Source organism: Oncorhynchus masou, chromosome 6 (genome assembly GCF_036934945.1).
Source record: "Oncorhynchus masou masou isolate Uvic2021 chromosome 6, UVic_Omas_1.1, whole genome shotgun sequence".
NCBI lineage: Eukaryota > Metazoa > Chordata > Actinopteri > Salmoniformes > Salmonidae > Oncorhynchus > Oncorhynchus masou.
The window spans coordinates 3576404-3698299 of NC_088217.1; the positions used below are offsets into that span (position 1 = coordinate 3576404).

A 121896-nucleotide genomic window follows, 5' to 3' on the forward strand; every position below is an offset into this window, starting at 1 on the left:
ACCCCTCACACTAGACTACTGACACAACCTCTCACACTAGACTACTGACATAACCCCTCACACTAGACTACTGACATAACCCCTCACACTAGACTACTGACATAACCTCTCACACTAGACTACTGACATAACCCCTCACACTAGACTACTGTCATAACCCCTCACACTAGACTACTGTCATAACCCCTCACACTAGACTACTGTCATAACCCCTCACACTAGACTACTGTCATAACCTCACACTAGACTACTGTTATAACCCTCACACTAGACTACTGTTATAACCCCTCACACTAGACTACTGACATAACCTCTCACACTAGACTACTGTTATAACCCTCACACTAGACTACTGACATAACCCCTCACACTAGACTACTGACATAACCCTCACACTAGACTACTGACATAACCCCTCACACTAGACTACTGACATAACCCCTTTTTTGATGCCCGAAAATGGGGGGACTATGTACAAAATCTTTCTCAACGGTTCATTTCTAAACGGTTCATTTCTAAACGGGTTAATTTCTCAACGGTTAATTTCTAAACGGTTCATTTCTCAACGGTTCATTTCTAAACGGTTCATTTCTAAACGGTTCATTTCTAAACGGTTCATCCGATATGTATGAAAATACCCTCAAATAAAAGCTGACAGTCTGCACTTCAACCCTCATTGTCATTGTATCCTTTCAAACTCAAAGTGCCAGAGTACAGAACCAAAATGACAAAAAAATATATTAACTGTCTGATCAATTATGGTGCTCACTGTATATATATCGTACCAGTCAAAAGTTTGCCTACTCATGCCTACTCATTCAAGGGTTTCTCTTTATTTTGACTATTTTCTACATTGTGGAATTATGGTGAAGACATCAAAACTATGAAATAACACACATGGCAAGGGGGAGACCTAGTCAGTTGTACAACAACGCATTCAACTGAAATGTGTCTTCCGCATTTAACCCAACCCCTCTGAATCAGAATCATGTAGTAACCAAAAGTGTTCAACAAATCAAAATATGAGATTTGAGATTCTTCAAAGTAGCCACCGTTTGCCTTTGACAGATTTGCACACTCTTGGCATTCTCTCAACCAGCTTCACCTGGAATGAGACTGCTTTTCCAACAGTCTTGAAGGAGTTCCCACATATGCTGAGCATTTGTTGGCTACTTTTCCTTCACTCTGCTGTCCAACTCATCCCAAACCATCTCAATTGGGTTGAGGTCAGGTGATTGTGGAGGCCAGGTCATCTGATGCAGCACTCCATCACTCCCTTCTTGGTCAAATAGCCCTTAGACAGCCTGGAGGTGTGTTGGGTCATTGTCCTGTTGAAAAACAAATGATCGTCCCACTAAGCGCAAAACCAGATGGGATGGCGTATCGCTGCAGAATGCTGTGGTAGCCATGCTGGTTAAGTGTGCCTTGAATTCGAAATAAAACACAGACAGTGTCACCAGCAAAGCACCCGCACACCATTACACCTCTTCCTCCATGCTTCACGGTGGGAACCACATGCAGAGATCATCCGTTCACCTACTCTGTGTCTCACAAAGACACGGCGGTTGGCACCAAAAATAAAATTTGGACTTATCAGATCAAAGGACAGATTTCCACTGGTCTAATGTCCATTGCTCGTATTTCTGCCCAAGCAAGTCTCATCTTATTGGTGTCCTTTAAGTAGTGATTTCTTTGCAGCAATATGACCATGAAGACCTGATTCACCCAGTCTCCTCTGAACAGTTGATGTTGAGATGTGTCTGTTACTGAACTTTGTGAAGCATTTATTTGGGCTGCAATTTCAGAGGCTGGTAACTCTAATGAACTCTACTCTGCAGCAGAGGTAACTCTGGGTCTTCCTTTCCTATGGCGGTCCTCATAAGAGCCAGTTTAATCATAGCACTTGATGGTTTTTGCGACTGCACTTGAAGAAACATTCAAAGTTCTTGAAATGTTCTGTATTAACTGACCTTCATGTCTTAAAGTAATGATGGACTGTCATTTATCTTTGCTTATTTGAGCTGTTCTTGCCATAATATGGACTTGGTCTTTTACCAAATAGGGCTATCTTCTGTATATCATCCCTACCTTGTCACAACACAACTGATTGGCTCAAACGCATTAAGAAGGAAAAAGAAATTCCACAAATGAACTTTTAACAAGTCACACCTGTTAATTGCAATGCATTCCAGGTGACTACCCCATGAAGCTGGTTGAGAGAATGCCAAGAGTGCCTTGATGACAGCTTTGCACAAAGAGTGGCTACTTGGGAGAATCTCAAACATAAAACATGTTTTAAACACTTTTTTGGTTACTACATGATTCCATATGTGTTATTTCATAGTGTTGATGTCTTCACGATTATTATACAATGTGGAAATAACAAAAATAAAGAAAACCCATTGAATGAGTAGGTGTATCCAAACTTTTGACTGGTATGGTATATATTCTGCATTCTGACATTGCTTGTTCTGATATTTTCTAGATTTTTTTCTGAATACTTTTTTGGGGGATTTGTATGTATTGTTAGACATTTACATTTACATTTAAGTCATTTAGCAGACGCTCTTATCCAGAGCGACTTACAAATTGGTGAATTCACCTTCTGACATCCAGTGGAACAGCCACTTTACAATAGTGCATCTAAATCATTAAGGGGGTGAGAAGGATTACTTATCCTATCCTAGGTATTCCTTGAAGAGGTGGGGTTTCAGGTGTCTCCGGAAGGTGGTGATTGACTCCGCTGTCCTGGCGTCGTGAGGGGAGTTTGTTCCACCATTGGGGGGCCAGAGCAGCGAACAGTTTTGACTGGGCTGAGCGGGAACTGTACTTCCTCAATGGTAGGGAGGCGAGCAGGCCAGAGGTGGATGAACGCAGTGCCCTTGCTTGGGTGTAGGGCCTGATCAGAGCCTGGAGGTACTGTGGTGCCGTTCCCCTCACAGCTCCGTAGGCAAGCACCATGGTCTTGTAGCGGATGCGAGCCAACTGGAAGCCAGTGAGAGAGCGGAGGAGCGGGGTGACGTGGAGAGAACTTGGGAAGGTTGAACACCAGACGGCTGTGCGTCTGGATGAGTTGTAGGGGTTTAATGGCACAGGCAGGGAGCCCAGCCAACAGCGAGCTGTGTGTAATCCAGACGGGAGATGACAAGTGCCTGGATTAGGACCTGCGCCGCTTCCTGTGTGAGGCAGGGTCGTACTCAAGCGGATGTTGTAGAGCATGAACCTACAGGAACGGGGCCACCGCCATGATGTTGGTTGAGAACGACAGGGTGTTGTCCAGGATCACGCCAAGGTTCTTAGCGCTCTGGGAGGAGGACACAATGGAGTTGTCAACCGTGATGGCGAGATCATGGAACGGGCAGTCCTTCCCCGGGAGGAAGAGCAGCTCCGTCTTTGCCGAGGTTCAGCTTGAGGTGGTGATCCGTCATCCACACTGATATGTCTGCCAGACATGCAGAGATGCGATTCGCCACCTGGTCATCAGAAGGGGGAAAGGAGAAGATTAATTGTGCGTCGTCTGCATAGCAATGATAGGAGAGACCATGTGAGGTTATGACAGAGCCAAGTGACTTGGTGTATAGCGAGAATAGGAGAGGGCCTAGAACAGAGCCCTGGGGGACACCAGTGGTGAGAGCGCGTGGCGAGGAGACAGACTCCGCCACGCCACCTGGTAGGAGCGACCTGTCAGGGTAGGGACGCAATCCAAGCGTGGGCCGCGCCGGAGATGCCCAACTCGGAGAGGGTGGAGAGGAGGATCTGATGGTTCACAGTATCGAAGGCAGCCGATAGGTCTAGAAGGATGAGAGCAGAGGAGAGAGAGTTAGCTTTAGCAGTGCGGAGCGCCCCGTGATACAGAGAAGAGCAGTCTCAGTTGAATGACTAGTCTTGAAACCTGACTGATTTGGATCAAAGAAGGTCATTCTGAGAGATAGCGGGAGAGCTGGCCAAGGACGGCACGTTCAAGAGTTTTGGAGAGAAAAGAAAGAAGGGATACTGGTCTGTAGTTGTTGACATCGGAGGGATCGAGTGTAGGTTTTTTCAGAAGGGGTGCAACTCTCGCCTCTTGAAGACGGAAGGGACGTAGCCAGCGGTCAGGGATGAGTTGATGAGCGAGGTGAGGTAAGGGAGAAGGTCTCCGGAAATGGTCTGGAGAAGAGAGGAGGGGATAGGGTCAAGCGGGCAGGTTGTTGGGCGGCCGGCTGTCACAAGAAGCGAGATTTCATCTGGAGAGAGAGGGGAGAAAGAGGTCAGAGCACAGGGTAGGGCAGTGTGAGCAGAACTAGCGGTGTCGCTTTGACTTAGCAAACGAGGATCGGATGTCGACCTTCTTTTCAAAATGGTTGACGAAGTCATCTGCAGAGAGGGAGGAGGGGGGGAGGGGGAGGAGGATTCAGGGGGAGGAGAAGGTGGCAAAGAGCTTCCTAGGGTTAGGAGGCAGATGCTTGGAATTTAGAGTGGTAGAAAGTGGCTTTAGCAGCAGAGACAGAGGAGGAAAATGTAGAGAGGAGGGAGTGAAAGGATGCCAGGTCCGCAGGGAGGCGAGTTTTCCTCCATTTCCGCCGGCTGCCCGGAGCTCTGTTCTGTGAGCTCGCAATGAGTCATCGAGCCACGGAGCGGGAGTTGAGGACCGAGCCGGCCTGGAGGATAGGGGACATAGAGAGTCAAAGGATGCAGAAAGGGAAGAGAGGAGGGTTGAGGAGGCAGAATCAGGAGAAAGGTTGGAGAAGGTATGAGCAGAGGGAAGAGATGATAGGATGGAAGAGGAGAGAGTAGCGGGGGAGAGAGAGCGAAGGTTGGGACGGCGCGATACCATCCGAGTAGGGGCAGTGTGGGAAGTGTTGGATGAGAGCGAGAGGGAAAAGGATACGAGGTAGTGGTCGGAGACTTGGAGGGAGTTGCAATGAGGTTAGTGGAAGAACAGCATCTAGTAAAGATGAGGTCGAGCGTATTGCCTGCCTTGTGAGTAGGGGGAAGGTGAGAGGGTGAGGTCAAAAGAGGAGAGGAGGGAAAGAAGGAGGCAGAGAGGAATGAGTCAAAGGTAGACGTGGGGAGGTTAAAGTCGCCAGGACTGTGAGAGGTGAGCCGTCCTCAGGAAAGGAGCTTATCAAGGCATCAAGCTCATTGATGAACTCTCCGAGGGAACCTGGAGGGCGATAAATGATAAGGATGTTAAGCTTGAAAGGGCTGGTAACTGTGACAGCATGGAATTCAAAGGAGGCGATAGATAGATGGGTAAGGGGAGAGAGAGAGAATGACCACTTGGGAGAGATGAGGATCCCGGTGCCACCACCCCGCTGACCAGAAGCTCTCGGGTGTGCGAGAACACGTGGGCGGACGAAGAGAGAGCAGTAGGAGTAGCAGTGTTATCTGTGGTGATCCATGTTTCCGTCAGTGCCAGGAAGTCGAGGGACTGGAGGGAGGCATAGGCTGAGATGAACTCTGCCTTGTTGGCCGCAGATCGGCAGTTCCAGAGGCTACCGGAGACCAGGAACTCCACGTGGGTCGTGCGCGCTGGGACCACCAGATTAGGTGGCCGCGGCCACGCGGTGTGGAGCGTTTGTATGGTCTGTGCAGAGAGGAGAGAACAGGGATAGATAGACACATAGTTGACAGGGTACAGAAGAGGCTACGCTAATGCAAAGGAGATTGGAATGACAAGTGGACTACACGTCTCGAATGTTCAGAAAGTTAAGCTTACGTAGCAAGAATCTTATTGACTAAAATGATTGAAATGATACAGTACTGCTGGAGTAGGCTAGCTGGTAGTGGCTGCGATGTTGACACTACACTAATCAAGTCGTTCCGTCGAGTGTAATAGTTTCTACAGTGCTGCTATTCGGGGCTAGCTGGCTAGCTAGCAGGTTGATTGCGTTACGTTACCTTAAAAGAACGACAATAGCTGGCTAGCTAACCTAGAAAATCGCTCTAGGCTACACAATTGTCTTAGATACAAAGACGGCTATGTAGCTAGCTAGCTACGATCAAACAAAACAAACCGTTGTACTGTAATAGTTACTACAGTGCTGCTATTCGGGGGCTAGCTGGCTAGCTACGTTAAAAGAACGACAATAGCTGGCCAGCTAACCTAGAAAATCGCTCTAGGCTACACAATTGTCTTAGATACAAAGACGGCTATGTAGCTAGCTAGCTACGATCAAACAAAACAAACCGTTGTACTGTAATAGTTACTACAGTGCTGCTATTCGGGGCTAGCTGGCTAGCTACGTTAAAGAACGACAATAGCTGGCCAGCTAACCAAGAAAATCGCTCTAGACTACACAATTGTCTTAGATATTACTAAAGCTATAAACAGAAGCATTTCGCTGCGCCTGCAATAACATCTGCAAAATATGTGTACGTGTTCAGTGAAAATGCTTAACAATCATCAACTACAGTTTTAACACAGAAGCTGTTGTGGAACACAGTGATCCTGATTCCCTCAGCCAGCTCTCTGTGATCCTGATTCCCTCAGCCAGCTCTCTGTGATCCTGATTCCCTCAGCCAGCTCTCTGTGATCCTGATTCCCTCAGACAGCTCTCTGTGATCCTGATTCCCTCAGCCAGCTCTCAGTGATCCTGATTCCCTCAGCCAGCTCTCTGTGATCCTGATTCCCTCAGCCAGCTCTCTGTGATCCTGATTCCCTCAGCCAGCTCTCAGTGATCCTGATTCCCTCAGCCAGCTCAGCCAGCCAGCTCTCTGTGATCCTGATTCCCTCAGCCAGCTCTCTGTGATCCTGATTCCTGCCAGCTCTCTGTGATCCTGATTCCCCAGCCAGCTCTCTGTGATCCTGATTCCCTCAGCCAGCTCTCTGTCCTGATTCCTGTGATCCTCCCTCAGCCAGCTCTCTGTGATCCTGATTCCCTCAGCCAGCTCTCTGTGATCCTGATTCCCTCAGCCAGCTCTCTGTGATCCTGATTCCCTCAGCCAGCTCTCTGTGATCCTGATTCCCTCAGCCAGCTCTCTGTGATCCTGATTCCCTCAGCCAGCTCTCTGTGATCCTGATTCCCTCAGCCAGCTCTCTGTGATCCTGATTCCCTCAGCCAGCTCTCTCTGTGATCCTGATTCCCTCAGCCAGCTCTCTGATCCTGATTCCCTCAGCCAGCTCACCAGCTGTGATCCTGATTCCCTCAGCCAGCTCTCTGTGATCCTGATTCCCCCAGCCAGCTCTCTGTGATCCTGTTCCCCAGCCAGCTCTCTGCATCCTGATTCCCTCAGCCAGCTCTCTGTGAGCCAGCTGTGATCCTGATTCCCTGAGCCAATCCTGATTCCTCAGCCAGCTCTCTGTGATCCTGATTCCCTCATCTGTGATAGCCAGCTCTCTGTGATCCTGATTCCCTCAGCCAGCTCTCTGTGATCCTGATTCCCTCAGCCAGCTCTCTGTGATCCTGATTCCCTCAGCCAGGTGATGCCATTTCTGATCCTGATTCCCTCAGCCAGCTGTGATCCTGATTCCCTCAGCCAGCTCTCTGTGATCCTGATTCCCTCAGCCAGCTCTCTGTGATCCTGATTCCCTCAGCCAGCTCTCAGTGATCCTGATTCCCTCAGCCAGCTTTAAGTTACACGACACCACTGGCAGAACTAAGGGGATGTTCACAGCCTATGCAGTAATGTGAATCTGAAATGGCACCCTTTTCCCTATATAGGGCACTACTTCAGACTATGGCACTAGGGTGCCATTTCTGACTGCCTTTAATGAGGTTTAGGACTACAGAACAGGTGGCAGTCACTCTGTCTACTCAGGTTTAGCTAAGCAGGTGGATGAGCTGATGATGTGTGTCGTGTGATTACTGTTAAATGATAGCACAGTCAGTTTGTCATCAGGCCCTGAGGTGAGACAGACAGTGACGTTGTTATCTTGTGGTGAGTGAGTCAGGGAAGGATGAGTCTAGACAGACGGAGAGAAAATGAGAGAGAGGGACTGATCTCCTGGAGGGACACAGAACAGAGTTGTCTTTGATGTGGGCACAAATGGCCATGTTCATTGACACATGGAGAGAGACAGCAAGACAAGAGGGACAGAGACAGAAAGAGACACGGGAAGAAAGAGACACACAAAGAGACACAGGAAGAAAGAGACACAGGAAGAAAGAGAGAGACAGGAAGAAAGAGAGACAGGAAGAAAGAGAGACAGGAAGAAAGAGACACAGGAAGAAAGAGAGACACCGGAAGAAAGAGAGACACAGGAAGAAAGAGACACAGGAAGAAAGAGACACAGGAAGAAAGAGAGACACAAAGAAAAGAGAGGGAGACAGACAGACAAATAGACAGACTGAGGGGGAGGGAGACGGACAGACAGACTGAGGGGGAGGGAGACAGACAGACAGACTGAGGGGGAGGGAGACGGACGGACAGACAGACAGGGGGAGGGAGACGGACTGACAGACTGAGGGGGAGGGAGACGGACAGACAGGGTGGGGTTATATCCTTCCTGTTTGGCCCTGTCCGGGGGTGTCCTCGGATGGGGCCACAGTGTCTCCTGACCCCTCCTGTCTCAGCCTCCAGTATTTATGCTGCAGTAGTTTATGTGTCGGGGGGCTGGGGTCAGTTTGTTATATCTGGAGTACTTCTCCTGTCCTATTCGGTGTCCTGTGTGAATCTAAGTGTGCGTTCTCTAATTCTCTCCTCCTTCTCTCGGAGGACCTGAGCCCTCCATGCCCCAGGACTACCTGACATGATGACTCCTTGCTGTCCCCACCTGGCCGTGCTGCCTCCAGTTTCAACTGTTCTACCATGCCCATTTGAACATCTTGGCCATGTTCTGTTACCTCTACCCGACATGATGACTCCTTGCTGTCCCCAGGACTACCTGACCTGCTGTCCCCAGTCCACCTGGCCGTGCTGCTCCAGTTTCAACTTCCACCTGGCCGTGCTGCTGCTCCAGTTTCAACTGTTCTGCCTTATTATTATTCGACCATGCTGGTCATTTATGAACATTTGAACATCTTGGCCATGTTCTGTTATAATCTCTACCCGGCACAGCCAGAAGAGGACTGGCCACCCCACATAGCCTGGTTCCTCTCTAGGTTTCTTCCTAGGTTTTGGCCTTTCTAGGGAGTTTTTCCTAACCACCGTGCTTCTACACCTGCATTGCTTGCTGTTTGGGGTTTTAGGCTGGGTTTCTGTACAGCACTTTGAGATATCAGCTGATGTACGAAGGGCTATATAAATAAATTTGATTTGATTTGATTTTGATTTGACAGACTGAGGGGGAGGGAGACGGACAGACGGACTGAGGGGGAGGGAGACGGACAGACGGACTGAGGGGGAAGGAGACGGACAGACAGACTGAGGGGGAGGGAGACGGACGGACAGACAGACGGGGAGGGAGACGGACAGACAGACTGAGGGGGAGGGAGACGGACAGACAGACTGACAGGGGAGGGAGACGGACGGACAGACAGACAGGGGGAGGGAGACGGACTGACAGACTGAGGGGGAGGGAGACGGACTGACGGACTGAGGGGGAGGGAGACGGACGGACAGACAGAGGGGGAGGGAGACGGACAGACAGACTGAGGGGGAGGGAGACGGACAGACAGACTGAGGGGGAGGGAGACGGACTGACAGACTGAGGGGGAGGGAGACGGACGGACAGACAGACAGACAGGGGGAGGGAGACGGACTGACGGACTGAGGGGGAGGGAGACGGACAAACATTCAGACAGATAGGGGGTCGGCCATGTAGAGGTGACCCAGAGAACAGCAGGTTTGGGTCATAGTGACCACATCATGGAGAGGTGACCCAGAGAACAACAGGTTTGGGTCATAGTGACCACATCATGGAGAGGTGACCCAGAGAACAGCAGGTTTGGGTCATAGTGACCACATCATGGAGAGGTGACCCAGAGAACAGCAGGTTTGGGTCATAGTGACCACATCATGGAGAGGTGACCCAGAGAACAGCAGGTTTGGGTCATAGTGACCACATCATGGAGAGGTGACCCAGAGAACAACAGGTTTGGGTCATAGTGACCACATCATGGAGAGGTGACCCAGAGAACAGCAGGTTTGGGTCATAGTGACCACATCATGGAGAGGTGACCCAGAGAACAGCAGGTTTGGGTCATAGTGACCACATCATGGAGAGGTGACCCAGAGAACAGCAGGTTTGGGTCATAGTGACCACATCATGGAGAGGTGACCCAGAGAACATCAGGTTTGGGTCATAGTGACCACATCATGGAGAGGTGACCCAGAGAACAGCAGGTTTGGGTCATAGTGACCACATCATGGAGAGGTGACCCAGAGAACAGCAGGTTTGGGTCATAGTGACCACATCATTCTGGCAGGTTCTCTTTACATCTCAGGGAGCCAAACTATACGTCACTGGACTGTGAGAACAAAGACAAGTATACAGGGACAGGAAATGTACATTGACACACACTCACACACCAGGAATGTTTGTTGGGAAGAATTGGTGGTGTTCCACACACAGAAGCTTTGATTGGTAAAGTAAAGCCTGGGGGATGAAACATTTCTTTATCTCTATAAACTCTTCAACGATCAACATAAATCTGTCATAAAGCCTTGACATCGCAACATAAATGTAGGTTCGTGAAACAGAGTTGAACTCAACAGCTGTCACTCGCTGGGCTGCAGGCGTGGCAATGTGTCTCTGCAAGAAGTTGTGATGCAATGTAGAACCACCCTGTGTGTGTGTGTGTGTGTGTGTGTGTGTGTGTGTGTGTGTGTGTGTGTGTGTGTGTGTGTGTGTGTGTGTGTGTGTGTGTGTGTGTGTGTGTGTGTGTAGAACCACCCTGTGTGTGTGTGTGTGTGTGTGTGTGTGTGTGTGTGTGTGTGTGTGTGTGTGTAGAACCACCCTGTGAATCACCAGAAATCACGCATTGATCCGTTACACCGGAAACACCACAGAATCTAAAATAATAAAAAACTGTGGTTGCCATAGAAACACATCTACACTCGGAGGGCGGGGTAAATGTGGTTGGTTGATGTGAGGTCAGGACTTGTACGATAAGGTGTGGTCCTGTGCAGTCATTGTCATTGACTGAGGACCGCTATGTAGTTCAATGTGATTGCTTTTATTAAAAAAGTGTATTTTGTTTTGTTATTGTGTTTTCACTGCTCTCTTGTAAAATATGTTTTTAATCTCAATGTGACTCCCTGTTTCAATAAAGGTTTAATATAAAAAAATATAAATAAATATTATACCTCCCTTTTTATCCATGAGGCCATTCATAATGGTTATGTCCAAAAGTAACACTTTAAAATGATGATTTGCTTAGATATCATGTCAGTGGAAGTAATTTAGTAATAAATATGATAAATCGACACATTATCAGCTACAGAAACCTCAAAATGTTTAAATTCCACCCAAATTGAATCTGTGGAATTTAGTGCAGCAAGAAGAGGAAGAGAACGATGTGTTCAAAGAGGTTTTCAAGAACTGTCGTTTATCTACAAGGAGTAACCTACACACCTGAAAAGTATGACAGTTGATTATACCTGTGAGATGACGGGGCAGGACCGGAAGAGGAGCCAAACAGTGAAAGTGTCGTCATCGGAAGTTGAAGTCGTTACAGGGATAAAGTGCAGTGCGCAGGCGTAAGGCCACAGAGCGGTGATAGACTCTGGACCGCAGGACACTGAACAGTTCAAACGCAGCGGAGCCAGCGACTGGAACACAAGACTACAACTCCAAACTATCTCAGAAAGAAAGCGGGGGGGAAAACCCGTTAACGAGATGCCGGTTACAGAGAAAGACTTGGCAGACGATGCGCCATGGAAGAAAATCCAACAAAACACTTTTACGCGCTGGTGCAACGAGCACTTAAAGTGTGTGAACAAGAGGATAGCCGACTTACAGTTGGACCTGAGTGACGGGCTGCGACTTATCGCCCTGCTGGAGGTACTGAGCCAGAAGAAGATGTACCGAAAGTATCATGCTAGACCTACTTTCCGCCAGATGAAACTCGAGAACGTGTCCGTGGCGCTGGAGTTCTTGGACCGGGAGAATATCCGACTCGTTTCCATAGGTAAGATACCGTTTTAATTAATGTCACGTGGTCCCGTCTACCTGATGCCAATCGAAATACTTTTTGTTTGGAATGATATCCCAGTCACTTCTGTATTGACATTTTGTCTCAATTTGTATCAAATATATTTAGGTGATCCTAATGGAATGGGCTAGATAAGTTGTATCAGTCGTATGTACGGGATACACATGTATACACCGTCCAGCAAAATGCTCACTTGCAGGTTCCACCTCAAATGTAACAAATAATGTGATGAAGTGAATGGCTCAGAATATAACTAACAAATACAATAAAAGGAAGGAACAATTTAAAGTCCAACATGTCCGTGTTTTGGGAAGAGGGGATTAGGGGGGGGTAGGTGTTAAATTGTGGAGAGGAGAATCGGTCTAGTTGAAATGTTCAACAGTCGGATGTCCTGCATGGATGGGGGCACTGTCCCGGTGACTGACGGTGCCGTCATCACTAAACGTTGGAGGGCCTTGCGACCGTGTACGGAACGTCGCCTGTATTAATGGCACTTTCAAGACAACTGGAGACTCGGAAATTACCAAGCCATGACTTGTGGTCGGAATTCCGAGATGGATGGCTGTTCAAAAGATGCCCCCCCCCCAGTTGGGGCTCGTTTTCCGAGTTCCCAGATGTTTTGAACGCGGCACTATGCCCAGTACATCGGGACATATCTCATTACACCAAACGTCTTCACGGAGTCTTGCCGCACTACTGAATGGACAAGTCTGTTTGTAATGCAAGATGGATGAGAGCCTGTCTCTTTTCGGAGATCTAAATGATTTAGTGCGATTACAAAATGTAACTTATCATTCAAGACATGATAAATATGGTTTTGGGTGTTTTTAACATGTTCTATAACGTTACAGCGCGTTGGCCCTGCAGGGCAGCTAGGTAAAAGCTTGGCTATGTTAAAGATGCCTCTATAGCAAGCCACCACCTAATGATAATTTCCATCACAACCTTAGAGGGAGGCAACAGTAATAATTGCCTAAACACCATTTGTGTATTTAACATTCCTGTTAACCTAGTACTCACTAATACAACTGGGTAAATGATAAGTTGCTAGCTATCCCATAAAGCCATCCCAGAAAACCACAATTTTTTTTGAATTCTTCAGTGGTTTGGGCTTCGTCTTCAGTCCAGCGAAGAACTGGAAGTTACAAGTTTTGATAATGTCTAAGTATGTAGTGTCTGTCCCGCAATGGAGCCTTCATCCGCAAAGGGGCGTAGAGATTCCACCTCGTTGTGGACGTTCCCATTGACATGCAGCAGAATTGAAGAGTGCTTATGGGTAATGTGAACCAGGCCTGAGACTAAAGTCCACGTTGTGTCAAGTGCACTCAGGTGTGACCTCACCTGTAAAATGTTTTCGTTTGAGGACCTGGGGCGGGTGATGACTATAGATCCCCACAGTGGAGGTGTCCCATAAAACCTAGCCGTCAAACAGGGAATTGGTTCTAATAGTTTGTCCACCATTCATGTTTCCCATAGGGGATTTTAGAAACACTTAAAATAAGGGCTCTGTTTCCTGTAGGTTTACCCTGGTGTGATTTGATAGTCACATGGTCCTAGAGAGATTTACATGGTTATCATCAATATGTTCGTCCATATTTACTCTGATTCTAAAATGCTAATGAGCATCACAGTAGACATCACGCAAAACTACCAATCCCTGCACGTCATCTCTGGCTGAAACCTTTGCTGAACAAGTATTGTGTCCATGTTGAACTTGCACAACACAATTGACAGTATAGTCTATTTTTAAAGATATTTTGCAAATGTAATCGTAGTTCATCCAGGCATTCTTTGCCTCGATTCGAAGGTCTCGTCCAGATCATGACATTGGTTATTCTTTATGATAGCTAATTAGCTTTTCATTTTGGGGGGGGGGGGTTGATTATATTGATTAAAGTCACCTGGTCCTTGAGAGATGTACATGGTTATCAAAATGGCCGAGGCCGTTCATTGGTTGACTGCGCCCAACTCATAGGAATCCCTAGCCAGGTGACCTGTTTTTAAAATGGTGGATGTGCTCAATCGCAAAGTTTATGCTACTACTGGTTATTTCAATGACGAGTCCTCTCTCTGACGACAGGCACAACAATGATATTAAGTTGCCGAAATGCCACCTGCGTCCACTTTTATATTGGTGCGTTCTTAACAACCTAACCATGGCGAAACGTCTATTCCATGACTTAACCCTCACGTAACAATTTAGTCATTGAAATGTTTGTTGCCCAAGTTCCCCCACACCTTGACATGCATACAAAAAACTCACTTCGTGGGCTTGTTTCCATGCACAGATTTCGGGCAGTAAAAACCCTCTTGCTTCGCCTCTTCCTATCTGTTGTCTAATATATTAGGTAATGTCTCAGTGTGATTTAAGGTGCAATTAGTCTTTTAATTGGTTATCACCTTCTACCTATGTTTTTAGATTGGCAGATGTGTACAATGTTAAATCAATATTGGCAAGGTTTAATGTTGGCCATCTAGTACGGTTGGTCTTTTACAAATGGTAGAGGAAGATGCAACCTGGTCACAATTCTTGCTGGTGTGATGGCACACTGCAATGTTTCACCCAAAAATATATTATAGTTTATCAATGTTTACATATGAATGGCTTTTAATATGGTCCTACATTTGGCGAGAGGTTGGAAAGCTTTGACGCTGCTGTTCGTTTAACATGTGAATATTTTGAACGATTTGGCCATAATTGCCATGCACTCTGATAACCTCCACCCGGCACAGCCCTCAGAGCCTGGTTTCTCTCTAGGTTTCTTTCTTGGGAGTATTTCCTAGCCACTGGGTTTCTATCTGTATTGCTTGCTGTTTGGTTTAAGGATGGGTTTCTGTTAAAGCACTTTCACAACTGCTGATGTATGAAGGACGTTATAAATACTTTTGTTGTCCTGGTTTGTGAATTCATCTCTCTGTAGGTGAGGGGTTTGTTTGTTTGAGCACAGTCTCAGAACCAGCTGGCTGAGGGGACTCTTCTCTAGGTTCATCTCTCTGTCGGTGAGGGCCCCTGTGGGATCAAGTGCCTTTGAACGGATATGGTAGTAGGTGCCAGACGCACCAGTTTGTGTCAAGAACTGCAACGCTGTGTATCAATAACGGTCCACCACCCAAAGGACATCCAACCAACTTGACACAACTGTGGGAAGCGTTGAAGTCTACGTGGACCAGCATCCCGGTGGAACGCTTTGAACATTTTGTAGAGTCCACGCCCTGATGACTTGAGGCCGTTCTGAAGGCAAACGACGGGGCGCTACTTAATAGTTTTGTACACTCAGTTTATGTTGAGGAGGGTGGGGCTCAAGCTACATCTCACCCCATGACTGAGGAAAGACATCTGTATTGTCCATTGTAACTACACGTTAATGTACATAGTTTCTAATATTATATTTCTCCCCCCCAGTCTTCTAGGCCATGTTGTATAGCAGGCCCTCGTGCCAAGTTGAGTCCAACACCTCTTTGGAATCAACAAAGCATGCGAGGATTTTATTTGGTTGTTTATCAATTAGGTTGTGATGACTACGTGGTAGTGCCAGACGCTTTGTGTGTGCCAGCCTAGAGACCTCTCCGGCGCTCGCACTACATGTAAACCTTGTTTACCACCAAGAAGTGTTGGTAAATATCCATGTAACAGCTTGGGATTTACCTACAGGTTTCATTCCAGTGGTAAGCTAGGATTAGACGTTGCTAAAGCTTTGGAGGTCTCGTATATTGGCAAGGAGACATTTGCTCTGGACTTTGTTTTCACTGAGAATGTTGGCGTTTGTTGTTTTCATGCTGCAGGGGTTGTTCCTGAGGTTGCTGCTAATGCAGATTCCATGGTCATTATTGGGATTAAATATTGTTTAAGATGCCGGATAGTGCTAAGGATTTGTGGTCGGTATATTTTGTTTAGGTTCCGTCCACACCAGTCATTTTGGGTTGGCGCGTTTGTTTTTCATGTCTTTAGCAGCTTAGTTGTAAATTTATCGTGTTTACTCTTGTTTCTTTGGCTAGATCGCTCTTCATGTTTGTTTAGTGTGTTCTAATTTTCCCAGAAGTGATTTGGTTCTTCAATCACCATGGTCTGTTTTCAGTCATGCGATTTCTTGTATTTCTTTCCTTTGTGTTTTAGTTTCCGCCTTCACTATGGTGAAACACTTGAGGTTTTCTGGGTCTTTCTCGTGCCTTCGTAATGGTTAAAATCCACGTTGCTTTAACATCAGAAACATGCTTGGTCTTGTGTGTAATCGGGTGTTCTTCAGGTGTCCGACCAGTAATCCAAACCAGCAGGGAGACGAGCTTGACACACACACACACACACACACACACACACACACACACACGGCAAGGTTGGTTCACACCTGTGGCGGTTCAGCTGCCAAGGAGAAAGAACAGCGTGTGTTTATTATATCAACTAGGTCCTTATCTTTAAATCCCTGTATGAACACATTGTATTTACCCAGCCCATTTACTAGTTTAGAACGTCAAACATAACATGCATCACCATGGAAACGCCTATTATAGGGTGTGTGTGACCTGAGATCACTCCTCTTTGGTCTCCAGGAAGCATGTGGTTGATGGATGGTAGGGATGGTAACCTGGCAACATGATGGAGACTTCAAAGCTGAAGCTCTGGTTACCTAATAGTTTGTTATTGGCTTTAGATCTGAAAACCGTGAGTTAAGCGGCACAAGCTCCAACGTGATTATTAAGTGATGTACGAGACCCTTTTTTTTTTTTTTTTAAATGAAAGGTTAAAGTAAAAATGTAGCTATTCATACCTTGCAGCTGACGTCATAGATGAACGCTTAAAAAAAAAAAAAAAAAAAGTTGCATCTTTTTTGAGTACCATTACGACAAACAGAAACCATCCGTCAGGCTACATAATGCGCTCTATATACTCTGCTGTCGGCTGCCAAAACAAATGCTGTTATCTTGTTTTATAAACTGCCAAAAGATCCAGACCGAGTGCTGAAGTGGTTGGCAGCGATTTAATAACTTTAAAATTTTTTTTTTTTAAATAAATTTAAATATTTGTTTAAAATCAAATAAAAAGTGGACACAATGTAATGTTTGTCTTTGCAGTGCTCAATTTGTTTCCGGTGAATGCTAATGTTAGCAAGCTAGCTCTCTTCAGTTGTCTAAAGGATCGCTCGCTAGATGGCTAACTTACGGCTGCTTGTTCAACGGATGTGCTAGTTAACCTCCATTATTTGGTCAGTAGATAAGGCCACTGCTAATATAACTCATTTTAGCTAGACTAGCTGTCTTGCTGTGTGCTAGCAAGCGATTGCTGATGCTAATAGCTAGCAAGCGATTGCTGATGCTAATAGCTAGCAAGCGATTGCTGATGCTAATAGCTAGCAAGTGGTTTGTGTGTGCCACACTAGAGACCTCTCCGGCGCTCGCACTACATGTAAACCTTGTTTACCACCAAGAAGTGTTGGTAAATATCCATGTAACTGCTTGATTTACCTACAGGTTTCATTCCAGTGGTAAGCTAGGATTAGACGTTGCTAAAGCTTTGGATGTCTCGTCTTGCTCGTACACATACACAAACAAGCCGACATTAACGTGTTACATTGTATTTACACACACATCTGTCGTGACCAGGATGTGAGTCACTCTACCAGTCACCACTTCTCTATCTGTCGTTCTGCAGGACCAGGATGTGAGTCAGACTATTGAATATTGATTGATTTTTGAAGAGGAAGCAATGGCAGACCAGCTCACTACTTAACATTAATCCTAAATGAATGTTGACCTGAGAACCGACCCAGCCTTCTGCAGCACTAGATTCTGTCTGGGACAAAATGGAAGACAATTGAGTCTCTTTCACTATCCATTGTGTATTTTGAAGCTTTTTCCTGTGGTGCTCCCAAATGAATACAACTTACCTGCTTTATGACTCATCTCCCGTGATGCATGTTGACTTTCACAATCTTTAAAAATCAATGCTCCTCCACACACAGTCACTCACAGAAATTGCGACATGCTTCGCACACAACAGATGGAGATGAACAAAATGACATGCTTTCTGACGGGCCCTTCCCAACAATACAGTGAAACATTTTATATTTATTTTACCTTTTTATTTAACTAGGCAAGTCAGTTAAGAACAAATTTTCATTGACTCCCTAGGAACGGTGGGTTAGCTGCCTGTTCAGGGGCAGAATGACAAATAGAAGGGTAATGACCAGGAATTAATACAAAGAGCTTGGTACTGAGTCGCTGTGCATCGGTTCGGTGTAAATTATGTCAGTGGTGGTTGGTTTTTAAGATGTTTCAAGATGCAATTTTAATTGTATGAGCTTGGCCTTTTTATTGCTGTGTATTAGATGACTGTCATTCATATTCCATTTTTCCCAGCTCAATGTAACATCGACAGGTTTACACTAGCATTTAATACTGACAGGTTTACACTGGCGTTCAATACTGACAGGTTTACACTGGCGTTCAATACTGACAGGTTTACACTGGCGTTTAATACTTGGAGGCGTTGTGCCTTTACACCGGTGGGTGGACCATGTTATTTCCTTAGTGATGTTAAATTCGCTAACCCGTTCCACTGTAGCCCTGTCTGTGGATGGGGTGGGGGGGGGGTGTACTCGGCCCTCCGTTTCCTTTGTCTTGCTGATGTTGAGGGAGAGGTTGCCATGGCACCATACTGACCCACCCCCAAAATAGCTTGTCTCGTTGTCGGTGATCAGGCCTATTACTGGCGTGTGATCAGATAACTTGATTATGGTGTTTGGAATCGTGCACTGCCATGCAGTCGTGAGGGAACGGAGTACAGGAGGGAACCAGACAGTGAGGATCAGCGTGGTGTTACTGGGGGGCGGCCCGTCAGGAAGTCCAGGATCCAGTTGCAGAGGGGGGTGTTTAGTCCCAGGGTCCTAAGCTTAGTGATGCGCTTTAAGGGCACTATGGTGTTGAACGCTGAGTTGTAGTCAATGAATAGCAATCTCACATTGGTGCTCCTTTTGTCCAGGTGGGAAAGGGCAATGTGGAGTGTGCATCATCTGTTGGGGTGCTATGTGGGTCAAGGGTGACTGAGATTGCATACGCTATATAAACTCTTCCTGTCCAGGAGGCTCTAATACAGTAGTCGGTACTATATAAACCCTTCCTGTCCAGGAGGCCCTGCTCTAAAACAGTAGTCAGTACTATATAAACTCTTCCTGTCGGTAGATTGGTGAGGTTGTTGTCAGCCCTGTACTGCATAAGTTTGCCCTGGCCGAGCAGAACCCCTACACCACCCCTCCCCTGGGAAAGGCCTTGACGTGTTTTGAAGGCTGTTGAAAGCCTCCTTACCCCTCCCACACTCCTCACACAGACATGCACACACTCATCTGCTTCTCGTGAACTGTTACAAAACTTATGAGTCTCTAGAAACAGCGGTCATGCTGATGGAATCCTGCTCCATGTTTTACCGTCTCCGGCCACCGCAAGAGAGGCCCCCGGCCACCGCAAGAGAGGCCCCCGGCCACCGCAAGAGAGGCCCCCGGCCACCGCAAGAGAGGCCCCCGGCCACCGCAAGAGAGGCCCCCGGCCACCGCAAGAGAGGCCCCCGGCCACCGCAAGAGAGGCCCCCGGCCACCGCAAGAGAGGCCCCCGGCCACCGCAAGAGAGGCCCCCGGCCACCGCAGACTACTGGGAAGAGGAGAGGTTGAGTTATACTGGCATGGAGAGTTAATGATGGACTGGCCCAAATGGCTCCCTGCATTTTAGACAGAGCTTGTGGCAATAAGCTTCTTTTTTGAGACCTTACTCCGTGTCTGAATGGTGACCTTTAGGCAGTGGGGATTCACTCATTCCTCTGCACTCGGCAAGCAGAACATGGCCATTCATATAACTCCCTTCGTCTGCCATGTCACAGCAGCAGAACCGGTGTCATTTAACTTTGACCTTCTGCTTGTGAAATCAGGAGCTAGCCCCATAGCCCAACGGTGAGACTGTAACCGGGCTTTTCCCATTTTAATGGGATGTTTTCAGGCTATGGGTGCTGTTCAGCTTGGCTTAATTGGTGTTGAATTTCACCCAGGAAGGCACGTGTAACGCACCCCTCATCAGGGACTGATCCTTCACTAGAGACTGTTTAAAAAATAAAAAAACAAACTCTTCTGGTTGCTGTGACGAAGTTCCCAACTGAACTCTTGAGACCAGTTTTTAAGGATGAAATATCAGAATTGAACTTGTAACAGTTGTTGCTGTAGATCGCTTTCAATTTCTTTGTTTAGCTCAGGACAATGAGCTGTTTTATGCAAATCCTTTGATATCGTGACCAATCGAAACTCACTAGCTTCGCAACCCTTAGTGAATTGGCTGTTGGTACGTAAGCACTACCTAGCATGCTTGTTAGCGCCCACATTAGTGTGACGCTAGGAGAGACTCCGCTATATGCTGCATGTCGGCCTACGCAGTAGGATCAAATGGTTCTCTCCCTAAAGCTTCGTGTCCCCTGCCGACTGGAACAACCACAGAGCATGCTCCACTTGCCTGGCCGCCATAAATTGTCAGTCTTTCACTTTTACAATGGGGATAACCAGACAGATCAGTTTTAGGTTATGCCTCCTGGAATTCCTTAGTGTGCCCCCCCCCCCCCCAAAAAAAATGGGTTTTGGCGACGAGGTGCTTGATTTACTTCCCCAGTGATTAAATGATAAATACAATGAGTCTCTGTGCTTTTTGAAGGAACTAGCGCAATTGCTAACTATCATGCTAGAACATACCCCATAGACTGCCATTAATTGTGCTAACACTAGTTAGCATTGGCTTGCTAAACTATCTCCGCACTTCCTTCAAACTGGACACAGAGACATCAAATATTATATCCACAAGTTAATGTGACTCTGGGTCAGTAGATCGAGGGCCGCATTGCCCAAATCCTGAAGTGACCCTTTAAGGTCCATGCTACAACTAGGTTCTGAAGTTTGACCTGGTTACCATAAGGAGGAAAGGCCCTGTGGTACCACCTCTGTCATTGGGTCCTGTGGTACCACCTGTCATTGGTACCACTACTATGCAGTCTACAGTGAAGGTTTGGGTCCTGTCCTGCGCCTGCCTTCCTTCCCTCGGAGGCTTTTATGCTGCTCAGAATGACTCGGTCTTCAAGGGCTGTATCTCCATGCTGTGACTAAATTATAAAGCCTGTTTTTTATCACTGCAGGGTTACTGTGACATCTCAATGTTCAGTAACCTATCGTCACAACCTTCACTCACTGTCGTAGGGGTGGGAATGTTTTAAAACGTTAAAATGTTTCAACGAAGTTGATTCGTAACTGAAACCACTTTTTTTTTTTTCTCTGCGCATTAAAATCACAGTGCAGCATTTTCTGTTTTTTTTTATTGCCTAACTAGGCGATGGGCTATAAAAGCCTGAGGTAAGTTCATTTAAATCAAACCTGAGGTGAACTTTAGACTGCAGTGAATCGACAAGGGATGCTAGACATGGTGAGATACAGATTACCAAGACAGTCTTTCTGCTCTTGCTAAACTCAAATGGTATTTGTCACATGTGCCGAACAACAGGTAGACTTTAGAGTGAAATGTTTACTTTACGAGCCCTTAACCAACAATGCAGTGTTAAAAAAAAGTAAGACATTTGCAAAATTACGAGGCACAAAGAGTGCCGTTACAGAGTAACCTTACGGTGAGATGCCAAGCTGTTGCCAGATGAGTGCCCATGCCTTTTCAGCCTCCTGAGGGGGACGAGGTGTTGTCCTCGTCACATGTTTTTAAAGTCTAGTAATTCTTCTTGATGGATGATATGGTGGACCCTGTGCCCTTCACCTTCCCACTTCCCCCTCGCTCACCTTCTCTCCACATGGATATCTGGCATCTCACAACCTGGTGCCACTCGGACCAGGCCACAATACCACTCTGTTACAGACGGGGGAAAGCAAACACGGGGCCTGAGCTCTGTGGCCTCTTATCATATGATCTCATGCAGCCATTAAGTTTATTTAAGGAATTTTTCACCTAACCTCCTCCCTCTCTCAACCCCACCTCATCCCCCTCTCACCCTCAGAGCATGTAGGCATAACCTAGCCTGTAACTAGGGGTTTAGTGAAAACAAGAACACTGGGAAAGCTTCTTTTTAGACCAGCTTCCTGACTACTCAGTCCTCTTAAAGGTGAGTTGCTGCTCTGTTATTGGAGTATGAGGTGGGGCTTGGTAGTTAATAAATAACTCTGTTTGTCCCCCCCCCCCTTTGCACAACATGGGTTTACGTCATTCACTCTGGAGTAGCTGTAAGCCTCTGAACACACCCTAACTCACCGGGGTGGCTGCGAGTTGAGATTTATCTTAACGTTTATATTAGACAGAAGCTGTTTGGCTAATATAATGTTTTTTGTGACATGCTTTGTAAAACAGGTGACAGTGAGAACATGAAATACATTTAAGCACATTTATTGTAACTAAAATACCTCGTTTAATTAATCAACTCAGCAGTTTTTGTTTTTCTGTGCCTGTGCACCGTAGCCCGAGACTGCTGCACCGTTCCCTGGGACTGCAGTGCAGAAATATCAGAAACACGAGATTTAACTTCATTTAACCTTCTAGCGCCGTGGTCACCAACCGGTCAAACGTGATCGACTGGTCCATCTTTAAGGCATTCCTAGTCGATTGCCAAATATTCCTGTAGATAAACAATGATAAAGCCTCTTAAGTGTTTCATTCTTCATGGGCTGTTGGCAGTAGGTGCACCTGATTTCCACTGCCTGGCGCGCCGGGTAGGTGAACTTGCAATTTTTTTTTGAACCATTTCATGCGTCTGAAGATACAAACTGCTTTCCTGGCGGGCCAGAGAGCAAATGAAGTGCACTGTCTGTTTCTGATGGGAGACCACTCTGGTAGGCCTGCATTATGATCAAATAGCCACATTAGTGTACTTGGCCACAGTTTAAACTTAACGTAAGTACAGCCTCAGTGTTCACAGTAAATGTCAGCTGGAGGTTTTGACAAAGTTTAAGTTTGCGCTCAGCAGACCTGACAGTCAATACAACGTAACGTTCGTTTACAGTTGGTCTATGAAGATGTCGTCCGTCATCAAACTTGTCGTTGTGAAAAAGTATAAAAACAAAATTACAGGCTGCGTGACATCAGCAGCCTGGTCTGAATTAGCATAACGGGTGTTTTTTTTAATTTTTTTTTTACACCAGTAAACCCATCTGTAAAAAAATGACTTCACTATACGTCAATTTAACAAATCAGGCAACTAAAAGCAACTTCCTAAACCAATGTTTTGGGTTTGTTTCTAGCTTGTTAGCTGACGAGCCAGTTCAAGTAATGATATCATAGCTGACAATGTGTTTAAACTTTGACCCCGTCTGGGTCAACTATAGTCAGTTTACAGGCAGTCCACTGGAGTTAAAGCGAATGCTGTTTTGGCCATAGACAGTTGTGGCATTCTAATTGTCTAGAGTCATGTCGTTAGACGAGATATAAACCAGCCGTATCACCTCGGGCAGTGATTACAGCTGTGAGTCTTTCTGAGCTTTCCACACCTGGATTGTGCAACATTCTGTCCGTTATTCTATTCAAAGTTTTTCACGCTGTCAAATTGGTGGTTGTTCATTGCTTGACCACTATTTTCATGTCTTGCCATATTTTTTTCAAGCAGATTTAAGTCAACTCTGTTACTTCCCCCTCAGGAACATTTTACTGTCTTAGTAAGCAACTCCAGTGTAGATTTGGCCTTGTGTTTTAGGTTATTGTCCTGCTGGAAGGTGACTTCATCTCCCAGTGTCTGATGGGAAGCAGACTGAACCAGCTTGTCCTCCAGGATTTTGCCTGTCCTTAGCTTCACTGTTTATTTTTAATCCTGGATAAACTCCCAAGTCCTTAAATACAAGCAGACTCATAACATGATGCAGCCACCACTGTTTAAAAATATGGAGAGTGGTACTCGGTGCTGTTGGCTTGGATTTGCCCCAAACACAACACTTAGAACAAGATGCATGTTTTTATGTAAAGTCACTATTTTTAGTGACAGGGTGTATTGATATACTTTGAATGGTGTATTTAATGTCTGCTTTTATTTACCCATCTACCAATAGGTGACCTTTGTGAGCCAATGGAAAACCTCCCTGGTCTTTGTGGTTGAATCTGTTTGAAATTCACTGCTCGACTGAGGGACTTTACAATTATCTATGTGTTGGGTACAGAGATGAGGTAGTCATTCAAAAAGCATGCTAAACATTATTGTACACAGTGAGTCTGCAACTTGTGATTTAAGCACATATTTTACTCGTTCATTTATTTTGCTTTGATAGAGGTTGAATAATGAATGACTAAAGACATTTTTTTTTTTTTTTTTGTCTAAACATATTCCACTTTGTGTGGTCCCAGTGATGGAATTCTCAATTTAATCAGTTGTAAAATCAGTCTGCAACGATGTGGAAAGTCAGGGTGTAATTACTTTCCGAAGGCTGTGTGTGGGGTGGTTCGTGTGTTGAGTCCGCTGTGCAGCATTGATGGAGATGGAGCATAAATTGAGTAATGGTTGTTATCAGGAAGCTGTTTGGTAATAGGGTGTGGACTTATACTGGAGTGGCAGCAATATCCTTTCACTCTCACTTTCTCTTCACTCATTCTCTCTCTCTGGTGTCGGCTGAGAAAGTGATTGAGATGCTGTTCCTTTGTTTGTGAATCATTAACTCAAACACCGGTGATTTCAGGAGGTGGAGAAATTGTCCTGTAGTTTTGTCTCCACAGCTAGATGACTGCACCTAAAATGGCACCCTGTTACCTCTTAATGCTTTACTTCAGGGGATAAAGCCTGAGATTGCAAAAGTGTGTGTGTGTGTTGAGCGTTGGGTAACCAGGTAAATGACGGAGGCTCTGCCTGTGCATGCCTCGGTTTGACGAGCTGTGAATTATAGTTGATGTTAGGGAATACAGGCAGCTGCCAGAACACACACTTTGTGGTATAGTCTCATTCCCAGATGGTGCAGTATTCCCTTCCCTAACTGCACTACTTTCTAACCAGAGCGCTATGGGCCTTGATCAAAAGTCATCCACTACATAAGGAACACGGTGCCATTTGGGACCGAACATACCGGGCATTTAGAAAGTATTCAGACCCTTTGACTTTTCCCACGTTTTGTTACAGGATTATTGTTGAATTCATTTAAATCGTTTATCTACACTAACACCCTGTTGGGGGGTAGTAGCTGTTCAGCAGTCTGGCGGCTTGGGGGGGGGTAGAAGCTGTTCAGCAGTCTGGCGGCTGGGGGGGGGGGGGGGGTAGAAGCTGTACAGCAGTCTGGCGGCTTGGGGGGGTAGAAGCTTTTAAGGAGCTTTGCACTCCAGTACAATTTTGACCATTTGTTTCATACCAGGTAATCATGTTTTTACTGTTCTGCGAGTTGTGTAGGTGCCTTTTGGTTAACTGCAAGTGGCCTCTGGCCACGTTACCATAAAGGCCTGATTTGGTGGAGTACTGCAGAGATTGTTGTCCTTCAGGAAGGTTCTCCCATTGACACAGAGGAGCTCTGTCAGCGTGACCATCAGGTTGTTGGTCTTCTCTCTGGCCAAGGTCCTTCTCCCCAATGGCTCAGTTTGGCCAGGCGCCCAGCTCTAGGATGAGTCTTGGTGGTTCCAAACTTCTTCCATTTAAGAATGGAGGCCGCTGTTGGGGACCTACCATGCTGCAGAAATGTTTTGATATCTTTCCCCAGATCTGTGCCTCAACACAATCCTGTCTTGGAGCTCAACGGACAATTCCTTCGACCTCATTGCTTGGTTTTTGCCCTGAAACACTGTCAACTGTAGGACCTTTATATAGACAGGTGTGCCTTTCCAAATCATGTCCATTCAATTGAATTTACCACAGGTGGACTCCAAGTTGTAGAAACATCTCAAGTATGATCAATGGAAACAGGATGCAACTGAGCTCAATTTAGTCTCATAGACAAGGGTCTGACTACTACTCATCTTCTCTGCACTGTACGTTCACTTTCTGCCACTTCATAATCTAGTGTTTCCCCATGTTGTGTTATCAGTGAGTCGCTATGGGAACAGATCAGAATAACACACTGTCCTCAGAACTGTCTTAACAGGCTCTGCATGTAACTGAAAGGTACTCACGGGCAGTCAGGCACGGCATGAAACTAGTTTTGCGTGTTGACATGGCAACCTGAGTCAGCAGTCTGGTGATTGGTTGGTTTGACCTTAACCTCGAGACCTGGTGTTTCAAATGGCTGAATGGCCCGCCCCTTTCCTACCAGCAACATGGACGTCACCCAACAACAAATCACCAGTTTGTGATAGAATTTGGCATTTATAATGTTTTTTTCCTGGTGGTTTAGAGCCGCTACTTGTAAACTCAGCAAAAAATGAAACGTCTTCACTGTCAAACGCATTTATTTTCAGTAAACTTAACATGTGTAAAATATTTGTATGAACATAAGATTCAACAACTGAGACAAACTGAACAAGTTCCACAGACATGTGACTTGCAGAACTGGAATAATGTGTCCCTGAACAAAGGGGGGGTCAAAATCAAAAGTATGTCGGTATCTGGTGTGGCTACCAGTTACATTAAGTACTGCAGTGCATCTCCTCCTCATGGACTGCACCAGACTTGCCAGGTCTTGCTACCCCACTCTTCCACCAAGGCACCTGCAAGTTTCCAGACATTTCTGGGGGGAACGGACCTAGGCCTCACCCTCCGGTCCAACAGGTCCCAGACGTGCTCAATGGGATTGAGATTCTGGCTCTTCGCTGGCCATGGCAGAACACTGATGCTGCTCTCTTAGTCCCCATGCCGTTTCCTGTCTTAGAGCGGCAATACATCTGCAACGTTTTTAAATCAACTTTTCAGATTTTGCAACTATCCTCTGCTGTCCAGCAGTGTACATCAGATCCCAGTGTTTGACCCATGAGAAACACAGTACAGCAGTCATCAGTCCTGTTAATCTCTGGGTGTATTCCAAACCGCACACCTATTGTCTATGGGGCCTGGTTATAGGGTGCCATTTTACTACAAAGACCTTGGTCTGGGATTACACTGCCTCAAACAGGTCTGTTCTGGTCAGGGAGTGGGTCTGGGGACTGGACGTCTCTGGAGCTACCTGCCTCCACTGTCAACAAAACGCCAAGATGGCGTCCCCTGGCCACCTTTTTAGTAAGGGCAGTCAGGGGCGGCAGTGTAGCCTAGTGGTTAGAGCATTGGACTAGTAATCAAAAGGTTGCAAGCTCAAATCCCAAGTTGGTACAAAATCTGTCGTTCTGCCCCTGAACAGGCAGTTAACCCACTGTTCCTAGGCTGTCATTGAAAATAAGAATTTGTTCTTAACTGACTTGCCTAGTAAAATAAAGGTAAAAAAATAAAAAAAAAGGTAAGTCATTGTACCAGTAAAGAACTAATAGCCCCTCCCCTTGGCCCTCGGGTATAGTGAGAAGTAGGAATGCTTGGCTGTGAGATCGGCACGGCTCCAGCTTCAACCATAACAATGACAAGCTTAAAGTTCAGTCTTGAGACCCAGTTGCTTCCTGGGGGATTTACTTGGAAACGGCGTAAAATTAGGAAGTTAACTCTTGCGTTCCTCAGGTGGCATAACGGTTATTTGGATGTTGACCAGACAAACGGCTTGTCTGAAGTCCTGTTCGCCAGTTTAGACAAAGACGTTTCATCTCATCAGAAACTTGATGGAACCTCGAACGTCCTTTTTCATAACCTGGTTGTCTAGATTGTCAGACTAGAGACATTCTATCCAATGGATTTAACATCAGACATGACTCAACAATGAGCATCTGTCGGGACTGAAATTATTCTTATTTTCCCCAACAGCCCTCTAGTTAACTAGTGTTGGCCTGATGTCATTGGTCTCTATTGTTAATGATAGATTCATCTTTCAGCTATGGTAATACCCACTTATAGAATAGCACTTAGTTGTGGAGATCAGGGTGTGGCCAGACACCCAGCACAAACACTGCTGTGTTTAACCAGCACTTATTTGAAGTGGCAACAAGGAGAACCCGATTGTTTACTGAGATGTGTGTTGAAGTTGTTCTATGTGGTAAAATGGATGCAGGCCTTTTAGAATGAGTCAGGTAGTGTTTTTTTTAGGTCTGTTCAGTTAATAAAGCAATCACAATTTCAATTTTGACAAATAAAAATATTAAATGGTCTCTGCATTGTGGGTTGACTGCTGAAACAATACTGAATAAAACAAGATATAGAAGTCCCAGGATGGTAGTGGCTGTCTCACTTCACATTACTTTAATAAAATATTTAAGTTCATTACATGTTTTATTTAAAGACTTAGTTCTAAGTCTAATTTTATATAGAGCCACTTCCTGTGTTTGACTGCCTCAAGTAATGCAAAGTATTTTGCTGTGATGACACACTGTGGTATTTCACCCAGTAGATATGGGAGTTTATCAACATTGGGTTTGTTAATTCTTTGTGGTCTGTCTAATCTGAGGGAAATATGTATTCATTTGGCAGGAGGTTGGGAAGTGCAGCTCGGTTTCCACCTCAGTCTGTGTGCACGTAGGCAGACCTGGCTCGAAAGAAGACCGGCTAAGGCGACCGTTCTCAATTGCAATGCTCAGTCTGTACATAGTCGAAGATTTCCTTCATTTTGGGTCTGTGGTCAGGTATTCTGCCACTGTGCATTCTCTGTTTTGGGCCAAATAGCATTCTTTAAAATATATATATCTCCATCCGTCCAGGGTCAATTAATTATCCTTGTTTTCTCATGTGTTTAGGTCTAATTGTGCTGCTGTCCTGGGGTTCTGTGGGGTGGTTTTGTGTTTGTGAACAAAGCCCTAGGACCAGCTTGCTTAAGGGGCTCTTCTCCAGGTTTATCTGTCTGTAGGTGATGGCATTGTTTTGGGAATCGTTTCCTTTTAGGTGATTTTAATTTAACGGCTCTTTTCTGGATTTTGATACTTTGTGGTTATCGGCCTAATTCTGCTCTGCATGCATTATTTGGTGTTCTACGTTGTACACGGAGGATATTTTTTCAGAATTCTGCATGCAGAGTTGGTGTTTGTCCCATTTTGTGACAACCATAAAGGGCAATGGGTTCTATAACTGAATTATTTTTTTAGCCAGATCCTAATTGATCCGATTGATGGCATAGAATGCACTTCTTGCATTTTCTTAACTGGTTCACAGCGTTGTGGAAGTTATCTGTGGCGGTGATGTATAGGGCAAGGTGTATATAGTTTTATTTTGTGTGCTCTAGGGCAATGGTGTCGCTGGAATTAGTATTTGTGGTCTTTTTTGGAACGCCATTATTTTTGTCTTAATGAGATTTACTGTCAGGGCCCAGGTCTGACAGAATCTGTGCAGAATATCTAAGGTGTTATTTTAGGCCCTCCTTGGTTGGGGACAGAAGCACCAGATCAGCAAACAATAGACATTTGACTTCAGATTCTAGTAGGTTGAGGCCTGGTGCTGCAGACTTTTCTAGTTCCCGCGCCAATTCGTTGAGGGTGGGGCTGCATCCCTGTCTCACCCCAAGGCCCTGTGGGAAGATTTGTGTTTTTTGCAAATTTCAAACGCACACTTGTTTGAACATGGTTTTTTATGTTGTGTGTTTTACCCCCAACACCACTTTGAACAATTAGTATAGCAGACACTCATGCCAAATTGTGAAAGCTTTTTGGTAATCAACAAAGCATGAAGACTTTTCCTCTGCTTTTGTTTGTTTGTCAAGCAGGGTGAGTAAGGGGTCTGTCATGTTGTACTGTAATTTGGTAAAAAGACAATTTGACATTTGCTCAGCACATTGTTTTCACTGAGAATGCACTAGTCTGTTAATGATAATGAAGAGTATTTTCCCCAAGGTTGCTGTTGACGCATATAAATTTGTCTCCACTTTGGGGTGATCAGTGATTGATTCCAAATATTGTGGAAGCTTAGGATGATAAAGAGTAAGTATAGCCCGTTGGCGTTTGGTCAGTATATTTGATATATATATATATATATATCCCATTTAGCAGACGCTTTTGTCCAAAGCGACTTACAAGTCGGCTGGGGCCACTACTTTTACATATGGGTGGTCCCAGCGGGAATCGAACCCACGACGCTTGGCGTTGCAAGCGCCATGCTCTACCGACTGAGCCACATATATATATATTTCATTGAGGATACCATCAACACCACAGGCCTTTCTGGGTTGGCGAGTTTGTATTTTATGCCTCATTCAATGTCATTTGAGAACCCAGTGGGTTATGGTAGTCTTTAATAGTTGCTTCTAAGATTTGTATATGGTTTTGTGTTAGAGCCCAAAAGATTCTAGTGGTGGTGTCTCTGAGACATCCCCCCCCCCCCCCCGGTGAATCTCCCCTTTCAAACTTGTTTCCTTCCCCCTCGTTGCCTCCTTTCTCCTCTTGACTGCCCCTCCCTCCCATGGCCACCCTATTGCTTCTTTCAAACATGTTTTCTTCTTTTTGCTTTGTAATTGAGATTTATGCTTAAAGCCTGGTGAACCCGTATCAGGGGTGCGGCGGCGCTGTGTGACTGTATAATTCCAGGCCAGAAAACAACCCAGAGTGGTTTGTCATTTCTAACGTCTTGGCTTCAGTTTCTTAATGCATACAGCCAAATGTACCGATGACACTGCAATCCGGGCCAGACCTTTCTCTCCCTTTTACTGTAGTTCAGCTCACAATGATCCATGTAGGATAGGATTCCTCTAAGTCCTACTTCCACACTAGATGGTTTCTAGAGCAGAGGACAGACACCATCGTGTGTGTGTATATATGGTGTTTCTATAGTAATATGACTCTTGACTTCAGGGCACTCCGACCAGTGTTCACACTGGATGTGTAACCAGGCCAGCTCAGTAGTTTGAAACGCCCAATGTCCTGTCCTTGGCTGCGCTGTCTGTCAGGAGCCTAAAGCCCTGTCTAGACCTGACCGTTCATGTAGCTTTTATATATTCTGATCATGAGTTCTGCTCATGGTATTAGGAACACGTCCGTGTCCAGATTCCATCTTCCTGCGCTATGTTCAAATTCCAGTGTGCCTTCTACAAATGGAGGAATAAGTCAAATATGATAACACAACTGAATGGCTTTAGCTAACTAGCCAGCTAACCTCCTGTAGCTAGCAAACAACGTTAAAGGGAGTGTAAACAGGTTGGCATAACTCGAGCCAAACAAGAAATTGCTTACTAATGTTAGCTAGCTGGCGAGCATTTGATGCCAACAAACACTTATTTTCTTGACACGCTGGAAAAGTGTTTTTAACTGGGGATTTGTGGGAGTACTGATGTCGCTCACTGCTTTTGGGAAGCCTGATTTACATTCCTGACTACCTCCTTTTGAAGTGGTCAGACCACAAAGTAACTTTTGTGCGTCGAGACCCGTATTTTCAATGTGATCTTTGTATCCGGATGGCAGAAGTGGCATGTAAAGTCTAGACATGACCTTGGTGTCTGAAGGGATCTTTGTTGTTGGTGATTGTACTGGGTCATTAACGTATTGGGACACACTCATTGTGGACTCTCGCTAGGTGCTACACCAGGTATAATATTCCCTAAACAGTTCACTACTTTTTAACCATAGCCCATAGGTGTCTGGTAAAGTAGTGCATTATGTAGGGAATAGGGTGCCATTTGGAACATACAACTCTTGTTCCTCTGTCTGCTCATACAAAGCCGAGGTCAAAATGGAGTACTGTTTTGTAGTTGAATTTTTCAGAATGGTCTGTGGTTTTGGGCACACTAGGAATCTAAGTTTGTAGCAAATGGTTGTGGGGGTCATGATGGGGGAGGCTTTGACAAATGATTTGAGCGTTGACTCAACATCCCGGCGAGGCCTTACAGATACCCACTTCCCCAATTAACTCCAGGGTAGGATGTCCCCCACCAAGACGAGCCTGTCTACTGATATCCCCCACCAAGACGAGCCTGTTTTATTCAGAACTTTTATTAAAGTGCAGTATGTTGTGTTTTAATATTAAAGTACCTTGTGTTTAAGGGGAGGGGGATGTTTTTAACAATATTATCATGAGGGAGCCAGCAGAGAGGCGAGGAGGGTTGGTGTGTTAGAGCTGTCGCGGTTCTGTTGCATTGTCTAGTTTTAACAACCGTGGGTGTTTATAGGAGATGAGCTGGCCTTCTCCAGTGGGTTTTCAGAATGAAGTTTCAAAACCACATTTCATTCATCCTCAATGGCTGTCAATCAGAACACTGCAGTTCTGTCTCTTGTTCTCCTTCCTTTCCTTCATACTCGGTGAGATCTAATGATGGTGGTTTAGGTGACAGAAGTTGCTGGGAGCTGTAGTCGTGTGACTGGACTGTTAATGGGTTTATGGGGGCGGGGCTCATTGTTCTCCTACATCCTCATTGGCTCCCCTGAGGTGGTGATCTCATCCGAGAGGAATTCCCTCCACTATGTGCTACACCACACACAGCTCCAGCTTGGCAGTCCCCGTACTGTCCCGTGAAATCATACATGACTTACTCCAATTAGCCGCTCGTCTGTCTCCCGCTCTGCAGAATGGCATGAGTAGTAACCGACTGCTCTCAGGGCAGGCCTGGTTAGAGTTATACTGAACCTAAATATCAACACTGCATGTGACAAATTTCAAAAAATTCTACTGAGTTAAATTTAAGGAAATTAGTCCATTGAAATAAATTGGGGGCCCTAATCTATGGATTTCACATGACTGGGAAGGGGTGCAGCCATTCTAGGCCCACCCACTAGGGAGCCAGGCCCAGCCAATCAGAATTAGTTTATCCCCAAAAAATGGCTTTATTACAGACTAATCCCCCCTCCCCCTCAACTTGATATCTGTGGCGTTGTGTGACACAACTGCACATTTGATTGTCCCAAGCACAAAGTGCACCTGTGTAATGATCATGCAGGTTTAATCAGTCTCGATATGCCACACCTGTCAGGTTGAAGAAATGCTTACTAACGGATAAACACATTTGTGCACAACCATTTTAAGAGGCTTTTTTTTATAAATTGAAATGGATCATTTCTGGTATCATTTATTTCAGTTCATGAAACATGGTACTTTACATGTTAGATTCACTAGCTCCAGATGTCTCATTGTGCTTTTTATAAACACATGACTGGTTCAACAGTTCTGGAGAATTACGGTGATCATGTGACATAAACGGTCTGCCTCATCTAACGCATTGCACAAGTTGACTGCAAGTCGTTACTTAAATACTTAATGAAAAACATTTGTTTTGACGCGACTGAAATCATTCCTTGTCTTGTTTTTCTAAAACACCGGTATTTTGCCCAAGTCTAATGGTAGGGTCAACAGGTGTCCTGGGAAAGGGTGTGTGTGTGTCACACACACACGGACACACACAAACCTGTTTGCAATCTGGTACCCCCACAGGACCATGGTCTATACCATGTACTCACACAGCCCTGTCTTCATGTACGTTTAACACTGCACATTTATTTATTTTACCAGTTGACAGAACACGTTCTCATTTGCAGCAACGACCTGGGGAATGGTTACCGGGGAGAGGAGGGGGATGAATGAGCCAATTGTTAACTATGGATTATTAGGGCCAGATTGGGAATTGAGCCAGGGATGTACCGACACCAGAGATTCTTCAAGTACCAACAGCTTTTCTGTTTGGAGTGTCTAGCTCTCTCTGGGTCTTCGTGAAAAGCAGAGCAGGAAAGATGGTGCCGACAGTCTTACGCGCTCCAACCTGACTTTACTATTTTCACCTTTTTTTCCTGTTTTTTTTTTTTGTATTTGAAGCTCACGCCATTATCACTTCAAGTGCTTTTCAACTATGAATCAACAGCTACTAATCTCAACCCATTTCGGCTCCGAATTCAACTCCGCTATTCCCTAGTTTACACTGGACCCTAATCCATTATTTTGGGCTACCCAAGTGATGCAAGTGACAATGCTGTAGAAGGGCTGGAATCCCCCCCCCCCCTTTAAATTCTATTTTTATTAGCAAAAGACCAGATACTGAATAACAAGATGGGCGAGCGCAGTTCAAGAGTTTTTACCAACGGGATGGGAATTTAACTGACTAGCGGACTTAGCAACACCACAGGGGCCTGTCACTTTAAACAACTGGTCCACAGCTTCTGCTCAGCTAACTACACTTTACATGTTGCCTTTTTGTATTTTTAAGTGGTTGTTTCATGAGTTGAAAAAAAAAGATCCCAGGAATGTTTTATACACCAGTGTATTTGTCATTGTGTGTAAAGACCGATGTTTTGAGGGCGTGTGGCGTTGGCTTGCTGCCACAATTTAATGTTCATCTTAAATAAACCGCCTAAAACGTTTCAGAATTTGTCAGTACATAAAACCCACCTCACAACCGCAGACCACGTAACCACACCAGCCCAGGACCTCCACTTCCTGCTTCGTCGCCCGCGGGATCGTCTGAGACCAGCCACCTGGACAGCTGATGACACTGGGTTTGGATAACTGAAGGTTTTCTTCACAAACCGTCTCGAAGCTCATTGTCCAGGGTCTTGACCCGAATGCCTTTCGGTGTCGTAACTGACTTCACGCAGAAGTTTGGATTACTCCCGGTCTCAATTGGACCGGGCAGACACAGTGTATGGCGTCATGTAGGCGAGCGGGTTACTGTAGTCAATGTTGTGAACAGAGCGCCCCATGGGGGGGGTGTATTGTAAGGGCAGGCATAAACTACGAACACAATTTCGCATTTTATCGATAGTTATTTTTGAATGTACAGCGATACCGGGATTAGATCCTAAGTCCCATTGTTGTGCCATTCCTTCACCTCGTGTTTCTGTACACACACAATTCCTGGAGTCTGAAAAATGTCCCAGTTCTACCATAATCACCAGACATGTGGTCCCATTGAGAAACTCCTGGTAGGTACAAGACATTATCTGTAATCCTGGGGTCCTGTGTGGCTCAGTCGGTAGAGCATGGTGCTTGCAACGCCAAGCGTCGTGGGTTCAATTCCCGCTAGGGCCACCCATATGTAAAAGTAGTGGCCCCAGCCGACTTGTAAGTCGCTTTGGACAAAAGCGTCTGCTAAATGGGATATATTATAATCCTCACGCCTGTCTATGTAACAGTATAGACTTTACGTCCGTCCCCTCGCCCCGATCTGGGCGCAAACCAGGGGCGCTCTGCACACGTTAAGTCACCCTCCAAGCATTGTTACCCATCGCTCCACAAAAGCCGCGGCCCTTGCAGAGCAAGAGGAACCACTACAAGGTCGCAGAGCAAGAGGAACCACTACAAGGTCGCAGAGCAAGAGGAACCACTACAAGGTCGCAGAGCAAGAGGAACCACTACAAGGTCGCAGAGCCGCTAACTAGCTAGCCATTTCACATCGGCTACATCTACATCCCGCCACTCAGCGAGCTGTACAGGGCCGTAAACTATTTTCGCCCAGAGGCAGCTTTTATAGTGATCGGAGACTTTAAAGTCGGGAGACAAATCCTTTTTAGGAACACGTCTCGTGCACCACGAGGTGCTAATACTAGACAACTTTAAGTCTACCCGTAGAATGCATGCAAGGCCCTCCCTCGCCTTGCTTTCAGCAAATCGGACCATGACTCCATCCTCCTGCTTCCCGTCTACAAAAACTCTAACCGAAGTACCAGTGACGGGCTCAGTATTGATGGTGTCAGACAAAGCGGATGCTAAGCTACAGGACTGCTTCGCTAGCGCAGACTAATGTTTCTGGGTGGGAATGCTGGTTCTGCCAGTACTTCACTACAGGACTGCCTGCTGGTTGCGTCTTGGTCACATGGCTCAAATCCTCTCAATCCCTTCCCCTGTTACTCGGCTTAATATCAGATAATATGATTTAGTTTGAGCTGTAAGATGAAAGCTGCTTGTATTAACTACCATACTGAAGGAATAGATTGAGACTTTACAGAAGTCCAGCTTACTCTAAGCTATTCTCATTTGTCGTCTCATTTAGTCGGTTGTATTGGTTAACTGTTGGCACGGCGCGAGGTTGCGTCCTGTTGACTGACTGCAGGTGGGGCCAGCAACACAACTCACCATGACTTCATCAGACGAGAACCAGATTGTCCCGCTGTTGTGTGAACCAGAAGGGGGGAAATGGTCAGCATTTTAAATTTTGGGATACACAAATCCGATGCAGACGATCCTATGTCAGTACATTTTTACTGTTGAAGAGTTAGGCTTTCTACGATGCTAAATAGTGTTTCTCCAATGTTTCATAGACGTATGAAAGACAATTTTTACCATAACGTTTAGGTTTTTTAACTAACCCTTGTTACTGTTAACGGGTTAGGCTTTCTACAACATTTCACTCCGTCAGTATACTCTCTGATGTGCCAGACAGTATACCCCATTTTATTTCCTGACTCATTGTGTGCCTATATGAATGAACCTTGTAACATCAGTTAATGTCCCCTGTGTTATGTAGGGTAATGCATTAATATCTGCAGGTTATTGTGGCACGATCTTAGTCGCACATTTCCTGTCCTTGTAATGTTTCCTGACCTGAAGAAACACTATAAGACAGTCATTGTTTCAGCTCCCTCCCCTCCTGCATTGCCCTCTCGCGCCCTCCCTTCTCCCCCTTCTGTAGTATGGATGTTGTCTAGGAGTGTTTGTTTTGTCTCCATAGCAACTGGGGGAGAGAAAAATAAGCAGCTTCCAAAACCCCCTTCAATCGTTTATCTGGTTTGGAAGTATGTGTTTGGAATTTGGAACGTAAAGTGGTGTTTGGAATTTGGAATGTAAGGGTTGTGCATGAGACATCTAAAGTGTGTTTCAACTCATTCATGAAGCTTCCTGTTGGTGGTAGGACAGGTGTTAGATGGGGCTGTTTTTAACTGACCTGTTCTTACAAAGTGAAACAAACCTTTTTTTTAAGTGGATTAAATTGATGAAAAAAATACTTTTTGTTACATATATTAAGACTACAGTGTTAAGTCCAACTTATTCAGTTAATTTGTTTACAGGCACTCCTGTTGAGGTGAACAGCCGCCCGCTGTAAGGCAAACGGGTTCCTTCCTGTGGTTTAATTTCCTTTCCAATCAGCGGAGTAAGGAGACTCTAGATTTAAAGGTCTATATCCTGGTTTGGACGTGGGCCTGTAGCATTCACCTCCCTAAAGTGGATTTCCAGATGTGATGTCGGCTCCCAGGACACACTATCTAAACTGATGGGATGACTTGGATGTTTCCCACTGAAGAGCAGTGTTCAAAGACCTCATTGGATCTAACGTACCATACTGCGACTTGTTTCTATACGGGTGGAGGATGTTAGCCAGTCATTTCTACTAGAGTTCATATTATAGCTTCACTTCCTGGACATTTTAATTACCACATTATCTAGTGGTGTTCTCTTTTCCCCTGCTGGGTGCCGACTGCACCTTAGTTACTTCTCTAGATTTACGACTGCCACTCAAGTCCAAACTCGTCGGTTCTGTTCTTCCCGGGCCTTATCCCATACACCTGGCTGGCTCACTGGCTGAGGTGAGAAAAGGACAGGATTTAGTTGAACCAGAATGAAACAATGGAACCGTGATTTGTCCAAGTTGTGTTCTGCTGAATTCAAAGACTTGTTCCCTTTCCCCCAGGGCAATTAAGCCCTTTGCTTTCATTTGCAGTTAGAAGTAAGTTGACGGTTGTTTATGTAAGCCATTGCTAACTAACTTTGGGTACAATGACTGGAAGTTGCGCTAATGCTAGTTAGCAACTTTCTATAACTTCACGCAGATGCATAAAAGTATCCATGGGTTCGGACAGGGTGCGTAGAATCTGACACTCCCTTTAATTTTACAGCTGGGCCTTGAAGGACTGCCCCTTTAAGCTAATGAGCAAAATTCTAACTAATTGATATTTGTCTCAATCTGGTTTAAGTATTTAACGGACTTGCCTAGTTAAGTGTAAATTGTTGCAATGACAGCCTAGCCCGGACACCACTGGTCCCATTTTGCACTGCCCTATGGGACTCCCAACTCTTCAAAAGGACATGCCCTCATAAAACTGGTTTTAACCTCAGTTTGATATTAACTTTATCGACTTATTTAGGACGGCAGCGAGGCTTGACTGAAGTGGCAGAGTTTATTTCATGAGCTGTCCCAATGACTCCAAGCAGCTCAAATGTCTGGTCTTTAGCGTTGCTCAATGTACTAATGTAAAGGATGAAATATCGTCCCCTCTGTCGGTGTACGTAGATGTGGTGCTTTTCAGTTACACCAAACGGAGCTGGCAGGGGTGTGACGTGCCCTAACCCTCTGGTCCCCCCTACATCCTCTGGAGAAGCCATGTCTACCAGGCCCCTAACCCTCTGGTCCCCCTACATCCTCTGGGGAAGCCATGTCTACCAGGCCCCTAACCCTCTGGTCCCCCTACATCCTCTGGGGAAGCCATGTCTACCAGGCCCCTAACCCTCTGGTCCCCCTACATCCTCTGGGGAAGCCATGTCTACCAGGCCCCTAACCCTCTGGTCCCCCTACATCCTCTGGGGAAGCCATGTCTACCAGGCCCCTAAACCTCTTCCCTTCCCCCTCTCTGGGCTGGCTGGGGACCAGCAACTGGGGTTTCGTGTTAATGGTTCAATGTGATTCTTGGACACATAGCAGTTCAGAGGGCTGGAGTAATGGTTGTTTGGAGGAGAATTTCTCCCTTCTGCCGGTCATGTCAGCTCCCTTATCCTCTCTGGCATGCTCTGTCTGGCGTGCTCTACTCTCCTCCAGCAGTGCCTCAGACAGTGAGGCTCTGACTTAGTCCTGCCCTCTCTAAAGAGATGTTTGGCCTGCAGGGTCTTTCCAGTGAAGTAAGGTTAAATTATTCATTCCCTCTGTGATGGACCATGAACAGCTGGGAGCCTTCCCAGCCTCAGAGCTGCTAGGTTAGGGCTGTGAAACTCAATTACTGGGGGGGGCTGATTTAATCAAATTAATGTTATTGATTCGCTAGGTACTCGGCGCTCACACCCCTCCAGGACTTGCGTTTGACGTCCTTGTTCTAGGTGGACAGTTAAGGCTGCAGCTGGAGACGGTCCAGCTGGAGACAGTCCAACTTCAGCAGGCCTCTGGTAGTAACATACTGTAGTTGTTAGGAACAGCCGAGGATTCCCAAGGCGGAGTAACAACCGCGCATTTCCCATTAGAGGTACTGTAGTGTCAACTCTTTATTTTAAGTAACACCGCTGATTTGTCTGCAGATTGACGAACCGTAACCTCAGCTAAGCAGTTGCTTATCAACCAATAGTCATTACTAACCGGACTATCCAGGTTTTTTCTCCGTTTACTCACCCAGGAGAGGCAGGTTGCCAGGTGCTTAGAGCGTTAGACTAGTTAACCGAAAGGTTGCAAGATCAAATCCCCCCCCCCAAGCTGACCAGGTAAAACTCTGGTTTTCTGTCCCTGAACAAGGCAGTTAACCCACTGTTCCCCGTAGGCCATCATTGTAAGTATTTTTTCTTAACTAACTTGCCTAGTTAAAACTAGCATTTGTCCTTTCGAACGTTGGAAGAGGGGTTGTCTGTCAGTATGCACCACACACAGTATATAGACTCTTTGGGAAGAATGTTGTCTCTTGGTTTCTGAAGAATAGGCTCTCAGCCCCAATTTCAATACAAATGGGCTCTATTGGCAAGGGGGGGCACTGTATTGGCGAGCGGGGGGGTGGGGTGTATTGCCAAAGCAAGTGAAGTAGATAAACAAAAGTGAAACAGTAAACATTACTGACGTTGTGAAAGAATACAGACATTTTGAAATGTCGTCTGTCTATACATACCCCTCTGTCACCATGGTGATGGCCACTTTCCACCCACCAATGTCTTTGACAGGGTAACTCGACACAGACCGACACAATAACACGGCTCTGGGGCAGACCAGTTTGTTGCTCCTAGGGAAGTGTTCAAGGCCTTATTTACTTCAATTATAAGACGGGGAAATTAAAGTTTAGCTCGTACCCGCTGAGCTTTACTTGGTATTTTCAAAACAGAACTGTTTCGGAAGGGCCAGTCGAGTTAAATTACTATATTCCACAGGTACTTTGTAGAGAACACATGGTGATCCTGCAGAATAAACTGCTTTCCGCGGTCTGCTGCTGTCCGTCAGGCTCTTACAGAATGACTGTCTCGTAAACTACACTTCAGTTGAGCTTGTCAAAAAATAAATGCTTTATTGGCATGTATGATAAGATACTACACTTATCTGTTTTTTAAAGCCAATCTGTTTAGTGTTTATGCTGACACATGGTTGTGTACGTGGGATTCTGCCTCGGTTGCCCCCACGCGTCCTTCTACACGTTCATATTGTCGTGAGCTCTTAGCCACAGCGTGGTCCATGGCTGGTAATAGATTTGTTGGTATGCATTACAATACAAACTGGAGTTTAGGCTCAACCCCTCGTCATGCATTGTATTGGGTCATCTGTCTCTGTCTAAATCGGTACCAGACTATGGGGGTGTCAAACGGAGTCTATTTGGGGGGGGGGGGTTGTTAAACTGTCTCTGGGTTGTTATGTACTCCACTTTAGCTGGTTGTCTTGGTCTTCATTTAACACATTGAAGCTGGTTTTTCATTTCCTTTCAGAGCCACGCCAGCTACTATGGGCCCTGGTCTAAAGTAGTGCACTATATTGGGTGCTATTTCAGATGCACCCCGGTACAGCCCCTGCTATCAAACTGCCAGGCGATTTCTGTCAATTTCAGAAAGTGCCTGTTTGGTCTCTCACCCTGCCATATGCTCTCAAAGCGGTCTGCCTGTTTGGTATAAATCAAGGGGCTCTGGTCTGAAGTCATAGGGTTCAAGCCAGTACTGTTTTGATTTATTAGCATAGTGAGAATAATAATGGCCCCAGGACTGGACCCTGTGGAACTCCCCATATTTTATTTAAGTAGTAATTTGTTCATGATGCTCCACACAACTCTTATAGCCAAGAAGCACGAGAACTAAAACAGAACCACAATGTGAAAATGTAGTTTAAATGGAAAATTTTACATTTTGTACAAATGTATTTTATTTTACACACAGTAAACACACACTGGGCTGTGTTGGGTAGGGTGTGTCATCAGCTGTAGGTTAGAGTTCAACTCCTGCTCTGCTCACACCATTGTTATGTGCTCGCTGACAGGATGTTTGGCAGAGATGGCTGATACTGTGTACACACGCACACCTTGAAGTGGTGCAGTTGTGGACAGGGTGCAGCCCCTCCAGGTTGGGCAAGGTTCTGCTCTGACCGAAAGATTGACAAACTGCCCAGCCCGTCTCTATAGCAGTCTCTTGTTGTGGTGTTTATTGTATAATGAATTACACACCGCTTGAAGATGACACCTAATTGAATGGTTCTGTACTAAATGGCTCCCTGTTCCCATAGGGAAAGGTAGTGCACTATATAGGATATATGGTGCTATATAGGACTCGTCCACTGTTTGAACGATAAATCACTTCTGTACACTGTTGTGACATAGCTGTTGAAAAATATTGCTCAACAGCTATCTGATTTCCCAACTGTTTTAGAGGACACAATCTCTTCTCTAAACTTCAAGGTTTAATTTTGTTCAATTGTTTCTTGAACAACTGTCTACTTGTGGACCATGCCCCGAGCAATGGTTTTCTACCTGATGCTGTACAGCTACATGTGTCTTAGTCTGGCCGAAGTTAACTGTTTTCCTCCTTAGCCGCAGTCTTCAGAGATGAGCTAATGGGGGTTTCTCCCCCCCTATTGAGATCACTGAATGAAGCTGTTTTGGTGTTGATCAGGATGGCCTCACCAGTACGGTCCGAGGGAGAGCTATGATACTGTATGTGTTGAAGGTCATCTTAACCAGGGAATTTACACAAGACACTACAGTGCCTTCAGAAAGTGTTCATACCTCATTGCTTAATCTACATTTTGTAACATTTTTGGAATTCAGGCTGTATATTTAAATAATATTCTCCTCCATCTACACAAACTCGCCCGTAATGACAGCGTGAACTTTGTTTTTAGAAATGTTTTGTTAATTTATTGTAAATCTAAATATTGCATTTACATTTAGCATTCACACCCCTAAGTCAATACTTTTTAGAAACACTTTTCTGGTTAAGTCTCTAAGGGCTTTCCACACCTGGATTGTGCAACATTGTGTTTTTATTCTTTTCAAAATTCTTCACGCTCTGTCAAATTGGTTGTTGAACATTGCTTAACCATTTTCAGGTCTTGCCATATATTTTCAGTAGATCTAAGTCAAATATGTAACTCTGCTTCTGGGGGATATTCACTGTCTTGGTAAAGAAACTCCAGTGTAGATTTTTACCTTGTGTTTTAGGTTATTGTCCTGCTGGAAGGTGACTTCATCTCCCAGTGTCTGATGGAAAGCAGACTGAACCAGCTTGTCCTCCAGGATTTTGCCTGTCCTTAGCTTCACTGTTTATTTTTAATCCTGGATAAACTCCCAAGTCCTTAAATACAAGCAGACTCATAACATGATGCAGCCACCACTGGTTGAAAATATGGAGAGTGGTACTCGGTGCTGGGTTGGATTTGCCCCAAACAACTTTTTGTCCTGAATACAAAGTGTTAATTGCTTTGCCACCTTTTTTTGCAGTATTTTAGTGGTTTGGTTTTTGGAATATTTTTACTGTTCATGCTTCCTCTTCACTCTGCCATTTAGTATTGTGGAGTAACTACAATGTTGATCCATCCTCAGTTTTCTTATTACAGCCATTAACCTCTGTTTTAAAGTCCCGATTGGCCTCATGGTGAAATCCCTGAGTGGTTTCCTTCCTCTCCGGCAACTGAGTTAGGAAGGAGGCCTGTATCTTTGTGTACTGATACACCATGCTCAAAGGGATATTCAATGTCTGATTTTTTTTCCTTCCCAATGGTTGCCCTTGTGAGGCATTGGATCTCTTTGAAATTCACTGCTTGATTAATGGACCTTACAAGTATGTGTAGGGGACAGAGATGAGGTAGTCATAAAAATCACGTTAAACACTACTACACGCAGTGAGTTGTTGTGACTTGTTAAGCACATTTTTACTACTGAATGTATTTAAGCTGAATACTTACTGACTTGAGACATTCCAGCTTTGAAATGTATTAATTTTAAACAATTTCACTGACATTATGGGTTTTGTTTAGGCCAGTAACAAAGTTGCAAAATACTATTTTAATTCGGTGTGGAAAGTCAAAGGACTTTTTGGAGGCGCGATCTCCGTCCTTTGTCTTCCTGCTCCTCCTTCCTCATTGCTTTCAACCCCTGTTCCTCCCTTCTCCGTGCTTCATCTTCCTCCTCCCTTCATCCATACAGTAAATTGTGTTTGTGGATGTGAACCTAAAATCTGATCCTAGATCTGTCTCGCCCCTCCAGACTCGAAGGCCATAGTGGATGGTAACATGAAACTGATCCTGGGCATGGTGTGGACCCTGATCCTCCACTACTCCATCTCCATGCCGGTGTGGGAAGACGAGGTGGATGACGAGGCGGAGAAGAAGACTCCAAAGCAGAGGCTTCTGGGATGGATCCAGAATAAAGTGCCAGATTTGCCCATCAACAACTTCAGCAGAGACTGGCAGAGTGGCAAGGCCCTGGGAGCCCTGGTCGACAGCTGTGCTCCAGGTAGGTTCTGGGGGTCAGGGTGTGTACAAAAGTGTCTATTCGGATGTCTAGAGGTCAACTGGTGGTGACTGTGCTTTTTGTTATTGGGTGGGTGTTTGGGATAAGGTTTCGATATTGATAATGTGAGTGGTTTTTATTGACGTTATTGTTTGTGCAGGTCTGTGTCCTGACTGGGAGACGTGGGACAACAAGCCCTCGGACAACGCCCAAGAGGCCATGCAGCTGGCTGACGACTGGCTGGGCATCCCTCAGGTGAGAATAACACTGTTTTGCCAGGGAGCCCTCTGGTCCCTGTGAGGCTGGGCCAGGGAGCCCTCTGGTCCCTGTGAGGCTGGGCCAGGGAGCCCTCTGGTCCCTGTGAGGCTGGGCCAGGGAGCCCTCTGGTCCCTGTGAGGCTGGGCCAGGGAGCCCTCTGGTCCCTGTGAGGCTGGGCCAGGGAGCCCTCTGGTCCCTGTGAGGCTGGGCCAGGGAGCCCTCTGGTCCCTGTGAGGCTGGGCCAGGGAGCCCTCTGGTCCCTGTGAGGCTGGGCCAGGGAGCCCTCTGGTCCCTGTGAGGCTGGGCCAGGGAGCCCTCTGGTCCCTGTGAGGCTGGGCCAGGGAGCCCTCTGGTCCCTGTGAGGCTGGGCCAGGGAGCCCTCTGGTCCCTGTAATTTTGTTTCTGACAGTAAACTACTGACATTTCTCCCAAATAAAAATGTCATTTAGAGCACTCATTTACAGACAATGACAACTGGTCAATATAACAAAGATGCAGTGTTGTCAGACGTCGAGTAATGCAAAGAAAATAAGATCATATTTTTTTAAACACACTACTAATGTGTTAACTTAGGAAGCTGACAGTAGTTTATCAAATCAATCAATAAAAAAAAAAATACACAAGGCTTAACTATAAATTGTAAAGACGGAAATTGATAATTTGTGGTCAATTTGAGTTGTATTTACCTACCAGGTGGGTGCAGCATTGAAACAATTTGAAAGCGTTATTGAAATCAATCATACAACACGCCCAAGTTAAATGTCTGCAAACAGTCTAGCTGTTCCAGGGTTATTAACATTATTGAAACAACGGGTGGGTCTCGTTCTGAACGCTGATTTGGTTTAAACCGCATTCCAGCCGGTGTCTAGTCCACAAGTTACCACTGGCTCAATCTATGATGTTAAAATGCCTATTTACTCTGTTCAATCTCACTGCACAATCCACTGTCTCATCAGCCCAGCCAGGCAATTTATAAACTTGATGTCCACTTTAAAAAGCATGTAGACATGATCTCCCATTTCTGTTAGACTAGCATTTGGTTTTCAACAGCAGAGATTTGTATAAACCTGTCTGTCTCTGATATTGGCAACATTGCAGTAACACTCCAGACTTCCTCTGTGGCGTTAACGCTGCCTCCAGACTGACTCTTTTACCCACAGGCTCAACACCAGCTAAGTTTTGTTTGAATACTGAAATCTGTTGATTAGATAATTTGACGCTGACTACTTTTCCTGACCCATGTGACGTTGTCAGCAGAACTCAGGGCCTCATTGTGTGTTGTCTGGAGAGGCTATCTGATATTGTCGGGTGTCTGTCCTCTGTCTTAGGTGATTGCACCAGAGGAGATCATCGACCCCAGTGTGGATGAACAGTCCGTGATGACCTACCTGTCCCAATTCCCAAAAGCCAAACTGAAGCCTGGTGCTCCCCTCAAACCCAAACTCAACCCCAAGAAGGCCCGTGCATATGGACCAGGTAATATATATCAAAGTGACTTTCAGTGCAGTGAATGCATTCATTGTCTGATACCTGAAAGAATGTTACCCACAACCCCGGCATTACGAGGATTAACTTCTCCAAACACCGCACAACATTACTAGGTCCAAGCTTAATAATGACACCTTTTCTTAGTCCTACTGTGTGCCTGCCAAACATGTATCATGTAGCGGTCTACACCGAGTCGACAAAACATTAAGAACACCTCCCTCGTATTGATTTTCACCCCCTTTTGACCTTAAAAGCCTCATTCATCACTTAGCCGTCTTATTGCTTATGGGTAGAAGTTGTTCAGGGTTCTGTTGGTGCACTGGTACGGCTTGCCACGCTGTAGCAGAAACTGTCTATGGCTCGGGGTTGGAGTCATTGTTTATTTGCGTTTCTAACACTGCCTGGTATAGAGGTCCTGGATGGCAGGAAGCTTGGCAGGAAGCTTGGCAGGAAGCTTGGCAGGAAGCTTGGCAGGAAGCTTGGCAGGAAGCTTGGCAGGAAGCTTGGCAGGAAGCTTGGCCCCAGGGATGTCCTGGTGCCCTACTCATCACACTCTTTAGAACCTTACGGTCAAGGGCAGTACAATTGCCATACCAAGGGGCGACGCAGCCAGTCAAGATGCTCTCGATGGTGCAGCTCTAGAACTTCCTAAATCTTTTCAGCCTCCTGAAGGAGAAGAGGCGTTGTGACATCTTACAACTGTTTGGGTGTGTGGACCATGTTAATTCCTTATATGGACACAGGAACTCGAAGCGCTTTCCCACTCCACTATAGCCCCACTGATGTGGATGGGTGTGGACCATGTTAATTCCTTATATGGACACAGGAACTTGAAGCGCTTTCCCACTCCACTATAGCCCCACTGATGTGGATGGGGGGTGTGCTCAGCCCTCCGTTTCCTTTAGTCCACCATCAGCTACTCTGTTGTCCTGACGTTGAGGGAGAGGTTGTTGGCCTGGCAAATTATCGGCCACAAGAGACACACGCTGACTGCAATCTTGTTTGCTTATGGGTCTATACAGCTCATTGTGTGTGTTCTTAGTGCAAGCTAATCATGAGGTATTCTAACTCGGGCAAGCATCAACTTGAGACTTCCTTAACATGAGATCACCAGCTGTTGACAGACACACCCCTCTTCCCTTCGTCTTACCTTGGTCTTCTATCCGGTTTTGACGATGCAAAACGAAAAATAACAGCGAGCTGTATTAACATGTCCTCGTTCAGCAACGACTCTGACAAACAAGACAGGTGTTCTTCAGGACCCAGGATCGTCTCGGACCGAGTTCGCCCAGTCTGTTCTGATTGCACTTTCACCAGTAGAACAGAGGGCGATGGTGATCTATTTGTTGGCGGACATCGTCAGGATGCCGGCTCGCTCGAGTTTTTTTCCACTGCCATTACCTTGAGTCCCGGGGTTTAGGGCCTGGCCCGACTCGTTGAAGTAGAAGCTGTGTTCTGTCTTAGGAAATTATGGCGGAGACATTGTACAAAGATCAGCTTACAATCACTAATGAGACAGATTCCATAAGTGTTATTTCATAGTTTCGATGTAGTCACTATTCTACAATGTAGAAAATACTAAAAACAAAGGAAGCGGACAAATGCATCGATAGAAGACACAATTTATCTGCCATAGTAAAGCTGATCTCCCCTCTAAGGAAACACAATGGAAAGGTCCACCTGTGAATTCTGGTGCCTTAATGCCTGTTTCATTCGTTACTGGACAGGATGGCCTGGATTCCCCATCTGATCAATAATGCCGGCTATAGGTTCAGCAGCACTTCCCCCCCTCCCATCAGACAGGAGAATGAAAGCACTGTGATCTCTGTTCCATCCATATGCTACAGTATCAGACCCCCTGGTCTCTGTAATCCTTGGACCCTGAAGAGGACATGCTTTTCCTCCGTGTAACACAAGTCCTGGATTTCGCGTTGCTTTCTGTGAAAGAGAACACACTTCTCGGACACTTTATTTGCACTCCGTTTCAAATCAACCTCATTGAATCTCAGCTGATCTGATTCTGAATCCGTTACTGAAGGATGAAAACCTGCAGTACTACAGACCTCCGGAGACTGTTATTGAGTACAGTCTCCTGCATCTTCTATCTGGTGTTAATCAGTCGGTTCTCTCCCTCCCCAGGTCTGGAGCCAGTAGGTAACAGGGTGTTGCGTCCTGCGGTCTTCACGGTGGATGCGTTCAGTGCAGGTCAGGGACAGGTCACTGTTTACGTGGAGGATCCAGAAGGAACCAGAGAAGAGGTGAAGGCAGTTCCTAACGAAGGGAAGAAAACCTTCAGTGTCACCTACATACCCCAGGTTATGGGTCATCACAAGGTACAGTACAGCCAAGTCCCTTTGTAAAACATTCATGCAGCTAACCATTACTATGAATTTATCTTGTGCCATTCCCCCACAACTCGGTCTGTTGTGGTGACCGTATTTCCGCCACACCAGTGGTCACGAGTTATGAAGGTTGTCAAATTCCACATGTAGTCACGGTAATTAGTCTTCTCCAAGCTCTGATGCTGCTGATGGTCATTAGTAGCCTACCAAACTTGTTAACTACCTGGTACTCAGCACTCTATTGTCCCTCTAATCACTCTGACATCAATGCAAATGGCATAGAAAATCTAATCAAACACTTCATGAGAGCCCGTGAGCTCATGTTGTACAACATTTCTATAGGCAATGCAATTGCGTGTGAAAACAGAGTGATGGCCTCTACTAAAAAGAGGATCCCATCAGCTTTCTATCAACTTGGCCTATTTCTCAACTTTCCTAATATTAAACCTACTAGGCTCATCTTTACAACAGGAGTGTAGCCTACCTGACTGACATGAACATGAACTACGGGAAAGTTGTCGTCCTGCTATTTAATAGATGACGTTGTTTTGCTGCTTCCCCTTAAAACGGCTGCGTGATAATGATCCGTTCTAACTCGTGTTATTTAGTAAAGACCAGATGATTAAAGTAAGAAAAGTCTGATAGGTGACGATATCCTATCGACTGTGCGTTATTGTAATCATAATCGCACACCTCTTGTAGCCTTACCCCATAGGCCTCTGTTTTGATAAGTTATTTGGTCACTTTAGTAGATAACTTTATCTACATTAAGGACATCCATTCATTTTGCAAGGGGTTTAGAGCCTAACTGGGATACATTAGCAGAGTTTCAAGTTTGGGGAAGATAATTTTAACCATAACATGCCCCTTCAAAATAAAAGCATTACATGCATAATCACATTTAGAGGTTGCTTTTGATAATGTTGTTTTCCCGCTAATAGCCTTCTGTGTGTTCTGTGCTTAAAATGTGAAGAAATACATTTTCTTAACTTTCTGATCTATTGCACCAGCCACATTGCGTAAAATATTTTGATGCTCGTATTAATTTGGGCACTATCGCTTCTTACTGCTGTTCCAGACTGTTTTAGAATATTTATTTCTCGCACAGATTAGTATAGGTTGACCTATGTACTATGGGGGATATGAGACTGCCGTAGGCTAGTGCTTTACCTGTTCGTTAGGCCTACTCTTGTTGGCTGACAAATTCAATGTGGACAGTTCTTCACCTTGGAATTGAAATAAGACGCGTGTGGTTGTCTTCACTTGTAGCCTGTGAGAGCTGATCACATGAGGTGCTTCTGAGCATGCAGCTGGGAGAAGAGAATTACAAGGATTATATTTAGCCCGAGGGCAAAAGGCATGGAATTAGTTTACTTTGCGTTCATTACGGCAAAGGGGATGCCGTCGATTCCAGGCTTTATAAACCGCTTGTCAAATTGTGAATGAGACTGAAGTGTGTCCAGCCTGCACAAGAAAAACAAAGCAGAGCTCGTGCCTTTTCCAAATAACCTTTTTCAAAATCATTAATTGCATCATGCAACCTTACAATGTATTAAAAATCTGAACATATAGCCTAACGTTTTAGAACAAAGCATTTAATACCTATTTCTTTAACCGCTCAACACAGAACGTGTGCACTTCCTCAAATCGTTTGGACAAAATATTTCTATTCAGCTTTGTGCAATTGGTTTCTTCATACTATAAAATGCCACTGATTTCTAAGCAAATCTAGTCCATGAAATGAACTAGTGTAGCCTACAGCCATTTGGCATAGCCAGATCAGGACCTAACATAAGAACACCGGAGTATGTTAATCTGTCCTTCTAAAATAAACTAAATGTTCTTCACATGTTTCTTTAGACCTGTCTAAAATAAATAATGGATTTATTGTGATGGTGTAGACTATTGCATGGCTTTATTGAAAGGTGTAGGCTATATTACATGGATGTATTATAATGTAGATGTACCATCTTCACTTAATTTGGCAAGCTCTTGATTCAGTTCTTAGAGTCAAGTTCTTCACTTGACCGGGAGCTTGTCTAAGGTGTCTAAATTGTTTGGCGGCATGAGATACCACTTCCATGTTTTTCTGACGTTGTTGTTGTCTAGGTGACGGTGTTGTTTGCAGGCCAGCAGATCCCCAAGTCTCCATTTGAGGTGAGCGTGGACAAGGCTCAGGGAGACCCCACCAAGGTTACAGCCAAAGGGCCTGGACTGGAAGCTATAGGAAACATAGCCAACAAACCTACGTACTTCGACATATACACTGCAGGTTGGTTCTCGTCCCACTGCTCCTTCTGTTAGTAGGATAACTGACCAAAAACGCTGGGTTGTTTAACTTTGTTTATTAGCAGCTTGAAGTTGTTCCTTTGTCGACTGGTCTCTGATCTGTGTGTTTATGGCAGAAAAGTGAATCTAGGTGCTTTGGCTAAAGTATTGCTGTGTTCCTCTCTCACAACTAGGGGCGGGAGTGGGAGATGTGTCGGCTTTCATCAAGGATCCCCAGGGCAGACCGTTGGAGGCCATGGTGGAGGATAAGGGAGACAGTGTGTTCAGGTGTACCTACAAGCCCACCCAGCAAGGTCCTCACACAATCACCGTCACCTTCGGAGGCATCGCCATACCCAAGAGTCCTTCTACTATCAACATTGGACCAGGTGAACACTAACCTAAGCCTCGTGAGGGGTGGGGTTAATCAATTATATTGATTGTATTTTAACCTTCTGAAGACAATCCAGACATTTTACATTTTCAAACCCACTAAACCTTCTGGATACTGTTTTTTAAATTGAAGAGCTTTATTTCGATTCTAGAACCCCTGTTCCCTAGGTCTAGCTTTTACCCACAACTCTGGCTAGATTGTAGAACCCCCTGTTCCCCAGGTCTAGCCTATAAACAGAACTCTGGCTAGATTGTAGAACCCCCTGTTCCCCAGGTCTAGCCTATATACAGAACTCTGGCTAGATTGTAGAACCCCCTGTTCCCCAGGTCTAGCCTATATACAGAACTCTGGCTAGATTGTAGAACCCCCTGTTCCCCAGGTCTAGCCTATAAACAGAACTCTGGCTAGATTCTAGAACCCCCTGTTCCCCAGGTCTAGCCTATATACAGAACTCTGGCTAGATTGTAGAACCCCCTGTTCCCCAGGTCTAGCCTATAAACAGAACTCTGGCTAGATTGTAGAACCCCCCCCTGTTCCCCAGGTCTAGCCTATAAACAGAACTCTGGCTAGATTGTAGAACCCCCTGTTCCCCAGGTCTAGCCTATAAACAGAACTCTGGCTAGATTGTAGAACCCCCTGTTCCCCAGGTCTAGCCTATAAACAGAACTCTGGCTAGATTGTAGAACCCCTGTTCCCCAGGTCTAGCCTATATACAGAACTCTGGCTAGATTCTAGAACCCCCTGTTCCCCAGGTCTAGCCTATATACAGAACTCTGGCTAGATTGTAGAACCCCCCCCAGTTCCCCAGGTCTAGCCTATAAACAGAACTCTGGCTAGATTCTAGAACCCCCTGTTCCCCAGGTCTAGCCTATAAACAGAACTCTGGCTAGATTGTAGAACCCCCTGTTCCCCAGGTCTAGCCTATAAACAGAACTCTGGCTAGATTCTAGAACCCCCTGTTCCCCAGGTCTAGCCTATAAACAGAACTCTGGCTAGATTGTAGAACCCCCTGTTCCCCAGGTCTAGCCTATATACAGAACTCTGGCTAGATTCTAGAACCCCCTGTTCCCCAGGTCTAGCCTATATACAGAACTCTGGCTAGATTGTAGAACCCCCTGTTCCCCAGGTCTAGCCTATATACAGAACTCTGGCTAGATTCTAGAACCCCCTGTTCCCCAGGTCTAGCCTATAAACAGAACTCTGGCTAGATTGTAGAACCCCTGTTCCCCAGGTCTAGCCTATAAACAGAACTCTGGCTAGATTGTAGAACCCCCTGTTCCCCAGGTCTAGCCTATAAACAGAACTCTGGCTAGATTCTAGAACCCCTGTTCCCCAGGTCTAGCCTATAAACAGAACTCTGGCTAGATTGTAGAACCCCCTGTTCCCCAGGTCTAGCCTATAAACAGAACTCTGGCTAGATTGTAGAACCCCTGTTCCCCAGGTCTAGCCTATAAACAGAACTCTGGCTAGATTGTAGAACCCCCTGTTCCCCAGGTCTAGCCTATATACAGAACTCTGGCTAGATTGTAGAACCCCCTGTTCCCCAGGTCTAGCCTATATACAGAACTCTGGCTAGATTGTAGAACCCCCTGTTCCCCAGGTCTAGCCTATAAACAGAACTCTGGCTAGATTGTAGAACCCCCTGTTCCCCAGGTCTAGCCTATAAACAGAACTCTGGCTAGATTGTAGAACCCCCTGTTACCCAGGTCTAGCCTATAAACAGAACTCTGGCTAGATTCTAGAACTCTGGGTCTGACATAATTGGGTGTACATAGTGTCTTGTTAGTTTCCACTGAGTGGTCAGCTGCCTCCCCCGGCTCAACTCATGTCTCACCACCTACAGCACTTACTCACCCTCTCAGGGGGGTGCTGACCTGGCTCGACTCTGGCTGTCAGGTAGCTGCTGGGTCAGGCCTGAGAGGGGATGGACAGGTGTGATTAGGAAAAGATGAAAGTGGACAGAAGGAGAGCATTAGGACTAGGCGTCAGCATGGTTCGGCTGGCGCCGAGACAAACTTGGCTCGCTGAACAGAACCAGTGTGCTTGCATACGCTCTTAAGTCCTTCACTTAGAAAAAGTGGCAATAGTAGTGTTTGTCCATGAAGAACTCAAGATATGTCATTAATGTTGAAGTTTTTGTGGCGGAGGTCTAAGTGGTAAATATAACTAAGCTGTTTGCTGCAGTATTTCTCTACGGGGGGGGGGCGAGTCTTCTCTAGTTGAATGACAATACTTTGTTGATGAATCCCTACTGTTGCCTAATCTCCGATGAAGGGGTGTAGACTTTGGCTCTGAACTTCAGCTTGCCTCCAGAAAAAATGTGTGCCTGAACAGCCAAACTCTCACCGAAGTCCAAAATGTTGTCAGAATATATGGACAAACTCTTTTGCCTGGGAATCATGTGGATGCCTTAAGCCAGGACATGGTGGACAGGAGCTGGCAGCCTTGTTCAGCCCTTCTCTCTTCCTCCTACAGCCTAGCTCATAAAACCCTAAATTCCATCTCCCTGATGCAGCTTTTCCACGCCACAATGACCTCACGGCACAGTACAACACGGTACCATGACCCTAAACCCTCTGGCTTTACAGACCCACAAGTTGATTTTCCAAAACAAAGGATTTGTAGTCATTTATTTTTATTCAAATGGATAACTGAAACAGAGGCGGTTGTTGAATTGGGAAGTGAGCATCTATTTACTGTTTGTCTACAAACCCCCTCTGACTTCAAGCCTTCTCAGTTTGGAAGCATATTACAGGTTAGTCTTGGTGAGGTTTGTGATGTAGAGTTGGAGGCTTGTCCCAAATGGCACCCTGTTCTCTTCACTACACTACTTTTGTCCAGAAGTCTCCCAAATGGCAACCTATCCTCCATTTAGACAACTGTTTTCTTTAGTCATGTTGATTATTATGTCTGAATGAAGCCCCCTTCATTTCAACTGCTTGACGCCTACAGGACAATCTTCTCTCCCCACCGTTCTACTCCAACTGCTTGAGGCTATTCCAATGCAATGTGTTATTTCCTCATTAGTTTAATTGATCAGTAAGCAGATAAGGTCGAGTTGATTTCAAGTGTTATCTGTAATCTGTTGCTGTTAACTGAGGATTGCACCATAGTAAACAAAGCATATTTCAACCCTGTCGGCGTGACACAACGCAGAAATAAAAAATATAATTCATGCCATACCTTTAACGAGCTTTTGTTGGCACTCCAAAATGTCCCATAAACATCAAATGGTCTTTTTGATTAATTCCGCTGATATATATCCAAAATTTCCATTTATTTGGAGCTTTTGATCCAGAAACACTGGTTCCAAATTGCGCAATGTGACTAAAAATATCTCAAAAGTTAACTGTTAACTTTGCAAAACATTTCAAACTACTTTTGTAATACAACTTTAGGTATTTTTTTACGTAAATAATTAATAAAATTGAAGACGTGGTGATCTGTGTTCAATACAGGAAGAAAACAACCTGAAGCTCGCTTTCCGGTCACGCGCCTCTAACAGTACACTTCAAGTTACCCTCGTTCAAGATGGCCGTATTTCTTCATTACACAAATTGAAGAAACTCAACCAATTTCTAAAGACTGACATCCAGTGGAAGCGGTAGGAACTGCACAAAGGTCCCTTAGAAATCTGGATTCCCAATGAGAACCCATTGTAAAGAGTGACCTCAAAAAATAAAAAATCTTGAGTTTAACCTCGGCTGAACCTTTTCGCCTGCTAAATAAGTTCTGTTATACTAAAACATGATTCAAACAGTTTCAGAAACTTCAGTGTTTTCTATCCAAATCTACTAATGATGAGGAGCAGGCAGTTGCATTTGGGCATGCATTTCATCAGGATGCGAAATACTGCCCCCTGTCACCAAGAAGTGAACCCTCAATATGAAGTCCAAAGAGCTGTCACTGCCAGTGAAGCAAGTCATCATTAAGCTGAAAAATCTGCCCATCAGACATGGCAAGAAACTTGAGGTGTGGCCACTTTGGTACATTCTTAAAAAGAACACACTGATCTCAGGAACCCCAAAAGGCCCGGAAGACCACAGATAACTTTGGTTGATGACAGAATAATTATTTCCCTGTGAAAACCCCCTTTACAGCAGTTTTCCAGATAAAGATCGCCCTCCAGGGGGTCAGCATGTCTGTCAGTCAACATTGAAGAGAGAAGAATTCATCTGAGTATATACAGACTATTTACCACAAGATGTAAACCCTCAAACAGGACGACAAGATTAGTTTCCCAAACAACGTCTAAAAGAAAGCCTGTACAGTTCTGGAACAACGTCCTATGGACAGACGAGACAAAGATGAACTGGTACCAGAAGGATAAGTGTATGGAGAAGGGAAGTAACTGCTCATGATCTGAAGCATACCACCTCATCTGTGAAGCATGGAGGAGGTAGTGTTATGGCCTAGGCATGTATGGCTCCCAATAGACCTGGTTCTCTTGTATTGATGCGACTCCTGACAAATTTAATTATGCTGATGAATTATGAAGTGTTTAGGGCTATTTGCTCAGATTCAGCCAAATGCTTCAACTCATCTGGACAGCGCTTCAGTGCAGATGGACAATGACCTGAAGCATACTGCAAAAGCAAACCAATACTTTTTTTTTAAAGGCAAAGATGTGGAATGTTCCGCTAAGTCAATCACTTAACCGGAATCCAATTGAGCATCACTTTCTGAAGGCAGAACACCCCAGGAACAAGCAGGAACTGAGGACTGCTGCAGTAAAGCCCTGGCAGAGCATCACCAGGGAAGAAACGCAGCATTTGGTTTCCGACTTCAGGCAGTCGGTGACCGCAAATGATTTGTAACCAAGTATTAAAACTCACAATTTAATTGACTTTTTAGCCCCTAAATTTGAGACTACTTAAGTGCTGTAATTCCAACACCGTTCACCTGATTTTAGATGTAAATAACCTCAAATTAAAGCTAAAAGTCTGCGCTGGTGTGACATACACAGCCTAACTGATAACATGGTTAATGTCCAAATATTAATGGCCCTGACTGTAAATGAGTTAAATACTGATATGCAAAACTGCTTAAGTAGTACTTTAGAGTATTTTACACCACTAGTCTTTAGCACAGGCCTTATTCACTATGTTGACCCACTACTGGGAATACATGAATGAATAAAGATATTAGTTTCAGGGCTTGTGATTCATGTATTAAGTCTCCTTTGTCTTCTGTGTTTCAGCGTCAATGCCAGGGTCGTGTCGTGCCACAGGGCGTGGCCTCCAGCCCAGAGGTGTCAGAGTGAAACAGGTAGCTGACTTCAGAGTGGACACCAGGAACGCAGGGAGCGGGGATCTCAAGGTCTCAGTTAAAGGCCCCAGTGAGTTAATAGTTAATACAACGCTCTTATTCATTAGATGGTTTCTGACCCCTTTTAACCTAAAGTTCCATTTGAGGTCAGAAGACCGACTCCACCCCACTCGGTTCTCTAAATCTCCCTCCACTGATCCCTCTTCATCCTTTTACCTCTCCCCTCTCTTTCCATCCCTCCATCATACTCCACTCTGTAGTGGAGTAGCCACCTCCTGCTGGTGTCTCTATAGCAGGGGTCTCCATCCTACTCTACTCTGTAGTGGGGTAGCCACCTCCTGCTGGTGTCTCTATAGCAGGGGTCTCCATCCTTTCCTGGCATATATTTTCGTGACTGGGTGTATTAATACACCAAGTAACTTCCAATAGGTACCTTTTATGAGGCCTTGGTCTTGGTGGATGAATCTGTCAAATTCACTGGTTGACTAAGGGACCTTACAATTACCTGTGTGTGGGGTACAGAGATGAGGTAGTCATCGTGTTAAACACTATTGTGCACACTGAGTCCATTCAACTTATGTGACTTGTTAAGCAAATGTTATCCTCTTGAATTTGAGTGTTTCCGTAACAAAGGGGTTGAATACTTACTAACTCGGACATTTCAGATTACATTTTTTAAATGAATTGGTCAACAATCCTTAACACAGTTCCACTTTAACGTTATGAGGTATTGTGTGTTAGCCAGTGCCACAATCTCAATTGAAACCATTTTAATTTCAGGCTGTAACCCAACGATGTGCAAAACGTTTGAAGGCACGTGTTTGTCAGGTGTTTTCTTTGCGGATAACATTTAATATGTTTGGAGAAAGTCTTAGTCTGTCCACAAAACGGTTGTTGTCATTAGCATCGCTGGCTGCATACGGACTGATGGCCTGGATGCAGTAGGTTGGTATGACCACCATGGTTGGTAGAGCCAGTCCAGCTGGAAGTCTGACCAGAAATCCTCGACCGTTGGGCTGCTAAGCCTGGTCCCAGATCTGTCTGTGGTAGAGCCAGTACTCTAATGAGCCCGGCCGGTGCTAGAGAAGCTGGACCCGGTCAGTCAGACATACCAGTAGCACTGTGGTACGAGACCTGGGTCGGCTCATTAATCACTGTGACACACATACCATGCTACTACCAATTTGTATCACTCATCCCTCTCCCTTGTAACTATTCCCCAGGTCGTTGATGTAAATGAGTTCTCAGTCAACTTTAACTGGTGAAGGTGTGGGTTAAATAAGTGTATCTACCTGTGGTGATACTTTTAGCCCCTGGAGGCTGTTTATCATAACGGCCTTTTTGTTTTACTACTTATCAGTGTTGGGGCGGCAGGGTAGCCTAGTGGTTAGAGCATTGGACTAGTAACCGAAAGGTTACAAGTTCAAATCCCCGAGCTGACAAGGTACAAAATCTGTCGTTCTGCCCCTGAACAGGCAGTTAACCCACTGTTCCTAGGCCGTCATTGAAAATAAGAATTTGTTCTTAACTGACTTGCCTAGTAAAATAAAAATACCAGGAAGTTGTCTGGACCTCATGTAGATCACATCATTAGGCTCTTTGTTTTCAAAGCCCTACGTCATAAGCTTCCCACTTAACTAATGTCGCTGATAAAATGTTGATTTCCAAGTTACCAAACCCGTTCACAGGGTTGGTCAACTTTGGAGACACATTTCGGTGGCACATCAGTCTTTTTTAATATTCGCAATCTCAAATATATGTTTTGATTGGATGCTGTGATGTCCTTCGGCCTAATTCAGACTTAAAAATTTAAATTTCTAACAATACTGTTTTTTTGTATCTTATTGTGCAAGGTTCATTTGTAAGAGACCTTAGTGTTAAAACATGACTTCCCTGGTGACGAAGGTTAATTATGCTTTCCTCTTGTATCCTCTCCTTTTTTCTATCATCTCTTCTCCATCCTCTCCATGTAGAAGGTATGGAGGAGCCAGTGAAACAGAAGGAGTCTGGTGATGGGGTGTTTAACTATGACTATTACCCTCACGCCCCTGGGAAGTACACTGTCACCATCACCTGGGGAGGACAGCACATCCCTAAGAGGTGAGATGATTGGACCAGGAGCGTCAAAGGTTTCACTTTCCCATTCTCTATGCTTTTGGGTTGTTCATCAAAAACAAAAGCTCCATATTAGACTGTCACATGACATGTTGGGGTTGAGTTGGTTCCTTTGGGTCACGTATGATGACAAGAGCCGTGGTGGGAGGTGCTTGGCTTATCCATGTCTGTTCGATTTCTACATGTTGGTAAGAACTCATTGGGGGGGGAGGTAGATCGTGGGAGCTAGGGACTTAGGGGAGGTAGATCGTGGGAGCTAGGGACTTAGGGGAGGTAGATCGTGGGAGCTAGGGACTTAGGGGAGGTAGATCGTGGGAGCTAGCGACTTAGGGGAGGTAGATCGTGGGAGCTAGCGACTTAGGGGAGGTAGATCGTGGGAGCTAGCGACTTAGGGGAGGTAGATCGTGGGAGCTAGCGACTTAGGGGAGGTAGATCGTGGGAGCTAGCGACTTAGGGGAGGTAGATCGTGGGAGCTAGCGACTTAGGGGAGGTAGATCGTGGGAGCTAGCGACTTAGGGGAGGTAGATCGTGGGAGCTAGCGACTTAGGGGAGGTAGATCGTGGGAGCTAGCGACTGTTGGTCAGACAGATTAACTTAACAAGCAACCCTGGAAATGATGCTTTTAGTGTGTAAGACCTGGTTTCAGCATGAGGAAATGTATTTGTTTTTATGCCACACTGATGGAAACCTGTGAAATGATGTAACTGAAAATAATTTATTCTGTCACAGTTCGCTGTGAGTGGATTTAGTCTTTAACATTTAATTTCCATATCTTAGTCGGTTTACTACAACGGGGATTGGATTACAGGTCGTAACGCAGTCTTAGAGGGCTCTGGCAATGCTAATACAAAGCTTGGGAGACTGTTTAGGAAGGGCTCTGGTCTGTTCGTGCTCGGCATAGTCTCCTGGAATTAACCCCATGCTGTTACCATGGTGTTACTAAGCATTGAACAGGCTCCCAGCTGACCTTGTGTCAGAGCCAGTGCTCTCCGTACCAGGTTGAAATGTCTCTCTCAATGGGACGGTTCACCCATTTTTGAAGGTGATATAGTTTTTGGGCGTCTGAGATGTTCTGTCGCTTTCCCGGGGTAATTTAATGTTTTCATGTGTATACGAGCTCTTGATCAGACACTCAAAATAAATGTAGCAAAACTGTTTTCTGTCATTTGTTATAATTTATCTTTGACTTGATTGCTGCCTTACAAAACATTTTGGGACGAAATCAACACTAATGAAACAAATACAATGAGTTTGAGGGCAATGTTCCTAACCACAGGCCTTTTAAAGCCATTTTATGGAGAGGTCTGCTTGGCTACGGTACCACCGTGCCTGAGAGACGGATTAGCTGGTATTACCTCCCAGACAGACTGGGTAGTCTGCCTGTTACCATTGTCTCTCTGCATTCAACAGGCTCTCAGCTCCCAGCGTTACTCACCTTAATGGCTCTCTGCCCGTCCCACTAACTTACCTTTTAAAGGCCATGTTCGGAAAACAATCCCTACTTGTTCCTGTGCAGAAAGACACCACTGTACTCGGTAGCGATGGCAAGGCAAAGGGGACATGAAGCACACGGAAATGAGATACTACAGGCATGATTATGGGTTTCACCAGTCCCTCTGTAGGGTTGTATTTTACCCCCCCCCCAACTCCTTGGAACATATGTCTAACTATTGTCTCTCTGTCCCAGTCCGTTTGAGGTGGGGGTTGGTCCGGAGGCAGGCCCTCAGAAGATCAGGGCCTGGGGGCCAGGGCTGGAGGGAGGCATGGTGGGTAAATCGGCTGACTTTGTGGCGGAATCCATCGGCACTGATGTGGGAGTTCTGGGTAAGTTGAAGATACGGTTTTTGAATCAAGGCGGTCTGTAGGTCCTACCGTTAATGCGTTGACATGGTTCTTCGTCAGTTTTTAAATCAACCAGATGTTGTATATCTTCTTGCTGTAGCTCCCCAAACAAATATCATTTACAAAGCTTTCAGTGATGCACATCCAGCTTTTACATTCTTCTCATATGTGTATATGCTGTACTCTGTACCATCTACTGCATCTTGCCTTTGCCGCATGGCCATCGCTCATCCATATATTTAGATGTACATATTCCTTTATTTTTGTGTGTATAAGGTAGTTGTGAAGTTGTTAGATTACTTTGATATTACTGCACGTTCGAAACTTGAAGCATTTAGCTACACTCGCATTAACATCCGCTAACCATGTGTATGTGACAATAAGATTTGAGATAAGCCATTCTACCCTCCCTCTAACAGGCTTTGCCATCGAGGGCCCGTCCCAGGCTAAAATAGAGTGTGAGGACCAGAACGATGGTTCATGTGATGTGAAGTACTGGCCATCGGAGGCAGGGGAGTACGCTGTCCACGTGATGTGTGACGACGACGATATAGAGGATAGTCCCTTCATGGCTTACATCGTCCCTGACAACCAGGACATCAACCCCAGCTTGGTGAGTGATGTCACTCTTCCTGTCTCCTGGGGGACACCAGTAGTGAGACATTGTAGATGACCTAGTACAGAGCCCTGGGGGACACCAGTAGTGTTACTGTTAGTATCTGCTGCTCCAGTAGCATATCTGTAACTGTGATGGTCATTGTTTCAGGTGAAGGCCTACGGTCCAGGCCTGGAGAAGAGTGGCTGTGTCATCAACAAACCGGCAGAATTCACCGTCAACACTAAGGATGCTGGGACAGGCCCCCTGAAGATCTCTGCCCAGGTAAGAAAACCCTTTACTCGTACGTGTACGCACACACACAGACTAGTGGTAACTATGTTGTCTCCAACCCACAGAGTGCCGAGGGGGGTCCCCTCGACGTTAAGGTGAAGAAGACTGGAGACGGTGTCTACGCCTGTTCCTACACGCCCGTTGCCGCGGTCAAACACACAGTCGCCATCACCTGGGCAGGAGTCAGTGTACCCAACAGTCCCTTCAGGGTAAGACCACCGCAGGACAAAGTTCCCTGAACAAGACTTAACCGCTCTGCAGGGTAATAAGACTAAAACAACCGCTGTCTGGTGTCCCAAAGGGGAGGGACGATCGTTACATACCCACAACCACTCAGGAGAATACTACTTAGGGTACCCTAACCACTAGACTGTAATCTAACCAATGTCCCTCAAGAGAATACTACTTAGGGTACCCTAACCACTAGACTGTAATCTAACCAATGTCACTCAAGAGAATACAAAATATGAAGCCAAGAAGCCTCTCAATCTGATAACCACACTGAGGAATACTGTTCATTTTGTGGTCAGTAACACCACAGATATATCTGTGTAATATAGTTGATGATCATTGGCCAATATTAATCATTTCAGCAATGTTTTCTTGCATTAATCAAACGCCATGTGATTACTTGATTGTCTATATTTCTATACTTTTACACTACAGTATATTTGGTTTATTTGTTAATAAACACTTTCTTTTTCTGTAACTATTTAATCCAATCGATATAAGCACATTGGTGAGAGCTGACGACATTATTTTAGTCTTCATTCGTGTCGGTTGCCGAAAGGGTTTAATATACGTCTTTCTATCCACAGACGTTTGACAAAAAAAAAGTTGATTTACTCGTTCAAGAAACTCAACCCGTCTGTAAGGAAGTTGCACATCTTTAATACGGTTTAATTCTGGTACCTAGTCGTCTCAGCATGACACTATGCTGCCGGTCTGTTTGTCTCAGGTTGCCGCGCACCTAATGCGGATCAACTTCCTGGTTCGGGAAGGACCACAGCATCACAACTACTGTCACGCGTTACTGATCATTACACTATTTAATGAAACATGTTAGCGTTTCATTCCATTTAACTACTGTCACGCGTTACTGATCGTTACACTATTTAATGAAACATGTTAGCGTTTCATTCCATTTAACTACTGTCACGCCTTACTGATCGTTACACTATTTAATGAAACATGTTAGCGTTTCATTCCATTTAACTACTGTCACGCGTTACTGATCATTCATACCAAATGAATTCCAACTGATCGTTTTAGCTAGTTTGTGTTAATTAGGTTGAAGGTGTTTTCGTATGACACCTACAAGGGTATTATAGTCCAGGGAAGTTGGCCAAGGGGGTTGGTACATTTTTGGAAATCAATCTCAAGGTTTAACAGAATTTGAGGTCAATCTTTAGGCCCTCTTTTCAAATAAGATGCATCTGAGATCTAATTCAGGCTACCTTTTTTACAAGTTCAATGAGCTTCCTTGTTCACATGTTCTGCCCAGAGTAGCAAACTGCGCAGGAGGCTAGTAAATGTTGGGGACAGTCTGTCCATCCCTTTCCTCTGACAATCCTTCGTATTCTGCCGGTTCACCTTAAATCATTCGACCTGAAACTGAACTGTCAAACGGGCCTTTCTTTCCCACCAAGTCAGCCATTGTTTAATCCGATTTAACCAAGGCAATACTGTAGTTACTAACTGTCAAAGTTGCCTAATGGAAGAAAGAATATTGCACATGTGCTTACCCAGATCAAGATTGAATATATATACATTTTATTTAACTAGTCAAGTCGGTTAAGATCAAATTATTATAAATAACAATAGTACGCACTTGATGCGTCTGTAATATTACTTGTTAAAAATATATCTGTTATACATCGCTTTTTATGGACAACAATCAGAGGACTACCAACATGTAAATTATTCTGCAGGGGAAGACAAGATACAAATAGCGAGGCCTAATACTGTTTTGAGCAGTGATTTTAATGAGTTTTTGTTTGGCTTTTGTAACAATTTTTGAAATGAAGAAATGACATGATCAAATCAGAGTTCTGGCAGAACCCAAAACCGTTTTTTTTTTGTATTGGCTTCGCGCCAGTTGACCCCCTCCCTGCGCAACACGCTTAGCTGAACCTGCGCAACACATGTAGCCTAGCTTAACCAGGACACTGACTTCAGATAGTTTATATATACGATTGTATCATCTATTTTTGAACGGTGTGACTTTCCATTGTTTTTGTTGTAGTTTGCACGCTTCCTGTTTCCTGTTGTCCTAAACGTTGTTACTGTCAACTCTCTGAAACTAAAAATGTTCTGTGCACTCCGACCTGGCTCTCTGTCCAGAAGGGTAAATCAGAAGGGGAATTTCCATTGGACCAAGGGTACAATTGAACAAGGTACTGTTGTTGTTGTGCAGGTGACTGTTGGGAAGGGCAGCCATCCTCACAAGGTGAAGGTTTTCGGCCCAGGAATAGAGAGGACTGGACTGAAGGCCAATGAACCCACACACTTCACTGTGGACTGCACAGAGGCTGGAGAAGGTAATACACACGCGCCGACTTGACACAACTGTGGGAAGCATTGGCGTCAAGGTCCAGCTTCACTAACTCCTTTCAACACTTTGTAGAGTCCCTTCCCCAACGAATTGAGGCTGTTCTGAGGGCAAACGTGGCTGCAACTCAATATTAGGACTGTGTTCCTAATGTTTTGTCCACGCAGTGTGTTCCAGGGGACACTCAGTGTGTATGTATATGTGTGTTCCAGGGGACACTCGGTGTATGTTTGTTTCAGGGGACGTGAGTGTATGTGTGTTCCAGGGGACACTCAGTGTGTATGTTTGTTTCAGGGGACACTCAGTGTGTATGTGTGTTCCAGGGGACACTCAGTTTGTGTATATGTGTGTTTCAGGGGACGTGAGTGTGGGTATCAAGTGTGATGCCAATATAATCAGTGATAAAGAGGAGGACGTGGACTTCGACATCATCCCAAATGCCAACGACACCATCACTGTGAAGTACATCCCTCCTGGAGCTGGACGGCTCACCATCAAGGTCCTCTTCACTGACCAGGTAGGTGACTGATAACAGCAGTTTATCATGTTCAGTTCCCATTGGCTTTTTAGGGCAAGGCAGCACTCTTAGGACCCAGATTAAACTTAGTCCCGGACTAGAGGTTACAGGAAGCGGGCTACGGGAAGCGGGCTACGGGAAGCGGGCTACGGGAAGCGGGCTACGGGAAGCGGGCTACAGGAAGCGGGCTACGGGCTGCGGGCTACGGGAAGCGGGCCCGTAATGTGTAGTGTAATAGCCCGTTCACTTGTCTTTGTATTTTTAATGTCAAGTTGTTGTGTTTTTACGTATGTAAGATGTGTAAGTAAATGTTCCCATCCTGTGCAAATGGGTTTTGTTAAAGTTTTCTGTTTTGCAGGAGATTCCCATCAGCCCGTTCAGGGTCAAAGTGGAACCTTCCCATGATGCCACCAAGGTCAAGGCCGAGGGTCCTGGAGTGGCTCGTTCAGGAGTGGAGTGTGGCAAACCGACCCATTTCACGGTGCACACTAAAGGAGCAGGCAAGGCTCCCGTGGACGTCCAGTTCACTGGTACCGGCAAGGGAGACGCTGTCCAAGACTTTGACATCATCGACAACTACGACTACTCACATACCGTCAAGTATACTCCAATACAACAGGTAACTACTCGCATAGCGTCAAGTATACTCCAATACAACAGGTAACTACTCTCATACCGTCAAGTATACTCCAATACAACAGGTAACTACTCGCATAGCGTCAAGTATACTCCAATACGACAGGTAACTACTCGCATACCGTCAAGTATACGCCAATACAACAGGTAACTACTCGCACACCGTCAAGTATACTCCAATACGACAGGTAACTACTCGCACACCGTCAAGTATACTCCAAAACAACAGGTAACTACTCGCACACCGTCAAGTATACTCCAATACAACAGGTAACTACTCGCATAGCGTCAAGTATACTCCAATACGACAGGTAACTACTCGCACACCGTCAAGTATACGCCAATACGACAGGTAACTACTCGCATAGCGTCAAGTATACTCCAATACGACAGGTAACTACTCGCATAGCGTCAAGTATACGCCAATACGACAGGTAACTACTCGCATAGCGTCAAGTATACGCCAATACGACAGGTAACTACTCACATAGCGTCAAGTATACTCCAATACGACAGGTAACTACTCGCACACCGTCAAGTATACTCCAACACGACAGTTGAGTCAAAGCACCAGACATGGGTTCAAATAGTATTTAACATCTTTCATAACTTTGAGTTTGATCTAGCCTGTCTGATTGCCATTTTGAGTGTTCTGTTGGTCTACCTAAGCCAGGCAAGCTCAATCAAACACCCCGGAAGGCTATTTAAACTATTTCAAATAGTATTAGTTTCATAGTATAGTTTCATCTCTGTCAATGTTATTGTGCATGGTAAAATGGCTATCCCTTTATTTTTTTATTTTACCTTTATTTAACCAGGCAAGTCAGTTAAGAACAAATTCTTATTTTCAATGACGGCCGAGGAACAGTTAACTGCCTTGTTCAGGGGCAGAACGACAGATTTGTACCTTGTCAGCTCGGGGGTTTGAACTCGCAACCTTCCGGTTACTAGTCCAACGCTCTAACCACTAGGCTACCCTGCCGACCCATCCCTTAGTGGTTCTTCCTGCCAGATAAGAGCCCCACAGTGGACCTGTCACAATACCCATAAAACCTAGCCGTCAAACAGGGAAATGGTTCCAATCATTGTCCCACCATTCATGTTTCCCATAGGGGATTTTAGAAACACTTAAAATAAGGGCTCTGTTTCCTGTAGTTTTACCCTGGTGTGATTTGATAGTCACATGGTCCTAGAGAGATTTACATGGTTATCATCAATATGTTCGTCCATATTTACTCTGATTCTAAAATGCTAATGAGCGTCAAAGTAGACATCACGCAAAACTACAAATCCCAGCAAGCTCCTGCACGTCATCTCTGGCTGAAACCTTTGCTGAACCAGTATTGTGTCCATGTTAAAGTTGCGCAAGACAATTCACGTAATTTGTCCATTTAAAGATAATACCGAATCACCAAGGTATTTATAGATCTTTATAATAACCTAGTTTGCCTTTTGTTTTTTTGTGTGTAAATACAGGCTAATATATTTGAGTCACCTTAACCTTGTAAATCTCTATAGGATGTCAAAACGTCACACCAGGGTAAGTCGACACAACAGCCCTTATTTTAAGTGTTTCTAAAATCCTCTATGGGGAAAACGATTTGGAACCATTTCCCTATTTGACTGCTAGGTTTTATGGGTATTATGACTCATGCTCCAATCAATTCGCATTTTATTGGTCACATACACATGGTTAGCAGATGTTAATGTGAGTGTAGTGAAATGCTTGTGCTTCTAGTTCCGACCGTGCAGTAATATCTAACAAGTAATTTAACATTCCACAACAACTACCTAATGGATTAAGGAATGGCATAGGAGTATATGGATGAGCAATGAACGAGCTGTGCTGTGGTACTGTGTAGCATCCTGTCTAGGGACAGGTACTCTTTTTTTTTTTACCAGACATTCTTCATCTGTGATCACTAGTATAGGTAAAGGCTCAAATAACGTGGTGTTTGTCTCTCTCTCTCTCGCGCTCTGTCTCTGTGTGCCTCCTCTGTCTCTCTCTGTCTGTCTTGCTCTCGTTCTGTCTTTCTCTCTGTGTGTTGCTCTGTCTCTAGGGAGAGATGGTAATCCTCATAACGTTTGGAGGAGATGTCATCCCCAAGAGTCCCTTTGCTGTGGGAGTGGCTGCTCCTCTGGATGTCACCAAGGTCCAGGTCAACCACCTGGATGGCAGTAAGTGTTAACCTCTGACCTAGCGGACGCTAGCTTCCTACTGGATCAGCTGAACGTCCCAGCTGGTGTTCAGCAGGCAGCATGCCTCTATGGTGCTACGACGGTTTGCCATTTAAGGAAAAGTTATTTTCATGAATCCCCTTCCCTACCACTAGTGGAAGGGGTAAATTGTTACCCGTGTGCCTTCGTAGGATTGTCTTGGTGCTTTGTTCTTTAGGACTGGTCTTTAGAAAGGCTGTGTGCTGAAATGTTAAACTATATCCCCTCTCCTTGTTTGTTCAGGAGTGGAGGTGGGGCAGGACCAGGAGTTTGTGGTGGGCACCAAGGGAGCGGGAGGCCAGGGTAAACTGGAGGTGAAGATCAGCAGTCCTAGCGGTAAGCTTGTCCCCTGTGTGTTGGAGGCTCAGCCTGGGAAGAGACCCGAGAGCAGCACGGCGAAGTACATCCCCAAGGAGGAGGGTCTCTATGCTGTGGAAGTGAACTACGATGGACACCCAATCCCAGGCAGCCCCTTCCCTGTGGAGGCCACACTGCCTCCAGACCCCAGCAAGGTACAGCCATACACTGATGTACAATGTCATGACTTTGTGGTTGTCATATGTCTCACTGTAATTACCTTGAAGTTTCATGAGATTATTAGATTATTTTTTTTTGTATATATGTTATGAATCCACATTAACTGCTGTCAAGGCAGCAAGCTACTCTTCCTGGGGTCCATCAAAAATTAAGGCAGTTATATACATTATACAATTTCTAGACATTAAAATGAATTTTACAACAGATTTCACAATACATTGTGTCCTTAGGCCACTACACTACTGCAACACAATCTGTATGTGTATTTCCCTGTCTCTTCAGTGCCCGCTGATCCATAAGATGTTTTTATCTGTTTTTTTAATCTAATTTGACTGCTTTCATCAGTTAACTGATGTGGAATAGTTCCATGTAGTCATGGCTCTATGTAGTACTGTGGAATAGAGTTCCATGTAGTCATGGCTCTATGTAGTACTGTGGAATAGAGTTCCATGTAGTCATGGCTCTATGTAGTACTGTGGAATAGAGTTCCATGTCGTCATGGCTCTATGTAGTACTGTGGAATAGAGTTCCATGTAGTACTGTGGAATAGAGTTCCATGTAGTCATGGCTCTATGTAGTACTGTGGAATAGAGTTCCATGTAGTCATGGCTCTATGTAGTACTGTGGAATAGAGTTCCATGTAGTCATGGCTCTATGTAGTACTGTGGAATAGAGTTCCATGTAGTCATGGCTCTATGTAGTACTGTGGAATAGAGTTCCATGTAGTCATGGCTCTATGTAGTACTGTGGAATAGAGTTCCATGTAGTCATGGCTCTATGTAGTACTGTGGAATAGAGTTCCATGTAGTCATGGCTCTATGTAGTACTGTGGAATAGAGTTCCATGTAGTCATGGCTCTATGTAGTACTGTGGAATAGAGTTCCATGTAGTCATGGCTCTATGTAGTACTGTGGAATAGAGTTCCATGTAGTCATGGCTCTATGTGGTACTGTGGAATAGAGTTCCATGTAGTCATGGCTCTATGTAGTACTGTGGAATAGAGTTCCATGTAGTCATGTCTCTATGTAGTACTGTGGAATAGAGTTCCATGTAGTCATGGCTCTATGTAGTACTGTGGAATAGAGTTCCATGTGGTCATGGCTCTATGTAGTACTGTGGAACAGAGTTCCATGTAGTCATGGCTCTATGTAGTACTGTGGAATAGAGTTCCATGTAGTCATGGCTCTATGTAGTACTGTGGAATAGAGTTCCATGTAGTCATGGCTCTATGTGGTACTGTGGAATAGAGTTCCATGTAGTCATGGCTCTATGTAGTACTGTGGAATAGAGTTCCATGTAGTCATGTCTCTATGTAGTACTGTGGAATAGAGTTCCATGTAGTCATGGCTCTATGTAGTACTGTGGAATAGAGTTCCATGTGGTCATGGCTCTATGTAGTACTGTGGAATAGAGTTCCATGTGGTCATGGCTCTATGTAGTACTGTGGAATAGAGTTCCATGTAGTCATGGCTCTGTGTAGTACTGTGGAATAGAGTTCCATGTAGTCATGGCTCTATGTAGTACTGTGGAATAGAGTTCCATATAGTCATGGCTCTATGTTGTACTGTGGAATAGAGTTCCATGTAGTCATGGCTCTATGTAGTACTGTGGAACAGAGTTCCATGTAGTCATGGCTCTGTGTAGTACTGTGGAATAGAGTTCCATGTAGTCATGGCTCTATGTAGTACTGTGGAATAGAGTTCCATGTAGTCATGGCTCTATGTAGTACTGTGGAATAGAGTTCCATGTAGTCATGGCTCTATGTAGTACTGTGGAATAGAGTTCCATGTAGTCATGGCTCTATGTAGTACTGTGGAATAGAGTTCCATGTAGTCTTGGCTCTATGTAGCACTGTGGAATAGAGTTCCATGTAGTCATGGCCCTATGAAGTACTGTGGAATAGAGTTCCATGTAGTCATGGCTCTATGTAGTACTGTGGAACAGAGTTCCATGTAGTCATGGCTCTATGTAGTACTGTGGAATAGAGTTCCATGTGGTCATGGCTCTATGAAGTACTGTGGAACAGAGTTCCATGTAGTCATGGCTCTATGTAGTACTGTGGAATAGAGTTCCATGTGGTCATGGCTCTATGAAGTACTGTGGAACAGAGTTCCATGTAGTCATGGCTCTATGTAGTACTGTGGAATAGAGTTCCATGTGGTCATGGCTCTATGAAGTACTGTGGAACAGAGTTCCATGTAGTCATGGCTCTATGTAGTACTGTGGAATAGAGTTCCATGTAGTCATGGCTCTATGTAGTACTGTGGAATAGAGTGCCATGTATTCATGGCTCTATGTAGTACTGTGGAATAGAGTTCCATGTAGTCATGGCTCTGTGTAGTACTGTGGAATAGAGTTCCATGTAGTCATGGCTCTGTTACTGTGAGCCTCCCATAGTCTGTTCTGGACTTGGGAACTATGAAGAGAATTCTGGTGGCATGTCTTGTGGGGTATGGATGGGTGTCTGAGCATTGTGCTACTAGTTTAAACAGACCTCTGGTGGCATGTCTTGTGGGGTATAGATGGATGTCTTAGCTGTGTGCCAGTAGTTTAAACAGACCTCTGGTAGCATGTCTTGTGGGGTATGCATGGGTGTCTGAGCTGTATGCTAGTAGTTTAAACAGACCTCTGGTGGCATGTCTTGTGGGGTATGCATGGGTGTCTGAGATGTGTGTTAGTAGTTTAAACAGACCTCTGGTGGCATGTCTTGTGGGGGATGGGTGTCTGAGCTGTGCTCGTAGTTTAAACAGACAGCTCAGTATCTTCAGCTTGTCAACACTACTTACAAAAACAAGTCGTGGCGCAGCAGTCTCTCAGTACAATAGATGTCACTACAGTCATTGGTTGGAATCCAGGCTGTATCACATCTGGCCGTGAGGGAGTCCCATATGGCGGCACACAATTGGCCCAGCGTCGTCCGGGTTTGGTCTCGGGGGTAGGCAGAAATTGACTTACAATGACGAACTACTTGACGAGTTAAGTAAATACATTAACTTCATTTAAATTAAATAAACATGTCATCTCTCCTTTACTTTGAGCTATGAGAGATTGACCTTCATATTAACAATTTTAGTCATTCTGCCCTCTTCTGGACCAACTGTAATTCTCCCAAGTCCCTCTTTGTGGCACACGACTGAACAGTAGTCCAGGTGAGATGCAACTAGGGCCTGTAGGACCTACCTTGTTGCTGGTGTTAAGAAGGTAGGGCAGCACTTTATCATGGACATACTTCCCCCCATCTTAGCTACTGTTGTATCAATGTTTTGACCATGACGGTTTACAATCCAGGGTTACTCCAAGCACTTTAGTCTCAATTTCTTTGTAATCATTATGAGATTTAGTTGGGGTTGAGGGTTAAGTGAATGACTTGTCCCAAATATAATGCTTTTAGTTTTGAAATATTTAGGTCTAACTCGGTTACTAAATGGGTGGCAAGAAATAACTGGAGGTCTTTAAGTGTGGCAGTAATTTCAGTTGCTGTAGTAGGTGACGTGTGGTGTTGATGCATCTGCATACAGAAATGCACTCCTTAATGAAGATTGAAAATAGGGGGCCTAGACAGCTTCCCTGGGGAATTCCGGATTCTACCTGGATTTTGTTGGATAGGCTTCCATTAAAGCACACCCTCTGTGTTCTGTTGACATCGAACTCTTTATCCACAATATAGCAGGGGGTGAAAAGCCATATCATATACGATTTTCCAGCAGCAGACTATGATCAATAATAATAAAGCTTACACTGACGTATAACCAAACAGCTCCCATAATCTTATCAATTTCTCACACAAGTGATGGATTGGATAAGTGCCATGCATGTTGAATGCCCTCCACTATAAGCATGCTGAAAGTTAAGTTATTTACAATGCTATGTTACAGTATCAGGACAAACACACACAAAAAATAAACTAAGCGTTGCTAACAGGCTGGTTGGTTGGCTGTTTGAACCAGTAAAGGGGGCTTTACTATTCTTAGGTAGTGGTATGACCAATTTCAGCCTACTGAAAATTGTGCCCTCAGGCCTGGAGGGAAGTTAAAGATGACAGATGGGAGTGGCACAATTATCCTCAGTCATTTTCCATTCAGACGCCGGGAGCTTGTCACTGTTGATAGACAACTATACTTTATTCACTTCTTCCACACTCACTTTACGGAATTCAAAAGTTTTTGCGTCTAGTGGTGGTCCGGATAACTGGCTGTTTGACTATTTAATACTGACGGTCTGTCTGTCCCTCCAGGTGAAGGCGTTTGGTCCAGGTCTGAAGGGAGGTTTGGTGGGTAATCCTGCTGAGTTCACCATCGACACTAAGGGTGCAGGGACCGGTGGTCTGGGCCTGACTGTGGAGGGGCCCACAGAAGCCAAGATCGAGTGCTCTGATAATGGGGACGGGACCTGTAGCGTGTCCTACCTTCCCACGGAGCCAGGAGAGTACCTGGTTAACATCCTGTTTGAGGAGACCCATATCCCAGGATCCCCCTTCCACTCTGACGTCAACTGCCCCTTTGACCCCACCAAGGTAGGGATGTATGCGCCGATACGTGAACGCTGCACTTGCATACACCGCTTTCTCACACTGGTTAACTGTAGCTCAGTTGGTGGAGCCTGGAGCTTGCAATGCCAGGGTAGTGAGTTCAAATCCCGGGACCACCCACACTTAAAAATTGTGTGCACACATGACTGAGTCACTTTGATAAGAGCATCTGCTTAATAACACACAATATATACAGGAATTTCAGACCCCTGTACTTTTTCTATTTATTTTTTAACATTATAGCCTTATTCTAAAACTGATTAAATCGTTTTTTTCATCAATTTACTCACAATACCCCAATGACAAAGTAAAAGGTTTTTAGAAATGTTTGCACATATATTAAAAAAAACAAACAGGAAATATAGCATTTACGTAAATATTCAGACCCTTTACTCTGTTGAAGCACGTTTGGCAGTGATTAAAGCCTTGCGTCTTCTTGGGTATGATGCTACAAGCTTGGCACATGTATCTGTGGAGTTTCTCCCCAGATCCTCAAGCTCTGTCAGGTTGGATGGGGAGCGTCGCTGCACAGCTATTTTCAGGTTTCTCCAGAGATTTTCGATCAGTTTAAAGTCCGGGCTCTGGCAGGGCTACTTAAGGACATTCAGAGATTTGTCCTGAAGCCACTCCTGTCTTGGCTGTGTGTGCTTAGGGTCATTGTCCTGTTGGAAGGTGAACCTTAACCCCAGTCTAGCAGGTTTTCATCAAGGATCTTTCTGTACTTTGCTCTGTCGTCTTTGTAGATTGATTTGAGGGGGAAGAATATATGTAATACATTTTGGACTAACGCTGTAACCTAACAAAAATGTGGAAAAAGTCAAGTGATCTGAATACTTTCCAAATTAAGTGTGTACTCACACACATCCCTTGTTCATTGCCTTCATGCCGGACAGTAATAACCAACCTGGGACTTATAACACTACACTGTTAAACTCGTTTTTATCATTTTTTCTTGCTAATACTGTTTTGATTTGTACTGATGTTTAGGGAGACTGATTTATCATTCATTACAAGTAAAAACCAATATGACCACGGATGTTGAATGCCCTTATTGTAGCCAAGTCCCTCTGTATAAGGGTTTCTGCTCAATGACGAAATACCATTCTGTCAGGTGGTGGCATCTGGCTCGGGGCTGAAGAGGGCCAAGGTGGGGGAGGTCAGTGTGGTGAATGTGGACTGTTCCAGGGCTGGACCGGGTCAACTCACCCTGGACGCTGCCTCTGACTCTGGCAACAATAAGGCCAAGACTGAGGTGTGTACCATGGGAGAGTGGTGATCTTTTAACAAATTGGCATATATATATCATATGAACAGTTCTCATTAATTATATTTAAATTATATATAATTAATGAGAACTGTTCATATGATGGTAGGAACCCTACTTACTCTTAACATGTTTGTTGTTGACTCTTGAAGAAGTCAATTTTTAAGTCCTGCATATCATTCTCATAGAAAAGCTTAGTTGTAGCATCCAACACACTAATGTGCTTACAGGTACAAAATCCCCTTCAATAGTTTTCAATTTTTTAAACAATTCATTCATTCAGGTGATCGACAACAAAGATGGCACCTACACAGTGACCTACGTGCCCCTGACCGCTGGGATGTACACCCTGCTACTGAAGTATGGAGGCAAGGCGACGCCCGGATTCCCTGCCAAGGTGATGGTCCACCCTGCAGTGGACACATCCAAAATCCAGGTGTTTGGCCCCGGAGTGGAGGGACAAGGTAGAGTTTATTTACAGACACGCTGTTGCTCTTTGGGGTGTATGTTTCTATGAAGCACTTTGTGACAACTGTTGACAAAAAAAAATTAAAAAAATTTGGGGGGAAGAAATGGGAGCGTTTCTAGAATCATCTCTGGCTTCTGAATAACGCTGTAGCGGTTGAACAGTGAAGTCTATTAAAACCATTACCTCACCTCAGAGCAGTGACATAAGGAACATCACGTCACCACTGCTGCCTCAATGAAAGACCTATTAGAGTTCAAAGGGGCAGTTGGTGAGGCTGGTGGGGATGGCAAGTTGACAACCTCCACACAAATACAGATGTTTTAAAAACACAGGGCCAGCTGTGGAGTAGCACCCCTGGATGGAGAGCAGCTTTTTTTTGTGCGGGGGGGGGGGACAAAGTCAACAAAAGCTCAACATGACTTGGAAAATGAGTCGACCAAAATTAACTTTATTTAATTTAATTTCTCTCCAGCGTTGTTCCGGGAAGCTACTACGGAGTTCACAGTAGATGCCAGGTCTCTGACTAAGAAGGGAGGTGACCACATCAAAGCCCATGTCAGAAATCCCTCTGGTGCCATGACTGACTGCATCGTCACTGACGAGGCGGACGGGACCTATGGCATTGAGTACACACCCTTTGAAAACGGTAAAAAAAAACGTCTGCCTTTTGAGCTTGACGTAAAAAGAGTTATGAATAGATTTGTGTTTGGTTGTCCAAATGGTTGACATCTCTCTGATCTCCTAGGAATCCATGCTGTGGAGGTGCTGTACGATGAGTCTCCGGTCCCGAAGAGTCCCTTCCAGGTGGGGGTAGAGGAGGGCTGTGATCCTACCAGGGTTCTGGCTAAGGGCCCCGGGCTCCAGGAGGCCATCACAGAGGCCCCCAACAACTTCTCCATCATCACCAGGTAGGTACACACACGTCCATGTCTTAAGACAGAGGGAGTGAAGTTCATTCATCTTTCACATTTTTTTCTCCTATTTGGTGTTTAATGAACCCAGGTATGATGGCACTGATCAACAGGGGAAATTGACTTGAGCATTAGTTCAGTAGTTTGGTTCAACCCGGTCTTAAAACACACGTTTGTCACATTCTTTGTAAATAACAGGTGTATACTAACATTGGAATGCTCACTTACGAACCCTTAACCAACAATGCAGAGATTACATTTATTTTTAAATGACACAAGGAATAAATGCACAATGATTAACGACAACATGGCTGTTTACACAGGGTACCGGTACGGTATCCATGACAACATGGCTGTTTACACGGGGTACCGGTACGGTATCCATGACAACACGGTTGTATACACGGGGTACCGGTACGGTATTCATGACAACACGGCTGTATACACGGGGTACCGGTACGGTATCCATGACAACATGGCTGTATACACGGGGTACCGGTACGGAGTGGATCTGTTGGGGGTATGAGATAATTGAGGTGGATATGTACATGTGACTAGGCAACAGGATAGATAATAAACCGCAATGTATGTGATGAGTCAATAGAGTTCAACTATATTAGTAGTCCTATAGCTTGGATAGAAGCTGTTCAGTGTGTAGTTTCCGGACTTGATGCATCAGTTCTGCTTGCCGTGCGGTAGCAGCGAGAACAGACAATGACTGGTGTCTTTGACCCCAAAAAATTGGGCCTTCCTCTGACACCGCCTGGTATAGAGGTCCTGGATGGCAGGAGGCTTGGCCTCAGTGATGTACTGGGCCGTTCGCACTACCCTCTGTTAGTGCCTTGTGGTTGGAGGCAGAGCAGTTGCCATACCAGGCTGTGATGCAACCGGTCAGATCTCAATGTTGCAGCTGTAGAACTTTTTGTGGTTCTGAGGACCCATGCCAAATCTGTTCAGTCTACTGAGGGGGAGGAGTCTTTGTTGCTCTCTTTACAACTGTGTTAGTATGTGTGTGGACCATGATAGCTCCTTAGTGATGTGGACACTAAAAAGCTTGAGGCTCTCGTCCTGCTCCACAACAGTCCTGTTGATGTGGCCCACCGTTTCCTGTAGTTACAATCATCTCCTTGGTATTTATTATGGATCCCCATTAGTTCCTGCCAAGGCAGCAGCTACTCTTCCTGGGGTTTATTATGGATCCCCATTAGTTCCTGCCAGGGCAGCAGCTACTCTTCCTGGGGTTTATTATGGATCCCCATTAGTTCCTGCCAAGGAAGCAGCTACTCTTCCTGGGGTTTATTATGGATCCCCCCCCTGCCAAGGCAGCAGCTACTCTTCCTGGGGTTTATTATGGATCCCCATTAGTTCCTGCCAAGGCAGCAGCTACTCTTCCTGGGGTTTATTATGGATCCCCATTAGTTCCTGTCAAGGCAACAGCTACTTGCTTTCCCCATCCGGCAGTACGTTGGACGGAGCTGGGTCTGGCGGATGCCAGGAAAACACTACCTGCCGAATGCATAATACTAACTGTAAAGTTTGGTGGAGGAGGAATAATGGTCTGGGGCTGATTTTCATGGTTCAGGCTAGGCCCCTTAGTTCCAGTGAAGGGACATCTTAACGCTACAACATATATAATTAAATTCTAGATTCTGTGCTTTCAACTTTGTCACAACAGTTTGCGACAGGCCCCCTTGTTTCAGTATGACAATGCCCCCGTGCACAAAGCAAGGTCCATACTGTAATGGTTATCTAGATGGTGTGGAAGAACTTGACTGGCCTACACAGATCCCTGACCTCAACCCCATTGAAAACCTTTGAATCCACTAGATGTTCGTGATGTCTTCCACCTCTGACTCATTGTCCTCATCCATATGAAGGCTGTTGTGATAGCTGGAAGAGGTTTTTGGTCGTAGGAAGCGACGGAAACATTGAACAAAAATGAGTGCAAAAAAATACTAAATAGGAGCCTCCATTCACTGAGATGTCTGACCTGCACCATTAATACAGTAGTCTGCTCTAATCCTGTCTGACCTGCACCATTAATACAGTAGTCTGCTCTAATCCTGTCTGACATCTACCATTTAATACAGTAGTCTGCTCTAATCCTGTCTGACCTGCACCATTAATACAGTAGTCTGCTCTAATCCTGTCTGACCTGCACCATTAATACAGTAGTCTGCTCTAATCCTGTCTGACCTGCACCATTAATACAGTAGTCTGCTCTAATCCTGTCTGACGTCTACCATTTAATACAGTAGTCTGCTTTAATCCGGTCTGACGTCTACCATTTAATACAGTAGTCTGCTTTAATCCTGTCTGACGTCTACCATTAATACAGTAGTCTGCTCTAATCCTGTCTGACCTGCACCATTAATACAGTAGTCTGCTCTAATCCTGTCTGACATGCACCATTAATACAGTAGTCTGCTCTAATCCTGTCTGACGTCTACCATTAATACAGTTGTCTGCTCTAATCCTGTCTGACATCTACCATTAATACAGTAGTCTGCTCTAATCCTGTCTGACCTGCACCATTAATATAGTAGTCTGCTCTAATCCTGTCTGACCTGCACCATTAATACAGTAGTCTGCTCTAATCCTGTCTGACCTGCACCATTAATACAGTAGTCTGCTCTAATCCTGTCTGACGTCTACCATTAATACAGTAGTCTGCTCTAATCCTGTCTGACCTGCACCATTAATACAGTAGTCTGCTCTAATCCTGTCTGACCTGCACCATTAATACAGTAGTCTGCTCTAATCCTGTCTGACCTGCACCATTAATACTGTAGTCTGCTGTAATCCTGTCTGACCTGCACCATTAATACAGTAGTCTGCTGTAATCCTGTGTTTCCCCAGAGGGGCAGGTATCGGAGGCCTGGGCATCACAGTCGAGGGCCCATCAGAGTCTAAGATGTCCTGTAAAGACAATAAGGACGGCAGCTGTAACGTAGAGTACATCCCATTCGTCCCAGGCCTGTACGACGTTAACATCACGTATGGAGGACAACACATCCCAGGTAACTAGACTACTACAGGGTTTCCCAAATGGGCCCCCCCTGGGTGAACATTTGGTTTTTGTCCTAGCGCTGCATGACTGACTCAGATAACGGGGTGGCAGGGTAGCCTAGTGGTTAGAGTGTAGAGGTGGCAGGTAGCCTAGTGGTTAGAGTGTAGAGGAGGTAGGTAGCCTAGTGGTTAGAGTGTAGAGGAGGTAGGTAGCCTAGTGGTTAGAGTGTAGAGGTGGCAGGGTAGCCTAGTGGTTAGAGTTCAAATCCCCGAGCTGACAAGGTCTGTCTTTCTGCCCCTGAACAAGGCAGTTAACCCACTGTTCCAAGGCCGTCATTGAAAATAAGAATTTGTTCTTAACTGACTTGCCTAGTTAAATAAAGGTAAAATAACCAACTCATCAAGCTTTGATTATGTTTGAGACCATGTGTCAGAGTGATGGGGATGTGAGCAGGTGGGTCTTGGCAGGGTGACATCATTGTGTGTTTGTATGTTTTGTGTTTTATAAAATAATTACCAAAACATTTTATCAGCTGTGTAGTGCTAGTGTAACCAATATCAAATGGCTAGCTAGTTAGTGGTGGTTCATGCTAATAGCGTTTCAATCGGTGACATCACTCGCTCTAAGATCTTGATGTTGTGGTTCCCCTTGCTCTGCAAGGGCCGAGGCTTTTGTGGCGCGATGTGTAACAATGCTTCATGGGTGGCTTGTGTGCAGAGGGTCCCTGGTTCAAGCCCAGGTTGGGGCGAGAAGAGTGACCGAAGTTAAGTGAAGGACACGCTGATGTTGGCAATGTTCTATTTGGTTCCCAGAGTTTCACCTCAACATTGATCTTAATTTTTTTACCTGATAATCTGGTTTAGGAATAACTCAAAGCCCAGCTGTCAGTGTATCTAACTCCCTCTTTCTTTGTCCATCAGGCAGTCCATTCAAGGTACCAGTGAAGGACATGGTTGACCCCAGCAAGGTGAAGATCTCAGGACCCGGCGTGAGCTCAGGGGTCCGCGCCAATATCCCACAATCCTTTACTGTGGACTGCAGCAAGGCCGGGGTGGCTCCGCTGTCTGTAGCCGTCACCGCACCGAAAGGTGAGGTTTGATTCATTGTGTGTGGTGGCTCCACTGTCTCGTCGTCACCCCAAATGTCAGACTGGATTAGGTTTATTTCTGTTAGTTGTAAGAGATGACAGGGAACAGGAGTCGACTGGGAATTTACCCAGAAAGACTTGTGGCGACTACAGCAACTTTACCCAGAAAGACTTGTGGCGACTACAGCCACCCGCCAAACCCAATGGCAGCGAGCTTTACACCCCTCCAGCCGACGCTTGGCATTGCTCATGGTGAGTGCGGCTGCGTCAGCCATGAAGCTGCTGACGTTGCTTCCAGAGGCAGTTTGGAACGCGGTACTGAGTGTTGCAACCGAGAACAGGCGGTTTTAATCCCACTACACTCTTCAGCACTGTCCCGTTCTGTGACGTTGTGTGGCCTACTACTTCGTGGCTCAATTTCATTACGAACTGACTTGTTTGGAAAGTTGACATCCTATGACGGTGCCACGTTTAGGCCTTTCTATTCCCAATGTTCTCAGCGTTACACACCTGTCAGCAACGGGTGTGGCTAAAATAGCCGAATCAACTCATTTGAACGGGTGTCCACATACTTTTGTATATAGTGCACGTCTAATTCAATACAACTTTGTGTTCAATACCAATATTTTCCAGTACGACTCAGGTCGGTCCTGTCCTGATGTTAGGTGTGTTTGTTCTCAGGTGTGGCTGAGCCGGTGGAGGTGGTGAACAACGGAGATGGAACACACACTGTGGCCTACACCCCTTCAGTGGAGGGACCCTACTCTGTAGTGGTGAAGTACGCTGACGAGGAGATCACACGCAGGTAACTCGCTGATCTTGACTCGGTTCCATCGAGTACTGAAGAACGGTGTGTTTCTGAGATGGTTCTCTGTTCATTCTTTAGCCACAGGTATTACAGCAGATAAGCCTATATTTATTGTGATCACATGCCCCCTGTGAAATGTTTAGGAAAATCAAATGGGCAGTTAACATTTTAAACTTTTTATTTTTTTCTTAAATAATCCTAAAACTTCACGCGAGTAATATTCCTCGACTACTAAAGTACATTCGAAAGGAGACCGATCTTTAGTTGCTGTTCTTCCGAGAACATAAACATCTTTCATCGTGTATAGGCAGGTCAGTCATCGGACAGAACCGTTTTTCAATTTCGGTATTTTTTAAATTAAAGTTAACGATCCCCCGTTAAATGTTTACACCTTAATTCTAGACCCTACTTGTGATGCCCTTCTGGATTCCTCCTGTTTTATTGTTTACTTCCTTGTCCAGTCCCTTCAAGCTGCGCGTGCTGCCTACCCATGATGCCAGTAAGGTGATGGCTACTGGTCCAGGTCTAACCACCGGAGTGCCAGCCAGCTTTCCAGTGGAGTTCACCATCGACGCCAAGGACGCAGGAGAGGGACAACTATCCGTCCAGATCACAGTGAGTTCACCTGAGGGTTGTTGTGGTTCGCCAATCAGGCTCGACTTTCGAGAAACCTATAATGGCTCGTGTCTAGGTGGTGGTCGGGAGGGACAGCCAGACAGACGGCTAGCGTCTAGGTGGTGGTCGGGGGGGGTCCCGGTAACCCTCCCTTTACAGGTAACTGTAGATGGTCAGTATCACTGCTCTATGGATGGTCCCGGTAACTGTAGATGGTAAGTATCACTGCTCTATGGATGGTCCCGGTAACTGTAGATGGTCAGTATCACTGCTCTATGGATGGTCCCGGTAACTGTAGATGGTCAGTATCACTGCTCTATGGATGGTCCCGGTAACTGTAGATGGTCAGTATCACTGCTCTATGGATGGTCCCGGTAACTGTAGATGGTCTGTATCACTGCTCTATGGATGGTCCCGGTAACTGTAGATGGTCAGTATCACTGCTCTATGGATGGTCCCGGTAACTGTAGATGGTCAGTATCACTGCTCTATGGATGGTCCCGGTAACTGTAGATGGTCAGTATCACTGCTCTATGGATGGTCCCGGTAACTGTAGATGGTCAGTATCACTGCTCTATGGATGGTCCCGGTAACTGTAGATGGTCAGTATCACTGCTCTATGGATGGTCCCGGTAACTCTCCCTTTTACAGCCTGTTAAATACATAGTAAATAAACACTAAATATGTAGGAACAATTATTCTTAAACATGAGAGCCAAAGAAGGAAGTAGGAACCAAGGAAGGAAGTACTACATACTTAGTAGTAACATGTAGCTTATTACTATGTGAATGTGTAGTAACGTCAGTCTCTTTAAAGAGTAACACCTAAAACACCAACATCCTCTTGGTCTTCTCTCCCGTTATAGTTTCCTGTATGTTCGTACTGAACAAGGCTGTTGGAAGAAGTGTTGCCCTTTCACACAGAATGTGTAGTTACTTGTGAGGGGACCACTGCGTTGGATGACTCCATCCCTCGAAGACTACGGCAAATCTGTCCTTGATCTCATTCAGTTTTGTTTTTTTACCACATTCACACTTACAGCGTCGGTAGGAAGGAAGAGGACTAAAATGAAGCCGTTTTGTTCCTGGAATGGTCTAATGCTGTGGTTTCCTCCACATGTTACTAACTATATTGTATCTATGTGAAAACAACTTCATCCTCCAGCCCTGTCACTACAAACTAGCATGATGGGTAAAGGATATTATCAGCTAAATTATTATTTAGCTAATTTAAGTGGGAGTGTTTATTTAGCTAATTTAAGTGGGAGTGTTTATTTAGCTAATTTAAGTGGGAGTGATTATTTAGCTAATTTAAGTGGGAGTGATTATTTAGCTAATTTAAGTGGGAGTCAAACTTGCATGTCCTTGTCCTACCAACAGATTGATCTGCATAACTTCCTATCACATGATTTTTCCCCCCAGCCAATTGGCAGAAGAACACATTACTCAACAGCAGATTAAACAGCCCATGGCAGGACTCCAGACAAACCTTTTCCCCAGTTGGTGCCACCAGATTATGATTTGGTCGAACCAATTTCTTTCTGCGGCGTCGCGCAAAACAAAAACCAGTTATTTGCTTTCGACTAATACACGACTGTGATGTCTTTTTAAATATCTTTCCAAGAATGAATGATTCAAGACATTGTGCCGACCTAATGAATTGTGGGTTATTTTGGGGGCTAATTGACCACACGAGGAAGTGAGAACTCAAAACACATTAGCTAGATTGCTAACACTAAATATAATACTCACTGCCAGTAGTCATGTAGTAAACTAACGAAGTATAGTACTCACTGCCAGTAGTCAGGAAGTATAGTACTCACTGCCAGTATAGTAGTAACAGTAAATGTAATGTCCTCATGTCCTAAGTTGTAGCCTGCCACCCTATACACTTGACATGGCCAATTGTGCGCCTCATATATCTCAATCAAACATCTTGATTGTAAAATAGTTGCTAGTGAGCTTAATATTAAGATGACAAATAATTAATTACTGGGTGGTTTAGGGAGTTTTTCCTAGCCACCGTGCTTCTACACCTGCATTGCTTGCTGTTTGGGGTTTTAGGCTGGGTTTCTGTACAGCACTTTGAGATATCAGCTGATGTACGAAGGGCTTTATAAATACATCTGATTTGGTAGAGAGGTAGTCAGCTGATGTACGAAGGGCTTTATAAATACATCTGATTTGCTAAACAGGATCACGTGTATAATTGGTCTGAAACGCTGTTTTCCTCAGGACCAAGATGGGAAGCCGAAGAGGGTTGGTATCCAGGACAACCGTGACGGCACCTATCTGGTGTCGTACGTACCTGACAAGGTGGGGCGGTACACCATCGTGATCAAGTACGGAGGAGATGAGATCCCTGCCTCGCCCTACCGGGTCAGAGCCACGTCCTCAGGAGACGCCAGCAAATGCACAGTCACAGGTGAGCAAGTCGTCGTGTGCTTTGGAACATACTGTTGTCATGGGTGTCCGGCATATGACCTGCATTCTGGACCTCAAGCTCATCCAATCACGGAGCATCGCAAATTTAAATTTTTTTTTTTATTCGCTAGTTTTTGGCGGAGAGGAAACTGTTAACCACAACCCTCTTTGGGCTCAAAGGTGGAAACACAGTGGCCTGTCTGTAGTCCTAGCACCGGTGTTGAGCTAATGTTACACACTGGTCCTTCCAGACTGATAGGATCTACTTTCTCCTCCCGGGGGGGAAGAGAGGAATGTATGGTGGACTAAAGGTTTTGCTGCTGCCACACAAATACAGAATCAAATGGATACAACGTACATTAGAATAACATCCCACGAACATCCCATCTCTCCACGATTACAACAGCCTGATGTTCATCTGAGCTTTGCAGTGACACTTCCTCCTCCAGACTTGTCTTTTTATCTGTTATTCCTACCAGGTCCCGGTATCGCCCCAGTCATCGCGGTCGGGGAAGAGGTCGGCTTTGTGGTGAACGCTAAGGCAGCTGGGAAGGGGAAGGTGACATGTATCGTGGTGACGCCGGATGGGACCGAGGTGGAGGCTGATGTCATCCAGAACGAGGACGGAACATTCGATATCTTCTACACCGCCCCCACCCCCGGGAACTATGTCATATATGTACGATTTGGAGGGGAGAACGTCCCCAAGAGCCCCTTCAAAGTCATGGTGAGGTGCAGGGTAGTGGAACTGTACTGTTGGGGGGTGCTCTAATATGTTATGAAAATGCATCCCTGTATTTTTGTCTGATCCTGTGCAGACATTTTGGATCCTGTTTCAGTTGTGATCATGATCTTAAGATCATGTCTTTTTAGATTTTGAGTGAAACCTGACATGGTTGTGATTCCCCAGGCAACTGATGAGGATCCAATGATGCAGCAACAGTCAGCCAATCAGCAGTCAGCTGCTCCTGGAGCCGCCGGATTCCAGCCATGGGTACAGAGTAGAGAAACGCCTCTATCCATCTCCTTTCCTTCCTTCCTTCCAGCCCTGGGTACAGAGTAGAGAAACACCTCTATCCATCTCCCTTCTTTCTAGCCCTGGGTACAGAGTAGAGAAACACCTCTATCCATCTCCCTTCCTTCCTTCCAGCCCTGGGTACAGAGTAGAGAAACACCTCTATCATCTCCCTTCCTTCCTTCCTTCCTTCCTTCCAGCCCTGGGTACAGAGTAGAGAAACACCTCTATCCATCTCCTTTCCTTCCTTCCTTCCAGCGCTGGGTACAGAGTAGAGAAACACCTCTATCCATCTCCTTTCCTTCCTTCCTTCCAGCGCTGGGTACAGAGTAGAGAAACACCTCTATCCATCTCCCTTCCTTCCAGCCCTGGGTACAGAGTAGAGAAACACCTCTATCCATCTCCCTTCCTTCCAGCCCTGGGTACTGAGTAGAGAAACACCTCTATCCATCTCCCTTCTTTCTAGCCCTGGGTACAGAGTAGAGAAACACCTCTATCCATCTCCCTTCCTTCCTTCCAGCGCTGGGTACAGAGTAGAGAAACACCTCTATCCATCTCCTTTCCTTCCTTCCTTCCAGCGCTGGGTACAGAGTAGAGAAACACCTCTATCCATCTCCCTTCCTTCCAGCCCTGGGTACTGAGTAGAGAAACACCTCTATCCATCTCCCTTCCTTCTTTCCAGCCCTGGGTACAGAGTAGAGAAACACCTCTATCCATCCTTCTGTTACACCCAGCCTGAACTGCACCTCAAGGAGATTCCTCCATGCCTCCCTCTGACCCTCCCTCCATGCCTCCCTCCATGCCTCCCTCCATGCCTCCCTCCATGCCTCCCTCCATGCCTCCCTCTGACCCTCCCTCCATGCCTCCCTCTGACCCTCCCTCCATGCCTCCCTCTGACCCTCCCTCCATGCCTCCCTCTGACCCTCCCTCCATGCCTCCGACCCTCCCTCCATGCCTCCCTCTGACCCTCCCTCCATGCCTCCCTCTGACCCTCCCTCCATGCCTCCCTCTGACCCTCCCTCCATGCCTCCCTCCATGCCTCCCTCTGACCTTCTCTCCCTCCCCAACTTCATAAATGTCACTGAATGACTCCATATTCTCATCATATTTATAGGAAGTGGCTGTTCACGTGTAATGGCTGACTGTTTCTTTGGGCTAATATTCTACCGCTCTGATCGTACACTGGAGAAACGGGTGTCCCATGCCATGTTCCATTGTGCCATCTAGTCTCCATCCTGCCCTCGTTGTCAGACAGCGCCCCCCAACCGTGGCACCATGCCAGACCCATTACAGTGTAAACATGGGACGCCTCCTGTTCCTACCACAATAGGAATGCGTGGGATCACACACATATTCCTTGACTACTAAGGTTCAGTATGTTGGAACAGAGCGATTTTTAGTTGCTGTTCTTCCGAGAACACAAACACATCTTTCATGGTGTATAGGCAGGTCTGTCACCGGACAGAACCGTGCCCTAGGCCCGTCCATCAGGACGGCCACCAGACAGAACCGTGCCCTGGGCCCGGCCACCAGACAGAACCGTGCCCTGGGCCCGTCCATCAGGACGGCCACCAGACAGAACCATGCCCTGGGCCCGGCCACCAGACAGAACTGGGCCCGGCCACCAGACAGAACCGTGCCCTGGGCCCGACTATCGAGGGTATATCAAAAGCTGAATCTGGCAAAGTCTTGGCTTGCAGTGTCTAGTATCAAAATGCATCTTCTGTCCTCTACTCATCCTCTTCTCTTCCCTGCTCATCTACTATATATTACCACGGTTACAGGTATTTGGGGTTCTCTTCCTCGCTCTTCCCAGGAGTTCTGAAAGCTTTTGCTTTTCCAGGTATCTGTTATCGCTCTCTCTCCACCCATCCCTCCTTCCTTTACTCCATGCACCCCTGTACTCCTGCAAGAGGCACCAAATGGAACCAGTCTACCCTGATTGCTTGTATCTGAATCACTGCCTGGCTACCTGATTTTCTCTTACCTCGGCTTTTACAACAGGACGACTCAGGCAGAATGAGTCTCTCTCTTCTTGTTTTGACAGATCTCCTACCAGAGACATATCAGTCACGTTTTTAACGATCATCACCTTTCCCGCTCTCCTCCAGGTCACAGACGGGTCCTATCACCCAGCCAACCGTATGAACGGAACAGGATTCAGGCCCTTCGACATGGTCATTCCTTTCGCCTTCCGCAAGGGAGAGATCACAGGTGGGATACTGAACAATAACTATGTAACTTCCTGTTGAGGAAGAGTTAAGAGGTGAGACACTGACCACTGCAGTAACAGAGATCAAGGGCCATATCATAGGTGAGTCATTGACAGGCATATCTTTCCAGTAAGATAGGCCTCTCCATCCTGTCTCATCATTAAAGAAAAACTTCTTGTAAATCCCAGCCACAGTATCCGATTTCATATAGGCTTTACACCAAAAGCACCACAAACAATTGTTAGGTCAGAGCCAAGTCATAGAAAAACACAGCTATTTTTCCAGCCAGAGTCACAAAAAACAGAGAATTAATCACTAACCTTTGATCTTCATCAGATGACACTCATAGGACTTCATGTTACACAATATATGTGTTTTGTTCGATAAAGTTCATATTTATATCCAAAAATATGAGTTTACATTGGCGTGTTATGTTCAGTAGTTCCAAAAACATCTGGTGATTTTGCAGAGAGCCACATCAGTTTCCAGAAATACTCATTATAAATGTCGATGAAAATATAAGTGTTATGCATGGAACTTTAGATCCACTTCTCCTTAATGCAACCGCTGTGTCAGATTTCAAAAAAGCTTTACGGAAAAAGCAAACCATGCAATAATCTGAGTACAGCGCTCAGACAAAACAGCCCAAAACACATTGGCCATGTTGTGGAGTCAACAAGTCAGAAATAGCATTATAAATGTTAACTTAACTTTGATTTTCATCAGAATGCACTCCCAGGTATCCCTGTTCCACAATAAATGTTTGATTTGTTCGATGTGGTCCCTCATTTATGTCCAAATACCTCCTTGATGTTTGGATTGTGTATTAAAAACGCACAAAATGACGATGTGCCGGCGAGTCCATGTGAACGTTCAGAAAGTTATATTACAGTTCGTAGAAACATGTCAAACAAAGTATCGAATCAATCTTTAGGATGTTTTTGTCATAAGTCTTCAATAATGTTCCAACCGGACAATTCCTGGCTCAAACATCCCTTATGAGCCCCCACTTCACAGTAGAAGCAGCAAACAAGGTTCTAAAGACTGACATCTAGTGGATGCCTTAGGAAGTGCAATATGACCAATATCCCACTGTCTTCGATAGGACGCGAGTTGAAAAGCTAAACCTCAGATTTCCCACTTCCTGGTTGGATTTTCTCAGGTTTTTGCCTGCCATATGAGTTCTGTTATACTCAGACATCATTCAAACAGTTTTTAAACCTGCAGCGTGTTTTCTATCCATATATACTAATAATATGCATATTCTAGTTTTTATGGCTGAGTAGCAGGCAGTTTACTCTGGGCACCTTATTCATCCAGGCTACTCATTACTGCCCCCCCAGTCTCAAAGAAGTTAACTAAACACATTGGAATGAGAAGCTTCTTGACAGTCACCTGTTGATTTGTAGGGCAGTGTGGCGTGACCAGTTGATTTGTAGGGCAGTGTGGCGTGACCTGTTGATTTGTAGGGCAGTGTAACTCTTCTCTAAGTAGACTACGTTCTCTCTCTAGGTGAGGTCCACATGCCATCGGGGAAGACTGCTCAGCCTGAGATCATGGACAACAAGGACGGGACAGTCACAGTGAAGTTTGCCCCCACTGAGGCCGGTCTACACGAGATGCACATCAAGTACAACGGAACGCACATTCCAGGTCAGACCACACACAACGTGCACGGACACACAACGTGCACGGACACACAACGTGCACGGACACACAACGTGCACGGACACACAACGTGCACGGACACACAACGTGCACGGACACACAACGTGCACGGACACACAACGTGCACGGACACACAACGTGCACTTTCAGGTGTTTTTTTTTACTTGTTTGTTTTTCTGGTCAAATAACAGGCTGTGGAACAAAGGCAAATATCTCCAATGCAGGAACACTGATCTCACACACCACACAGGGCACAGAAGAGCGAATAATATCCTGTCAGGATTCCTGTGTGTTGACGTCATGAACAGGACATACCAGGGAGGGGGGGAGAGGCAGAGGGAGGGAAGAACAGAATCGCTCAGTTGAAAAGATCCTCCTTTCTGCGAGGTTCTGTTTTAAGCTCAGAGACCCGTTGAGATGATGCTTGATAGTTGGTGATGAAAGACCTGGTGATATCAGGAGAATGTGTAGATCCCTCCCTGGGACCCTTGGAGGGTTAGTGTGGGGGTACGGTGTGGGGAATGGAGGGCTACTGTGGGGGTACGGTGTGGGGAATGGAGGGTTAGTGTGGGGGTACGGTGTGAGGAATGGAGGGTTAGTGTGGGGAATGGAGGGTTAGTGTGGGGAATGGAGGGTTAGTGTGGGGGTACGGTGTGAGGAATGGAGGGCTACTGTGGGGGTACGGTGTGGGGAATGGAGGGTTAGTGTGGGAGTACGGTGTGGGGAATGGAGGGTTAGTGTGGGGGTACGGTGTGAGGAATGGAGGGCTACTGTGGGGGTACGGTGTGAGGAATGGAGGGTTAGTGTGGGGGTACGGTGTGAGGAATGGAGGGCTACTGTGGGGGTACGGTGTGAGGAATGGAGGGTTAGTGTGGGGGTACGTTGTGAGGAATGGAGGGTTAGTGTGGGGGTACGGTGTGAGGAATGGAGGGCTACTGTGGGGGGTACGGTGTGAGGAATGGTACTCAGACAACCACCACATGTTATAGGACCAGGAGTTGTTCTGTCTGATCAAGGACAACTCCTAGCCCTACGTAGTGTTTATCGTCTCAGGTTGATAACGTTGTCGTTGTCTCTTCAGAGTCTCCTCTGCAGTTCTATGTGAACAACGCCAACAGTGCCAATGTGACTGCCTCCGGTCCCGGTCTGGTTTACGGCGTCGCCAACAAGACTGCCATGTTCACCATCTACACAGAGGACGCTGCCGAGGGTACGTACAGAGGAGACATGGTTTGCTCTGAGGGGGAATTGAAATGCGTAGGATAGCGGAGACTCATGTGTTACTGTAAATGATGACTCGTCTGGTAGATGTCGTGGCTGTCTGGAACATTCTTATGAAGTGTTAGAGGAACCATCTGATCCCCGTTGACTGTTTCTGACTGGTCTCCAGGAGGTTTGGACTTGGCCATCGAGGGTCCTTCCAAGGCAGATATCACCTGTGTGGATAACAAAGATGGTACCTGCACAGTGACCTACCTACCTGTTCTCCCAGGAGACTACCATATCCTGGTCAGATACAACGACAAGCACATCGCTGGCAGCCCCTTCAACGCTAGGATCACCGGTAAGACACACACACACCGCTAGGATCACATAACACACTTTCTTGCTCTCTCGCTCTCTCTCGCCTAACCTTATTACAACATAACGGTGCCCTGCAATGAAAAGACTAACGGTACACTCTCTGAGAGAAAAGCACATGGTCAGTGGTTCAGCTTGTGGTAGTTGTTTAGAAGACTAGGAGCTGTAGGTTTGACGGTCCTGTTTCTCTGTTGCTGTTTTGAGCAGGACTTATTGGCATACTGGCTTCTTTCAATATACATAATGTCATGTTATCCTTGTCTTTTTGAAATACCGTCAAACATTTCAGTTATAAAACGGAATAACAAAAGGAGCCTTGAATAATAAAATAAATGAATGAATCGCAATTTGTCGGTTAAAGGCGTTGAATTCACAAATGCTGTTGACTGTTAATATTGGCTGTACTAAACTATATAAAAAAAAAAATTTTTAGAACAATGGGGTTGATTCTAATTTGTTTGTAAATTATTTGTTTATTTATCTAAAATTAAATTGATTCATATTTTGGTGTTTCTTTTCCAAGAAAGAGGCTACCGTCAAATGCATTTGTCGGCCTGTGCTGGAGCAGCACAACGTGACTGGTCAGGAGTCGGCCAAGGTTACTAAGTGAAGAGCAAAATGATCCTAACATTTCCACTAGTTCTAGTCTAACCAATACCCAAACAGAGATTCAGTGAAAAATACAAATCAGATTTATCAAGACCAGTCCCCATGCGTGTCTCAGAGCAGTGTGAAACGGTGCTGAAGTAGTTGACCACAGTGGGTAGGCTATTGCTTCAAATCCTATTTTAACATTGGATAACTTTGGATGTTTCAGTAAGCAACCATTGGCTTACTTTATTCCAATATTTGTCATTCAGTGATTTTATTCCCCCAGTAAGTCGTTATGGATCCATCCAGATCAGGTTAGAAACCAGATGGGTGTAGTGTTGTGCTCACATCATTAAGAGGTTTTAAAGTCCCTAAACTCATCAAGAGCCCGGCGAGAGTGGATGGCTTCTTGTGTATTCCAATGTATTGGACAGGCTGCTAAACCATTTCCACCTGCCCCACAGTGTTGTGTTTCACAGTGCACTTTCACTCCATTCTCTGTCTGACTCTCTACCAATGACACCACATCGTTATTTATATTAACTTTTTAACGTTCTGCCAGTAAATGTAATCAATAAAACACCTATCCCTGACCTGAAGTGTTTCTCTAAGTCTCTCATCCTGAATGGTCAATGCGACTGTCTCTAACTCACTAACCCCTGTCTGTGTCTCTTCGCAGAGGAGAAACGTTGTTCCCAGTTGAAGTTGGGTTCTGCAGCTGACTTCTCCCTGGACATTACAGAAACTGACCTGTCTCTACTTACCGCCAGCATCAAAGCCCCCTCTGGCCGTGACGAACCCTGTCTGCTCAAGAGACAGCCCAACAACCACATCGGTAAGACCTGGCCCTAACCCTAGCCCAACAACCACATCGGTAAGACCTGGCCCTAACCCTAGCCCAACAACCACATCGGTAAGACCTGGCCCTAACCCTAGCCCAACAACCACGTCGGTAAGACCTGGCCCTAGCCCAACAACCACGTTGGTAAGACGTGGCCCAACAACCACCCATCTTGTAAAGTATGTCCGCTCCCCCTGTGGCGGGGCTGGGTGTCTGCTCCCCCTGTGGCGGGGCTGGGTGTCTGCTCCCCCTGTGGCGGGGCTGGGTGTCTGCTCCCCCTGTGGCGGGGCTGGGTGTCTGCTCCCCCTGTGGCGGGGCTGGGTGTCTGCTCCCCCTGTGGCGGGGCTGGGTGTCTGCTCCCCCTGTGGCGGGGCTGGGTGTCTGCTCCCCCTGTGGCGGGGCTGGGTGTCTGCTCCCCCTGTGGCGGGGCTGGGTGTCCTGGGAATCAGCTTTAACCTGTACAGTCTTGATTATTATTCAGCAGCGGTGAACAAATGTGTGGTTTAACTGTTCGCCGGCCGCGATGTGACAGTAGCGCTCCTATACTTTCAATGCATTTTTACACCAAAGGTGGGTGAACTGTTGGTCTGTTGACCCACTGATTCAACTGACTGAAGGGCTGGGAGTTTTCTTGAGGAATTGCATTTGTTTGGCAATGGAGTATTGAGACAGGTGATGTATGTGATGGTGTATACCATGAGTAAGGTCACTTACAGGTGATGTATACCATGAGTAGGGTCACTTACAGGTGACTGCACTGGTATGGATTTATGTCTGACCTATAATAAATGAATCTGTCTAGATTAAAATAGTTTAGCAGGCCTAACTCTCTCCCTGCCCCTCTTTCTGTCCCATCTACCCTTCCTCCCCCTTTTCTCTCTCTCCCCAGGTATTTCCTTCATCCCGAGGGAGGTTGGGGAGCACGTGGTGAGCATCAAGAAGAATGGCTGCCATGTTCCCAACAGCCCCATCACAATCATGGTTGTGCAATCTGAGATCGGCGACGCCTCCAAGGTCAAGGTGTACGGACAGGGGCTGGTCGAGGGACACACCTTCGACATGTCTGACTTTGTGGTTGACACACGAGAAGCAGGTGAGTCTTGAATAGTACCCTATAACTGGTGTTATGTATTACAATGGCCCAGGTCACCCCGCCAAACTGTTAACCCCCCTCCACCTAAAATAATGAGTCTCCTATTGGAATGGTTGCTTTAAGAGGTCATGGGGTTTGATTTTGGGGAATTAGTGTCACTAATTAGTCTCGTTCTCACGGGCCTGGTTCCTGGGTCCCAGCGTTTCTGTTCCCTGTTATTGATTCTCACACCTTCACACACTTAACACATGGTCTCTGGCAGTATCTCCAGTTCCGTTAACAGTAGATAACATAAGTGAGAGAATTTAAGTTTCAGCCAAAAACCTCTACAGTGTGATCAGGTAGGACCTAGGATGTTGTGGAGCCAGTGTGTGTGTCCCAAATGGAATCCTATTGGCCCTGGTTAAAAAGTAGTGAACAGGCTGTCGTTTGGGACACAGTCGTTGTGATTGGGTAGAATAGTAGGGCCTCCAATCAGACTGGGTATGGAACAGGCCTACAGATATACAGGAAGAGAATGAACCATAATGGGGCTATTTAACCTTTAACACTGTATTACGGCAAACCCAAAACTATTCTTTCTGGAAACCAGAGATGTGATTGTGTTAAGTTTAGTCTTCGTAGGCTGTATAATGTGAACGCGATAATGTCTTTCACGTCTGGATTTGTCAGTCCAGCGTCATGGTTGGATAGAAAGCATCTTTTGATTTGGTCAAATGGTCCCAATGGATTCCTAAACGGACTGCTGAATGCATCTAAAGAAAATGTTTTTCAACCTTTTTTATTTAACTAGTCTGAACAAATTCTTATGTACAATGACGGCCTACACCGGCCAAACCCGGACGACGCTGGGCCAATTGTACACCGTCCTATGGTACTCCCAATCACAGCCTGGAATCGATCCATGGTCTAAGGCATTGCATCACAACCGCTGCGCCACTTGGCAACACATTGCTCAGTCTCACTCCAAGAACTCTGCCTGACTGGTATTGTTGTAGGCTACAGGGGTCTGATCCTGTCTATCAGGGTCTGACTGTCTACTGTCACCCAGGTTACGGGGGTCTGGCACTATCTGTTGAGGGGCCCAGTAAGGTGGACATCCAGACCCAGGACGTGGAGGATGGGACATGTGTCGTCTCCTACTGCCCGTCAGAACCAGGCTCCTACATCGTCTCCGTACGCTTCGCTGACCAACACGTGCCAGGTGAGTCTACGTACAGCTCTGTTATTGTACCAGACGCTCCTTTATACCAAAATGATCAATGAGGAGGATCCTACCAATCAGGTTTGAGGAGTTATCGAGGTAATTTTGGGGTTCAACTCGGGATAACTGGTCATAGGAATGTGGCTCACCTTTTAGCTAGGTACATTTCTATGACAATGAATTCTTTAGCACCAACCTGCTCTGCGGCAGGCTAACTCAATGGGGGGGCTAGACCATACTATTTACCACCACAAACTGATGCTGGCCCTAAGACGGCACTCAACCAGCTGTATACGACCATAAAGCAAACAGGAAAACGCTCATCCAGAGGTGGCGCTCCTAGTGGCCGGTGATTTTAATGCGGGGAAACTGAAATCCGTTCCACCTCATTTCTACCAGCATGTTAAATGTGCAACCAGAGGGAGAACAAACTCTATACCGCCTTTACTCCACACAGAGACTGCTACAAAGCTCACCCTCCATTTGGCAAATCTGACCGTAACTCTATCCTCCTGATTCCCGCTTACAAGCAAAAACTCAAACGGGAAGTACCAGTGACCTACTTAATACAGAAGTGGTCCAATGAAGTGAATGCTGATCTATAGGACTGTTTCCCTAACACTGGGGTATGTTCTGGAATAATCTGATGGAATTAAGGACATCAGTCATCAGCTTCTTCAAGTACATTGACAAAATTGTCCCCACAGTTGGCTGTACGTACATACCCAAACCAGAAGCCATGGATTACAGGCAACATCCGCACTGAGCGAAAGGGTAGAGTTGCTGCTTTCAAGGAGCGAATCTGGATGTTTATATGACATCCCACTACGACGTCCGAGCCGTCAAACAGGCAAAGCGTCAATACAGGACTGAGATTGAATCCTACTACGCCGGCTCTGACATCCTGCCACATCGATCACGGATTACAAAGGGTAACCCAGCCGTGAGCTGCCCAGTGACACGAGCCTACCAGATGAACTAAATGCCTTCATTTCTCATCAATCTACACACAATTCCCCATAATGACAAAGCAAAAACAGGTTTTTAGAATTGTTTGCTAATTTTATTAAAAATAAATCAGATTTACATAAGTATTCAGACCCTTTACTCCGTACTTTAGGTAAGCACCTTTGGCAGCGAATACGGCATTGAGTCGTCTTGGGTATGACGCTACAAGCTTGTCACACCTGTATTTCTAGAATGCCATTCGAACCAAGAACTCTAATACCACAGAGTTGTTGAATAAAGTATAACTCCACTAGATTACTGCCTGGTCTCCATCCTGGTACTTCTAAAAGCCTGTTTTCTACCACAGCCTTCTGAATTTGTGACCACTTCCTCTTTTTGATTTGGGTATAAATGAAAATGTGCCTCAGACTAGCCCATAGATCGATGTTTCAGCGTTGTCTCAATGACGAGTTCGGCGTTCGACTAGCCACGTGCAACATGGGCGGACGAGCAATATCCACCGTCGTTGTACGGTTGAAGCCAGAGCTAGAATGTGAAGAACTGAAGCTAGTTCGTTTTAGAAAACCCTGATTAGATGGAACTTGCTTCGTAACTACATTACCCCTCTGGTGCAGCAGAGCTTGTAGTTGTGAATTGTCAGTGATCTAATTTTTTTAAATGGTATGATGTTGATAAATTTCTTCTAAAATGAAGTGATGGTGACCCTTGTCCCTGCTGTGTGTTCGTCGCCACAGGCAGCCCGTTCACGGTGAAGGTGACCGGTGAGGGCCGTATCAGAGAGAGCATCACCAGGAGACAGAAGGCTGCTTCCATCGCCACTGTCGGTAGTGTCTGTGACCTCAACCTCAAGATACCAGGTAAGAACACCTATAGAATGTATTATCAACCTGTGTATGTATGTATTTATTTATATATATTACCAGCCTGTTTATAACCTATATATATTACAAACCTGTATATAACACACAGAATATATTACCACCCTGAAATGTTTTAATAATGAAAGTTGGGGGTATTAGCAGTTTTATGTTACCTTTCACACGGAGAATCGCTTAGTTATAATAGGCTTTTAATTTGTTATTTTCACTGACCGGCAAGATATGTGTGCCAAAAGGACGTTTCTGAAATGGGGCGTTCTATCTATCTGGGGCCATAGACTGGAATTTGACACACATATTTTTCCATCTATTGATGTTGAGACAAGTGTTCTGTGTGTAATTTTAAAGGTTTAAATTAACCTAATATGCAAAGCTGATTTAAGGTTACTGTGTATGTTGACGACAAAGCTTGTTGGCTCTTCAGCCTCATGCCGAGGTAGCAAGGACTTTGGACAAAGTTTGTCTGCTATAACTGAAACCACATGGACAGAAATATCAGGGCATGTCTACAAGTACACACGTTACGTCCCATCTCCCCATAGTACCGTAGAAAGAAACGGCTCTTCCCAGTTTATTCATGAAACACACAGACCTCTGGGAAAACGTGTTCAGAAGACGTGTCACTTGGCAGCCAAGTTGGAACAGCTCATGGAGTGTGAAGCCTGCCAGCTCCCTCTGTTCCCTCTCTAATTGTGGCTCTGAGGCCACACGCCCATCCGTGTTTGTATAGGCCATGCAGATGGAGGGTTGGCCAACGCTGTAGAATGAGTATTGGACTGTAGAGGATGTACTGTTGGCTATTCCAAGGAAGTAGGATGGGCTGGATGTTCCCCATATCGAGGAGGCTCGTTCACCGGAGCGGTTTGCTGATGTCATACTCTGGGTGTGGACTGAACCAACAGTATTTTTTGGGGGGGGGGTCACTAGGTTCCCTGTACTACTGATGTCCCTATTCTACATGGGTTCTGAGGTTTCTTTATCCTACTTTACGATTTCATCTACTTTTGTATTTCCAGTTGCCATTTCCTGTACCTGGGCCTCTCTCTTTCCAGTCCTGACTTCTCTATCCCTATCCCTGTTTGTCCCTCTGTGTTTGTCCCTCTGTGTTTGTCCCTCTGTGTTTGTCCCTCTGTGTTTGTCCCTCTGTGTTTGTCCCTCTGTGTTTGTCCCTCTGTGTTTGTCCCTCTGTGTTTGTCCCTCTGTGTTTCTCTTCTATAGTGACGTGGTTCCTTCTGGCTCTATCCCAGGAAATCCTCTATGGTGTATCTCCTATATGTCACTCCCACTGCTCTGTGTGGCTGGGGAGCCGTGGAGGGTCCCATGGGTCCCCTAGAGGCAGGGTGGTGTCCAGGCTGTCTGGTCTGGTACTGGGCAGGGCCCCGGGCATGTGGAGGACCTCTGGTGTTACCCTGGTTCTAGGCAGGGACTCTACTGCTACTCCCTTGGTACGGTGCAGGGCGGTGGGCATGTGGAGCGCTGCTACCCCCCTGACGAGGCCCACAGGGCTGGAGGGTGCGTTGATAGCACTGGGCTTTCGGATGGCGAGGTTGGCAGCATGAACGCACTCCATCACAGCATGTCACAAGTGTGTGTGTGCTCGTGCCTTCACATGCACCAAGAGTCTTTAAGATTATTCCGTTGTATGTAAAGATGCATGTTTCGGTTTCTTTTATGTTCTGCTTTTAAAAGTTAAATATCAACATTACCTGACTTTCTGCAGGGAGCAGAGGGACTGAGAAACTGGGAGACTCTCCTGCTCTTTCTGCTGTGGACTGACACCTCCCTTCTCTGCCCCCCCTCCCTTCTCTGCCCCCCTCCCTTCTCTGCCCCCTCCTCGTCCTCCTCTACCTCCCCCTGTCAGAGATCGACATCCATGATGTGTCAGCCCAGGTAACCAGTCCCTCTGGCGCCACAGAGAAGGCAGACATGGAGGCGGTGGGGCCCAGCACCTACTGCGTACGCTTCGTTCCCCATGAGATGGGAATTCACACGGTGGATGTGAAATACAGGGACCAGCACATTCCAGGGAGCCCCTTCCAGTTCACTGTGGGGCCCCTGGGAGAGGGAGGGGCTGGGAAGGTCAGGGCTGGTGGACCAGGCCTGGAGAAGGCCGAGTGTGGAGTACCAGGTAGAGGCATCTGATCTATCTTTATCCGTCTCACAGATCCCTCCGTGTACCTTCATCACATCTCTCTCCATATGGGGGGGAAAGTGTTAGTCTCTCTAATATTTACACGGGTCTCCTCCTCCTCCAAGCGGAGTTCAGCATCTGGACACGGGAGGCTGGTGCCGGTGGCCTGTCCGTCGCTGTCGAGGGGCCCAGCAGAGCTGAGATCTCCTTTGAAGACAGAAAGGATGGATCCTGTGAGGTGTCCTACGTAGCTCAGGAGCCTGGTAGGGACTCAGCACCTGTGTCAACTAATTTGTCCAACGTACCGTTTTAAAATGTTCAAATCTATTTTTGTATATGCTCAATGTTTTACTGCCTGTCTGAAGGTTGGATGGGTCTGCTTGAATTGGTTTAACGGTGTACCTGGCTGTGAACCTGTGCTTGGTTTTTAATTGTAGGTCATTTTGGATATGCGAATAAATACTGTTTTTATAGTATGTGAATTTAAAATTGAGAATGCTTTAAATGCCCGGATGTTATACTCGGTTCAGCTTTTCATTTAGTAGAATTCACTGCACGCTATCGAGGAAGAGAATCGTCTATAGAGACCCACGTGTGTCTGACAACGTGCGCCGAAATACAAATCTGTTCAGTCTCTTCACGACTGTCTTGGTGTGTTTGGACCATGTTAGTTTGGTGATGTGGACACCGAGAAACGTGAAGCTCTCGACCTGCTCCACTACAGCCCCGTCGATGAGAATGGGGAGGGCCTGTTCAGTCCTCCTGACGACTGTCTTGGTGTGTTTGGACCATGTTAGTTTGGTGATGTGGACACCGAGAAACGTGAAGCTCTCGACCTGCTCCACTACAGCCCCGTCGATGAGAATGGGGAGGCCTGTTCAGTCCTCCTTATCCTGTAGTCCACAATCATCTCCTTTGTCTTGATCACGTTGAGGGAAGAGGTTGTTGTCCTGGCACCACACGGCCAGGTCTCTGACCTCTCTGATTTCAGACAGCCATGGTCTGTACAGTACCAGAATGATTGGTAAACACACATCTTTGTCCACAGGTGACTACGAGGTGTCCGTGAAGTTCAACGAGGAGCACATCCCAGACAGCCCGTACCTTGTGCCTGTCATGGCGCCTACAGACGACGCCCGCCGTCTCACTGTTGCTAGTCTTCAGGTGAGACACAAGGAAACACCCCCACACCGGCACCATGTGCGCAGCTATTTAGTTAAGCGTTTAACACGGATTCATCAGTGAGATCCACAACACATCTATTCCCTTCCAACATTACCACACTTCCCTTGTACAAATCTCTTTATCTAACATTGGAACTAGAATTGTTACATCAACTTAAAATAGATGACATAGAGATTATAAAGTAGTGGTCAGCCTGTCGGCTGTAATAGCTTCAATCAGATTGGGTAACGGGTTTTAAAAAGGGTATTAAATCATTAGTGTATGTTCCTAAGTGCATCACTAGCATGATCTGTGGAGGACAGATCAGCTGCGTTGTCTTCCAGATCTATCAGGGAGTATCTTTCTGGCTCTGCTCAGGTCTCAGCTGGGTGATTTAAGACTTATGAGATGGGTTCACGTGACCACGATGGACTGGACCCGTTGACTCCAAATGATCAACAATAGCACTGAAACCGTTTTTTATTTAAAAAATCCAACTTCCTGTTGCAGCCACCAGGTGTTCTTTATACAGACAATGTTGAACGCATACATTCCCTATGTACTCACACACAGCGCCAGAGTACACACGCACATCGACATGCATCCAATATTATTTTACACTTGATTTTGATAGACAGCAGTTTGGCTTAAATAGGTGGGGACTATTAGCTGCAGGATCTCTGTGCCATCTATCGGGAACTATCCAAATGAAGTGTGAGCTTAATTATGTTGTGAAATAGCTGCGGGACATCCTTCAAACTGGTGTGGGACTCTGGTGTTTCTCTTGTGTTTCAGTTAAAGGCTTTTAACAGCATCAACATCATTCTGGCTCGCTGCTTGGTTAGCTAATGCAGAGAGAGGAAGCCCCCCCTCGGTCTGACCCGGTTTAGTCTTCTACAACCTTTCTAGTAACTAGATTTTAGTTCTGTCCCCTGTCCTGCCCCTGATATCCCCCCTGACCCTATAGACCTGTCCTGTCTATAGTAGACTACCTAATTGGGCTCAGGTCTACCTCTCTAGGCATTAGCTGGTCCAAGCTGAGCGCAGGGCGAATGCAAAGGTGCTATTCTGTGTTCTATATTGTCATGATGCAAGTCTCCCCAGCCAAGGGGGTCAGCCTGTACAAGGTGATCTGTAGATTCTGTGCAACTCGGGCTGATTGTCTCCAATGTGGGGAGTACCTTGATTTGTTATAAAATGGTAACCAAAATGTTGTATACAATTATAATGGGCATGTATTCTTGGCTCTGAAGTGGCAATGCAAGCCACAGCCTTGGCTGACCAATCAGACCAGCGCTGATAATTGGTTCTCCATGGGACACTCCCTCTGACTGGGTGTGTAGAGCATTTGGGAGGGGCTTCACTAACCTGTTGATTGGCTGCCTCCCAGGAGTCTGGCCTCAAGGTAAACCACCCAGCATCCTTTGCGGTACATCTGAACGGTGCCAAGGGTACCATCGACGCCAAGGCCCACTCACCCTCCGGAGCTCTGGAGGAATGTGCTGTGTCTCAGCTAGAGCAAGGTGAGTCTTCCCAAGGGGACGGGCTCAATGTGTCCGCTGAGGTGTTCCCCCCCCGGTGTCAACGCTGATGGCTCGTTTGAACTACTTCATCACGCTACACCTCAGCTGTTGAGGTGCCCACTCCCTCGTTAGGATACACTGCCTTTAGGAAGTGTTCACACACCAACTTTTTCCACATTTTGTTACAGCCTGAATTTGAAATGAAATAAGTTGAGATTGTTGACACTGGCCTGCCCATAATGTCAAAGTGGAATTGTGTTTTTAGAAATGTTTGCAAATGAATTACTTGACGTGAAGCTGAAGTGTCTTGATTTAATAAGTAAATATTCCACTACTTTGTTATGTCAAGCCGACATCAGATCAGGAGTAGAAATGTGCTTAACAAATCACATAATAAGTCACATGGACTCACTGTGTGCAATAATAGTGTTAACATGATTTTTGAATGACTAACTCATCTCTGTACCCCACACATACAATTATCTGTAAGGTCCCTCATCTCTGTACCCCAACACATACAATTATCTGTAAGGTCCCTCACCTCTGTACCCACACATACAATTATCTGTAAGGTCCCTCACCTCTGTACCCCACACATACACTTATCTGTAAGGTCCCTCATCTCTGTACCCCACACATACAATTATCTGTCAGGTCCCTCATCTCTGTACCCCACACATACAATTATCTGTCAGGTCCCTCATCTCTGTACCCCACACATACACTTATCTGTAAGGTCCCTCATCTCTGTACCCCAACACATACAATTATCTGTAAGGTCCCTCATCTCTGTACCCCACACATACAATTATCTGTCAGGTCCCTCATCTCTGTACCCCACACATACAATTATCTGTAAGGTCCCTCATCTCTGTACCCCAACACATACAATTATCTGTAAGGTCCCTCAGTCCAGCAGTGAATTTCAAACACAGATTCAACCACAAAAACCAGGGGTGTTTTCCAATGCCTCGCAAAGGAAGGCACCTATTGGTAGATGGGTAACAATAATGAATAAAGCAGACAATGAATATCCCTTTGAGCCTTGGTGCAGTTAGTGATTCCAGTGTGGAATAAGTCGAGGGGAATAGTTTCTGAAGGCTCAGATGTATTGCGCCTCTTGATTAAACCGTTTATCCGTTCCTTCTCCCTCCAGGTAAGTATGCCATCAGGTTCATTCCGCGTGAGAACGGGCTCCACTCCGTCGACGTCAAGTTCAATGGCAGCCACATCCCCGGGAGCCCCTTCCAGGTGCGGGTGGGAGAGCCTGGTCAGAGTGGAGACGCAGGGCTGGTCACTGCACACGGAGCTGGACTGGAGAGGGGGACCACAGGTGACCTTGTTACCGCATCACTCTAACCTTTTAACACAGCCTTCTCTGAAGCAATGGGACTGCTGCTGGTAACCAAACCCCCAGTTCAAACTGCTCCCTAGTTATACCTCCTGCAGGTTAGACGACACCAGGCTTTGGGACTGCTGCTGGTAACCCCCAGTTCAAACTGCTCCCTAGTTATACCTCCTGCAGGTTAGACGACACCAGGCTTTACCAGATCATGCTGGACTCGAACCTCTTCTCCGCCCTCTCGCGCCCCCTCCCATTCCTGGTTTATTGTTTTAATACTCTGCTCTGGATCAGGTTACCATTTTTATTTCTGTGTAGATCTGATCCTTTCACGTGGTCAGTCAGGGTTTTCTAAGCCGTGTTTTTAATTGTCTACACACACACACACACACACACACACACCACATCCTGGTAACACATGAATGTGTCTACATAAAAGTCAAGTTACCAACAGTGTTACTGTTTGGGTTGTAACATCCTGTTTCTTTTTCCTGTATCTAAGCTCAGTGAGTGTGCAACCCAAACGACACCCTAGTCCCTATTTAGTGCACTACTTTTGACCGGAGCCCGTGACATTGGAAAAAAATGAGTGATACATTCACTGATAATCTGAGACAGTCTTTTTTTTAAACCGCCACGGTTCAATGTTAACGTTATGTCTCAAACATATCAACCAATTCCTCCATTTTAAAACTCCCATTTCTATAACAAGCATGAAACGATGGAGTAGGAAAGGCCTGAGGTCTGGATAACAGATGTGGGTCATGTCCCACACGGTACCCTGTTTCCTACCACAGTGTAGTGTGCTATGTAGGGAATAGGGTGCCATTTGAAATGCAGCCAATGGTTTTTACTAGGGCTGTAGTGGTTTGAATGGCGGCGAAGAAGAACAGGCGTATGGAGGAAACATAAATCACGTCTTTATGGTGGCCTGATCTCCCAGAATTCAGTCTGCTTGCGCATGCAGAGTCCTTATAGTGCACTACTTTTGACCAGGTAGTGCCTCTCATAGGGACCCATAGGGCTCTGGTCAGAAGTAGTGCACTACGTAGCGAATAGGAAGGCATTTGGGAAGCAGGCCAGCTCTGTGCAGATGAGACCTGGGTTCAAATACTGTTCTGAATCTTTTCAAATAATTAAGCTGTTGACCTGCAGAATAAAAACCAATAGAATAGTCACAAATGTGCAAACCTAACTCATCTGGAACGTCAAGCAAAGTATTTCAAATATGTCAAATTCTACTTAATTCAGGTCTGGTGTATATATATATATACATATATACATATATATATATATATATATATATATCTCCTGTATATTTCCACCCAGGCAGCTCTCTTATTTATATTTAGATATAGAGAGAGACAGGTCAGATAGAGATATATTCAGATAAACCTGTCTGCTCACTAAACATCAAATATATAACTGTCTGTCACTGATCTACAGTAGTAGTGTCTATATATCTATATCTATACATCTACTGTAGATCAGTGACAGTTATATATTTGATGTTTAGTTAGCAGACAGGTCAGACAGGTTTATCTGATCGCAGTACATATGTCTCTGTCACATGGCTGGTGAGGTTAAATCTAATTGTATTGGTCACATACACATGGTTAGCAGATGTTAATGCGAGTGTAGCGAAATGCTTGTGCTTCTAGGACCGACAATGCAGTAATATAACAATTTAACAATGTAATTTAACAATTTCACAACTACCTTATACACAAACAAGTGTAAAGGAATGAATAAGAATATGTACATAACTATATGAATGAGTGATGGCCAAACGGCATAGGCAACATGTAGTACATGGTATAGAGTACAGTATATACATATGAGATGAGTAATGTAGGATATGTAAACATTATATCAAGTGACATTTATTACATCTATTTTCCCATTATTAAAGTGGCTGGAGTCAGTGTGTTGGCAGCAGCCACTCAATGTTAGTGGTGGCTGTTTAACAGTCTGATGGCTTTGAGATAGAAGCTGTTTTTCAGTCTCTCGGTCCCAGCTTTGATGCACCTGTACTGACCTCGCCTTCTGGATGATAGCGGGGTGAACAGGCAGTGGCTCGGGTGGTTGTTGTCCTTGATGATCTTTATGGCCTTCCTGTAACATCGGGTGGTGTAGGTGTCCTGGAGGGCAGGTAGTTTGCCCCCAGTGATACGTTGTGCAGACCACACCACCCTCTGGAGAGCCTTACGGTTGAGGGCGGAGCAGTTGCCGTACCAGACGGTGATACAGCCCGCCAGGATGCTCTCGATTGTGCATCTGTAGAAGTTTGATGGTCTTAGGTGACAAGCCAAATTTCTTCAGCCTCCTGAGCCTTGTTCACCACGCCGTCTGTGTGGGTGGACCATTTCCGTTTGTCCGTGATGTGTACGCCGAGGAACTTCAAACCTTCTCCACGACACTCAATCATTGGCTGGGTCTGTCACATGGCTGGTGAGGGAAAACCATTGGTTCAAGTAGGTCCAGATCCTAAAGGATGATGATAATAATAATAATAATAATAACAATAATAACAATAAAAATAACATCTGGACATGGATCAACTGAACAGATGGACTTTTCTTAACATAAGACCACCTGAGTTCTGAACATACCTGACAAACTTTAATTGGAGTGTAACGTCCCTTTAAATCCCTTTAACCTAACCAATACTCAAACCCCCTGCGGGCAGGATTCTGCTCCACCCCTGTCCAAAACCTACCTCAACCCTCTCTTCCTCTGTCTTGTCTCTAGGCCAGCAGTCAGAGTTCATCATCAACAACACCAAGGCGGGCCCCGGGGCCCTGGCGGTGACGATTGAGGGCCCTTCCAAGGTCAAGATGGACTGCCAGGAGTGTTCAGAGGGATACAAGGTCCAGTATACTCCCATGGCCCCTGGGAACTACCTGGTTTCCATCAAATACGGAGGACCCAACCACATCACTGGCAGCCCCTTCAAGGCCAAAGTCACAGGTAGGTCTGCAGTAGAACCCTATTCCCTATGGAGTGCACTACTTTTATACCAGGGCCATATGGAATAGGGTGCCTTTTAAGACCCGGTTACTGATTTGAATCAATATCTTCCCCCCCTCTCAGGTCAGCGCCTGGTGAATGTGAGCAACGCCAGTGAGACGTCCTCCCTGATGGTGGAGTCAGTAACCAAATCCTCCAGTGCCACCTCCCACAGCGCCCTGCCTCGTTCTGCCTCCGACGCCAGTAAGGTGGCCACCCGTGGCCCAGGCCTCAGCAAGGCCTACATGGGTCAGAGAGCCAGCTTCTCTGTCGACTGCAGCAAGGCTGGTAAGGAGACATTTTATTACTTAGAGACTTTGGGTCCTTGAAGTTATTATTAATTCTATTAGAATTATCATTTATTATTTCATTATTGATTATTATTATTTATTATTATTATTAGAATGTATTATTCTTATTTATTTTTATTATTCCTATTACAATTTATTATTATTATTCCTATTATAATTTCTTATTTATTCTTTTGTTATCATTATTGTTAGTTATTGTTAGTAGTCAACATTAGTTTACCAGGAGCTCAGCTCAACCTGACAAACAAGATGGCAGACTTGTTTGGCTACTAGGTTTATGTTAGAATGTGGTTACTGTACTGGGTCTCTGTTAGCATTACAGATAAATCACATGACAATATTACAATGTGGTTACTGTACTGGGTCTCTGTTAGCATTACAGATAAACCACATGACAATATTACAATGTGGTTTCTGTACTGGGTCTCTGTTAGCATTACAGATAAATCACATGACAATATTACAATGTGGTTACTGTACTGGGTCTCTGTTAGCATTACAGATAAATCACATGACAATATTACAATGTGGTTACTGTACTGGGTCTCTGTTAGCATTACAGATAAATCACATGACAATATTACAATGTGGTTACTGTACTGGGTCTCTGTTAGCATTACAGATAAATCACATGACAATATTACAATGTGGTTACTGTACTGGGTCTCTGTTAGCATTACAGATAAATCACATGACAATATTACAATGTGGTTACTGTACTGGGTCTCTGTTAGCATTACAGATAAATCACATGACAATATTACAATGTGGTTACTGTACTGGGTCTCTGTTAGCATTACAGATAAATCACATGACAATATTACAATGTGGTTACTGTACTGGGTCTCTGTTAGCATTACAGATAAATCACATGACAATATTACAATGTGGTTACTGTACTGGGTCTCTGTTAGCATTACAGATAAATCACATGACAATATTACAATGTGGTAGAGCATTGGCTCCATCAAATCCATCAGTTCATCAACAAATAAATCCTGTTTTCTGTGTCTTGTAGGTAAGAACATGTTGCTGGTTGGAGTCCACGGCCCCCACATCCCCTGTGAGGAGGTATCAGTGAGACACATGGGTAACATGCAGTACAACGTCTCCTATATCCTCAAGGAGAAGGGCGACTACATCCTGGTTGTCAAGTGGGGCGAGGATCATGTCCCCGGCTCCCCCTTCCATGTCACTGTCCCCTAGAGACCTGGGGGAAGCTCCAAATGGCACCCTATTCCCTCTGTAGTGCACTACGTTGACCAGTACTACATGAGGAATAGTGTACACTTTTCTGTCCTCTATTCACCTCTATCCCATCTGTCTACCAGACGGTCCTCTTCACCTCTGTCCCATCTGTCTACCAGACGGTCCTCTTCACTTCTGTCCCAACTGTCTACCAGATGGTCCTCTATCCCATCTGTCTACCAGACTGCCATGGAGGGGAGGAGACAGATATTTGTTTAAACACAAAACCCCTTAATACACCCTATAGTTAATATTATGAATGGAACAATTTGCACTCAACAATATTTCATAATATAGTTTAAAATAAATTAATGATATTGTTCTCAACTAAATATGTCAAAACAAGTTAACCGAGCCCAAATGATTAAGTCAAGACTTAAGTACTTTGTTTACTACTGATGGTTGTGGTGATTGTACAGCAACACTATAGATGTTATCCTGTTGTCAGCCTAAATACACCTGTGATTCAGCCATGCTGAATGCTGCACAAGATCACGACTCAACCAATCCCTTATTGTTCTGTTTCTACAAACTACTGTGTTTTTGTGTGTGTGGACTGGACTGCCAGGTCTGCGACTGTCTTCATGTATGGTGGGTTAAAAATGCGCTCTGCAAAAGCTGGAATGTTCTGGGGTTTTGTACTGTCATATTCAGACATGTTCTTTATGTAGCTGTTGTTCCTAAGTCTTACGTATTAATAACTGTGTCATGTAGGTCGATAGGAAAAGATGCAACTGAACTAAATGGTAGTCGACTCTCTTAACGTCGGACGTTGGACTTTGTCGTAATCTGGATGGGTTTCTGTTCAGCTTTTGAATTTGCATTTTGACCTTAATCTGTACGTCAACTTTTCTCTTACCAAAAAAATAAAAAAAAATCATTCTCGAGGACTTTGCCAATCCCTGTCCTTTATAACCTGTATCTTCAGCAATAACTTCTGAGAATAAATATGTATTTGTACTTTCTGATGCCTGTCGTATGTTTGTTTCATCAGTGCTTGTTGGGATGAAAGTTAAAATCACAGTATTGGGTGGCATAATGTGAGAATACATGCCCAGGAATTATGTACATTCGATCATTCAAATAAGCTGGCTTCCTGACACATCTCCTATTAGAGAGACGAGGGAACTCCCGGAGTATTCCGTACATTGACAAGATGGTACTGAGTATTAAGATGGACTGTATGAAAATGGTGATGTCGAACAGCGCCTTCGGGGAGTATTCACTTTCTCCACAGTTTGTTGTTGCAGCCTGAATTTAAAATGGATTAAATTGACTTCGTCACTGGCCTACACACTACGTGTTTGTTTTTTTTTAAATTTAATACAATGTTCAAACCTGAAATGTGTTGATTCAAGTATTCAACTCTTTTGTTATAGCAAGCTGAAATAAGTTGAGGTGTAAAAATGTGCTTTACAAGTTGCATGGATTCAATTGCTGACATTTAATCCTTGTGAAAATTCCCTGTCTTAGGTCAGTTAGGATCACCACTTTATTTTAAGAATATGAAATGTCAATGATTTTTCAGCTTTTATTTATTTCATCACATTCCCAGAGGGTTGGAAGTTCACACACTCAATTAGTATTTGGTAGCATTGCCTTTAAGTTGTTTTAACTTGGGTCAAACGTTTTGGGTAGCCTTCCACTATTTATTTTATCACATTGTCAGAGGGTCAGAAGTTTGGGCTAAAATCCCCAGGAGCCCAACGGTAGACTGGGCTAAAATGGTGTAGTATAAGGTCTTACTGGTAGTTAGGATAGTAGAAAACACAGCAAGCAGTTTACATATGGCTGTGCGTCAGCAGTTTACTCATATCAGTCACTTAATTCGCTATGTCAGGTAACATTTTAAAGATTGGTAGTTAGTCTAGACAGTTATCTAAACTTGTAGTAATTATGGCTGAATTACCGACTGGGGCACGGGGCACATGCCTTGGGGACCTAACCTCCCAGGGGGCCCCTGTTAATTTGGTTAGTCACCTGGACCACCCTAGAACCTTCCCCCACCACCCCTCCGACTACAGCATACCGCCAGTTAACTTGACTCTGACCATGAGGCCCTGGTCAAAAGCAGTGAATCGTGAAGGGAACCATTTGGGACTCGAGAGCATTCAATTGAAGAGCAAAATCTGCAGAGTCAAGAACCAGATTTGAGTCATCTGAACAGTGCTATACACTGTTGCAAAATATGGAACCTTTTTGTCCTTGTTCCTAGGTCATCAACAGTGAAGTCCCCCCCCCCCCCCCCCCCCCCCTTTACTCTAAAATCCCCCCTCTAATTATATTATTGTGGGTATATCCCAAAGGGAACCCTATTCCGTATAGTGCACTACTTTTAGACCAGGACCCGTAGAGTGCACCATCCAGGGTAGAGTGGTTTGCTACTTGGGAAGGCAGAGGGTGAATGAATAGCTTCCCTGTATTTCAGATTAGAATACTTTGAACTGATTCAAGCTTCCTGGATGTGTTTTTTTTTAATAGAGATTATAATAAAACAGGAATTTAGGAACACTGTGGTTTTTGTTTTTCCCTTTTTTATTTTGAAATTAAATGAATTGCATTTTTCTTTGATCCCTTCTGGTAACAAAACTATTTCTGTAGTGCATTGTCTCTGGGCAGATCACTACTCTTATAGACAGACGTAGGCACCCACCGGTTTCTAGTGCTGAGCGGTAAGTGCTGTTTTATATATTTTTTTTTGATGAAATGCTCTCTGCATTATGTGGGTTGACTGCTGTAACAATACTAAATAAAACAATATATACAAGTACCAGGATGGTAGTGACTGTCCATCACATTCACATTACTTTATTACAATATTTAAGTTGTGTACATTACATTTGTTTTATTATTTAATTCCATGGCATCTAATTTATATTTTAGTCATAGTTCAAAGTATTAAATACATAATGACTGAATACAATCCCTCTCCAAGCAACTGCTCTTAATCCCTCTCCAAGCAACTGCTCTTAATCCCTCTTAATCCCTCTCCAAGCAACTGCTCTTAAATCCCTCTTAATCCCTCTCCAAGCAACTGCTCTTAATCCCTCTCCAAGCAACTGCTCTTAATCCCTCTCCAAGCAACTGCTCTTAATCCCTTCCAAGCAACTGCTCTTAATCCCTCTTAATCCCTCTCCAAGCAACTGCTCTTAAATCCCTCTTAATCCCTCTCCAAGCAACTGCTTTTAATCCCTCTCCAAGCAACTGCTCTTAATCCCTCTACAAGCAACTGCTCTTAATCCCTCTTAATCCCTCTCCAAGCAACTGCTCTTAATCCCTCTCCAAGCAACTGCTCTTAATCCCTCTCCAAGCAACTGCTCTTAATCCCTCTCCAAGCAACTGCTCTTAATCCCTCTCCAAGCAACTGCTCTTAATCCCTCTCCAAGCAACTGCTCTTAATCCCTCTCCAAGCAACTGCTCTTAATCCCTCTCCAAGCAACTGCTCTTAATCCCTCTCCAAGCAACTGCTCTTAATCCCTCTCCAAGCAACTGCTCTTAATCCCTCTCCAAGCAACTGCTCTTAATCCCTCTCCAAGCAACTGCTCTTAATCCCTCTTAATGCCTCTCCAAGCAACTCCCTGTCTCTTCTGTCTCATATGTAGCAGGCCTAAAATTAACACAGATTGGAAAAGTAGCCACGCAATGGATTATGGCCATTGTAGTTAATTGAAGTTTTCTACGTTTTAAACTTTGTAGAACATATTATGGGATGGTAATGATGACAAAACCCTGTGAGTTGGTATTTTGAATTTCGTGGTCGCAACATTGACATTCAAAAGTTGCAAGTAAAGATGTGCAAATAAATTTTGCAAACTTGTTGCATGATGTGTAGAACATTGAGCGAAGGTCGTAAACTTGTTGCATGATGTGTAGAACACGGAGCGAAGGTCGTAAACTTGTAACTTGACATTTGAACACCTTCAATGAGATTTGCGTAATTTGTTTTCAGAATTATTACTCGTCCAATTTACGACTGAGTATTCTGCTGTGAATCAAAAAAATACACCAGATTATTCATCTGCGCTCGGAGTGCAGTCACTGTTGTCACGTTGCCAAGAGACTTTGTAAACTTGTAGAAAGAGATTCTTTGAGCAGTTTGGGGGCAGGACTCTTTACTCCTGATCAATCAGCCAAAAGCCCAGTTTCTCAGATCCACATTAAGCCGACAGTATTCCTGGATTTATTTATTTTTTTTGCAATGGAGATTCTTGTAAAATATCAATGCACAGTATGCTCCCTCAGTGAAAAAACCGTACTCTATAACTACAGTTCTCCCTCAGTGAGAAAACAGTACTCTATAACTACAGTTCTCCCTCAGTGAGAAAACAGTTCTCCCTCAGTGAGACAACAGTACTCTATAACTACAGTTCTCCCTCACAGTGAGTAAACAGTACTCTATAACTACAGTTCTCCCTCAGTGAGTAAACAGTACTCTATAACTACAGTTCTCCCTCAGTGAGAAAACAGTACTCTATAACTACAGTTCTCCCTCAGTGAGAAAACAGTTCTCCCTCAGTGAGACAACAGTACTCTATAACTACAGTTCTCCCTCACAGTGAGTAAACAGTACTCTATAACTACAGTTCTCCCTCAGTGAGACAACAGTTCTCCCTCAGTGAGACAACAGTACTCTATAACTACAGTTCTCCCTCACAGTGAGTAAACAGTACTCTATAACTACAGTTCTCCCTCAGTGAGACAACAGTTCTCCCTCAGTGAGACAACAGTACTCTATAACTACAGTTCTCCCTCACAGTGAGTAAACAGTACTCTATAACTACAGTTCTCCCTCAGTGAGACAACAGTTCTCCCTCAGTGAGACAACAGTACTCTATAACTACAGTTCTCCCTCAGTGAGACAACAGTACTCTATAACTACAGTTCTCCCTCAGTGAGACAACAGTACTCTGGTACTACAGCGCCATCATCTTGACAAGAAGCAGAACTGCTCTGTTGCTTGTTGTGTTCGTGTTCCGTCCTGTTCTGTTCTGCAGTTCTGTCAGATGGGGGCGCTGTGAGTTTGGCTAACTGGTGAAACATCCTCAACTCTCTCTTCACACTCTCACACAGATGCACCTGCCTGGAACATATTGGTCTCTGATTAGAGCAAGAGAGAGAGAGCTCCAAAAAGACAGGCAGAACAGTAATAACGATCTGACCACACTAAGAGAGGAGCTGCAGGAGAGAAAGAGGACAAAGGACAGGCTGCAGGAGAGAACAGAGGACATGCTGCAGGAGCAGCAAGAACACCACTCTATGACCTGCCTTCACACAGCATAGGAGACCAGCTCAACCAGCCAGGCTTCCCCAGCCCTGCCTGCTGCACCCCTCCTCCCCAACCCACTGACAGCAGCACCGGCAGACCAGCCACACCCCAGCTCCAACTCCCACCAGCCCCCCATCTGCCCCCTCCAGTCCAGAAAAAACATTGTCTGACATCGTCCTGTTGATGGACTCAAATGGGAATTGATCTCGGGTCGCCGAGCCACATAATCATACACACCGGAAGCAACGACCTGCGTGCTCAGCAGGAGAGGGTGGCCACTTCACTACGGGGAGTGATTGAGAAGGCCTCCGCAATCTTCCCCAACTCAAGAATCGTGGCGTCAACCCTTCTACAGAGGAAGGACTTCCACCCTGCCACAATCCAAAGAATAAACGCCAGCCTCTCCCGGGACCATCCCACCCTCGATCTGGATAGTCTCTATGACCATGTTCACCTTTACAGGGAGACAGTCCCCACCATCCCACCCTCGATCTGGACTGTCTCTATGACCAAGTTCACCTGGCCCACCATCCCACCCTCGATCTGGACCGTCTCTATGACCATGTTCACCTGTACAGGGAGACAGTCCCCATCCTCCATCTGGACCGTCTCTATGACCATGTTCACCTGGCCCACCATCCCACCCTCGATCTGGACCGTCTCTATGACCATGTTCACCTGAACAGGGAGACAGTCCCCATCCTTGCCAAGACTCAAGGACGTTGCTTTAAACCGCAGCCCGACCTCTCCATCCCTCCGAGATCACCGAGACAACACCCCGGACCAGCACCCTGGACCCCCCAGCCACGACCACAGCACCACCAACCTCATTGCCCACCACAGCCAGCGTAGCACACACCACCCCAGCCCAGCTTCAGAGCCACCCAGGCGAGGCCTCCCACCCCCCTGCGCCCCACCGCAGACCCACACTTGGAGGAGCCCCAGCCCAGCAGGCAGAGCGACACACAGGCTGTGAGAGGAGCAACTGGCCCAGCCCCCACCAATGAAATGAGTGACATTAAACAAATGCGGAGTCTACTATGCTCACGTCTCGCTCATCATCACTCAATACCGAGGTTTACCTCCACTGTATTCACATCCTACCATACCTTTGTCTGTACATTATACCTAGAAGCTATTTTATCGCCCCCAGAAACCTCCTTTTACTCTCTGTCCCAGACGTTCTAGACGACCAATTCTCATAGCATTTAGCCGTACCCTTATCCTACTCCTCCTCTGTTCCACTGGCGATGTAGAGGTGAATCCAGGCCCTGCAGTGCCTAGCTCCACTCCTATTCCCCAGGTGCTCTCTTTTGATGACTTCTGTAACCGTAATAGCCTTGGTTTCATGCATGTTAATATTAGAAGCCTCCTCCCTCAGTTCGTTTTATTCACTGCTTTAGCACACTCTGCCAACCCGGATGTTCTAGCTGTGTCTGAATCCTGGCTTAGGAAGACCACCAAAAATTCTGAAATCTTCATCCCTAACTACAACATTTTCAGACAAGATAGATGGGGGACCGCCCCCTTTGGCCGTTCTATCTTCAGAGTTCGTACTGTTCGGTGACCTAAACTGGAACATGCTTAACACCCCAGCCATCCTACAATCTGAGCTTGATGCCCTCAATCTCACACAAATTATCAATGAACCTACCAGGTACCACCCTAAAGCCGTAAACATGGGCACCTTCATAGATATCATCCTAACCAACTTGCCCCCCAAATACACCTTGTTTTCAACCAAGATCTCAGCGATCACTGCCTCATTGCCTGCATCCGTAATGGGTCAGTGGTCAAACGACCTCCACTCATCACTGTCAAACGCTCACTGAAACACTTCAGCGAGCAGGCCTTTCTAATCGACCTGGCCGGGGTATCCTGGATGGATATTGACCGCTTCCCATCAGTAGAGGATGCCTGTTTGTTTTTTTTAAATGCCTTCCTCACCATCTTAAATAAACATGCCCCATTCAAGAAATTTAGAACCAGGAACAGATATAGCCCTTGGTTCTCGCCAGACCTGACTGCCCTTAACCAACACAAAAACATCCTATGGCGTTCTGCATTAGCATCAAACAGCCCCCATGATATGCAACTTTTCAGGGAAGCTAGAAACCAATATACACAGGCAGTTAGAAAAGCCAAGGCTAGCTTTTTCAAGCAGAAATTTGCTTCCTGCAACACAAACTCAAAGTTCTGGGACACTGTAAAGTCCATGGAGACTAAGAACACCTCCTCCAAGCTGCCCACTGCACTGAAGATAGGAAACACTGTCACCACCGATAAATCCACTATAATTGAGAATTTCAATAAGCATTTTTCTACGGTTGGCCATGCTTTCCACCTGGCTACCACCTGGCAACCCCTACCCCGGTCAACAGCACTGCACCCCCCACAGCAACTCACCAAAGCCTTCTCCATTTCTCCTTCTCCTAAATCCAGTCATCTGATGTTCTGAAAATCTGGACCCTTACAAATCAGCCAGGCTAGACAATCTGGACCCTTTCGTTCTAAAATGATCTGCTGAAATTGATGCCACCCCTATTACTAGCCTGTTCAACCTCTCACATCATCTGAGATTCCCAAGGATTGGAAAGCAGCTGCGGTCATCCCCCTCTTCAAAGCGGGGGACATTCTTGACCCAAACTGCTACAGACCAATATCTATCCTACCCTGCCTTTCTAAGGTCTTTGAAAGCCAAGTCAACAAACAGATTACCGACCATTTCGAATCCCACCATACCTTCTCCGCTATGCAATCTGGTTCCAGAGCTGGTCATGGGTGCACCTCAGCCACGCTCAAGGTCCTAAACGATATCCTAACCGCCATCGATAAGAAACAATACTGTGCAGCCGTATTCATTGACCTGGCCAAGGTTTTTGACATCCTTATCGGCAGACTCGATAGCCTTGGTTTCCCAAATGATTGCCTCACCTGGATCACCAACTACTTCTCTGATAGAGTTCAGTGTGTCAAATCGGAGGGCCTGTTGTCCGGGCCTCTGGCAGTCTCTATGGGGGTGCCACAGGGTTCAATTCTTGGGCCGACTCTCTTCTCTGTATACATCAATGATGTCGCTCTTGCTGCTGGTGAGTCTCTGTTCCACCTCTACGCAGACAACACCATTCTGTATACTTCTGGCCCTTCTTTGGACACTGTGTTAACAACCCTCCAGGCGAGCTTCAGTGCCATACAACTCTCCTTCCGTGGCCTCCAATTGCTCTTAAATGCAAGTAAAACTAAATGCATGCTCTTCAACCAATCGCTGACCACACTTGACCACCCGTCCAACATCACTACTCTGGACGGTTCTGACTTAGAATATGTGGACAACTACAAATACCTACAAATACCTAGGTGTCTGGTTAGACTGTAAACTCTCCTTCCAGACCCATATCAAACATCTCCAATCCAAAGTTAAATCTTGAAATTGGCTTCCTATTTCGCAACAAAGCATCCTTCACTCATGCTGCCAAACATACCCTTGTAAAACTGACCATCCTACCAATCCTCAACTTCGGCGATGTCATTTACAAAATAGCCTCAATACTCTACTCAACAAACTGGATGCAGTCTATCACAATGCCATCCGTTTTGTCACCAAAGCCCCATATACTACCCACCACTGCGACCTGAACGCTCTCGTTGGCTGGCCCTCGCTTCATACTCGTCGCCAAACCCACTGGCTCCATGTCATCTGCAAGACCCTGCTAGGTAAAGTCCCCCCTTATCTCAGCTCGCTGGTCACCGTAGCATCACCCACCTGTAGCACACGCTCCAGCAGGTATATCTCTCTGGCTAACCCCAAAACCAATTCTTCCTTTGTCCGCCTCTCCTTCAAGTTCTCTGCTGCCAATGACTGGAACGAACTACAAAAATCTCTGAAACTGGAAACACTTATCTCCCTCACTAGCTTTAAGCACCAACTGTCAGAGCAGCTCACAGATTACTGCACCTGTACATAGCCCACCTATCATTTAGGCCAAATAACTACCTCTTCCCCCTACTGTATTTATTTATTTTGCTCCTTTGCACCCCATTATCTCTACCTTACACATTCTTCCACTGCAAATCTACCATTCCAGTGTTTTACTTGCTATATTGTATTTACTTTGCCACCATGGCCTTTTTTTTGCCTTTACCTCCCTTATCTCACCTCATTTGCTCACATTGTATATAGACTATTATTGACTGTATATTTGTTTATTCCATGTGTAACTCTGTGTTGTTGTTTGTGTCGAACTGCTTTGCTTTATCTTGGCCAGGTCGCAATTGTAAATGAGAACTTGTTCTTAACTAGCCTACCTGGTTAAATAAAGGTGAAATAAATCAAATAAAAACATGTGATAGGCCGAGGGTCATGGATGCTCACATGTGATAGGCCGAGGGTCATGGATGCTCACATGATAGGCCGAGGGTCATGCATGCTCACATGTGATAGGCAGAGGGTCATGGATGCTCACGTGATAGGCCGAGGGTCATGGATGCTCACGTGATAGGCCGAGGGTCATGGATGCTCACGTGATAGGCCGAGGGTCATGGATGCTCACGTGATAGGCCGAGGGTCATGGATGCTCACGTGATAGGCCGAGGGTCATGGATGCTCACGTGATAGGCCGAGGGTCATGGATGCTCACGTGATAGGCCGAGGGTCATGGATGCTCACGTGATAGGCCGAGGGTCATGGATGCTCACGTGATAGGCCGAGGGTCATGGATGCTCACGTGATAGGCCGAGGGTCATGGATGCTCACGTGATAGGCCGAGGGTCATGGATGCTCCGTGATAGGCCGAGGGTCATGGATGCTCACGTGATAGGCCGAGGGTCATGGATGCTCACGTGATAGGCCGAGGGTCATGGATGCTCACGTGATAGGCCGAGGGTCATGGTAAGATGAGCACAAGAACTCCACCATCCTCACACTACACCCACCCAAGTGGCATGACACAAATGCTATCTTAAATTATAAACAAATCACATTTATGTAATAAGAGTTTACGTTAATTGAAAAATCATATTTTAATAGTTCTCGTTGGATTGTTTGTCTCATTTTGAAGGTAAAGAAAAAAAGTTTTTACCTTGCATGTTGGAATGTACAAGGATTGAAGTCCTCTGCTTTTGGGCTAAAGAGCAGAATCCCAGACTTCCTGAAATAAATTAATGATGTTGATATTGTAGTACTACAGGAAACATGGTGCAGAGGTGATGTTTCCACTGGCTGTCCACTAGGTTATAGGGAGGTAATCATACCATCCACTAAATTAAAAGGAATCAAACAGGGTGGAGACTCAGGACAGGGCGGAGACTCAGGACAGGGCGGAGACTCAGGACAGGGCGGAGACTCAGGACAGGGTAAGAGACTCAGGACAGGGTAAGAGACTCAGGACAGGGCAGAGACTCAGGACAGGGTAAGAGACTCAGGACAGGGTAAGAGACTCAGGACAGAGACTCAGGACAGGGTAATTGACTCAGGGCAGAGACTCAGGACAGGGTAATTGACTCAGGACAGGGCAGAGACTCAGGACAGGGCAGAGACTCAGGACCGGGCAGAGACTCAGGACAGGGAAGAGACTCAGGACAGGGCAGAGACTCAGGACAGGGTAATTGACTCAGGGCAGAGACTCAGGACAGGGCAGAGACTCAGGACAGGGTAATTGACTCAGGGCAGAGACTCAGGGCAGGGCAGAGACTCAGGGCAGGGCAGAGACTCAGGACAGGGTAATTGACTCAGGGCAGAGACTCAGGACAGGGCAGAGACTCAGGACAGGGTAATTGACTCAGGGCAGAGACTCAGGGCAGGGCAGAGACTCAGGGCAGGGCAGAGACTCAGGACAGGGTAATTTACTCAGGGCAGAGACTCAGGACAGGGTAAGAGACTCAGGACAGAGACTCAGGACAGGGCAGAGACTCAGGACAGGGTAAGAGACTCAGGACAGAGACTCAGGACAGGGCAGAGACTCAGGACAGGGTAAGAGACTCAGGACAGAGACTCAGGACAGGGCAGAGACTCAGGACAGGGTAAGAGACTCAGGACAGAGACTCAGGGCAGCGCAGAGACTCAGGGCAGGGCAGAGACTCAGGACAGGGTAAGAGACTCAGGACAGGGCGGAGACTCAGGACAGGGCGGAGACTCAGGACAGGGCGGAGACTCAGGACAGGGCAGAGACTCAGGACAGGGTAATTGACTCAGGGCAGAGACTCAGGGCAGAGACTCAGGGGGAATGCTAATATGGTATAAATCTGAACTAACTCATTCAATCAAATTGATCAAAACAGGATCATTCTTTATCTGGTTAAAAATCAACGAGACCATCTTTACAGACAAACGTCTTCCTCTGTGCCACATACATCCCCCCTCAGAGTCACCCTCCTTCAATGACGAGAGTTTCTCCATTCTAGAGGGGGAAGTCCCTTTCAGGCCCAAGGCAACGTACTGGTCTGTGGAGACCTGAATGCTAGAACAGCAGAAGAACAAGATACTGTTAACAGTCATGGGGATAAACAGCTACCAGGAAGCAACAACCTTTCCCACTCCATATACCCCCACAGAAACAAAAATGGAGTACAGCTCGTGAAGCTCTGTCGAACACTGGGTCTGTACATAGTCAATGGAAGGCTGAGGGGACTCTTTTGGTAGGTACACCTACAGATCATCCCTTGGCAGCAGTACTGTAGACTACTTTATCACCAACCTAAACCCAGAGTCTCTCAAAGCCTTCAGAGTCAGCCCACTGACACCTCTCTCAGAGCCTTCACAGTCAGCCCACTAACACCTCTCTCAGAGCCTTCACAGTCAGCCCACTAACACCTCTCTCAGAGCCTTCACAGTCAGCCCACTAACACCTCTCTCAGAGCCTTCACAGTCAGCCCACTAACACCTCTCTCAGAGCCTTCACAGTCAGCCCACTGACACCTCTCTCAGAGCCTTCACAGTCAGCCCACTGACACCTCTCTGAGCCTTCACAGTCAGCCCACTGACACCTCTCTCAGAGCCTTCACAGTCAGCCCACTGACACCTCTCTCAGAGCCTTCACAGTCAGCCCACTGACACCTCTCTCAGAGCCTTCACAGTCAGCCCACTGACACCTCTCTCAGAGCCTTCACAGTCAGCCCACTGACACCTCTCTCAGAGCCTTCACAGTCAGCCCACTGACACCTCTCTCAGAGCCTTCACAGTCAGCCCACTGACACCTCTCTCAGAGCCTTCACAGTCAGCCCACTGACACCTCTCTCAGAGCCTTCACAGTCAGCCCACTGACACCTCTCTCAGAGCCTTCACAGTCAGCCCACTGACACCTCTCTCAGAGCCTTCACAGTCAGCCCACTGACACCTCTCTCAGAGCCTTCACAGTCAGCCCACTGACACCTCTCTGAGCCTTCACAGTCAGCCCACTGACACCTCTCTCAGAGCCTTCACAGTCAGCCCACTGACACCTCTCTCAGAGCCTTCACAGTCAGCCCACTGACACCTCTCTGAGCCTTCACAGTCAGCCCACTGACACCTCTCTCAGAGCCTTCACAGTCAGCCCACTGACACCTCTCTCAGAGCCTTCACAGTCAGCCCACTGACACCTCTCTCAGAGCCTTCACAGTCAGCCCACTGACACCTCTCTCAGAGCCTTCACAGTCAGCCCACTGACACCTCTCTCAGAGCCTTCACAGTCAGCCCACTGACACCTCTCTCAGAGCCTTCACAGTCAGCCCACTGACACCTCTCTCAGAGCCTTCACAGTCAGCCCACTGACACCTCTCTCAGAGCCTTCACAGTCAGCCCACTGACACCTCTCTCAGAGCCTTCACAGTCAGCCCACTGACACCTCTCTCAGAGCCTTCACAGTCAGCCCACTGACACCTCTCTCAGAGCCTTCACAGTCAGCCCACTGACACCTCTCTCAGAGCCTTCACAGTCAGCCCACTGACACCTCTCTCAGAGCCTTCACAGTCAGCCCACTGACACCTCTCTCAGAGCCTTCACAGTCAGCCCACTGACACCTCTCTCAGAGCCTTCACAGTCAGCCCACTGACACCTCTCTCAGAGCCTTCACAGTCAGCCCACTGACACCTCTCTGAGCCTTCACAGTCAGCCCACTGACACCTCTCTCAGAGCCTTCACAGTCAGCCCACTGACACCTCTCTGAGCCTTCACAGTCAGCCCACTGACACCTCTCTGAGCCTTCACAGTCAGCCCACTGACACCTCTCTCAGAGCCTTCACAGTCAGCCCACTGACACCTCTCTCAGAGCCTTCACAGTCAGCCCACTGACACCTCTCTCAGAGCCTTCACAGTCAGCCCACTGACACCTCTCTCAGAGCCTTCACAGTCAGCCCACTGACACCTCTCTCAGAGCCTTCACAGTCAGCCCACTGACACCTCTCTCAGAGCCTTCACAGTCAGCCCACTGACACCTCTCTCAGAGCCTTCACAGTCAGCCCACTGACACCTCTCTCTGAGCCTTCACAGTCAGCCCACTGACACCTCTCTCTGAGCCTTCACAGTCAGCCCACTGACACCTCTCTCAGAGCCTTCACAGTCAGCCCACTGACACCTCTCTCAGAGCCTTCACAGTCAGCCCACTGACACCTCTCTCAGAGCCTTCACAGTCATCCCACTGACACCTCTCTCAGACCACAGTAAAATCACAGTGTATCTGAGAAGAGCAGAACCCAACAATGAAGCATCACGGCCCAATACATGACATGGTACAAAACAGGCCTATAGATGGAGTGCAAACAGTACAGACATCTACCAAAAAGCAATTAGTTGCCAAAAAAGACAATCTCTCCTGGACAACTTTTTAGCCTTAAAATTCTCCTTCAGCAATGAAGGTGTAAATTTGGCCGTTTGGAATATAAACTTTATATTTGGCAAATTAGCCTCCTTGGCTAATCTAAAGAGGCACAAGAGCAAACCAGAAATAATAGAAAAGGAAAAATGATTTGATAATGATTGCAAAAATCTAAGAAAGTCATTGAGAAATATATCTAATCAAAAACACAGAGAACCAGACAACAAAAATATAGGCCTTCAATATGGGGAGACACTGAAGCAATACAAACACACCTTAAGAACAAAAAAGGAACAGCACATTAGAAATCAGATGGATGGAATTGAGGAATCCATAGAATCAAACCACTTCTGGGAGGATTGGAATAAATTAAACAAACCTCATCGTGAGGAATTGTCTCTCCAAGATGGGGATGTGTGGAGAAATCACTTTGCAAATCTCCACAGCAATATAACAAAGAGCCCAGAACAAAAAGATATACAAGAAAAATTACAAATCCTTGAATCAGCAGTCAAAGACTATCAGAATCCTGTGGAGAGTGAGAGAGAGACAGAGACACAGACACAGAGAGTGTGAGAGAGAGAGACACAGAGAGTGAGAGAGAGAGAGACACAGACACAGAGAGTGAGAGAGAGAGAGAGAGACAGAGACACAGAGAGTGAGAGAGAGACAGACAGAGACACAGAGAGTGAGAGAGAGCCAGAGACACAGAGAGAGAGAGACACAGAGAGTGAGAGAGAGACAGACACAGACACAGAGAGTGAGAGAGAGAGAGAGTGAGAGAGAGACAGAGACACAGAGAGTGAGAGAGAGATAGAGACAGAGAGTGAGAGAGAGAGAGAGACAGACACAGAGAGTGAGAGAGAGACAGACATACAGAGAGTGAGAGAGAGTGAGAGAGAGACAGACACATACACAGAGAGTGAGAGAGAGACAGACACAGACACAGAGAGTGAGAGAGAGAGAGAGAGAGTGAGAGAGAGACAGAGACACAGACACAGAGAGTGAGAGAGAATCCTGTGGACACCCCAATACAGAAGAAGAATTATGGGAACAACTATGCATTACATTACATTACATTTAAGTCTATGCACTCTCCAACCCAAAAAGGCCTGTGGTGCTGATGCTATTTTAAATGAAATAATCAATCAATCAATCAAATATACAGACCAATCATCAATCAATCAATCAAATATACAGACCACAAATTCAAATTGGCTATACTCAAACTCTTCAACATTATCCTCACTGCAGGTATTTTCCCTGATATTTGGAACCAATCTATAAAAATGGAGTCAAATTTGACCCAAATAGAGGAATTTGCGTTAACAGCAACTTGGGGAAAATTCTCTGCAGTATCATAAATAGCAGACTACATTTCCTTGACAAACGCAACATCCTGAGCAGAAGCCAGAGTGGATTTCTAAAATATTATCGTACAACAGACCACATTTACCACCCTCCACACTCTAATTGACAAACACATAACCAAAACAAAGGCAACATCTACTCGTGTTGTGTAGATTTCAAGAAAGCATTTGATTCAATTTAGCACAAAAGTATTTTTTATAAACTAATAGAAAGTGGTATTGGAGGGAAAACATATGATTATATTCAATCAATGTACATTAAAAACAAATGTGCGGTTAAAATTGGCAACAAGCAAATAGACTTCTTCTCTCAGGGACGGGGAGTGAAACAGGGCTGCCCAATAAGTCCAACACTATTTAACTATATTAATGAATTAGCAAAAACATTAGAAGAATCGGCAGCACCTGGTATCACCCTACACAACACTGAAATCAAGTGTCTGCTGTAGACAGATGACCTGGTGCTGCTGTCTCCCACTAAAGAGGGTCTGCTGTAGACAGATGACCTGGTGCTGCTGTCTCCCACTAAAGAGGGTCTGCTGTAGACAGATGACCTGGTGCTGCTGTCTCCCACTAGAGAGGGGTTACAACAGCACCTAGATCATCTTCACGGGTTCTGTCAGACCTGGGCTCTGACCGTTAACCACAGGTTCTGTCAGACCTGGGCTCTGACCGTTAACTACAGGTTCTGTCAGACCTGGGCTCTGACCGTTAACCACAGGTTCTGTCAGACCTGGGCTCTGACCGTTCATCACAGGTTCTGTCAGACCTGGGCTCTGACCATTAACCACAGGTTCTGTCAGACCTGGGCTCTGACCGTTAATCACAGGTTCTGTCAGACCTGGGCTCTGACCGTTAAGCACAGGTTCTGTCAGACCTGGGCTCTGACCGTTAAGCACAGGTTCTGTCAGACCTGGGCTCTGACCGTTAACCACAGGTTCTGTCAGACCTGGGTTCTGACCGTAAACCACAGGTTCTGTCAGACCTGGACTCTGACCGTAAACCACAGGTTCTGTTAGACCTGGACTCTGACCGTTAACCACAGGTTCTGTCAGACCTGGGCTCTGACCGTTAACTACAGGTTCTGTCAGACCTGGACTCTGACCGTTAACCACAGGTTCTGTCAGACCTGGACTCTGACCGTTAACCACAGGTTCTGTCAGACCTGGGCTCTGACCGTTAATCACAGGTTCTGTCAGACCTGGGCTCTGACCGTTAACCACAGGTTCTGTCAGACCTGGGCTCTGACCGTTAACCACAGGTTCTGTCAGACCTGGGCTCTGACCGTTAACCACAGGTTCTGTCAGACCTGGGCTCTGACCGTTAACCACAGGTTCTGTCAGACCTGGGCTCTGACCGTTAACCACAGGTTCTGTCAGACCTGGGCTCTGACCGTTAACCACAGGTTCTGTCAGACCTGGGCTCTGACCGTTAACCACAGGTTCTGTCAGACCTGGGCTCTGACCGTTAACCACAGGTTCTGTCAGACCTGGGCTCTGACCGTTAATCAGACCTGGGCTCTGACCGTTAACCACAGGTTCTGTCAGACCTGGGCTCTGACCGTTAACCACAGGTTCTGTCTGGGCTCTGACCGTTAACCACAGGTTCTGTCAGACCTGGGCTCTGACCGTTAACCACAGGTTCTGTCAGACCTGGGCTCTGACCGTTAACCACAGGTTCTGTCTGGGCTCTGACCGTTAACCACAGGTTCTGTCAGACCTGGGCTCTGACCGTTAACCACAGGTTCTGTTAGACCTGGGCTCTGACCG

The 121896-nt window shown here is 45.7% G+C and overlaps 1 protein-coding gene across 2 annotated transcripts; it reads left to right on the forward strand.

Moving 5' to 3' along the window:
• The first annotated feature begins 11571 nt into the window (after nucleotides 1-11571).
• Nucleotides 11572-105670, forward strand: flnbl (filamin B, like). Of its 2 annotated transcripts, none has more exons than XM_064967396.1 (46): nucleotides 11572-11993; nucleotides 43242-43490; nucleotides 43648-43742; nucleotides 45074-45221; nucleotides 47373-47566; nucleotides 49685-49847; nucleotides 50038-50232; nucleotides 55438-55575; nucleotides 57479-57605; nucleotides 59308-59444; nucleotides 59882-60075; nucleotides 60229-60342; nucleotides 60417-60560; nucleotides 62768-62891; nucleotides 63259-63419; nucleotides 63778-64038; nucleotides 66116-66233; nucleotides 66516-66784; nucleotides 71044-71322; nucleotides 72449-72589; nucleotides 72885-73065; nucleotides 73543-73716; nucleotides 73816-73978; nucleotides 76841-77001; nucleotides 77912-78079; nucleotides 78760-78883; nucleotides 79348-79501; nucleotides 81736-81925; nucleotides 82404-82651; nucleotides 82835-82918; nucleotides 85051-85153; nucleotides 86665-86805; nucleotides 87902-88030; nucleotides 88211-88384; nucleotides 89672-89827; nucleotides 90723-90926; nucleotides 91978-92130; nucleotides 93834-93956; nucleotides 95839-96105; nucleotides 96234-96371; nucleotides 97157-97272; nucleotides 98663-98795; nucleotides 99952-100128; nucleotides 102889-103107; nucleotides 103231-103434; nucleotides 104476-105670. In XM_064967396.1, the coding sequence occupies exons 1-46, from the start codon at nucleotides 11702-11704 to the stop codon at nucleotides 104661-104663; spliced, it is 7815 nt and encodes a 2604-aa protein (XP_064823468.1). In that variant the 5' UTR covers nucleotides 11572-11701; the 3' UTR covers nucleotides 104664-105670. The 2 variants fall into 2 exon arrangements, with proteins under 2 accessions (XP_064823468.1, XP_064823467.1); XM_064967395.1 differs by having other exon boundaries at nucleotides 11595-11993; nucleotides 57482-57605.
• The last annotated feature ends 16226 nt before the right edge of the window (nucleotides 105671-121896 follow it).

What these genes read in the sequence shown, in the direction of transcription:
- flnbl (XM_064967396.1), top strand. Translation starts at nt 11,702, where the DNA reads ATGCCGGTTACAGAGAAAGACTTGGCAGACGATGCGCCATGGAAGAAA. An exon ending in TACTATCAACATTGGACCAG is followed by an intron (nt 50,233 to 55,437) that starts GTGAACACTAAC and finishes TCTGTGTTTCAG; the next exon opens with CGTCAATGCCAGGGTCGTGT. An exon ending in ACTGGAGAGGGGGACCACAG is followed by an intron (nt 100,129 to 102,888) that starts GTGACCTTGTTA and finishes TCTTGTCTCTAG; the next exon opens with GCCAGCAGTCAGAGTTCATC.